The sequence below is a fragment of the Gopherus flavomarginatus genome, chromosome 4 (assembly GCF_025201925.1).
Source record: "Gopherus flavomarginatus isolate rGopFla2 chromosome 4, rGopFla2.mat.asm, whole genome shotgun sequence".
In the NCBI taxonomy this organism is placed as follows: domain Eukaryota; kingdom Metazoa; phylum Chordata; order Testudines; family Testudinidae; genus Gopherus; species Gopherus flavomarginatus.
In genome coordinates this window covers 157210203-157319723 of record NC_066620.1, presented here as the reverse complement: position 1 = coordinate 157319723, position 109521 = coordinate 157210203, and the positions used below count along the sequence as shown (strand labels likewise).

The window sequence follows — 109521 nt, the reverse complement described above, 5'->3', positions numbered from 1 at the left end:
CTTGCCTGACACACAGTTGTTATCATTTTTTATTTCCAAATTAATTTAAGACCCAAACATCAAATTAGGATGTCATTATGATAATGTGAGTAAATACTGATTGACTCTCCTACACAATTGTCAAGTAAACAGTTTTATTATATTTTACTGAAATATAAAAGGTTTACATACAGCAAGTGTATTTGGTAATTAATATTTGATAGTGATAAATACAGTCATGAGCAATCATTTCATTATTCAAATACACATTTAAGAATGACTTTTTTATTGCCTGACTAATGAAAAGTTAATATGAATTGAAATATACTAAATACATTGAAAAAACAGACTATTGTGTGCATTCTTACGTGATATGATCAGCAGTTACATTTGTTGGAAGATATCTTTCAATGCCCACTGAAAAATATTTTAAATGAGGTTCTACTCTGAGATGTGACTTGGTAAAATAGCATCATGGGTTCCCTGTTTGTTGTCTCAATGATTTCCTACTCAAAATACTCAGTTTATAAGTCATAAAGATGTTATGTCAGCCCAGCAAATTCAACCTGGGATTGAAAATGGGTTCTTTTATCTTGCACAAGAGCAGCAGTAACACAGATTCTGCATGGCAAATTATGGTTTGCACAGATGTAACTAACTGGAACTTTGTCATCTACTCTGTTGACACTGCACAAGATAACACAGAATAAAGCGCCTCACTCTTTGCTCTGCTGGCTCTCCAGCACTACCAGTCAAAAAGTAAACACTTAATCTTTGTCACTAAAATAGCAGATAATACTCTGAATACACACACGAGTCAGATCTGAATAAAGAGGTACCATGTTGCTATAGTGCACTGTACTGAGTAGAACCACACTTTTAAGTTTTAATTACAGTTTTTGTTGTACAATAAAGGGTAAACAATGCCCAAATGTTGTACAACATTGATGCAGCATAGACAGACTCATGAATAGGACAAGTAACATCAATATTTGAATCTGGATTATGAAACAGTTCAGCACAGACGGGTGATAAGCGTATAGAATCCGTATGGCTGCCCGTTGCTTGTAGAGATGCCTTCTGCACAAACTTAATAGTAACCAGTTATCTCTCATTAGGAGAGATTTGTGTGTATACTGAATATATATTGTTTGTGTGTGTGTGGTGTGTGTGTGTACATATATATAAATATATGTATATACTCTATTTGCTACCAACAGTAATCATAAACACAAATCTCTTATGTACATTGTAAAATTTTCAGAATGTTTCTTTATGCCTGGAAAGCCTACTTTCAGGAAAACTGCAATCATTTTGCTCCATCCTAAAGTGTGAAATCTCAGAGTGAGAGACCGTTTCACCATGAATTAAACAATTAAATATGTAAAGTTTTGTTGGGGGTTGGGGTCACACAATTATTTAATGACAGTAGATGTTGAGATTAACAAGTTAAAGCTTTATAACTGTTAAAATGCAAATTGTCAACATCGCATGCCAAAATATAAAAAGTAGGGCTCTCGATTAATTGCAGTTAACTCACGTGATTAAATTAAAAAAATTAATCATGATTAATCGCAGTTTTAATCGCACTGTTAAACAAGAGACTACCGGCTGAATTTTATTAAACATTTTGGATGTTTTTCTACATTTTCAAATATAATTATTTCAGTGACAACACAGAATACAAAGTGTACAGTGCTCACCTTATATTTTTTATTACAAATATTTGCACGGTAAAAATGATAAAAGAAATAGCATTTTTAGTTCACCTCATACAAGTACTGTAGTGCAATCTCTTTATTGTGAAAATGCAACTTACAAATGTAGAATTTTTTTGTTACATAATTGCACTCAAAAACAAAACTGAAAAACTTTAGCACCTACAAGTCTACTCAATCCTACTTCTTGTTCAGCCAATCACTAAGACAAACAAATTTGTTTACATTTACAGGAGATACTGTTGCCCACTTCTTATTTACAATGTCACCAGAAAGTGAGAATAGGCATTCACATGGGACTTTTGTAGCTGGCATTGCAAGGTATTTACATGCTAGATATGCTAAACATTCGTATGCCCATTCATGCTTTGGACACCATTCCAGAGGGCATGCTTCCATGCTGATGATGCTCGTTAAAAAAAAAATGCATTAATTAAATTTGTGACTGAACTCCTTGGGGGAGAATTGTATGTCTCTGGCTCTGTTTTACCCACATATATTTCATGTTATAGTAGTCTCGAATGATGACTCAGCACATGTTCGTTTTAAAAACACTTTCACGGCAGAGCTGACAAAACACAAAGAAGGTACCAGTGTGAGATTTCTAAAGATAGCTACAGCACTCGACCCAAGGTTTAAGAATCTGAAGTGCCGTCCATAATCTGAGAGGGGTGAGAGATGGAGCATGCTTTCAAAACTCTTAAAAGTGCAACACTTCAATGCAGAACCTACAGAACCCAAACTACCAAAAAAGAAAATCAACCTGGTGGTGGCATCTGACTCACATGATGAAAATGAACATGCGTTGGTCCACATTGCTTTGGATTGTTATTGAGCAGAACCTGTCATCAGCATGGATGCATGTCCTCTGGAATGGTGGATCAAGCATGAAGAGACATATGGATCTTTAGTGCATCTGTCATGTAAATAATTTGCGACACTGGCTACAACAGTGCCATAAGAATGTCTGTTCTCACTTTCAGGTGGCACTGTGAACAAAAAGTGGGCAGCATTAGCTCTTGCAAATGTAAACAAACTTGTTTGAGCAATTGGCTGAACTAAAAATAGGACTGAATGGACTTGTAGGCTCAAGTTTTACATTGTTTTATTTTTTAATGCAGTTATTTTTGTATATAATTCTACATTTTTAAGTTCAACTTTCATGATAAAGAGATTGAAGTACAGTAGTTGTATTAGGTGAATTGAAAAATATTTTTTTACAGTGCAAATATTTGTAATAAAAATAAAGTGAGCACTGTACACTTTGTATTCTGTGGTAATTGAAATCAATATATTTGAAAATGTAGAAAACATCTAAAAATATTTAAATAGTATTCTGTTATTAACAGTGCAATTAATTGCGATTAATGTTTTTAATCGCTTGACAGCCCTAATAAAAAGTAAATATACTTAAATGCTAAGTTCTCAAGCAGCATTTCTGTATATTTCCTGTCTGTAAATGTTGTTTGTTATTGATGGAAATATTTTTTCTCTGTGTGTACAGTGAAATTGATGTTTACTGCTGTTTACTGATAAAAATCTGTTTCCATGCCTATTTATAAAAGGAGGTTGGAATTGCATTACTATTCCTTCTGCTGGGTCCTCATACTGCTAATGGAATGTAAAACCAGCAAGATATCTGCTTGTATCACTTATCTTTGAAATAACTAATTAAAATCTTTAAGCACTATACAATGAACACTTAATAAATACATTTTAACACTGTATTCATGGTGAATTTTTATACTGTTGCACTGAGCAAAGTAACAAAACAGTGACTTTCATTTGATGTGTGCTTCAGTTTCAACAGAAAATTGTAAAACTTTCTGTAATCCCCAAATTTGCCCATATACATAGTTTAGCCTGAATGCCAATCTTGAATAATGCAGAACTTGTTTCTGAACACCTGTAAGAAAAAATCTTGTAAGAAACATTTTTAAAAGTGTACAGAAGTCCTTTAATAAAGCGTTCTCAAATTGAAATAAGTTGAAAATGTTTTACTAAACCACTGTAATCAGGCAGACAGTTTCTCTAAAATCATATTAGCTGTTTTCCAAATTGTTTCAAATAGAATTTAGTAGTCCTCTACTTGCAACTATTTAGTTGTGCATAGAGGTAATGCTATAGCAGTCTTGTCTTGTTGTTGTTGTTGTGCTTAGCTTTATGGGGTTTTTATATAAAATCTCAGTGAAAGGGTACATGAATAGTATGTTCATTTGAATAGTATACTCCTGATTATTAAACAATGAATGAAATACAATATTCCGAAGAAGTATTCGCATATGAAATATTTATGGATCCATAAATACAATAGCTCTAGCAGCTGAAATAAAGCATTCTCCTTCATGACTTTCCTGTATGTAGTCTCAATGTAAAGGTAGCTTATCTTACAAACTCACAAAAAATTTCCAAACCTCAGATCTATCACTCTGGAATTAAGGGTATAGCCCTTCACATTCCACCTCCCTCTCAAAAAAGTCTCTTAATGGTCCCTCAGTTCTCCTTCCATGAGCCTTAGTAGTAATGGAATCCTACCTGTGTGATGATATGGCTTTCTTAGATAGACTTATTTCTATTGCTGTACTTTTCTTAAAAAAATCCTAGGAATATTTCAATAATTCAGTTACTCTTGAGACCACTTGTCTAATTTAGCAGATGTGGAGCAGAAAAGAAATTGTGGCACCCCTTCTCTTCAAAATTTGTGTAATTCCAACCAACATCCCTGGTGATTGGAATACTTGGGTGAAGGCTGTTATGCTGTTTATTTTCCCAGAGTCAGATGAGAAAGGAAATATACATTGAGACGTACGATGGGGAGCCCTTAGGGACCTTCAGTTCCAAACAGCTGTTTCGTGGGAAGTGCCTGTGTCCACATAAGGCAGATCCAGCGCCAAATGACTTGAAATCCAAGAAATCATCCTCAGATCCACCTAAGGAGGATCCCATATGCTTCAATTCTAGCACTTCTAAATTATTTTATTTGAGGTCTTTGGATCCATATTCTTTGAATGGGACATTTATAGTGATTCCTCGGGATTCCAGGAGAGAATTGTCCTGTTCTTAACAGAATCTGGCAAACCTATAATAAGTGCTCTCAAAGGCAGGGTCTGAAATGGGGTTTTGTCTAAAACTTGTTACAACTGATTACTTCCTGCACCTTTTGCAAGGCTGCAAATGTGCCATCTGCAAGATTGCATAAGTTTTATTTGCAAACAGAACTTTGTACTCAATCCAGATAAGACCCTTTCTTCTTAAGGAGATCAAATATTAGATTTATTGGTGGATGGTGTCAGTCAATGTCTGGAAAGAGATACCCTTCTCACCTCTGATGCTACTCACAGCGGTAGAAATTGATCTTCAAATCAGTGTTGTGGTCCATTTCAGCCAACTGAAAATGTATAGGCTTTGAAAGTCAAGCAAACTTAGACTCCAGACAAACCTCTTGTAGCTGTGAGTAATGTGCTGCTGCTTTAAACACTCCTCCTTCTGATCTGAAGGCAGGCATCACTGATTCTGACAGGCAATGCTGTGATAATATATTTAAAGATTCAGGAAGGAGCTTTGTCTCCCCTGTTACATACTTCCACAGAAATGATGCATTTTGAAAGAGATGTTTTCTTCAGCTCTACGGTTGGTAGGAGTGAAAAGCAACTTACTAGATGGCTTATGTTGCAAAAAAATCAGATGAGCATTGGATAGTCTCCTAAGGACTGTTGTAGGTCTGACTTTTGACATATGGGGTCATCTAGGTTTGGTCTTGCTTGTCTGAAGTCACAGCATGAAATGGCTGGTCTGCTTGAGCACAGGCATGAACCCAAAATCAGTGTTAGATATGCTTCTTTTGCAGAGAGGAGCAAGACTCACATATAGCTTTCCCTTTTTCCTTCCATTATGGAATATTTTCAGGGAGAAAGGAGAGGGTCCATGTGATCCTGATCACCTTAGCTCAGGCTGTGGTTTACAGATTGGCTAGCCCTGTCCATGGTTAGCCCTGTCCAAGGTTAACTTGTTTTTGATCTTGAGCACGGATCTTTTATTTCAGAATAAGGGTCTGGTTCTTCATAGTCATGAATCCTTTCATTTGAACACTTGATTTCTGGGTTACAAGCATGGTTTTTCTGAGCAGTCACATCCTTGCTTTTGGAATCTCAGATACCTTTCACTTGGTAATCATGTGACTTCATGTGAAAGCAATTTTCAAGCTTATGTAGACACTAAAGGAGTTTCAACTTCTTCACTATATACTGGATTTTCACATCCCTGTTATGAACTCAGAATTATCTTTGACTATGGCTAAGGTGTACCGAACAGCCTTTACTTCTGTCATCTCTATCTACCACTCACCTGTTTGAAGGAGTTGGGTCTTTTTTGAAAGCTTGGTAAAATGATTTCTTAAGGATCTGGGCTGGGATTGTCAGAGACCAAAGAGTGTTTAGGTATGCAAGTCCTGCTGAAAGTCAAGAAGATTTGGATGTCTAACCTTCATAGTCTCCTTTGAAAACCGCAGCCTGTATGAATATGTATTCTCCAGATGGTAAAACTGAGCTTTTGCACTGCCCATTCATTTAGCTTTGTTAGGTCCCACTAAAGTTCCACAGCTGCTGCTTCGATACTAACACAAATAATTTTGTGTCCTCCACACATTTTGCCTCCTCTCTCTGTAGCACCTTTTCCAAGTTGCTAAGAAATACAATAAGCATCAGTCCTAGCATGCAATCTTGGGGCACTACACTGTGAACTTTAGCTATAGTGAAAATTGGCCAAGTATTCCTATTGTTATTTTAGCCAGTTCGTAATCTTTGACAGTACTTCAGCTCTCGCTCCATGACTATCTAGCTGTTCTAATCTTGAGAGGAATTTTGTCCTTGTATTTTTGATGGTTCAAATAAAATGTTAACCATGTCTCCTTTACCCACTATCGTACTCAAAAGATTCTAATAGATTAGAGAGGCATGGTTTTCTTTTGGAGAAGATGTTGGTTTATTTCTATAATCTCATGTGTTTTAAGATTTCAACCTGTTCACCTGGTATGGAAGTAAAGCTTACTGGTCTATAATTCCTATAACCCCGCCCCCAGCACCTCCTTTAAAGATAAGTACAACTTATACCACTTTTTAGTTCTCAACTATAGTAGCAGATTTAAGAGTAGACTTATTTTTGTTAGCAGCTGAGCTAAGCCACTTCATTTTCCAGTTCATCAGAATTTTTGAGTGTATACACTCCAGCCCTGTTGACTTACAGATCTTCATTTTATCAGTGTGTTCTAGTGCCTCATCTTTATTACTTGAATAAGCCTGAAGTACATATCTCCCCAACATCCTCTGTGTGGCGAAGACCAGTGAAAAGAAATCACTTAATTTTTCTGCTCCCCTTACCCTGGTAATCCAGTGAATGAATCTATTCTTTTGCAGGCTATGATTCAGAGAAATTATAATAGTGGAATATTTTGAAGGAACGAGCCAACACAACTTCAGTAACAATCAGTTTGGTTTGGTGTCAGGCAAATCAACGAGTGCTATTTTTTCATGAAGAATGCTTGTGAAAAAATATAAGAAAAAAGGAAATCCCTGCATGTAGTATTCATCGATATTGAGAAGGCTTATATGACCGTGTTTTGAGAGCAGTCATCTGTTGCTGTATACGTAGGCCATGAGGAGAAACTGAACTGCTTCTAGTAAGAGCTGGAGTACATCAGGATTTGGCACTAAACCTCTTTTTGTTCATATTGGTGCTCGATGCATTAGAGGGATATCTTGATACCTTGAAGACAACGATACTGTAAGTCTAGAGGGACCAGCCACCAACAAAGATACAGAAGTTCAAGTACCTAGGTTTAATAATGCAGGATAATGTTGAACTTAACAAGCAAAACAGGAAAGGCCTGGACTGAATGGAGAGAAGTGCGTGGAGTGATCTATTCTAGGAAAATACTTTTCAGTTTGATAGGCAAGACTGACAAGACAGTAATTAGGCCTGCATTTTTGTATGGCTCAAAATGCTGGACACTGAGGAAGAGATAGGAGCAGATCTTGAATACAGTAGAAATGAAATGAGAATGTTAAGATAGATGCTTGGAATTACAATGATAGGCCACATTTGAACAAATGAATTGGGGAAGTGTGAAGCTGGTATTATTTACAGAGAAACTGAAGGAATCCAGGCTTAACTGGCTTGGGCATGTGAAAAGAAGATTGGCAGAATATATGGGAAACAGAGCATTAAACTTGGAAGTGAAGGGTAAGAGAGGGGTTGGAAGACCCAAAACTGGATGGATGGATATCATACAAAAGGATCTGATTAGCTGCAGAGTTTCTGAGGAACTGCTTCAAGACAGACTGGGATGGAAAAGAAGCACTCAGAGCCAACCCTGTGTAGATGGGACTAAGGCTAGAGAAAGAAGGAAGACATAGCTTGACAGTACAGAGAGAACTTCTAAGCTCAATCAAGTTTCTACCCTTCCTAGTTAGATCTTGTTGTTAAATATAAGCAAGAGATTCTGTACTCCAAGTCACACATTTTAAATACAGATACACACATTTAGATACACACACAGTAAAATACAGTGTAGTGTTCAAACTCAAATTTAGGTGCCTTTTGCATGAAGGTCTTGTGCCTAATTTAAGTAATCTCAGCTCCTTACTTTGCACTATTCCTATTAACATTAGTTCTTTTGTTTGTTACAATTTTAGTGTCTTTTAGAGACTACTGCATTTGAAAGCTGGCATACAAAATGGCACAGTATTGCATAAAAGCACTTCAAAATAGAATGTGGCTAACTTATCAAGCTCCCAACGGAGAAGTCATTTTCAACAAAAAAGTACATGTTTCTTTTCAGCTTCAAAAGAAATATGAAACTAGTACATAGAGAGGTTTCTTGGTCACATCAACAAATGGTAAACTTAAGAATAAGTATTAAATGGTACACTTTTCTTGAAAATGGAGACACAAACCTTTATCTTATCTGTCTGATGCTGGAACTCCATAATTCCAGACACTAACTTGTCAGTCTTGGTTTTGTAATATCATCTGGTGACCTACAATATTAAAATAAGGATATTCAGACTTAATTCTTACACTAATGATTAGGCAAGTCATCAGGATAGAATGGACCACCAAAGCCATGCAGAAGAGCTGTAAAAAGGTAATTTCTAAAGTTCTATTATGAAACCTATGCAGCAGTAAATATTATAGATTATTAGCAAGTTTAGGAATTAGTATTTTTAGCTCTGAAATGGCTAAGGCAAGAGGCAGAAACAAACAAACCAACCCCTGATTTAGTTGTAAAGTTTATGCATGAAAGTGGACATGTTGTTATTTTGGGGAAACTTACATTGAAGAGGATGAGAATGTATGTGCATGCATTTTACCTTCACACTGAGTAGTTTTTTCATATTTGTGTAATCTTCGTTGGTTAGTGATCTCTGAAGAACTGACATAAGCACTTACACTACAAGGCATACGGCAAAAGCTAGAGATGGGCTCATGTTCAAAAATGGGATTAATTCTTACAGCATTTTCTGTGCCACTGTTGTTGGGAGCAGGATCTCTATAATGCAGAACATTTTTGTTTTATATAAGAATCTGTAACTTAAGGAACGTAACTGAGAATTAATTTTAAAATGTGAAGGGAAAAATCATGTGCTGCTTACTCCAAATTAGTCTGGTTTTTGCATTTTCTTCTTATCTTAACAATTAAAATGATGACAAGAAAAAGAAGGCTTAATAAGCTAAGAACCACCGCTTTTAAAATGAAGGGTTGTATAGGTTCTGGAACAAACTTTGCACAGTGCTCTCCTTGGTAAAACCGGTGCCTACGTACAGGGCATCTAAACAGGAAGAGGGGAAAAGCAAAAATATACATAAAAATAAGACTGAGGGCAGGAAATACAAAGTACAGTACTTGTGCCCAGAATACAGGGAAAACTGCCAACAAGTATGAACAGTTTTCTCATTGTAATTAATCAAAAAGAGTCTTTCCATATGAAGCAGCATGATTAATAATACATGGAAGAATATATCTTCAAGTTCATGATGATTAATATAAAACAATTGGAGACTGAAGTATTCTCTCGTCACCCCCGAACATTGAGGAAGTTTGCATACAGAAGAGAGCTTTGTGGCTGATTCCTAGCTCTATGCTGAGGCCAGGCCAAACCAAACCCTGCACTTGAATGCCCTGGGAATTTGTTCCATATGTTTTAATCACATCTCTTTTTTACATCTTCCCTATACATTGCTTATCGGTGACCTTTAACTTGAGAAGTGCTGTCTGAAGCTTTATACTACACTACTCTAATATAAAATAAACCTCCTTCCAAGATGTTGGGTGAGACCGCTGACTTTTCTATGAGAAGGTAGGTTCATAGATTATCAGAAGCAGGGCCGACTCCAGGCCACAGCGCGCCAAGCACGTGCTTGGGGCGGCACGCCGCGGGGGGCGCTCTGCTGGTTGCTGGGAGGGCGGCAGGCGGCTCTGGTGGAGCTGCCGCAGGCGTGGCTGAGGACAGTCCGCTGGTCCCATGGCTCCAGTGGACCTCCCACAGACACGCCTGCGGCAGCTCCACCGGAGCCGCGGGACTAGCTGACCATCCGCAGAAACGCCTGCGGGAGGTCCACCGGAGCCACAGGACCGGCAAGTGGCAGAGCTCCCCCCACGGCGTGCCGCCGTGCTTAGGGCAGCGAAATTGCTAGAGCCAGCCCTGATCAGAAGTGAAAATCAGTGAGGTTTGAAGTAGTTTTGAAAATGAAGCAAACACTGGACTGAATTCTACTTGCCTTTCCAAGTTCTTACTTGGAAGTACTTCCATTGGTATCAATGATCTGCTATTTTCATACCTTTCTTGGTTTTGCTTGCACAAGCTTTTTAAGTTTATACTGGCATTATAGAAGTATGTAACCAGACACAATTCACAGGCATTGTATTCATTTTTTTTAATAAACTTGCATTCTCATTATGTTTATCTGCATTTAAGCTAAGCCATTTGACTCTATGGACAAAATTCCGACCTTGCAAAATCATGATCTTGGGTAGATATATTATGGGCATTAGATCCCAGCTAAGTTTATTGTTGCAAAATACAGCAAGTCTGCTACCATGAGTTTGCATATAGGGAATTCAGCCGTGTCTCTTCAGAACTCAATCTGAGCTTCAAGCGTCAGCATCCTGTTCTCTCTAAGAATCGCCACCCTGCATTTAAGCAGGGAGGAGTTTGGCTGGCTGGCTGGGAGGAAAAAGGCAATGCTTTCTGGCATGGGGGAGGAGGGAAGACGTAAAGCTGCTGGAAGAGCAGTCAGCGTGGTGGATGACTCACCACCTAGGAATGAGGGGTTTAAAAAGGTCAGCTGAGTCTGGCCCCTCCCCTCTTCACTCAGAACAGGCTGGGCAGCACCCAACCTCCCCCTCCCTAATTAGGTCACAAATATGCCTGTGTTTAGCTATATTTGCTGTGGGCATGACGCTAGCCGCCCCAATAAGTGGGGCTGGGAAGGAATTTTTCCCTTACCATCATATTGGCCAGGTGTATTGGAGGGGTTTCGCCTTCCTCGCAGCAGGTTCAGGTAGGGTCTGTTTGTGCAAAGCATGACGGGTGGTAGGTCATATGTCGCAACTCTTTATTTAAGTGTATAGCGGATGTGCAATGCAGGTACTCCATAAATTAAGGCACAAAAGAATGAAAAAATGGCTTGGAAAAGGAATTAGAGAGGTGGTTGGTAATTGAGCAAGCCGGGGACAGTTGGGGACTCCTATGATTGATACAGTGGGGAGCCAACCCCCTCGTCATTATAGTCCACCTTAACCCCTCGTACGAGGAGGCATGGTCAGTAAAGTCCGGGCAAGAGAATTGCTGGAGAGACCTGGATGAAAAGGGGGTGAGGGGAGCTGGTGAAAGTCCCCCTTCCCCCCCAGAATTAGCTGGAAGTGGTAAGGTCCCGGCAAGGGAATTGCTGGAGAGACCTGGATAAATGGAGGGGGAGCTGTGGCAGAGCCATAAAAAAAAATAATAAAACAAAATTGGCTGGAATTGGTAAGGTCCCGGCAGTGAATCTGCTGAAGCGACATAAATTTTGCACCAGCACTGCACCCATTTTATCCACAGGGTTAGTCCCAGATATCCATCTAATAATAAAGTTGTGACCTAATTAAACCCATATCTAATGTCATTCTTTCAGCATAGGCAGACAAGCCAACAGATGCAAAAAGAGTTAAGGTAAGTCAACCATTGTAGATTTTAAACATTAACAGTATACAATGTGGTGGATACTTCCTCTACAGTCATGACATGCCGAAGTTGTTCAATGTTCTTATTGTTTGTAGTTGATCCTGAATGCTCTAATTAGCATATACTGACCTCTTGAGGTCAGTGCTAAGAATGATTGATTGGGCTAGTCAGATCTGTACTCGGCTTGTTACAATGGCAGTCAGTCAACTGCTGGGTAACAGTCAAGGTTCTGGACATCCTGTGTAAGAGCCTCATTGTCTTTGACCTACTGTACAAATCTACACTCCTTTTGAACACTAGAATTTGGTGCCATAAGGGTAAGTTTGTGTGTCTAGGTTGCATGATATTCTCAGTAATTGGCCCATGCTCCTGAATTTGCTCCCTGTGAAAATATGGTGTCTGGTCACATTTACAGAGAGCTGCAAGAAACATCATGCCTTCCCAACCAATGTAAACCCGGCTCGCTTGATTGCTTTGAAAGCTGTGGGCAGCAGGGTGTCTGATCATAAAAAGATCTTGACTGTCTCAACATATGCCTTGTAAGGTGGCCAGCTATTACAGTGGTGGATGCCATGTGTATATATATGCTTACAATAGTATTTTAAAATGTATTTTATACAACTCAGCCAAAAGTTAATTCCTCACACATATACCTATTTTACCAATAGCCAAAAATGTGAACAAATGTTATTTGATTTTCCAAAATGTCAGAATAGTTGCATTTTGAAAATAAAGAAGAACCAAGAAGAATATCATTTCAAGTTACTTGTAACCTAAGTCAGTGATACTTTCTTTGTAATAAATGTATTCTTTCTAATAAAGAACTAGATTGTGATGCCTTTACTGATGTTGTGCAGTACCTGACTGCTTAAATAGTCCCACTGACTTCAGTGGAAATATTCATTGTGTAAGGTACTTTGTCAATGGAACAATACCACAATCTAGACCAAAATGTCCATAGAATTTTACACACTCTGGCTTGCACTTGATACTCCTGAAAAAAGGTAATCCCAATTGCAACTCTTCATATAACTGATTTTTCAGGAACTATTGTTCAGCAGACTTAATGAGAAATATAATTTGCCTACCTGCAGACAGCTCCTTTTCCTGGAACTAATTCACATTTTCCACCGTTAACACAAAGATGTGGCTGCATCTCACATAGACTTCGACATGGGAGTCTATCTCGGCTTGCGTAACCAGGTTTACAAAGGCAGTCTGCCTCTTTTGTCCATTCATTTGTTATGCACTCTGAAAATTCATCACATGCCATGAATTTGCATGGGTCCGCTCGATCAGCTGTAATAAGATAGAGACATTATTAGTGGATGCATTGAGGCATTATCCTAGTATGGTTGGCAGAACTTGTGGCTGCTACAGAGAACAAAAGAGATTCACTATAGCCAGGTTCCTTCTATATCAATTAGTGGGAATATATTTCAGTATAAAATGAACTTGTACATCTTTCTTTCCTCAGCACAGAAAATTGCTGTTATTTTCTTGCACAATCTGTTTCCTTCCCACATATTCAGAGTCATGTTTTTATGTTTGAACTGTAGAGACTTTTTTGCATGTGGGTGTTCTGATTCCATAATTTTTTCCTTTTGGGGAGTGCTAGTACTATATTTGCACATATATACAAAAAATTTGATTCTTGTCACAAATAGTTTGCAATCTGATTAAGGGCAATTAAAAACAGCACCATCCCTCTGTGTAGTACACAGAGTGACACTGTTACTTAGAAATGGTGGCATTCTCTAGGGGAAAGCCATGTGTAAATGTCTTTGTGGAAGTAAGGTGGTTTACCTTTTAGGACAATCTCCTTTCATGAGGTGTATGAAACCATCACCGCTTGCTGGTTTTCTGGGTTTGGGAAGGAGGCTGCTAGTAAGACACTGTACTGGGGAAGATGAAGGTCTATTGATGCTAGAAGAAAGGATCAAGCCAGGACTGCAGCCTGAAGCCATATTTCCTCCTCCCAAGCACCTCTAATTCTCCTGTGGACTGCACTACCCTTCTTCCTTCTGTTGCCAGATTTCAGTCTCCGCCTCACACCAAAAATCCTGCAGGGGACTTGGCATGAGTCTTCCTAGCATGATGAGGCTGTTAGATGGAAGCAGTGGTGAGGAAGGCTATATCCAATGTATATGTTTTTTGGTAGGAGTATCATTTGGTACCTGGATGGAAGTATGGGAGATTAGGAGGGAGATGAGAGCCATGCTAAATCCTTAGCCCTGAGGATACAATTAATGAGTAGCAAACAGTTTCAACCATGTGCATGAGTGTGGGAAAGGCCTGGGGATAAGCATGCAGAGAATGTTGGGAGGGGCAAAAGGAGGAAATGAGAGCAGAGATATAGGCATGGGTGGAGTGATAGGGCCTCAAAGGTGCATATGAGAGGCCTGAACTGTTAAACGGAACAGAAAATGCAGACTTTACCATAGCTGTAGAGGTAAGCATGGGTCTAGATTAACTATCAACAGCTCTTGAAATGTCAAAATGATGTTATTTCTGCAATAATGGGCCTTAATATTTGTCTTTCTAGGGAAAATAAACATTTAGTTTCAAAAGAGGATTCATGTTGGACATCCTACCTACTAACTATAAACCTGTTGGCTGAGATTTTCAAAGCCTTTAGAGGATATGGATGAACAGTGCCATCAATTTCAATGAGAACTGAACGCTGAGTCCTCCCTAGTGGCAGTGAAAATCTCAGCCATGCTTGAGGATGCTCATATCTGTCTATACAAATAGTGAAATGGATTGAATGATCTATAGGTCTCTTTCCGCTCTAACCTTCTATATAATTCCATGATTAGTTTCTTTCAAATTAAAGACTAGGGAGGCTGTTTTAAATCGATCTTTGGTACTCATAAGATGATGTCACTTTGGCATCCACTTTGTTATTGGAATGAAGAACTTTGTATTTTACTAAGTTTGAAGCTAAATAAATAAATAAATAAAAATTGTGTCAGCAATAATAATAAAGTAAATATCTGTAATTGCTGACTGACAAATCCCTGTCTAAATGTAATAGAAACAAAATCTTTACTGTATTAATAATTTTGAATGAAAATTAAAAAAAACATTTTGTAGCAAAGCAATAAGTTTGTAAATCAAAAATTATTAGCTCTTATTTTACAGAAAGGAAGTGAAATAACTTAAATAGGTTTTAGCCTGGAGTGGAATTCTATATCAATGTTCACAGAGAAACAGTTTTTCTCTTTTAAAAAAACAAACAAAAAACCCAAAAACAAACAAACAAAAAAACCACAATAAAAAGCCTGCTAGCTACAGAATCATAGATAGAAACAGAAAATATTAGCTGGATCCACTGAAATGTGTCATCCTGCCTCCCCCCAGCATTTTACAAGGCTAGTTATTGCCTAGATGACTCTCACTAGTATCTATCTTCTCTTGCTTGTATGTAAAAATAAAGTAAATCAATACATAAAATTGTCAAGATAAATTGAATCTTTGATTACATATTTTTTGGGGAAAAGTGTGTATGTAACAGAAATAGAATTAGAATTCTGCTTAGACTCATAGATTTTAAGGCCAGAAAGACCATTAGATTATCTTGTTTGACCTCTTGTGCATTGCAGGCCTTTGAACTTCATCCAGTTACTCCTGTAGTGTGCCCAATAACTTGCATTTGATTAAAGCCTACCTTCCACAATAGCATCTAGTCTTAATCTGAAGACTCCAAGAAATGGAGAATCCACCACTGCCATTAAAATCATTCCTGGTGACAGTGTACCTCTGCTATGAAATGTATTCACTCTTCTGCACAAAAGGTTGGGCATGTATTCAGTATGCTTTTTTAAACTGTTAAAATTGACTTTTACAATATGCTAGAAGATTGCTTTGTGCTCATGTAAGGAATACCAGTCATGAAATCTGTTCACTAGCCATGAAATAAGGATTTACCATTCCTTCTGTTGGCTAAGGACAAAGTAGATTTGATAGGTTCACTTACTACTTTTAAAATTATCTTTCAAGGCAGTGATCAGACTCTCGACTGATTCATGTTGGAGTCATGTTGATGTTACCTGGGCCTTAGAAAAACATGCTTTCTAGATTGTGGGTGGTCCATTACCATTTCCATGGCTAATGAGTTGGGGAATCTGTTTATGTACAACTTATGAATTCTGGTTGTTGTTATGAAACTGTTGTATCTTGGAATGCCTCTATCTGGATGTGGGATCCACTATTTTCTGACAGACCTGTAGCACATACATACCAGAGGAGGAACAATGGTTGGTTACTAAAATAGTTGCCTATTCAGGTGGAAACCTTGAGACAAAAGATTGGCTTTTACCGAGGAGAACTGGTTTATCAGATTTCAGAGTGGTAGCCATGTTAGTCTGTATCAGCAAAAAGAATGAGGAGTACTTGTGGTACTTTAGAGACTAACAAATGTATTTGAGCATAAGCTTTCATGGGCTAAAACTCCCTTCATTGGATGCATGCAGGGGAAAATACGGTAGGAAAAAATATATATACACAGAGAACATGAAAAAATGGGTGTTGCCATACCAACTCTAATGAGACTAATCAATCAAGGTGGGCTATTATCAGCAGGAGAAAAAAAACTTTTGTAATGATGATCAGGATGGCCCATTTCCAACAGTTGACAAGAAGGTGTGAGTAACAGTAGGGGAAAAATTAGCATGGGGAAATAGTTTTTACTTTGTGTAATGACCCATCCACTCCCAGTCTTTATTCAAGCCTAATTTAATGGTGTCCAGTTTGCAAATTAATTCCAATTCTGTAGTTTCTCATTGGAGTCTGTTTTTGAAGGTTTTTTTGTTGGAGAATTGTGACTTTTAGGTCTGTAATTGAGTGACCAGGGTGGTTGAAGTGTTCTCAAACTGTTTTTTGAATGTTATAATTCTTGAAGTCTGGTTTGTGTCCATTTATTCTTTTGCATAGAGACTGTCCGGTCTGGCCAATGTACATGGCCAAGGGGCATTGGTTGCACATGATGGCACATATTACAGTGGTAGATGTGCAGGTGAATGGGCCTCTCATGGTATGGTTGATGTGATTCGGTCCTATGATGGTGTCCCTTGAATAGATATGTGGACAGAGTTGGCAACAGGCTTTGTTGCAAGGATAGGTTCCTGGGTTAGTGTTTTTGTTGTGTAGTATGTGGTTGCTGGTGAGTACTTGCTCCAGGTTGAGGGGGCTGTCTGTAAGCGAGGACTGGCCTGTCTCCCAAGATCTGTGGGAGTGAGGGATTATCCTTCAGGATAGGTTGTAGATCCTTGATGATGTGCTGGAGAGGTTTTAGTTGGGGGCTGAAGGGGATGGCTAGTGGGGTTCTGTTACTTCCTTTGTTGGGCCTGTCCTGGAGTAGATGACTTCTGGGTATTCTTCTGGCTCTGTCAATCTGTTTCTTCACTTCAGCAGGTGGATATTGAAGTTTTAAGAATGCTTGATAGAGATCTTGTAGGTGTTTGTCTCTGTCTGAGGGACTGGAACAAATGCGGTTGTATCTTAGTGCTTGGCTGTAGACAATGGGATCGGTGTGATGTGGTCTGGATGAAAGTTGGAGGCATGTAGGTAAGTATAGTGGTCAGTAGGTTACCGGAAACAAATACTCACCAGCAACTACACACAAGAAAAACAGTAACCCAGGAACTTATCCTTGCAACAAAGCCCCAAATTTTTTTTTCTCATGCTGATAATAGCCCACCTTAATTGATTAGTCTTGTTCGAGTTGGTATGGCAACACCCATTTTTTCATGTTCTCTGTGTATTTATATCTTCCTACTGTATTTTCCACTGCATGCATCCGATGAAGTGGGTTTTAGCCCATGAAAGCTTATGCCCAAATAAATTCCTTAGTCTCTAAGGTGCCACAAGTGCTCCTCATTCTTTTTGGTTTAACAGAGGAGAGGTTGCTTGGCAGTGTTGTCTCTTGGTAAAGATGTGTTATCACCTGTTGATTCAGGAAGTCACCTGAAAAAGAGTGCTGGAGTTTATAAAAGAAAGGGCCATTTGAGAGAGAGACACACAGGAAGTTTGGGGCAGAAAAGAAGGAAATGGGAAGGCTTTTGTAGCAATGGGATCTAATTTAACTGTGGATCAACCAAGATAAGGGAAAGTTAGCTGATCTAGAGAGGGAAAGAGGCTCCATATTTCTGAACTGAGACACTGAGCTTCAGGAGCTGGATTCCAGGCATCCCAGAGGCCTCTGTCCAAGCCCAAAGAACTCTCCAGAATGGTGAGGTAACTGAGGGAGGGAAAATGCATGCCTTTTGTCTAGAGCTGTGTATGTCTCCTGCTGTTAAGTAAAGGGTAAATTGTGTTTAGAGTCCTGTGGAAAGTCTGTGTGCTTTCACTGTCATGTACCCCTGAAGAGAGAGACCAGAAGACGAACCAGAAAGCAAACAACTTCAATGGGATTCTGGGGAATGTGCAAGAGCTGCTGGGGATGCGTGCGGATATGGCCCTAGTTTCAGGGCCTAGGCAATTGGGCTGCAGGGTCCACACTGTCAAGAGCGGTGTCAGATTTGAAGGCCACATGTGGAGTGTGTGCCTAGAGGCCCAAAGCCAGGGACAATACCTGAACTCTGTCTAGCCCCAGCAAGCTAAGGGTTTGTGGAGTTGTTTGGATCCCCTCACAGCAGTTTGGTGAATGTTAAGCAGAGGGAACCTGATGACATGCATTTAAATATTTGTGCAATCCTGTTTTACTTTCTTGCTGGAATCAGTACCACTTTGATTTATACATGGAAATGGTGAGTACTGCAGGTAATTCATTTCCCTCAGCTGCATCTCTGTGCAGTCTTTAAAGTTCAATATTTAATCTTTCCTTGCCTTTTCCATAGCTCCATGGAGAGCTTTTCCCTTTCTCATTTTATTTCCCTACATCTTCATCTCTTGGGCTCAGTTGCATTTGCTGGCAAAGATACAATTTGTATTAGCATCCCTTTTGTAATTGTTGTAGAGAGAACGAGCTGAATGCATTGTGTTGTGCATTCATCTCAGATTACATTTGACTGTCTCCCTAGTTATCAGTTCACATTGCTGTTTCTGCGTTTATTAAAGGAATGCATTCTTTCAAGTGTAAATGATGCCTTATGGAGAATCATGGGAGAACATTCTGTTAGAGACAATTCTGCTTTCTGAGTCAGATGCTGTCTTTTTCTTCTCTCATTCTTTACCATTAAGGCTAGTGTCATGAAAGCAAGCTATATCTGAGCTCTTCTGCTCCTCCTACTTATTACCCTGTTTCTTTTAGCTTGTTAAATGAACTTATTTTTCCTGAGGCATCAGTGGATATTTTAACTAAAATCTTTTCAGTGGGGGGTCTAAGAGATCATGACAGAGCTGTTCATCTAATTAGTTCATTGATTAAAATATTAATTTCTACATTAGTTCCATGTCCTCTTGTAAAGTCCCCATTTTAACTATAAAATTTTAGTTTAATGGAAGTGATTTTTTATTGTGCTGTCAAAGGCCAGCATCAGTACCAAGGGAACTAGGTTATAGCTAAGTTTTACTCTGTGTGTACGTCAGCGCTGTAGTTTTCAGGAGTGTGAAGCTATCACTTTTTAGCTGTTAGAGTTAGTCATAAAGCATTCTTCTGAGTTATACTGGGTCATTATTTTCCTGTAATGCTGTATCATTTTCCTTAATATAATTCTGACCGCACAATGTGGCCATTGCAATTTGTTGCCATATTTTCACTTTGGTTTGATGATTGATTTAAAAATACTTGTGGTATTTGGCAGGTCTTTTGGCTGCCTCTTGCAGCAGGCTGAGATTTGTTTGAATATTTAGTTGTGGTACATCATTGTCTCCACTAGATGGGTCTCATTTTCACAAATGAAAGGGGATTTACTGCAAAAAGATTTAAACATGTTTCAAACCTGTAGATTTTTTTTGAGGTGATTTCAATTTCTATGGGAAGGTAGTAGAGAAAATGGTGGTATAACACTCTAAAATTATGATGCTAATTAAGCAATGAATACATCAGGAAACAGCATCAGGGAGAAATCTGGTTTATGAGATGGAATGTGTTCCAATCACTGTTGATAGCCTGATAAACATTATCATAATTGTGAAAGTTTCTAAGTATCCCCGTTATTTCTGGTTGCCATAATTTCCTACTAAAATGAAAGATCAAGGGTAGTGTGAATACTGGAAGCCCAATATTAATAATCTTTAACACAGAAATTTCTTTTTTTTTTTTTTCAGTTGTATTGGGTAAAACCATCAATTGTAGTAATACTCTGAAAGGTCAGCTGTACATTTTTTTATTTTATTTTTTTTACATGTTTTTAGTAACATAATCTTACCTGGCTCAATATCAAGAGAGTAGCTGTCAATTTCCAAATTCAGGCGCTGGGCTGCAGCATCGCAAAAGTCTTCCAAAACACAGTGCACAGCTTCTGTGATATTGTATGGAACTGTCTTAGCAAACTTCATTTTGCTATTGACAATCACACTTCCATTTCTGAAGTTAAGTATTTCCAATTGCTTAAATCCTGTAAGGTTGGACTGAAGATATGGAAGCAGCTGCAAAACAGGAAGTTGTTTTACTTTAAATCCCCTATCAGTGCCTAGCTGCTATTAATTTCACTTATATTCACTTTTCATTATCAAGTACCTGAATCACCCACTTATTTCTCTGAGTGCTTAACTACCAAGTCCAGTTTTCTATTTGCCTTGATTAGTCTCTGTATTTGCATCTTTCTCAATAGTGTACTGAGATGGATGGACGCTAGTTTTCCTTGTAATGAAACAGTGTTTGGGGAATTTATGGGTCTGAATAAAGAAAAATCACCTCACTAAAAAGCCAACTTCAATTATTTTCAAAGGGTTCCATCCAGGCAAGTGACAGCACGATATAATAAGCATGTTACTGTTGTCCAATGGTCCATATCTAATCACTGTTGTCCAAATCTATATCTAATCACATTCTCTTTGATAACTCATGATGTATTTTAAAAGGATTGATAATAAATCCAGCATAAGGATTCAATTCTTAGATGTAATCAGTGTTACCATACCACTGAAGTGGAGCTAAGAAAAATCCAATTAAAATTACTTGCCAAGAATATATGTGTGGTTTCTCGCATAGGTAAATATTATTTTTTTCTCTTTTTCACATGTATTCTCCTTCATAAACCACTGCTACCTGTTACACAGTCAGCATCTCAGACTGAAAAAAAAAGTTACTTGTTATAGTAGTTCAAGGTGTTTTATTAAACTGGAGGACGAGGCCTTATACTGTGTGTTTTCCAGCTTCTCCTTAGCTTACTGATCTGGTCAGAATAAATCAGTTTTCTAGATGAATGCCCCCGGTAGCTTGTCTCTTTTTATTGCTTCTGCTAATCTGGGGAGCAATAATATAAGATAAGGAAAATCTTTTTTCTTTAATCTGTGCTCAAATACTGTACATCACAGACAATCTGTTTTTACTCACCAGCTGCATGAATTGTTGCTCTAGTGCCCTGTATTCCAGAGAACTCCTGTTGAAGAGGTCATCAGAAAAATGCATGTTGGTTACTCTCAGGCTGAAGAAGACCACTAGCTCTTTGCCTTTGGCTGCCGTTGTCATGGAGCTAGTGGTTACATACTTCAATGTAGGAGCTAGGGTGACTTCTGCTGATTGGCTCTCCGACCCAGAAATATATCCACTGCCATACTCCCCTTCATCCATTCTTACTGTGCTCATCGTGTTGACTCTATCCAGTTCTGCAGCAATATCCTGAACTCCTGTTTCGAAGCCAGTAGGGATGCTACTCTCAGCTGCTGGCACTGGTGATCCTGTTATTTCAAAGGACTGGTCTATAATAATGGAGTGGCTGTGAGGTGGACTAGTCATTGCTGGCAGTAGTGTGATTTGGTCAGTGGGTAACGTGGCTATGACGACTTCTTCAGGCAGGGTGGTGGAGTGGCCACTTGAATCAATAAAGAAAGGCAAAGTTCTGTCTGTTGATAAAATATCATCACCTGACGATTCTGATGGATTTATGATCTTTACAGCTGCAAAGAGAAGGGGGGAGGCAAATATTTCATTTTGAAAAATATACATAATGAAATATTTATATAGCATTTCAAGTGAGGAGTATATTCTCCTTAAAAATGTCTCATCAGAACACGACAGTCTTATTATGACCCCTTTCTAATGACTCAAGCCTGGTCTACACTGCGGGGGAGGATCGATCTAAGTTATGCAACTTCAGCTACATGAATAACGTAGCTGAAGTCGACATACTTAGATCTACTTACCGCCATGTCTTCACTGTGGATAGTTGATGGCTGACACTCCCCCACCGACTCCGCCTGCGCCTCTCACCCTTGTTGAGTACCGGAGTTGACAGGAGAGTGCTCGGCGGTTGATTTATCGCATCTAGACTAGATGCGATAAATTGATCCCTGCTGGATCGATAGCTGCCTGTCGATCCAGCCAGTAATATAGACAAGCCCTTAGTAAGAAAATGGAGAAAAATGCTCAGTCCACACGGTTACATGCTGAGCTTTGTGTGTGCTTTGTTTAAGTTATAATTAGACTTTATAAGTCTTTCCCTAACTTTTGCTAAAGGGCCGTGTGGTTTTGACATACATACTCACACCGTCAGTTTATACTGACTGAAAGTGTAGGTTGCAGCTTTGACTTGTCTGGCTGGATCAGTGCAGGCCTTGAGTCATTCCTGGCCACTCCCTCTTTGTGAAAGATTAAAGATGGTATTTGCCACTGACCTCAAAATGTGGTTGTACAAACCTGTGCAGCCTCCTCAGATACAATCAGATACAAAAGATTGTCAACTTTGGTAAATATACTGTTTAAGAAACAAACAAAACCCTCCTAAAGAATCATTTGCTACATTTAAAACAACCAGATTATAGGATTCTTTCAGATGCCTGCTGGAGCTCAGAGGCAGTCTAGGAATGTGTAGTTGAAATTCAGATCTTAAGCATGGAGAAATGAGACTGTTTGAATTTAGACAATCAGCTAACTTACGGTAGTAATATAACAGAAAAGGACAGATTTCAACTTCAGCCTAAAGAGGGCATCTTCTCTCTTTTCCAGTGATGTCATTGTTAGGGGGGTTTCAAGGGGCTCCTAGTCAAAACTCCTGACTTAACTTGGCAGGAAAGTTCATCTTTAGACACTACTTTATTATCCCTGCCAGAGATCACTTATCCTGGCAGTTTATAAAAATATTTCCCTTTAGAATAGACTGGATTGGCGTGAGAGAGGGAAAAAAAGAGGTATTTTCAAAATATTACTTAATACAGTTATCTCTAAACCCTCCAGACTATCTCTCCTCTCTTCAAATGACACAAGTCGTAAGCCTGTGCTTATCTGATCTGTATGGTTAGGAGCAAATATGCATTTCCAGCAGAGAGAAACTTAGTTACCTCATCTCTTGGTAATGGTTACAGGAGACCTTTACTATTAAATGGGAAAGTAAAGAAAAATGCTAATCCTTCTCCCCTCCTGTCTGCAGATAAATCCTGTCAATCAGAGTGTCTCCAAGTCTAAAGGGATTTTTTTTTCCTTTAGTGAGCTCTTTGTTAAAATATTGCTGCCACTCACAGTTCTTTTAATTACCAATGAGAATTCTTTCAGACATTAGCTTAAAACTAGTGTCTTGGTGGGGAGATACAAAAATGTCCAAGTCCTCTTTCCTTTAGGATGATCAGACATTCAAAATAGATGCCCTGTACCAAAATCTGCCCTCAACTTTTTGTGCAGTTCTAAAGACTTCAGAATTAGGCCCTTGAAAAAAAGATTAATCTTCCTGTCATAGTTGCCACCTTGGGAAAATAACCGGTACATATTTTCTTTCATTCATCATTTTGAGGGTGCAATGGTGTACAGTTCCTTCTTGGGTAAAGCAGAGTCTGTTAACAGCCTTATGGCAGCTGCTTCTGCCTACACAGTCACTACATCAGCTTACTCCACTGCAAACTGCTTGAATACCAGTATGAAAGGCACTATGCAAAAATCGTATTCCAATACTGCTTTAGGCAGGCATTGAGTAACAGGTCTATATGTTATATTTCTGTAATTTGCTGATAATTACCTTGGAAAACACAAATACTAGACAAATCTTTGTTAAATACTTGAGTTTACTATGATGGTAACATTGTATCCCAAAACATATCACAGTGCCCTGGTAGCTTTGCAAGAAACAGTCACTCAGAAACAAACACTTGGCTTGCTACAGCAAAGGCAATTGGAGAGAGGCCATACACATACTATAATTTACTCCCCTTCTAGAAGTAGCAGAGTCAGAAGTCTGGGGAGGAAGCAACAACAGATAGCAAGGGCATTGGAAGATGGCTGAATGTATCTCTTGCCCTTCTGAAGATGGGGTTATTAGTTTTATACTACAGTGGTGAGCATTCTATAAATAGAACACATAGACAGAGGGTGATAGGAGCCACTTGTGGCTCATTCATCTCTTTCTTCCCTGTTACAAGCCCAGCAAACCTTCCCGACCAATTCTGCTGCCTTCTCCTCCATAAGTGCAGGCCCCTTTTCTTTGAGCACCTTATTATTTTGAACAAAAGTACCTTTAGTCACAACAGCATTTTAGATAAGGTGATTTTCCTAATTAATAGGTAAACATTGATTCTGTTTGCTGGTTGAATGATTAGGGATAGGTTCTGATCTCATTTACTTTAGGAGTGAACTCATAGAAAACAGTGGAGCTACCTGGGTATAAAACCTGGCCAAGTGAGATGAGGCTAAATGGATCTGAACTGAGCATTAAAAACTCAGCGCAATGATTCTAGGAAGCTGAACAGGTTGTATGGAAAGCAGCATTATATCTTGGTGACATTAGATAGCTAGATATTAAAATCAGTCAGAACACCAGTTTGCTTACTATACACAACTGCATTTTGACATATCACCCACCCAATGGCTCCTTTGGAGTGACTTATATAAAATACACACCATGCAATGTTCAACACTAAAAGGAAGTCAGAGCATTGGCACTTGGAGAAAAGAAAACTGTGCTATTAAATCCATGAGTGACAGTACTGGATTGCTGGATGCTATGAAACTATAAAAACACCACTGAATGAAATGGAGAGGCTGAGGGCCTATTTACTCTAAGGCCACTTTACAGATCCCTGAAAGTGCAAAGGGGTTATAAAATTTATATTTATATTTATATTATATTATATTATATTAAATTTATATTTTCTTCCACAGTCACAACATACAATTTGCATGCTGAAAATGTAATACAGGATCTATCATGACACTGGATGAAACTGAAGCCATTCAGTTACCGTAATGGTGTATGTGATGTCCACAGTAAATGCTGTACCACAGTATAGGGACTTAACACTTGATTAAAATCCTCAAGTACTGCCACAATGGAAACAATAAATAACACTACAAATGCATACACACTTAGTTTGTCAGTACAAAGACTTCCTCCTGTGTCATTCAGCATTAAAACTGGGGACCATACTATACCCTTGTGTATATCTCATAAACTGAAGTTGCAGAAATGTTTGTAAATACAAACATGATGAACTCCCTCTGCCCTTATCTAAGTAAATTGGTTATTGATTAGCACAAACAGGTAGAGCTGTGTATCTGACAATCAATAGCATATATGGTAAAAGACTTTCCTTTAGTTGTAGCGCGCGCGTGTGTGTGTGTGTGTGTGTGTAAATTTAATAAAATTGAATTACAGGAGCTTTAAACTCTATATCCCCATTTTATTGACAGCTGTAGCAATAAATCATTCCAATCTCCTCACTTTTATGCTTTGTTGTGACACTGGGTCAATCAGGGAATGGGCAGAGTTTTATATAAAATAAACCTAACCATGTCCTGTGGTAAACAAGTCCTCTCTTTTATTGATGGCACAATCAGCTGTTAGATTGACAGTGAATAAGACAAGATTGCAGTGAGGTACAAGTGTGCTCAGAAATGGGTTTTAGAAATGGGTGGAGATTAGTGTTTGATGAACAATTTTTTAGGAAAACCACCGACCCTCTGGAGCATCCCTGTCCCAAAATGATAAATTAAAATGGAACATTTATGAGCTTGAATTTGGCAGACTGTGAAATTGTGATGGTATTTGTGAGACAGGTAGTTTTAAGTGACTCATCTGAATTCACACAGTGAATTTTAGGTAGAGCCTTGAACACAATACAATTCTGATGCCCATCCCTGTGTGTTAGCAACAATGCATCTATATTACTATAGACTAGTAATAACTCAAATACTACAACGTGTGAAGATGAGTATTGTTTCTTTATAGCAGGAACCTAGGCAGAAGAGGGTTTGCGAGAAGTGCTTAACAGAAACTCTGCAGTGAAGCAGAGGGAGAGAGACTAGGTTTAGGGATAATATTCCTTACGTTATTTTAATAAAGTGCCTTATTCAGCATGAGAAGAAAGTGACTCTGTTATTCTCAAACATTGTCCCATGACAGCATATTGTTGTTGTTAGACTGTTATTGTGGAAGACTATAGTATTTTTAAAGCATTTCCTGTGACTTTAGTGATTCCCTCTGCCCTCTAACTGTAACAATAATAACACTCCCTAACAATTGGTGCTGTACTGACAAAATAGTTTGATATTATGACTCCTGAGTTCTATCCTGTGCAACTGCTCTCCTTATAACCCTCATTAACCAAAATATGCTAGGTGCTGTACATACATATAGAAAGACCCTGCTTCGAAGAATTTATGTTCTGAAAGATATAAAGCAGATGAAAGGTGAGGGGGAAATGGGACACAACACCCAAGTAAAGCAATCAGGGTGATGGTTGGCAGATGTATTGCTAGTTCTCCATCTCTTTTGGTTTTAACTGGGCTTTCCGGATTTACAGGATACTTTCATACATTAAATGCATGATGAGCCGAAGGACATAGGCCAAAGGTGTTGGGTCTGGTTTTCAAAGATGCTGAGCTCCCACATTTCCAGCTGAAATCAGTGGGAGCTGCAGATCAACAGTACACATGTCGGAAAAGTCAGAGCCAAGACTCAATCTTAAGAGGGCCTGGGTTCCTATTATGTCCTTATTATTGAAAATTGGTTTTTTAGCTTATATGAATATTTATTCCAATATTACAAACATCTTTAAAAGTCACTCTCCAGGTGAATTTACCAGTTACCTACAAAGAGAAGTTATAACCATTGTCAGCATCAGAATAATCAATTTACATGATATACTAGGGCCTAGGGAACAGAGGCCTCAGTTCTCAGCTAGTCCATCTGTGGCTGAGAGCCTGAATAGAGGGCAGCAGGGAGGCAAAGTTGGGTTTGAGACATCATTGTGCTTCCTGTGGTCTGGGAGCATTTGGGGCTGGTGCAGAACCACCAATGTAGGTTAGAAGAGCCTCAGGTCTACTCTGCCACCTGTGGGCCTTGACACAGAGACCATTTTTGTGCCCTTTACGCTAGCAGAGTGATATAAAAGGTCCTTACTACAACAGAGAAGCAGTCCCAGAATCTCTGAATTGGGCTGAGCCTTGTGATTAAGTCTTCATTTTCTTTTGTGTTTTGAATAAGCATGAGTCATATAACACAAGATAGAGTTCCAAAAGACCCTCCATTAAAAACAGTAGGAAAATGAGCTTCAACCATTTTATGGCAAGCTGTATGGCTCAGCTTCTGTTTGCTCACTGTTCATAACTGATTTTTGATCAGATGATCCTTCCGACTTAATAATGCATGAATGAAATATGTAGAAGTTTTGGATCCAAAAACATTTGCCTTTGGAAATTTCCCATTGTTTCTCTGTGTTTTTGCTAGACTGGTAAACTATTTACTAGATAAATGATCAAGGATACAGAACCATGCGGATAACATTTCTTCAAAAACACTGTTTGTAAAGCTTTGGCACTGTATGAAAAAGTGAAACTTTTGCGTTTTATTTTAGATTTTCCCAGATGAAGAATGGAAACCACCACAGTGCAATCATTTTATGAGACCTTTAAAAGCATATAAGCATAGGGAGACATAGGGCTTGTCTGTATGAGGGGTGAGTGCACGGCAAGCTAGGGTTTGAATCTACATTGCGCTAGTTTGCTGCATAGTCCTCCTTGGGAGTATGTCAAAATACACTATGTCAAGTATCAGAGGGGTAGCCGTGTTAGTCTGGATCTGTAAAAGCAGCAAAGAATCCTGTGGCACCTTATAGACTAACAGATGTTTTGGAGCATGAGCTTTCGTGGGTGAATACCCACTTCTTCAGATGCATGTGGTGGAAATTTCCTGGGGCAGTATATATATACTAGCAAGCAAGCTAGAGATAATGAGGTCAGTTCAATCAGGGAGGATGAGGCCCTGTTCTAGCAGTTGAGGTGTGAAAACCAAGAGAGGAGAAACTGGTTCTGTAGTTGGCAAGCCATTCACAGTCTTTGTTGAATCCTGAGCTGATGGTGTCAAATTTGCAGATGAACTGAAGCTCAGCAGTTTCTCTTTGAAGTCTGGTCCTGAAGTTTTTTTGCTGCAGGATGGCCACCTTAAGGTCTGCAATAGTGTGGCCAGGGAGGTTGAAGTGCTCCCCTACAGGTTTTTGTATATTGCCATTCCTAATGTCTGATTTGTGTCCATTTATCCTTTTCCGTAGAGACTGTCCAGTTTGGCCAATGTACATAGCAGAGGGGCATTGCTGGCATATGATGGCGTATATTACATTGGTGGATGTGCAGGTGAATGAGCCAGTGATGGTGTGGCTGATCTGGTTAGGTCCTGTGATGGTGTCGCTGGTGTAGATATGTGGGTAGAGTTGGCATCGAGGTTTGTTGCATGGATTGGTTCCTGAGCTAGAGTTATTATGGTGCGGTGTGCAGTTACTGGTGAGAATATGTTTCAGGTTGGCAGGTTGTCTGTGGGCAAAGACTGGCCTGCCACCCAAGGCCTGTGAAAGTGTGGGATCATTGTCCAGGATGGGTTGTAGATCCTTGATGATGCGTTGGAGGGGTTTTAGCTGGGGGCTGTATGTGATGGTCAGTGGAGTCCTGTTGGTTTCTTTCTTGGGTTTGTCTTGCAGTAGGAGGCTTCTGGGTACACGTCTGGCTCTGTTGATCTGTTTCCTTATTTCCTCATGCGGGAGGAATACAAACCCAAGAAAGAAACCAACAGGACTCCACTGGCCATCACATACAGCCCCCAGCTAAAACCCCTCCAACGCATCATCAAGGATCTACACACTTTCACAGGCCTTGGGTGGCAGGCCAGTCTTTGCCCACAGACAACCTGCCAACCTGAAACATATTCTCACCAGTAACTGCACACCGCACCATAGTAACTCTAGCTCAGGAACCAATCCATGCAACAAACCTCGATGCCAACTCTGCCCACATATCTACACCAGCGACACCATCACAGGACCTAACCAGATCAGCCACACCATCACTGGTTCATTCACCTGCACATCCACCAATGTAATATACGCCATCATATGCCAGCATTGCCCCTCTGCTATGTACATTGGCCAAACTGGACAGTCTCTACGGAAAAGGATAAATGGACACAAATCAGACATTAGGAATGGCAATATACAAAAACCTGTAGGGGAGCACTTCAACCTCCTTGGCCACACTATTGCAGACCTTAAGGTGGCCATCCTGCAGCAAAAAAACTTCAGGACCAGACTTCAAAGAGAAACTGCTGAGCTTCAGTTCATCTGCAAATTTGACACCATCAGCTCAGGATTCAACAAAGACTGTGAATGGCTTGCCAACTACAAAACCAGTTTCTCCTCTCTTGGTTTTCACACCTCAACTGCTAGAACAGGGCCTCATCCTCCCTGATTGAACTGACCTCGTTATCTCTAGCTTGCTTGCTAGCATATATATACTGCCCCTGGAAATTTCCACCACATGCATCTGAAGAAGTGGGTATTCACCCACGAAAGCTCATGCTCCAAAATGTCTGTTAGTCTATAAGGTGCCACAGGATTCTTTGCTGAAAATACACTATGGAACTTTTAGTGCTGTAGCAATGTGCACCTGGGACGTCACTGTGTGGTAAACTAGTGCGGCTGCAGATTCAGACCCTGGCTTGCTGCTCACTAATGTCCTGTGTAGACAAGCCCACAGATGTTCTTAGTACCAGCATGCTACTGCATTTCAGCAATCAATGACACAGGCTGTAATGTTGGCAGCTGGGTACTGCAGCACTGCCAACTTCAAGAGATCAAAAACCATGTCAGGTCCTAACAAATCCTGAGATTTAAAAAATATAAAACCATGTCTTTTGATCCTTTTAACACTCCTTTACTCTCCTGGTAAGGGCAGTGTGGCAATTTTAGGAGGGATGTCCCCTCAAAATGGAGACGTGCGGTGGAGGGAAGACATCCCTGCTAGTGGGGAAAAGGAAGAGTAGTTATGTTACATTCTTGTACACAAGTACAAGTACATAGCTGAGAGATCTATAATTTGATAAAATTAAAATATGATGGAAAAACCTAATTCACACACACATTAAGTAGATTTGGAAAATGAACGATAAACGTTAAAGAAACACAAAGCAAACTATGCACCAAGCTTTCCAATTATTTTTCAAAAAGATTTGTGTGAGCTGCAAAGATCTTTACATGCACGAATATCTTTACAATATCAACCACCTTTCAGTGCAATAATTACATTTATAATCCCTAAATATTTTATATAATCAATGCAGTCACATTCAAAGTGTTTCAAACATAATTTTAAATCATTCATCTTTATATATTTTGAGAACTACATAATTATATATATTATCTAGTAATTACAAGACATTTAGGTTTTTTTTAAAAAAAACCCTCAATTGTTGAAATAGCTAAAAATAATTCATTTGTGTTTTTAAATTTTAATTATTTTTCCTTCCTGCAACCCTCTGACTTCTCTCCTTCCCAGAACCTGGCAGCATCCACCAACAGTTCAGTGTCCCACACCCCATCAGTCTCTGGTCACCCCTGCTTCGACTTGGTGTCTCCTAGGTTTCTTCAGATCCCGTCTCCCAGGCCTGGGGGGCTGTATTGGGGTTCCCTCTCATCTCCTTTTCCAAGGTTGAGGGGGCACTGTGGGAGGAGCAAAGGCACTGTCTTGTTTGTGTTTCTCACAGGAAAGGAGAGTAAGGAAGGAGCAGAGCTCCACTGGGTTGTTGGGTGCTTTGCACCTCCTGTGAGAACACCGCAAAGAGAAGAGAGGGATTCTGCCAGCAGGGCTGAACTCTGCAAGGGGGCTGGAGCCTCTCACATCATGGGGAGAGGGGCTCCAAAACCCTCCAAAATTCCATCACTTGTGATGAAATCATGAGAGTTGGCAATACTGCTATTGGAAATAGAAAACTAAATAGCAGGAAACAAGATTCGATTTTTAAAAAAAGGCTCCCAAACTAACGCTCAGGCTGAAGGGTTGAACAATAGCATAGACTCAAAAGTGCTACCAGTCCAAAAAAAACAGCTCCAGGTCTCAATCACTAATCTCCCAAGATATTCATTGAGGTCTACAAATGTTTGTTGTATTGTTACATGGACAAAATCAGACTGTCTGATACTGAGGCTAATATGTCTAAAGCTCAACTGCTGTTGGCATATATGTCTAAACATTAAATTAAAAGAGGCCATTTCCTGAACACTCTGCAAAATTAAATCGCTGTAAGAGTGATTTTCTAGACAGAGGTTTATTCCTCAACAGGGAAAACAAATCATGCGGGTTTGAGTCGCCAAAAAGAATCCTGGCTGTGATCGTAAGGTGTTTATTTTAGTTATAAAATGAGATTACCCTTTTGTAATTATTAAAAAAACAAATCATAATCTCATTCTCTAAGAACAAGGAATTATTTTCCCTACAGGATATAATAGTCTTGGAAAGCTCTTCCAGTGTTACCTCATCTGCATTTTTTTGCTAGGAAAAAAGTTTCAGCCAAAAATTTTTACACAGCTCTAATCTTGAGTCTTAAACAACCTCAAGTCCCCTGGCCTTTCCTATGGGGTTACCACTTGGCCTGAAATTTTCAAAGCAGTCCCAATTCTCACCGTCTGTTTTGCATTCTACAACCCTAGCCCAGGACTATTCAATGGTATGTAGTTGCTAACTGTTATTTAACAAGGCTTTAATTTATTTTGGGAGTCCTCATGAATTGCAGTTGTGCGCTGTCATCACATTACCTGTGAAGATGCAAGTGACAGTGTCTCACTGCCTCTGGGTCAAAAATTGTTTTTGTGTCACAGGAAAAATACAAATGGGTAGTAATATTACACTCTCTCTCTCTCTCTTAAAATAACACTATTAAGGTTGTGAAGTCAACTCAGGAGATAGAAAATGCCAGAATTAAAGTTGCCCATGCCACTTTAATTTGTGCCCTCCTCCCTGCCCCATTTCTACATGTATTATGATACAGTCTAATTATATTGCAGATGAAGGGTAAGATTCAACACTCTTGCTTCCATTCAACAATCTGACGGGGTGTGTGCTGTAGTGGTCACAGACTCTTCTTTCCTCCAAGTTTAACTCCTTCTGCCCAGTCCCCTCCAATTGGTCCCTGCCCAGACCTTTTCCACCTTGGCTTAAAAAATTAGCTTAAAAAAAGAAAAAGAAAAAAGCAAAGATGTCTCTACTGAGCATGTGTGAACTGCAGTTTTTCAGAGCCTTATGACTTGGCCAAATGTGTGGGGGAGTTTTTCAGAGGCACATCCCTGATACACAGGCTTCCTCTGCCAAATTTCAAGTCCATGTTTCAAAGCATGGAAGTGAGAGAGCTTTTCAAAGAAAAGGCTGTGAGAATTTTTTAATGTGGGCAAAACAATATGTTTTCTTCTAGCCTTGTTCTCAGGAATGGCCGAACAATTTGGGCTGATTCCCCCTCTCTTCCCCCCCCCAAAAAAAAAGGTAGCCTGAGGCAACCCTCCATATGGAAAATGTCAGCCCAAATTGTTAAAATCTGGCAAAGTTATAAGCCCTTGAAAACTGGGTCTTTTAATGGGAAGTGTCAGCAACCTTAAGGGTGATGCTACTAGTACAGTCTATAATACATACTACAGACTAGAGAAAATTTACTCTCTAAGGGTATGTCTTCACTGGAGCAGGAGAATTAATTTCCAGTTCAAGGAGACGTACCTGCAGTGGGTCTGATTGACCTAGCATTCTAAAAGTACAAATGTAGCTGCAGCAGTAGGGCTGGCTAGCTGCCTTGTGTGTACATACCTGGTGTTCTGAATGAATATGTGTTTGGTGAAGCTAGCCCCTTGTGCAGCTTGTGCTGCCATGGCTACACTTATACTTTTAGCATGCTAGCCTGATCTGAGCTAGCATGGCTATAGCTCCTTGACCTAGGAATTACTTGTCCAGCTTGAAATGTAGCCACACCTTAGCTAGGAGGGCTATTTTCTTCACATACATGAAGCAATATGACATCTAAAGTCAAACCACAAAATCTTTAGTTGTATTTATTAAAGTCCCATATTCAGTGGGCTGACCAATGAGGACCCCAGTATTGGGATGCAGCTCCTTAGGTAACCATAAGCTCAAATGCACACTGCAGTACTTGGGTATGCCATAATTTTCATGGAAATAACACAAGTTAATTTCATGTGACCCTCCTTCCACTGTATGCTCCTTCCCTATAGCATTTCTAACAGTTCCTTCGGTAACCCCTGTTGTGTCTGTCTTGGCAATCTTGTCCACTTAGAAATTCTACTTATTACAGTTTTCTGAAGGACTTGGTTCCTGTGATCTTTATTCTGAATTCATTTTTCTTCAATTTGCATTCCCACATGCCTTGTTTCATAATTTCTTATGGTCTAAAAATACTAATTCAACTTTGGCATTTTCTGTTTCATTAAGGATTTTATAAACCTCAATTAGAAATTTGCCTGTGGCTTTTTCCTTCAAGGTATTTGAAGCTTTGTTTATATATAAAAGCCCTGCTCTTTTCACTTATAGTTCCTTACCTGTGGACTCCACTGCCTCCTTTTATGCTGAATTCTTTCAAGTGCTACTGGTAAGAACATGGTTTTTTTTAAATGAGGGTTTGGTAAAGAAATAGTGCCTTTATGATAAAAACAGAGACAAGGGACTGTGTAGGACATTTTATATATCTGATTGTGTCATATATATCTATATCTATATCTTTATGCATCTTTACTAAATTTATACATTTGTGGGACTTGCAGGTTCAATTTTAGGTCTTGCAGGTCTTTGGCACTATCAAGTGTCTTCAATGTAAGCACAGTTCTATGGAGTAACCTGTTCCAAAATATGTAAAAATCCCTTAATGAAGTGGAAAAGAGGTTTGTGGGGGCCACTATTTATGAGGAGGTGTTCAAAGGTCTCCCCAGTGTCTCTGTGCAGCACTGCTTGACTCCATTTCACAATTAATCTCTTCAATGGGGGAAGACACTGCAGTGTAAAAAATGCTAAGGGGTTCACACTGGGCCTGACGGAGCATCCATTAAAATCAAAAGGAATCTTTCCATTAACTTCAAAGGGCTTTAAATCAGGCCGGCTATGATGATATTTCCAGAAATGATGCATTTTGAAGGCAGGACTCTCAAAATCAATTCACTAACCCAGCTGTTTGGTGCCACCCATTTGCCAGAGTATATTTTGAGCATAGTGATGGGAAAAAGACAACATCATTTCCCTTCCCTCTCACCTGTCTTATTAACTAATAATACAAACTGCCAGAATAGTTACCTCTAATTAGAGGATTATCAAACAAGCACAGTGTGGGGCTATTGTCCCTGCGTTTTATGAGAATATCAAAATGAGATGAGCCTAATTAGAAACCTGACATGACAGGAAGTCATGAAACCTACAGTACAGTCATGTGAAAAAAAGTCAAGGTTATTGTTCAGTGAACGCATAACTCACTTATTATTCAACTCTCCAAATAAAATAACACCTTAGTTTTCAAGTGTTGTATAACTCAGTCCTACAGGTAACATGTCAGCAGGTTGCTAGAAGGGATGAACTGCTTGAGTCCAGAATAATTCTGAGGGTATGGAGTCAGAAAGGATATGTACAATGAAAACAGATTGTAAAATTACTTTGATAGCTGCATTAGTACATTAGGTACTACTTTCAGTGGTTTATTAAAACAGTAATTTTATATTAAAATTCTGCATTAAAGAGAACAATGTTCTATTTGTATTTATCAGTATTAAATTCCATCTCAAACAAGCCACAAACCATGTCAAACAAGAAAGTCTGGATGAGATCAGTGTATAAATGAATGAAGGCAGTGGAGAGACAGAAAAATTGAGATGCATTTCCAATATGAAGGTACTTTAAAAAAGAAACTGAATCAATGATGAGCAATGAGAAGCTTACTCATAACCATAATGCCAGGTGTTGGACTCACCACTCCAATTCCCATTTCAGACTGATATGCAGTCAAAGCTGGAAAGTTCAAATATGTTGACATATGGAAGTGTTTAAAATGAGGGATGTTATCAATATAACCAAAAACTTTACAGAACACCTGAAAATTTAAAGAAATGTGTAGCTAAGTACACTAAAAGCTGCTGAATTGTGACTGTGGATACTATATTTTATTCTGGAGCTTTCTAAAGCACGGCATAAGTAAGGGATTGGAGTATCATTTTTGTGTGCATTAGGTGGGAACAATTTTAAATTAAATTTTGAAAAACCTATACTCCAGAAATGAGGAAGTGATTTGAAATGAAACTCTTAATTAGGAGGCTTAAAACCCTACAGTTCTTTTCTTCTTTTCTTTACTAATAGAGCAACATGACAAATCCTCTTGCAGATAATGGTAAAGACCAACATAATACTCAGACACGCAGCTCTGTGGTATCAGAGTTTATTAGTCTGTGCAATGACAAAAACAATGCAAAAGTCCTATGAGATGAAAATATTTTTGTAAAAATGTGGAACCTCATTTCCTAAAACCAAAACCAAACATAAAATTAAAGGGTTTTAAAAAGGAAAACTGAATATGATCAGCTCTGAGGTGCCCCGACCTCCCCAGCATTTCTGTACTTACAAGGGAAAATAATGGAAATAGACTGCACATAGGTTCTTAGCTCAAGCTGCCTATATCTGGAAAGCAATGAAAGAACATATATTTTATATTCCTAACCTAATATGCCTCTGAAATGATGGATGCCATCATCTTATTTTTCCTGACCGTACTAGAAAGTGTATAAGAGAGAAACTGAAGGGTCTGTTCAAATGTGGGGGCCCTACTGTTTTGGGAAAATATCTGTTGTGTGTGGATACCAAATACTTCAATTTGGCCAGCTTGATAAACACTTTAGCCCAGATCCTCAAAGGTATTTAGGAGTCTATTGATTGCTCAAAGGTATTTAGGACTGGGGCACTTAAATACATTTGAGGATTTGGGCCAAGGTGGGCAAATTATTGGTAAATGCCAAATGTTTTTTGCCACTCTAGCAAAGCAAAGCAACACAGATATCTTTGGCCTTAACTGGCCAGTTAAATTAGGTTTATGGATGCTTTGCATCACCAGAGCAGTTTAAAGTAGCCAAGGAATAATGGGTGAATCTGGCCCTAAATGCCAGGACTCAGGCAGGTCAGATGTTGGTAAAAATGGTTACAATCAAACACGGTACAAATAGGCACAGTATGAGCTTCCTCACATTTCTGCCAATTAATCCATATCCTTCTTGACCTACATAGCTCCACTTTTGAGCATGTCCTTCAAAAGGATGGCCAGTCATGTTGAATTATGTCTGATTCTGAGATGCAGATCAATTTATCTAATGGGGAGAATAGAATGAGATTAAACTCATTTTTTTAGTGATCCAAGCCAGGTTAGGCCAAGGTCTACACAGATAACAGGCTCATAAATAGGGCTGTCAAGTGATTAAAAAAATTAATCACAATTAAAAAAATCATGACTAATTGCGCAATTAGAAAAATGAACTGTGATTAATTGTTCTGTCAAATAATAACAGAACACCATTTATATAAATGTTTTTGGATGTTTTCTACATTTTCAAATATATTGATTTCAATTACAACACAGAACACAAAGTGTACGCTGCTCACTTTATTTTTTTTATTACAAATATTTGCACTGAAAAAAACCAAAAGAAATAGTATTTTTCAATTCACCTGATCAAGCTACTGTAGTGCAATATCTTTATCATGAAAGTTGAACTTATAAATGTAGAATTATGTAAAAAAAACTGCATTCAAAAATAAAACAATGTAAAACTTTAGAACCTACAAGTCCACTCAGTCCTGCTTCTTCTTTAGCCAATTGCTCAAACAAGTTTGTTTACATTTGCAGGAGATAATGCTGCCTGCTTCTTGTTTACAATGTCATCCAAAAATGAGAACATGTTAAAATGGCACTTCTGTAGCTGACATTGCAAGATATTGACTTGCCAGATGCGCTAAAGAGTCGTAGTCCCTTCATGCTTCAACCACCATTCTAGAGGACATGCATCCATGCTTATGATGGGTTCTGCTTGATAACTATTCAAAGCAGTATGGACCGACGAATGTTCATTTTCATCATCTGCTAGATGCCACTAGCAGAAGGTTGATTTTCCTTTTTGGTGGTTTGGGTTCTGTAGTTTCAGCATCGGAGTATTGCTCTTTTACGACTTCTGAAAGCTACTACAGTAGCTTGATCCTCATCCCTCATCAAACTCATCCCTCTCAGATTTTGGAAGGCATTTCATATTGGAAGTCATTTCAATGTTGGGTTGAGTACTGTAGCTATCTTTAGAAATCTCAGATTGGTACCCTCTTTGTGTTTGTCAAATCTGCAGTGAAAGTGTTCGTAAAACAAACAACATTCCCTGGGTCATCATCGGAGACTACCATAACATGAAATGTATGGCAGAATATGGGTAAAACAGAGGAGGAGACATACAAGTCTCCCCAAGGAGGTCAATCAGAAATTTAATTACTGGTTTTTTGTTTTTTTTTTTTAAATGAGCATCATCAGGATGGAAGCATGTCCTCTGGAACGGTGGCCAGAGCATGAAGGTTCGTATGGTAAACATTCATTTCTGGCATGTAAATACTTTGCAATGCCGGCTACAAAAGTGCCATGTGAACACATGTTCTCACTTTCAGGTGACGTTGTAAATAAGAAGCAGGCAGCATTGTCTCCTGTAAACAAACTTGTTTGTCTTAGTGATTGGCTGAACAAGAACTAAGGCTGAGTAGACTTGTAGGCTCTAAAGTTTTACATTGTTTTGTTTTTGAGCGCAGTTATGGAACAAAACTAAATTTGTAAGTTGCACTTTCATGGTAAAAAGATTGCATTACAGTACTTGTATGAGGTGAATTGAAAAATATTATTATTTTTACAGTGCAAATATTTGTAATAAAAATAATATAAAGTGAGCACTGTACACTTTATATTCTGTGTTGTAATTGAAATCAATATATTTGAAAATGTAGAGAAACATCCAAAAATATTTAATGTCAATTAGTATTCTATTGTTTAACAGTGCCATTAAAGCTGCAATTAGCCATGATTAATTTTTAAATTGTGATTAATTTTTTGAGTTAATGCATGAGTTAACTGCGATTAATTGACTCACAAACCAAGTCCTGTAGAGCTACATTCTTTGCTCCCCCAAGCTACATAAACAGCTAGTATAAAGTATTGGATTCCAAGATGAAATTTCTGGTGGAAACATTTTCAGTTCCTAAAAATTTTTTCATTGGGAGGACAAAACTGAGGAACTGAATTCCTCTAGTCTGCTCACAATTATGAGGTAGCTTGACTTGGTTACAGCTAGAAAACGGAGAGCCAACTGCGTAATAATATTCCCAATTTATTTAATTACCCATTCAATTTCCAGTTATAGCCATGCCAACAGTCAGAAGCATCCTCTGTTTGAAACTCCTGTTGGTGCAATTTGCATGGCAGCTTCCAATTACTTACGGAGTATGTGGTACTCAAGAAAATATATTCTCTTCTGTTACCAACTCAGTTACTGGTCAATGGCTCCAATGTTCCAATCTGCAAAGGAATAACATAGCTTTTATCAGACAAAAAATCCTTTGAATGAAAGCTAAATCTGTTACTGCAAATAAGTGAGCAGGACACTAATTTTTATAATGATTTCTGCAGAAAGGCTTGCATTAATCAAATGCCATATAGACACACAAAATGATGTCATTGCTTTAGGGGGCTAAAAAGTTAGAATTCTACCTGCTAGGATAAAAGCCCTGAAGAATAATAGACCAAAGCATTAGAAAGGGAATTATCTCTTTCTTGTAGACCATTGGCATCATTACTTGTAATAGTGCATAATCCTTTCATGAATTTACTTTTCCACGAACTACTGGAAATTGAACAATGTCACACTGAGAAGCAGTGTTAAGAATTTAATAGAATAACTGACAGTATGTTCAAACAATAGTCAGGGCCAATGTTCTTAATTTGCATGAACAGATTCAGATGTGCAAGAACAAATGTCTATATGTATATGCATCAAGAGTTCCACGTGTATTTTGGATTTTTCATAAGTGCAAATGAGTCCACACAATTTAGTATAAAACACTATTGAAAATTTGGCCCTGTGTGTCTGTTTAAATTGACTAATGCCATAATATTCAAAACAGTGTCAGTACTATCCTTAAAGGATACAGGTACACCAATCTACTCTTAAAAATGTCTGGCTTTATCTTATAAAACTAACCCTTACTATTGAAAGGGCAATGAACCCTCTAAAAAGTGAGGTGCAGTAATTTTTAAAATCAAATGTGCAGTTCCATACACATTTCTGGAAGCCAGAATTTCTAACAAAAATAGCATATAGGACAGGATATTTTACTGGAAGAGGGCAGAGTAATCTTTGAGGTCCCTTAACAGTGTCCCTTTAACCAGTAAGTAACTGTAAATGTTGTAGGGATCTCTGAGCAGTTTGTTACTACACCTCTACCTCGATATAATGCAACCCGATATAACACGAATTCGGCTATAACGCGGTAAAGCAGTGCTCCGGGAGGTGGGTGGGGAAGGCAGGGCTGCGCACTTCGGTGGATCAAAGCAAGTTCAATATATGCGGTTTCACTTATAACGCGGTCAGATTTTTTTGGCTCCCAAGGACAACGTTATGTCGAGGTAGAGGTGTATATACTGTGTGAGCTTCAATAACCAGACACATATAAGCTGATGAGGGAGACAATTTCATTCGGAACTCTTTAATTTTCAGACTTAAAATAAATCTTAACCATTTCTTTCAAAGTATCGTTTTAATGTTACTACTTTGTTTCCTAACTCTTTAAAAGAAATCTTGCAATATGGGCTATTGTGAAAATGACTTTTTTGGGGGTAATTTTTAAAATATGTAGTGTTTAGCTCATAGATTTGTTAGTCTATTCTATAAAGACAAGTGGGCAAACCTTTTGGCCCGAGGGCCACATCAGGGTATGGAATTTGTATGACAGGCCATGAATGCTCACGAAATTGGGAGTTGGGGTGTGGGCTCTGGGGTGGGGCCAGAGATTAGGAGTTCAGGGTGTGGGAGGGGGCTCTGGGCTGGGGCAGGGGGTTGGAGTGTGTGCAGGGGGGGTAAGGGCTCCAGCTGGGGGTTCAGGCTCTGGGGTGGGACTGGAGATGAGGAGTTGGGGGTGAAAGAGGGTGCTCTGGACTGGGACAGAAGGGTTCGGAGGGCAGGAGGGAGATCAGGGCTTGGGCATGGGGTTGGGGCACAGATAGGGTTCAGGGGTGCAGGCTGTGGATGGTGCTTACCTCAAGCAGCTCCCAGAAGCAGCAGCATGTCTCCCTTCCGGCTCCTACGTGGAGACCCACAGCCAGGCACCTCTGCACGCTGCCTTGTCCGCAGGCGCTTGGGGTGAAGGCAGCTGCTAAGCCCTCTGGCTGTCCCTACGCATAGGAGCCAGAGAAGGGATATGCTGCTGCTTCCGGGAGCCGTGTGGAGTGGGACAAGCCCCTGACCCCCCTACCTGGCTGAAGTGCTGAAGTCCCAGAGCCCGCTCCCCAGCAGGAACTTGAGGGCTAGATTAAAACATTTGGAGGGCCGGATGCGGCCCCTGGGCCATAGTTTGCCCACGCCTGTATAAAGACATTCCGAATGATATTGGAGTAAATTATCTATAGAAACAGCCTCTCTAGATTATCATGTAATTTAAGAATTGCTCTTTTATTTTTAACTTTCTTACTATGTCCCTGAGGACAGCTTGTTAATAGTTAGTTTATAAATACTTTTTTGAGTGTGTCACATATTAAACATTTGCTTTTGAAATAGGTTTTTAAACTATCAAACAGGGTTTTGCATTTTCAGATTCCATTTGGCACATTTTAGGCTCAGACATGTGGAGCTGTATGTGATGTTTATGGTAAGGGTGGACTAGCAGATTTTTTGTCTGGGCAGGTAACTTTTCTTGACATGCGTTTGAACAGTTTTTTATGCTGCATAGAGTAGTATCAACAAGTCCATAGAATTGGGAGTTACATCTAAAGTATAATATTTTACCTGCTTTGATAACATATATGTATTGCATATTTTTGACACACATGCACAAAAACGGTGATGAATCATATTTGAAAGAAGTACGTTAATGTAAACCTTAATTGGAGAGACTGGGTAATTTAAATCTTAAATCATTAAATGTATCTATGCAGTGCTCTCTGTCCTCCTCATACTTCTTGTGAAGAATGCACAAACGCAACTGACTTTCATAGTGTTGATTTTCAGTTTAACACTTTAAGCTTGATTTGAAGATGATATTGATTATTTCATTCTATTTAGGTTCTTCTAGTGTGCCCACCATAGTCTTAGCTGAGCACCAGATTAAATTACATTTGTCCATATGCTATTCACGTAGATACTATACTATCTACAGTGCTTTCTGATTTTGAGTCCCCCTTTTTGACTTCTGCCAAAACAATCATCTTAGTATGTATTTTCCACCCAGCTCCCTTTAAAACATTTCTGGTCACAAAGTATAGAGTATCCTGTCCTTACCCTTTTTTGTGGAATTTCTGTGGTCATATTACAGGCCTGTTGGTCACTTTACATCCACTCTCACTATCAGTTTAAAGATAATTGTCAGACTAATCCAAGTCATAGATAATGCTTGAAAAAGTTACATAGCTAGACTTACCTTTTTACTCCTTAGAGTACTGGATGAGGTAATGCCCACATAACGAGTGTTCTTAGAACTTCTGAAGCAGCCAGTGCTAATGAGAAACAGTAAAAGGGTGCGCAGAGAATTTGATGGAAAAAACATTAAGAGAAGCGTGTCAGTTTCTGATCAAAGAGAATTCATGAAAACCAAAAGAGAGAGTAATGAAAATGGAAGAATTCTTACCCTTTAAAACTGGTGCTCTGGGGAAAGGAAAAAATGCCCTCGGTGCCAAGTACATAATAAGGACTGAATTCCAATCCCTGTGAAACATCTGGAGTAGTTCTTGTAAAAAATAAAAAATGGGGTTTTCTTTGCAATTTGAGTTTAAGATCCGGCCAAGTGGAATGTCATGTTAAAGGTGACATTTTACAATAATGGACCTTCCGGCCGCTGGGAATGAACACGAGGCGGAAAGAATACCAGAAATACAGTAATGCCCAGCTCTTCTAGAGATCCAGCATCTGATCACTGTTAAAAATTAGCTCAAAAGAACGAGCAGGAGATTGTTTTAACTGCAGCAGGAATGTGGTATGGAAAGGAGCCATGCTGCCTTACCTGCTTGCAGGGCTGGGAGAGCACCAGAGCAGGTTTGGAGGCACAGAACCTATAAAGAGAACCTATAACAGAAGGGTGTTTTGAGTTGGATCCAACAAGCTACTTAAGAATATCTAACTTTAGATCAAAATAGGATTACTCCAGTGCCCAAGTCTCTTGCTGAACCAGCACTGTATTGGTAAGAGCCTGGATGGAAGTAGAGAAGTTGTGGTGTGTCTAAGGCCTGGTCTACACTACGCGTTTAAACCAATTTTAGCAGCGTTAAACCAATTTAACGCTGCACCCGTCCACACAAGGAGGCCCTTTATATCGATACAAAGGGCTCTTTAAACCGGTTTCTGTACTCCTCCTCAACGAGAGGAGTAGCACTGAAATCGGTATTACCATATCGGATTAGGGTTAATGTGGCTGCAAATCGACGGTATTGGCCTCGGGGTGGTATCCCACAGTGCACCATTGTGACTGCTCTGGACAGCAAGCCGAACTCGGATGCACTGGCCAGGTAGACAGGAAAAGCCCTGCGAACTTTTGAATTTCATTTCCTGTTTGGCCAGCGTGAAGCTCTGATCAGCACGGGTGGCGATGCAGTCCCAAATCCAAAAAAAGCTCCAGCATGGGCCGTACGGGAGATACTGGATCTGATCGCTGTATGAGGAGACAAATCTGTTCTATCACAGCTCCTTTACAGAAGATGAAATGAGAAAGCATTTGAAAAAACCTCTAGGCTATGATGACAGAGGCCACAGCACAGTACTGTGTGACAAGCCAAAGAATCAAATGGATGCTCATGGAGGGAGGGAGGGGGTACTGAGGACTCCAGCTATCCCACAGTCCCCGCAGTCTCCAAAAAGCATTTGCATTCTTGGCTGAGCTCCCAATGCCTGTAGGGTCAAACACATTGTCCGGGGTGTTTCAGGGTATATGTCATCAGTTTACCCTCCCTCCCCCCCCGTGAAAGAAAAGGGAAAAAATCGTTTTTTGACTTTTTTATATGTCACCCTATGTCTACTGCATGCTGCTGGTAGACATGGTGCTGCGGCAATGAATAGCAGCATCCTCTCCCCTCCCCGGTGGCAGATGGTACAATATGACTGCTATCCATCGTCATCATCAGCCCATGAGTTCTCCTGGCTGGCTTCAGGTGAGGTCGGCCAGGGGCACCTGGGTAAAAATAGGAATGACTCCCGGTCATTCGGTAGATGGTACAGAATGGCTGGTAACCGTCTTCATCATAGCAACTGGGGGCTGAGTTCCATCAGCCCCCCCCCTTCACGTCTAAAGAAAAGATTCTGTACTGCCTGGACTATCATAGCAGCAGGATGCTGGGATCCTCTCCCCCCTACCGTTTAATGTCCTGCCTGGACTAGCATAGCAGCTGGAGGCTGCCTCTCTCTCATTTTATCTCACTAAAAAGTCAATGTTTCTTATTCCTGCATTCTTTATTACTTCATCATACAAATGGGGGACACTGCTACGGTAGCCCAGAAAGGTTGAGGGAAAAGGGAATCTATGGGTGGGGTTGTTGCAGGGGCACCCCCCATGAATGGCATGCAGCTCATCATTTCTGCGGGATCTGACATGGAGCGGTTGTGCCCTCTGGTTCTCTGATACACTGGTTCTCTAGTACACTTGCCCCATATTCTAGGCAGGACTGACTCTATTTTTAGATAAACCATAAAGAAGGGATTGACTCGGGGAGTCACTCCCATTTTTGTCTTTGCGCCCCCAGCCGACCTCAGCTAAGGCCAGCCAGGAGCACCCATGACAGCAGCAGACAGTACAGAACGACTGATAACCGTCACCTCATTGCCAATTTACAATGGCACAGCAGATGGTATAGAATGACTGGTAACCATCTCTGCTACCTTGCAAAGGCAAATGAATGCTGCTGTGTAGCACTGCAGTACCGCCTCTATCAGCAGCATCCAGTACACATATGGTGACAGTGACAAAAGGCAAAACGGCCTTCATGGTTGCCATGCTATGGCGTCTGCCAGGGCAATCCAGGGAAAAAGGGCACGAAATGATTGATTGTCTGTCGTTGCTTTCATGGAGGAAGGAATGAGTGACAACATTTACCCAGAATCACCCGCGACACTGTTTTTGCACCATCATGAATTGGGATCTCAATCCAGAATTCCAATGGGCAGGGGAGACTGTAGGAACTATGAGATAGCTACGGGATAGCTACCCACAGTGCAACGCTCCATAAATCGACGCTAGCTTCGGTACATGGACGCACACCACCAAATTAATGTGCATAGTGTGGCCGCGTGCACTCGACTTTATACAATCTGTTTTACAAAACCGGTTTATGTAAAATCGGAATAATCCCATAGTGTAGACATACCCTAAGTAATAGTGAATAAGTCAGATTTATAACTATAAAAAAAGTTGAACTAAAAAGGGAGGAAATCAGAGTGTTAAATTGCAGGAGAGCCAGTTATGAGAAAAGGTTGTTGTGTCAATGGATTTAAAGGGAGGAATACAGAAATTCAAAGGGAAAGAAAGTTTAATAGCACTAGTTAATGGATGACACAGCAGCCTTACCTCCAAAAACTCCTACAGGGCTTATCAAACTTTACCAAGTATTTCCATTACAGAAATGCAGCCACTTGCAGGGTGGAAAGGCAGCAGTTTAGATATCTGACTCAGCAATTTTATGTCTCTCTCAAACTTTCTATAATCAAGCACATACTCTTTAATAATATCCATGGGATAAAATTATATAAACATTTTAATCTTTGAAATGTAAGTACATTCCTATAAGAACTGTGTAATTCACAGAAGAGAAAAATCTCGAGAACACTGGGAATATTGCTGTAACTGGTAGCAGCTGTTGAAAAGGAGAAAGCTTTTTAAATGTGCCTCCTAGGAAATCTCTCAACAACCTCAGTGGAAATACTTTCAAAATCTGTGTTCTCTGAAGCATCCAGGACACTTTGGGGTATTATAATAAATAAGTGATAATATATACAACCATGTATTGCCACTAACATAGGCCTAGTCCACTCTGAAAAATTAGGCCGACCTAACCAAGTTGCACAGGGCTAACCCCCACTGTAGATGCAGATATGCTGATGGGAGAATTATTCTGCTGCTCTAGATATTGCCTCTCGGAGAGGTGGAAAAAACCCATCACTGTTGCAGACGCTGTAGTGTAGGCATACCGATAGTGCATCTACTTTCTTAGCCATCATCATTCCATAAATACTGTATGTCCAGGTGTCACCCCCACTCTGAATTTTAGGATACAGATATGGAGACCTGCATGAGATAACCCCTATGCTTATTTACCAGCTTAGATCTAGTAGCTGCCACCACCAGATAGTTTAAACAAACATTTATGGGAGAGTCATTTGGAAACTGTCTCCCCCCCAAAAAATATTTCCCCAGTCTTTATTTCCCTCTTCCTGGCAGGATTGAGACTGATTCACCTCTCATCAATTCCTGGTGAGCCCAGATCCAAAAAACCCTTGGATCTTAAAACAAGGAAAAATCAGTCAGGTTCTTAAAAGAAGACTTCTAATTAAAGAAAAAGGGTGAAAGAAATACCTCTATGAGATTAGCTTGCAAGCTACTCTCACAGACAACAGATTCAAAACACAGAGGATGTCCCTCTGGGCAAAAATCTTAGTTACACAAAGATATCCAATTTGATTCTCCTCCTTATGCAAAATGAAAATAAACATAATCTAATATATTCCTTCTCTAAACACTTACTACTTTTAAGAAATGTTAGTAGGCTGATTCCTGGATCCTTCACTCCGGCACAAAGTTTTCTGAACAGACAAAGACTGATTTCCCTCCTCCCTCTTTGAAAACATCTTGTCCCCCCATTGGTTCCTCTGGTCAGGTGTCAGCTAGGCTATATAAACTTCTTAACCCTTGACAGGTAAAAGAGGAATTAACCCTGGGACTGTCTGTTTATGACACTGTATTTCTCAAATATTACTCGGTTACACAACTGATTATGGAGTCTTTTTGTACAGTCTTGCAATGGACATGACTATGTGCCCGTGTATACACCTGGATACAAACAAGTGCTAAAGTAATGGATCTTGTGTTTGGGGGAAATGACTTTGCCAGCGTAATAAGGTTATTTGATTTTTGAGAACTGTTAGGATCTAACACATCTGCCCAATAAATAACTTCCTGTAGCATACTATGGATAATGAGCTCACTTCCACAGGGTGCTGAGCACCTCCAAATACCAGTGAACACTGTACCTCACAGGATCAGACCCACAGAGAATATTGCTGTAGAGATGGCAAAAACAATTGGTGCTGTTTGCCTGGAGAAAATAACATAAGTAGTTAAAAATCAACTGAATGAAAAATTTTGCAGAGTTCCAAGTAATCTGAGAAGAATTTGTGAGAGAAAAGTACACTGGAAATTAAACAATTTCCTTTTCTGTTGTTCTTCCTTCACCTCAAAGTCATTATGATGTTGAAAGACACTATAAGACATAAAAAATAGAAGTACTTGTGGCACCTTAGAGACTAACAAATTTATTTGAGCATAAGTTTTCATGGGCTACAGCCCACTTCATTGGATGCATAGAATGGAACATATAGTGAGGGGAGATATATATACACACATACACAGAGAATGAAAAGGTGGGAGTTGTCTTATCAACTCTGAGAGGCTAATTAAGTAAGAGAAAAATCTTTTGATGTGATAATCAAGATAGCCCAGTACAGACAGTTTGATAAGAAGTGTGAGAATACTTACATGGGGAAACAGATTCAATGTTTGTAATGGCTCAACTATAGGACATAGTGGAATATAATGTAATAAGTATGTAATGTTCCTTAGCAACATTTAAAAGTATGGAATCAAAATTCCCATTGAGTTCACAAGGTCAAACCTAATGAGAATAAAAACAAATGACTAATGTATTTTTTAAAGATATAATGGAAAAGAATTCAGTGAAGTAGACTGAAGGCCCTCTAAGGGATAGCAAGAATAATTTACGGGTAGAAGAAAATTAAACATTCTTTGCATATTTTCACAGTGAAGTAGTAGAAATGATCATTTGTTTCCATGGGAGGAAGAAAAGGATAAATGAAGGCCAGTGGAATCCCACTTCAATTTATAAAGGAAGTGGAAAGGAGTAGCAGGGAGGGGAAGAGAGAGGTATGTTTTAACTTCCTTAAAGGTAAATTCCATATAGCATACATGGAAGAATCTATCCATCCAGGGATATTACATAATATGCACTTACCCTTCCTCAATTTTGGGCCTAAATCAATTTTATGCCGTGTCTCCTTTAAGAACAAGTCTAAGGGAGGACTAGAAAACAGTAGATTTCTAAGCATGAATGGTAACACTAATTGGGAACAAGTTACGGGAATGCTAACTGTACAATATTACAGATAGTTAGCCTGAATTTTTATTAAAAGAAACATGCCAAACTGCTGGAGAGGGAGGAATTTCCCCCCAGATCAGACTAGCAATGACCTTCAGGTTTTTTGCCTTCCTCTGCAGCATATGGGTGCTAATCACTTGCCAGGATTACCTAGGTATATTTAATTTAATAAATTCTCTGCCATTGCAGGGCCTCGAGTACTGGTCCCTCCCATTCTCTGTGTGGGGCACACAGTAGTTTAGTCTTCTCTGAGCTGTAATACTTTGGTCTAACTTTGGTTGTTAGGTTTAGTGTATGGATGCTGGAGGCCTGTGATATACAGGAGGTCAGCTTAGATGATTAGGTGATCCCTTCTGCCTGTAAACTCTGCCTCTATAATGCTACAGAATGGTTTTTTGTTTTTTTTTGAATTCTGAGAGGTAAGGGTAGAAAGAGGTATGTACTTAGACATTAGCAATGCTTTTGATAGACTGCTACAGAAACCAGATCAGCTTCAATTTATCCCCATTATCCTCTACCAGTGAGTGATTTTCAGCAGTTGGAGAATGATCTGTCATTTTTAATCCTTTTCCAGTAAGCTACTGCATTCTAGTTTCAAAAACTGCACACCGCTAATAAAGACTGTTGTATATTGCAGCTCTAGCAGACTGAGTTTGCACATCTGCAAAAAAAATACACATCTGCACATCTCCAAGTGGAGCAAAAAGTAAACTAGCTCCTCCCACCAAACCACACTCCTTATGCCAAGCTACAGCCCCTCCTCTTTCTGGAGCCATCATGAGGAAAAGGAATATTCTCCCTACTCTTTTCTTTCTCCTCTCTGATTGAGTTGCGGGGTTTGAGGGACTCCTTTCTCCCTATATTTCCCTTGGGTTGTAATGAGGTAATTCTTAAGTCCCTCTCCTTCACCTGGCAGCTAGAAGGGATAGATCATCTTTCTTGCTCCTTTTTCTCTTCCGACAGCTGGGAAGAAGGAGTTGTCTTTCTCCCTTTCCAAACAGCTGGTAGCCCTTGTCTCTTAACTTGGTGACTCTCACATCTCTGGGTGGATTCATTGGATACTTTGTTCCTCAGTCTGCCTCATGCATTAGTATCAGGCAGGTATGGCACTACCTAGTCTCAGATAGAACACCAAATTTCAGAGTGCTGAGGGAGAAGAGCCTATACTGAGAGAGCCATTTCATCCTACACTGTAATTAGGGGCTTGGGGTTCAGCCAAACAAATGGTACCCTGAGGCGAGAAACAGGTCCCCTGGTGCAACTCAGTTAGGTGCTAACTGTGATTAAGCATAGGTTAACACATTCTTTATGGTCTGTGATCTGGAAATGACTGAAGTGAAACAAATAAATAACACCCCGCTGCTGAGGTAGCCAACAGAGAGGTAACCAATAGGGAGCTGTGCGGCTAAAGTATTTTTCATTTATTTAGAAAAATGCAATGTTCAGCAATTGTGTAGATTGATGACACCAAGTCTACAACCAGTGAGTGAATGACAATGAGATAAATGGAGCATTGTCATCTATGAAAGGTATAATTTCATGCCAATGCTTGTTTATTAAAGGAAACTGTACTGTTTTTGATCAGCCCTGCACTCTGAAAGATGAGATGTGCTACTCTGCATTAATAAGATGTGCAAATGTATTTGAAAATAAAGTTATTAATGACAATTGTCATCAAAAACATTATTTTCAAGTACAATGTACAGATCATTCAGGCAGAGAAGAGTTTCTTATTCCTTAGAATTTTCAGACTGCTGTGTTGATCTAAAAGTGTGTGGTTTCCTTTTGTTTCAGAACTCCATGTGTGAGAGAGAAGACTGCTGAATGAGAATAAAGTGTACAATATGTGAGGGAGTCTTGCAGTGGTTCACAGCATGTAGCATGCCTGCCAATGAAATTAAAAGCATAATAAAATTTTTGACTGTGGCAAGAAATTACCATTTCAGCCAACAATTATTTTCATTTGCAGCTACATTATCTACAAATAAATAAACTCCTATGCTTCAGAACATAAGCCAACAATTAATCACCTGCAACTGGAGGGACTGTGATCATGTTATTGCATACTACAACTATCCAATATGATACTTTCCTTTGCAACATCTGGTTCTGATTGCAGTACTTGCAGATACTGGAGTACTTGATCTGTTAGTCTAATCTTGAATGGCTATCACTCTGGTTCTATTCCTCATGTAATGCAAGTCTCATTTTCTATGTGGTTCTTTACTGTGTCCAGAAACGAAATGGCAGGGAAGGCCATTTTGGATTAGGCGATTAGGATGAGGGAAATGTAGACACCACATACTGTATATGGATATCTCCTCACATAAATCTCTACCATGGATTCTTTTCTTCTGAGAGGCCCATAGACATGAAATTTATTTTTTTAAAGTAAAAATAACATATTAACCATTCTTCTAGGTCCCCTGGTGCGACTTATTATTTTTGTTTTACAATGACCAAACATGCGGTAGGTGGTTTAGGTAAAAAGACAAGGTCCCTCCTCTGAAAACTTAACAATCACATTTTATCATACTTGTCTTTTAGTTCCTCAGGACAGGGAATGTACCTGTAGCTCATTCTGTAGAGCAGGTGTCAGGGTTCCCCCCACTCTGAACTCTGGGGTACAGATGTGGACCCACATAAAAGACCCCCTAAGCTTATATTTTACCAGTTTAGGTTAAAACTTCTCTAAGACACTAATTTCTTAGCCCTGGTCTACACTATGAGTTTAGGTCAAATTTAGCAGTGTTAGATCAATTTAACCCTGCACCCATCCACACGATGAAGCCATTTTTGTCGACTTAAAGGGCTCTTAAAATCAATTTCTGTATTCCTCCCCGACGAGGGGATTAGTGCTGAAATTGACCCTGCTGAGTCAAATTTGGGCTAGCGGCTCTGGACAGCACTCTCAACTCAGATGCCCTGGCCAGGTATACAGGAAAAGCCCCATGAACTTTTGAACTTCATTTTCTGTTTGGCCAGTGTAGTGAGCTGATCAGCACAGGTGACCATGCAGAGCTCATCAGGATAGGTGACCATGGAGTCCCAGAATTGCAAAAGATCTCCTGCATGGACTGAACGGGAGGTACTGCATCTGATCACTGTATGGGGAAATGAATCCATGCTATCCGAACTCTGTTCCAAAAGATGAAATGCTGGAATATTTGAAAAAAATCTCCAAGGGCATGAAGGACAAAGGTTATAACAGGGACCTGCAGCAGTGCCACGTGAAGCCTACCAGAGAGGCAAACTCCAGGTTAGAGCTCCAGACATGCCGCTTCTATGATGAGCTGCATGTCATTCTAGGGGGTGACCCTACAACTACCAACCCCTGTGCTTCCCTTCTCCTCCACCTCTCTTGGGCTACCTTAGCAGTTATCCCTCCATTTGTGTGATGAATTAATAAAGAATGCATGAATTTGAAACAACAATGACTTTATTGCCTCTGCAAGTGGAGATCAAAGTGGGGAGGAGAGGGCGGTTGGCTTACTGGGAAGTAGAGTGAACCAAGGGGGTGGGTTTTCATGAAGGAGAAACAAACAGAACTTTCACACCGTAGCCTGGCCAGTCAAGAAACTGGTTTTCAAAGCTTCTCTGATGCACAGCATGCCTTGCTGTGGTCTTCTAATCGTCCTGGTGTCTGCCTGTGTGTAATCAGTGCCAGGCGATTTTCCTGAACCTCCAACCCCGCCATAAACATCTCCTCCTTGCTCTCACAGATATTGTGGAGCACACAGCAAGCAGTAATAACGATGGGAATATTGGTTTCGCTGAGGTCTAACCAAGTCATTAAACTGTGCCAGCAAGCTTTTAAATGTCCAAAGGCACATTCAACCACCATTATGCACTTGCTCAGCCTATAGTTGAACTTCTCCTTACTACTGTCCAGGCTTTATGAGCCATGGGAGCAAGGGGTAGGCTGCAGTAGGTGCGACCACGCGGTGCTGCTGACTGGGAGAGCAGCCTGAGGCAGAAGCCTCCAGCTGGCATGATATTCCAGGCAAGACTGAATGTCCATTAGATGAAACTTAAAGAAGAGAATGACCTGGAGTCATTCCCATTTTTGTCCAGGCGCCCCCGACCGACCTCAGTGAGGCTGGCCAGGAGCACCCCTGTCTGCCCAGGCGTCCCTGACCAACCTAACCGAGGTTGGCTAGGAGCACACATGGGACGACAAGAACGGCTAGCAGTCGTATTGTACTGTCTGCCGTCTGCAAGGCAAGGCAAGGGGATGCTGCTGTGTAGCAATGCTGTACCACGTCTGCCAGCAGCACCCAGGAGACATACAGTGACAGTGAGTTGAGCAGGCTCCATGCTTGCCATGGTATTTTGTCTGCACGGGTAACCCAGGAAAATAGGTGAGAAACAATTTTTTGCCATTGTTTTCATGGAGGGAGGGGAGCCTGACGACATGTACCCAGAACCACATGCGACAATGTTTTTGCTCCATCAGGCATTGCGAGCTCAACCCAGAATTCCAATGGGCGATGGAGACTGCGGGAACTATGGTATAGCTACCACAGTGCAAGGCTCTGAAAGTTGATGCGAGCCTCGGTACTGTGGATGCACTTTGCCGACTTAATGCACTTAATGGGGACACACACAATTGACTGTAACAAAGTGATTTCTAAAAAATTGACTTCTATTAAATCAACCTAATTTTGTAGTTATACATACCCTTAGAATGATATTGCTGCTACCACCAAGTGATTTACACAAAATATTCAGGAAAGGGTCACTTGGAATCCCTAGCCCCACAAAATATCCCCCCAGCCCTTTCACCCCCTTTCCTGGGGAGGCTTGAGAATAAACTACCAACCAGTTGCCTTAGAAACATGAGCACAGACCAGACCCTTTGTCTTCAGGACACTGAAATCAATCAGGTTCTTAAAAGAAGAAAAGATTATTTATAAAGAAAAAAGTAATAGAATCACATCTGCAAAATCAGGATGGAAGGTAACTCTCAGTTTCTGTGGTTTTAAATGGATTATTCCAGGTATATTTTTCAGACGATATTGTACCTGCTTGGCTTCTCCATCCCTACGGAGAGGGAACAACACGCACAACAACAAAAAAAGCCTTTCCCCACAGATTTAAAAGCATCTTCTTTTCTCATTGGTCCTTCTGGTCAGATGCCAGCTAGGTTATTTGAACTGCTTAACCCTTTACAGGTAAGGCAATTCAGTACAGCTTCCAAGGATACATACAGGTTGCTACCTTTTCCTCTATATTTATGACAGCAGGGATTCTCAACTTTTTTCTTTCTGAGGCCCACCCAACATGCTATAAAAACTCCACAACCCACCTGTGCCACAACAACGGATTTTCTGCATATAAAAGCCAAAGCCAGTGTTAGGATGTAGCAAGTAGGGCAGTTGCCTGAGACCTCATGCCACAGGGGCCCCCTCAAAGCTCAGTTTGGCTTCAGCCTCGGGTGGTGGGGCTTGGGGCCCAGGACTTCAGCCCTATGTGGTGGGGCTTCGGCTTTCTGCTCTGGGCCCCAGCAAGTCTAACACTGGCCTTGCTTGGTGGACCCGCTGAAACCTGTTCACGGCCTTCCCTGGTTGAGAACCACTGCTGTAGAGCACTGAGTACTCTGAAACTTAGATGTAAATTTAAATTGACCATATTTACCAGAGGTACAAATATAGAAACACTGTTCATAACTACATTTACACACACATGGTAGATCCATTTGTCTCAGAAAACATCACACCATATATGTGGTTCAAATCCTAACATTACTTACCAACCAGAATGTAACAAAATATGAAGAAGGAGACTTAGAAGATCATTGGGAGATCAGACTGCTTATTCAAGCACTGTGTATGATGGAGTCAGTTTAAAAATACCTTTTCTGTTGCCTTACAGAATTTGCAAGCGCAGGGGAAAGGCATTGAATTCAGCCCCTGGGTCCCTCTAATTCCCGAGAGAGCTATTTAAAACGGCACTGAACAAAACACTTGAGAATATAGCTGAAAGACCAATCCCCTGTTGGGTGCTGATTCCAGATCATAAATTTGGGTGGCCCACTTTAATTTGCCATAGCTGCACATATCTTCATTCACTTAATTACCTCTCCATGTTCAACAGCGGCTGCTGGAAGGTTTCACCCTCAGGAACTGTCTAACTTGGAGAGATTTTTAACCTTTCAGGGCTTCCTGCTTTCCAGTGCTTTTTTTCGAGGCTTATAAATGGTGCTATGATGACAGGGCAGGATGGCGCTCCTGAATGGAGACACTATTGCTCTATTTCACTGATCCCTGGCTTGCTCCTTGCCCCGCCTCCTACTGCTGATAGTGGTGGCCCCAGGGTTATCCTGGAAGTAGTAGGGGATGGTTGGCTAAGAAAAGCCAAGAAAGCTATATTCTGGGCTCAGATGCAGACTGGTTAGCTAGCAGTGAGGGCAGGAGCCTCTTTACTCACTGGAAAACTGGGTAGGCTGTTTGGTTTTATTTGGAGACAAAGAGGGGAAGAGACAGGGAAGAAATTATAGTGCGCCCTTAGCTCTTATTTGTAGTCATCTGTTTTAGAAATGCATGCAGCAGAACCTTGATTTTACCAGCACCGATCATACAAATGACCAATTATACAAACCATCTTTCCCAACAGAAAAAAAAATCACTTAACAAAAATGAGGGCAATGAAGAACAACTTGACATCTCTTCATATTCTGATGCCTTCAATGCACTGGAAATTGTTTTGCAGTGATTTGAAGGATGAGAAGAAAGTGATACAGTGCCCCGTACTGTGACTTATGCACTGTACCTACTGTAACTGTGAATTCAGTTTTATAAACTTTTTGATTTTATGAATTTTTCAATCCTCAATTAGTATGTAAAATAGGGGTTACACTATTTATGGTGCTCTAGAATACTGACTGGACACTACTGTGCTCCTCGGAATTTTGTTTATGCATTATTTCAGACTCCACAGATGAAATACTGGCTTGGTTCAGGTTAATGGGAGTTTTGGTATTAACATGGAGCCAGAATTTCACACCATATGTATTTTTTTCTCTGCAGATTTCTATTGCTTATTCATAGAGAATATCATACAAGAATGTAAGAAAGGCCATACTGGGTCAGACCAAAGGTCTGTCTAGCTCAGTATCTTGTCTACCAACAGTGGGCAATGTCAGGCACCCCAGAGGGAGTGAACCTAACAGTAGTGATCATGTGATCTCTCTCCTACCCTCCATCACCACCCTCTGACAAACAGAGGCTAGGGACACCATTCCTTACCCAACCTGGCTAATAGCCATTAATGGACTTAACCTCCAGGAATTTAGCTAGTTCTCTTTTAAACCCTGTTATAGTCCTAGCCTTCACAACCTCCTCAGGCAAGGAGTTCCATAGGTTGACTGTGCACTGTGTGAAGAACTTCCTTTTATTTGTTTTAAACCTGCTGCCTATTAATTTCATTTGTTTGGCACCTAGTTCTTATATCATGAGAACAATAAATAACTTTTCCTTATTCACTTTTTCTACACTATTCATGATTTTATAGACCTCTATCATATCCCCGACAAGTCTCCTCTTTTCCAAGCTGAAAAGTCCTAGCTTCTTTAATCTCTCCGCATATGGGACCCATTCCAAACCCCTAAGACAACCTAAAAGACATGTTTGCTCAGAAAAATTCTAACTCATATTTTCACTCTTGATGATGTAAGAATATTCATTCAGCTGCAATTCAAAATGTAAATGTAAGCAAATATTTAGTCTACTTACTAAATTGTAGATATGTGGCACAATAGCTGGGTGTCTCTTATTTCTCTTCATGTATAGAAGTTTTATAACCTACCTTGTCCAGATAGACTTTCCTGACTGACTCCCAGATCTGTGCTAACGATCTGCTCTTTCTTCCTTTCAGCTTCACTCTTCTGATCACTGGGTTGCAGAAAGTTAGGTGGTGTAGTATAAGCTGCCAGTGTGACAGCCTGCTCAGCTGGGACTTCAGATTCCCTTGTGCTTAAATCATTGCTGGCTGACTCATCTGCTGGAGGAGGTAAATCAGAATCATCTGATTTTAAAGGGCCATTGGAGCTATCCAGAGTACTGAAAGGCACTGTAGAGCTTTGGTGGTCAATAATAATGTTCATGTCTTCAGTTTCCTTTAAAGATTCTGATTCTTGTTCTTTAGCCCGTTCACTTGAGGGTTTGGCAGGAAATGCAGGTTTAGATGAAATAAAATTTTCAGGGGCACTGACATCTCCACTTAGCATAATGCTTCCAGTGGTATATTCACTAATCAAATCATCTCCTGTCTGCTCCGCCATTGCTGGACTAGGGTAACCTAGTGGGAGTTCAGCACTCAAACCATCATCCTAAAAATCAAATTCAGAGAACATTTACAAGGTGTAGCTTTCATTGCTAGAGAGTCTGATACAATGTAGCTACAAAGTCTTGCAACCATTGGCTCAATTACAGAGTTATGACATGTAGACCAATGCTTGTCATATGCGAACGTGATCCTAAATAAAATGTATAACAGTCCATTGCTTTAAAATTAATTGAGCAAAGGTTGCATTTTATTACACCATGAGCTTTGTTCTATCTCACTCACAGAGATGTATCGTTTAGATGATGGTTAACCAAATAACTTGTAATTCCTATAAATATCAGAGGAAACCAGGCAATGTCTTCCACATGTAAATACTTCAATCAATTACTTTTTACTTTTGCAAAATAACACATACTACTCATACTAGCTGCATTTATTATAAGGATTCTATTTATTTTTAGCATCAGTTTGTGTGTGTGTGGGGGGGGAATTTTAGATTATTTGTTTCCCTTTGAGAGAGAAAGAAGCAGAATTAGCTTACCAACTCAGTGCCTGCTGGAGCAATGGTGACCACTGATTTGATATCATTGTCTGAGTCACTAGATGGTTTAATAGCTTCTGCAAAACAAAACAAAAAAGGCAAGGTATGTTTTTCAGTAAAGCTGCATATTGAAGATAATGGCACACTGAATGCTGATCAAAGTGCATAACCTCTATAATAGAGATAAAAACTGATGGAAACATAATGATTCATCTGAAATACTTTTATAAATCAGAGTTAATGAGAATGAGAGGTAAATTTTATTTTTAAGTTACTACAGGAAGTAAAGCAGGAATTTATTTGCAGCACTCAGTATTATGCATTACATAGTCAGTGGAAATGAGATATGTCTGTAGAAAATTCCTATTGGTTAAAACCAGCTTAAGCACAAACTATTCAATGTATCCACATGAGCCATGCTGACCTGTGTAATGAATAATTACAGGGTTGCCCTATATCCACACCTTTGTAATTCTAAATCTAGTGCTTTCTTGGGTTTGTATCCCACAGTTCTCAGTGGAGCTACTGATTGAAATATTTCACAAAAAGCGGGTAATTTTGGTTCTTGAAGAAGGCCATCTTTTTTAAACAATAAAATGTAATTTAAAAAAAAATTTGTTGACATTAAAATTTTCTATTTTCAAAAAATTTTCCATGACACTTTTTATCAATAGTTTAGACTATTTCTAAATCAATACAGGAATTTCGTTTTGGCACACTTCATTTAGACCCAGGAACCCTTTAGAAGCCTTGCAGTTCACATTCTAACAGGTTAATTATACCAAATGGAAATAAGCTGGAAGGGAAGGAAAATAATCTTATTTAAACCTCATATTGGATATTAGGAAAAACATTTTCAGTAGGAGGGTGGTGAAGCACTGGAATGGGTTACCTAGGGAGGTGGTGGAATTTCCTTCCTTGGAGGTTTTTAAGGTCAGGCTTGACAAAGCCCTGGCTGGGATGATTTAGCTGGGGATTGGTCCCGCATTGAGCAGGGGGTTGGACTAGATGACCTCCTGAGGTCCCTTCCAACCCTGATATTCTATGATTCTCATAAACTAACAAGAGAGAGATTTAGATGTATGAACTTATCAGCCTATATGTACTGACCATTGGTAAACTGAAGTGTTCCAAGGTCCATTATCAAGGACTGGTCTTCCTGTAGTGCCATGGCAACCAGCTGCTGAAGGTCTGTTACTGTGAATTTAATTCCTGGTATCTCCTCCTCTTCCTTTGTACTAAGAGGGCTTTTTTCATTTTCAACTTTATTGGAGCCAATAGTTGAGATATTATCCCCAGTGCCTTTTACTTCTGAGCTGTCTCTCTCAAAATTCACAATGTACCGTGCTACGGTGTTGCTTGACCTGCAGTGCAAGAATGCAATGATCAGCTACAACAAAATCAGTTATATGCCAAGCAAACATTTTTAAAAGGATTCTTATAGCCCCCAATATGACAAAATTTTTTCTATAAAAGTAATGTAATTATACATCTAACCTAATTATCTAACTGAGTTGTTACCTCCAAATTACTTTTTCCACCGCTGAGATTTAAAAAAAAAAATTGAAAAATTAAAAATTCGATGCACACAAACTCTGGATTTATTTACCAAAGGAAAAAAAATCGATTGTTCAAAGAAAATGTAAGAATTGGCAAATATAATCCAATTAAAGATGAACTGGTGAGCTGCATGATTTGTGGGATCGGTAATAGAACATTAAGTCTTTCACTCCTAGGCCATTAGCTAAAATACAGTTATAAACCCATGCTGGCAGTGACTAAAAGTCATAACCATCTGTTGACTACAATAGCCTATGTGAAATGAGTTGGTTAACTCATTTCAGTTTATAGTGGCGAGATTCCCAAACTCCCATCCCAATAGGTAATATTGCTAGCTGTCTTAGAAGAGCAGCTAAGGACTTAATATGCATGGAAAGGAAAAGTAGCTTTTCACAATTCAAGTTAATTCTTCCAGGTCATGGGTAAGTCATGTAGATCGGGCTATCTTGAAGAAACTTGCAGTATTGCTGCAGTATTGTTCCTGTTCAGTAGCTAAACAGAAGATGTGATCTGCAGGACTATTAATCTGTTACTTTTTATAAGCAGTAATACACATTTTTTTTACAAAAGTAACAAACATTAATTCTAAAAACAGAAATTGTGAAACAGCTTTCCACAGTGATGAATAACTGAAGGGAGAGGAATTGGCCTCTTATCTGGGATATGCTATGAATTTACATTTATAGTACATGGCAAAAATCCAGTAAAAGGAGTAGGCCATTTTTGTTGTAAATCTGTTGTAAATAATAAATCTTATTCACCAGCAGCATTCTTAGGCTGTAAGAAAATATTCTACACTCTATATTATATTACCAGTTAAGTATGAGAGCCAGTTTGCCTCTTATCAAATCATTCTCAGAGATATAACTGGCCTTTTTTTGTTCATCTTCTGTCTGAACTGGGGACTGAAGTAGCAAATTAGATCCTACATACTTACTGAAGGGAATGTGTATGTGGAAACAGAACTAGCAAGCAGCTGTCATGCCAAAAATACTCCTTTAAATATAATTTAAAGTATGACATTTTCTACTTAAACCTTATGTTGGATAGAGGTATCCTTAACTGTTCAAATCAATGTTATGTTGCTTATCTAGTAGAGTTGTTTAGGCTAAAGAATTTTTGTCCCTCTTCACACATAGGCTGTTACACTTTGATTAAAAGAGCCTTTAAAATGCAAGTGGAAGCCATGCTTCTTCTTTACCACAGATTCTGTATCTGAACAAAACACAAATTAATTCACTTTGCCACATCAATAAATAAAGTTTTTTATCAAATTATTCACTACATTTATTTAAAAAAAATGCAGCTGAATTACCCATCTTTTTCCATATTCCGGCTTCATTTCATCACACAAGATAGGACATGATAATGGATTGCAAAAGAGAGAGAAAAGATCCATGTAAACTGTTAAGCCAGGCAGTCATATATCACATATATCTCAGGACAATTTGTCTTTTACCTATCCTTTGTCATCTTTATTTCAATGTGAAAAATGTCAGTCTGCTGTCCATCTTTATACATTTTCCCCTCCAAATGATGGGCATCTTTCTGCTCTGTCTGAGTGTGTGAGCAGGAATTTTACTGTACTCTATTGCTCAAAGATTTGAACTCCCAGTCACTTACAAATGACACAATTTGTGGTGCTGTCGTTCCTAATCTGCACCTCCCCAGTGAAGTTCAATACTACAGAGAATCTGCGACCCAGCCTGTGACTGGCTGCTATCCAAATCTAAGCCTCAGAAGTAACCTGACCTATTAATTACCTGCCATGTACAGTGCTGAAGGACAAGTCTTATGTTGACATTCTATAATTTAAATACAGACATAACACTCCGTTGTTCTTGTTTCCCTGAAAACTCCTCTAGTCTAGTCATAATGGAGCCCTTAAGCTGCCACGCACATGCGCGCGCGCACACACGCACACAGCATTGTACCCAACAGAGCAGCAACTCCTGCTGCAGACCCCACAAAGCAATGTTCTTGTCAGTCAAGGATGAATGAGTGGGGAAACCCTAGCAGAGCAAATCAGAGCTGATCTCTAATTCTCATGAGGTGACATCATTACTAAGTGGTGCAGTGTACTCCCTAACTCTTCCAGACTGGTGAATATGCTGGCTTCTCAACCCTACCAGCCCCTACTGACTGAGAATAAGATACCAGGACAGGTACTGATCTCAGGTTGCTTGGAGCCACGGGCTAAATCGGCGCTGCTGTGATTGATGCAACAGGCATCGATTTAGTGGGTCTGGTGTAGACACTGCTGTAAATGGATCTAAGCTACGTGACTTAAGTTATGTATCTTAAGTAACTTAACTAGCGTAACTTAGGTCGATTTACCTCATTAGTGTGGACCAGGCCTCAGTGTAAGATGTTGGTGCTTAGTGCCTGTCAGATTTGGTCTTTAAATGGCAGGGTGGAGCATTGGGGGCATTTAGCTGGCTCAGTGGAATGTTCTTCAGCAGGAAATAATAAACAATAAACTATTTAAAAATGAAAGCATATTTGCTGAATAACAGTTTGGGGAAGGTCTAACTTTCTCTGCAGGGAACAGTGCTTGAATGAGTGTAACTCCTCCCCTTCCCTAAAGTACGTTGGCTTCCTCTGTCTGGGATTCTCTATACTCTGGAGGGCCAATTAGCCTGTCAAAAATGGCAAAACACCCTACACATCAGAAATAGTACATGCTCTGTGTACAATGTACAGTGACTTTTTTTGCACAGCAAAATTAATTAGTACATACATAGAGAGCAGTTTTCCAAAACTGCATGATAGAAATTAAAACTGTCAGGAAATTGCATGATAGAATCAGGCCTCATTGGAGTGTACTCGGTGTAAAGCTTATATAACTTCTTTAACCCTTTTGCTGTGAATCCTTTTTGCAGCTTCTGTGCTGCAGAAAAAACAGGTTTGGGACCTCGAGAAATGCCAGAATTCTGTGGGAATGTCAGCATGAATGTTGGCACTGTGTAGGCAGTATACCTGGTAGAATGAAAGGACTAACACTTACCACAGTGATTTCTTATTCTAGGTACAGGAAAATTTAGTCTTGTCTTACATGACAGTAATCTTTATTAAATGCTGACTTTTTAATGGTGACCACTGTCCCTGAGGCAGCAGAGAGGTGTGAAGCAGTTAAATCTCTTAAAGCATCTCAACTTTAATGCAGGCAGAAGCTTCGACCTATGCTCTATTTCCATGAAGACTGAAGAGAGCAAAGGCCAAGTCTAAAGCAGGATCTCCATTAACATAACTTGCTGTCTAGGATTCTTCACCATAACTTGAGTTTTGGTCTCTATCCACAGGAGATGTGCCCCTTTGGCATTCATTAGAAGTAGTGTGAGGCCTCAGGATAAGTTTTCAATAGCAGGAGATTCTCTGTAACTGAGTTTGCTATGATAAAGTTCCCCTATAATATAACATATCTGTTTAAAATTAGTCTCTTCTCCAGTTTAACTGATGCAGCAGCATGCTTTTTAGCAACAGCTTGTGCATACTTAGGATAGCGTCTCCTCAATTTTTATTCCTGCTTCATTCAACTGACTTCACATAAAATGCTGGAAAGTGGCACACTGAAAATGAACATAAATGTCTTTGCTTCTGTAAAGATTAAAAATTAAATTACCTTGATGACATTCAATTTACACGCTGAAGCTAGAAAAATCATTAGCGGATGGAAGCCAAAATCACACATGATCCAAAAAAGCAAACTTCCTAATGCTGAACAGATTCGCAAGTCCTGTTGCTGCAGACCATTATTCTCATTGTAGCAACAGAACAGATTGCGAATGTGTCAGAAAATTGCCTATTGGATCCCAGGCATCTTTGTATTGGTTGCCTTTCCTTGTAAGATAAAATAATTCCCTGGCCAAACTAAGGTAATTGTGATAAGGTGCTGAATGTTTTTTCCTGACTGTTCTGCCATAACCACTGTTTCTTTTCATTTTTTTTAATCTATCAAAAAGTTTAACAATTTACTTCCATTCTGTTTTGCCTTTTCTTTTCCAGTAATTCTGTAGCGAGGAAAACTAGGAAGGAGTGAGTAACTCTGTAAGAGTAGAGTATGATGTATTGAAAGGTGTTACTCAAAGGAAATTAGTCTGGTGGAGGTGCTGATAGAGGAAGGACCTGTATGAACTTCAGGATTCCAGACCTAGGTTGGGAGACCAAGTTCTGGCCTTTGCATTTAATCCCCACCTCACACATTATTTTGTAGTTTTTATAATATTTGTAAACTGGGGGGGTAGTGTGCATGTTTATATTTTTATGCTATGAGCAACAGATTGTTATGATCATGAGACAACTGAACTTTAAAACTGCTGCAGATTCTTTATTAATAAGCTACAAGACAGCTTGAAGTAATGGTAAATGTATGTGGAAGTTTAAAAATTCAAGATTGTATTAAAAAACAAGTGAGCCTCTTTGGATAGGGTGGAACAAACCTATTGCAAAAAAAAATCACAGATTGTATGAAAATATCATAAAAGTACTCAATATAATAGAGCAGCTTACAACAACTGCCCTGCCTGGTACAGAACACTCTCGAGTAACTGCCTAATTACCTTTCCCGCTGTAACCTTCTGTTGCTGAGACATTTTTTTGTGAGCCATAAGGGGCACACGATTAATGCACAGAACAATAGTCTGAAGAGACAGGCACACTCCCAGAACCCTTTCTTCCCTTCCTTAAGTAGTTTGAGTTATGTTAACACAAGACTGCTGGCAAATAAACAGATGGCAGGTGATGTGCATATTAATGGGTCCCTGAAATAGCATTTCTGTTTTCCAGAAGGAATTAGAAATTCTTTTTCCTTCTCTTTTTTTAATAATCTGAAGGTCTCAATCTCATTTGGAAGTATTTCTGTGCTGTTCTCCATTCTTATTACAAAAGCTAATTTATGTTTATAACCACATACTTTCTACAACAAAATTGCTTGTAATAGTCCTTTTGGTGATGAGGAGGGAATCCTAGCAGTAAATAGAATGAGTCTTGTTTTCTTACTTACCTAAATCCTAACACATGAATTTCTTTGAATCCTGGAAGTTTCTCAAATATCTTTTGCATCTATAGAAAAACATAAACTCATTAAATCCATGTAAGTTCCGCTATTAGAGACCTTACCTAAATGTGAACAACTGCTGTCAATGGGCACAGTTTGAATGCGTGAAATATAATATTTAGGATTTCAGAAAATGCTTAGGACATTGTATTATTTGTATTGGTATATTTTGTTGTTCAGCTGATACATGACTTGGCTTTGTAAATGTTGTCTGTACTACCTGATGAGCAGAAAGCAATATAAAATACTGCTTTTTCAGTGAGAGTAATTGTGTAAATTAGTGGTAGCCAAGTTCATAATAGAGCAAGTCAAATAGTATTCATTGAACCAAATCTTTGATTTATTTTAGCTGCTTTTTGTTTATGAATTATTTGCAAACCAGTTCTGTTAGTTGTAAATTATAAATTATTCAAAAGCATTCACAGAACTTAGCAGATTGTGGGCTGTTTGCAAACTGCTTGTGAACTGATCCCTTTGACTGTTTTCTTTTCATTGTGTTTGGGTGGTCACACCGTATACTTTCTGCTTCCTAAATGGATAACTGAAACTCTTTAATGTGAGAACAGGCAATAATGAAGAGCAAATAATGGATTAAAAAAACACGTATATGATATGCATTTGTCAAGCCATAGAGGTTTATAAGCACTTCATGAATACCTGGAGGTCACAAATAATGATCACTACAAATCACAGTGAATTGAATTCATGAATGCCTTAACAAATATGTGTTTTCTCATTTATGGTAACATTTACACAATACATTAAATGATATATTGTATGTACCTATATTATGTAAATTGGATAAACTCCTGGTTTAAACACGCATTTTCAAAAAACTATCTGATTAACAGCCTGGTTCTGAAAACAGGCTGAGGACATCAGCCAGGGGGCTGAATGCTCCCATTCTCCTAATGAAGCCTTTGAGAGTTCAAGGAACTCAGCACTACAAAGACAATGAAAAGCACATTAAGGAATCATACCCTAATACATCAGCACATCATACAAGGTACATGAATTAGTGTAGCCAGCAGGTCTTTTCCATCTCTTCTTAGTATGATTCTGCATAAATCCTGCTGAAATTGCAGCCCTCTTCCCATTCATGAGTGGGTGGGAATTGGACTTTGACAAGCAGGTAATAGGCCCTCTTGTGGGTCCAGGTCTGTGTGTGTGCACACGCACACGCGGACTGAGGCACCTCTTTCCTTATCCATGATGTCCCTCTTGGTGGAAGGGTCTTGAGCTAATTTTCTTCACCACACCAATGGCCTTCAAAATGGTACCCTCCACTGAGGTGAAGGCGGAGGTGACCTTAAAAGACTCGACCTGAGTATTTAGGTTCTCATTTGTTGCCCACTCTTCCCCTCTTGAGTTTCTCTTGGTTAATTGCTGTGATTTGTCAGTTGCTGCCAGATTTCTTGTTTGCCTCTTGGTTCCCCCAGCGTCCTGGTGATGTTGTGAAGGATTTTTCTCTCACTGAAGAAATGGCACAGTTGGGGTAGGTTTCTCATCTTCCTCAGAGCACACAGAAGATCTGGCCTACGATTCTTTGCGAGATTTGATTAATCGTCACAACTTTTTGCAGGTATCCAGTGCAGGTTAAGGAAGGTAGTAGATGGCCAGTGTGCCATCCCAGTCCCTGAGATGGCTACATGGCATCTACCTAGAAGTCTTTTTCTGCATTACTAGGGGAGTGGAGGATTTCATATCTAGTGCCGAGAATGGCACCTCTTATCTAGAACTCATCCCTTACATGAGGAAAAAGCAAGAGAGATCTAGAAATCACCTCAGTCTTAATCTTGGACTGTCTTGATGTGAGGGGTGGAGGAGTAGGTGTAGCCTCATACTAATGATTATTAAATTGCCATGCAGACGTGGAGCCCAATGTAAGGCACTGGACTTGCCCTGCTGGTTTCTTGTTAGCAAGGGACTCTTTGCAGTCCTTCCTTGGTTATGTTTGTGTTATAATTAATGAAACTGCAGCATTGCTTTCATCATATGTGTAGTGTCTTATTTCCTGCCTCCTGCAAGCTAAAGTTAGTTTGTCTACATAAACAAACATATGTAAACTTTATTTTCATCTAATTTTATGCAAATCTGTTAGTGTTCACATTTGTGCCACAAACATCTACAATGACTTAAATCTCCTTTGCTATGTTTTGGGCTATGTTATGAGCTCATGGATGTTTGGGTCCCAACAAATGCCCCCTGCCACCCCCCCCCCAACAAAAAAAGAAAAAAAGAAAAAAGAGCTGTATTAGCATTTGTGGATGAGGTTTCAGAGCTGGCTGAGTTCACACTGCTGGTTCTAACCTGCTTACCCTCACTCCACTAATGCACTTCTAAATCTATCTGGTGATAAGATCACCCTTTGCTTCTCCAGTGGACTATCTTTGGAGAAAGGCGCGCCAGCATGTCAACTGTTTTACTGTTCAGTACTGCATGTCAGAAACATAACTTCATACCCTTTAAAATGATAAGATGAAGTTTCACTAAAAGGAAGATACTTTAATAATCACTCCCCTTTTTTTTTCTTTTTCTTTCATATGAAAATACTGTGGAAACTCCTAAACAAAGCAACCAAAAGACACAGATAGTAGGTAGCCCCAGTATATGTGCTGCAAAGAAAAGTCTGCAAGCAACCTTTACTAATGAGGTACACTTAGATATCTTGGAAGAAGCAGTTGTTCATTAGCTCTGTCAATATTCCCTTTGCAGTTTCTTTGTATCTGCAATTGATTAAGAATGAGTATAGCTGAGGAGAATGCACAAAGGAACACTGGAGAAACTGGCACTAACTTTTGGTTAATTTTACTAAGCAAGCCTCCTGGAGACCACCTCATCATTACGTGCTAACTATGAAACTGCTAATTAAAGATGCAGTTAGCATTATTAATGATATAAATATGCCACTGCTGCTCCAGTTCACAGTAAAATAACTAGAAGAGGCAGTGTGCTTTCAGTCCCTTGGCTGCTTGCTCGGAAAACTAGTTCAGACAACAGTAGCTAATTTCTTTCAACATTTGTATTAAATTGCTCATTAGGTTTACTGTGAAAATTAAATTACTACACAGCACTGTCCATTAATTCCTGATTAGGCCCAAATGACTTTCCTAATGTTGAAGTGGGGCTAATACTCTGCTGAATGGTTATCTGCAGCTATGCTACTGAACAGATGCCGGAATTCTTGTTAGGCTGATAGATGGACAGATATTCCAAGCAAGAGATGTTTACGCTTGGGGGAAAGTGCAACAGGCAGGGACAATAGGAGTTGTCTGTTTCAAATGAGGGCAGTTCCTATTTATTATTTATATTGCAGTAGCACCTAGAGCCATCAACTAGAGCAGGCCCTTACTGTGCTTGGGGCTATACAAACATAGATGACAGTCCATGCCCCGAAGACCTTATTATCTAAAAGCTTGGGAAAGACTTTATGCTTTGAAACCAAGTATTCAAGGCTCATGGGCAGATTTTCAGTGGGTATAAGTTTGTCATAGCTCCATTGTTTCCATGGAACTATGACAATCTACACATAGCTAAGGACCTGCCTGTTTACTACATGCTTGTCCGTGCTTAGTTCTGGCCAGGGCTCATATGAACTACTGAATGTAAAGAATAATACCAATATGTCATCCTGCTAATACTACTATAATACTAATAATTTTGTAATTCAAGGGCATCCATGTTTGCAGCAGGAAAGCAAAACCTTCGGTGGCAGTCTTTTCTTCAACAATTCTTGTTGCACTAATTTGATATTGGCCTGAAGTTTAGAAAGCATTTTGTGTTAATTAAGAGACCATGAACTATAGCAGAAATTATTGAATTCTTGTGTTAATGCCCCATGGTAATCTGCAGCAATTCCAAGGAAACCTACATTATAGTAAGATATTATTGTTCTTTAATAAGGCAGTGCTCTGTAATGTAGTACTTGGTAAGAGTAAACCTTTGAGAGGTCTCCAATGTATGTGATGCTTTATTTTTAACATTGTGAATATGATGCAGTTGTTTCTTATTATAAACAAATGTCAGTTACATTCTTCAGCATTGGGTCAACCCTCTTACCTGATGTTGAAATTTTCCCGCTAGTTCCTGGTACTGTGGGGAGTTGGGATCATTCAGCTCTGTTGTGTATTCCTGATTGATGAGAGTGACACTGAACTCCACCATCTGCTCCACCGGGAGTTCTGGGACTGTATTAGTGACCTCTGGCTCCAGCCCCTGGGACAAAGGGAGAGGAAATGAGCTTCATGGAGGGAAAATAAAACAAAGTAATTTCTTTAAACACTTTAGTACCTTTAATGGGTACAAACACGTTTTGCTCTTGCTACAGAAGAGGTTTCTCAAATATATCTTATAGAAAGGATTTGTAATTATTATTTTTTTATGTTTACTCCACAAAGTACTTTCAGGGAGAACAACAGAACAAGAAAGAACAGAAGTGATGTTTGCATCAGAAAGCACACTGTTTCTGCTATGAAGCAGGCTCAAAATGGCAGCTGGCGTTAGATTAGGGAGGGGGGCTTTACTCCATTTAAAGCAAAAAAAAAAATTCTTAGTACTGGGCCTGATTCTTCCCGCACTTATAAAAGTTTTTGCTCACTGTGTCTTAAGGGAGTTATTTCTGTTTTGCACCATTGTAAGTGATAAGAAAATCAGGCATTCTGTTACAAAATAATGGTGTTAGACATTTTTTTCAAGATCCCACCATCATTAGAGTGCAATATAGATCTGTACCTTCCCTTTTCCCTCTACCCACTTTTTTGGCAATTTATCTGTCATCTGCATAAGGGTGAGATAAAGCTTTTTGTGGAAACAAGATAGGTTTGAACCTTGCTGTGTCTCAGCTTGCCCATGTAGTTGCCTTTAGCACTTCATACAAACATTCTGCTTTTGTTTACCACTGTATAACCTTATTCACAATTAGGTTCAAAGGCAACATTGCCAACTCTTTTGATTTTATTGCAACTCTAGCAATTTCAGGATTTTTTTTTACCTGTCTTAAGAAAACATGGTGAAAGGCACCTACTTATGAATTTTCCCTCATTCAGAATGTCCACCATCTCCTATAACCTTCAATGGGTTTGAAGTCAGCCATTTCCCCGCAGGCTATATGCAAGGAGAAGTGAGGCTGCCCATAATGAAGATGGCTGCTGCCTTCCACTGTTTTCAGTAAGATTGAAAACATGTCTCCAGGCAAAATGGCTGCCACTCTGTGGTTCATGGGGCTAGACAGGATACAGGGACAGTGAGGAGCAGTGGACACACTGTGAAGGGTGACTGGGGAGAGTGAGGGGGAGCAGGGCACTGGAAGGAGCAGAGGAAAAGGTTGCAGGGGAAGGGGGATGGGGCTTTTGAGCGGTAGGAGGCAGATTGAGCAGGTTGCAGTAGACAGTGATGCAGTGGAAGTTGGAGGGGATAGACTGGCAGCATCCTCAGCCTAGGGATAGTGGTGAGTAAGGGGAGTCCTCTCTGAGCAGCCAGGGGAGGTGGTGTTGCTAACTCTCATGAATTGATCACAAGTCATGGGATTTTGGTGCCTGTAGGAAGAGCTGTCAAGATAACATGAGATGCTCCTTGATTTTTTTCAGTGCTGGGCATATGGGCAGTACTCTGTGTGAGATCTTTCAGGCTAAGGGCGTAGACCTGCCCTGCACCTGATCCCTGCCTTCAGGTATGGCCCTAGAGCAGAGAGAGGGGCAATGGGAGGCAGTGAAGAGGGGAGTCAGGGAAAAGCTGTGCTAGGTTCTGGGCCCTAGACTGAGCAGCAGCACTGCCTTAGGACTTCTCCTTCACTTGGGATCCAGATAGAGGAAAAGCCCTGGGAGACAGCAGGGCAGGTGAGGTTGGGAGTCAAGAAAGAATTAGGAAGTGAAGGCAGTTTCCCTTTCTTATAGATGAGGAGAAGCCAATGGAGTTTCCATTTGAGCAGCCAGGGAGAGGCATGCATTTTGAGTGCATTAAAAATGGATTTTTCAACCTGAAATTATTATACACACACAACCACAACAGTAAAGGAGAGTTGAAAAGTCAATGACAGACTAAAAAACGTGGTTTGTAGGGCAAATCTCATGATTTTTTGGGGATCTGTCTCATCATTTTTGCTCTCTTTAGAGAATCCAATACATGTTTTTTGATCTCGAGGTTGGCAAAACTGCAGAAGTGTAAATGAGAACAGAATTTGGGCTACTGTTGTTTTTAATTTGTTTTTAGACACTTTAATACTATTAATTTAAACACAACACTTCGTACACTGCCTGTTGAGGAGGCAGGAGGAGGGAAACCACTTTTGGCCCTTTGAGAAAGAATTTTGAACTTAGCCCATATTTAGTGTTATTTTTTTCATATATTTTTAAGGCTGGAGAGTCCATTATGATCACCTAGTCTGACCTGCATAACACAGGCCATAGCATTTCACCGTGTAATTCCTATATCAAGCCTACTAACTTGTGCCTGAATTGGAGCATGCAGGTCAATGGACTTACGTGCTTTTAAAAACTGCATCCTCAAACTTTAAAGATTTCAAGTAATGGAGAATCCACCATCTCCCCTGGGAAATTGTAAAAAATGTTAATATAGAACTTGGTATTATAGATATTGCTTAGGTCAGTGAAAAGATTCTTCTGTTTCAAATCCTTCTTCAAGACTCCTGTGGTAATCAGTAACACTGACTCATATCAGTACAATATTCCATTGCCAAACCAATTGTATTTGAAAATAAATGCTGTAAAATAGTACTGTCTTCTCTGTTTCCCAGTGGGTTTTCTATTATCTGCCTGTTAAAAATATAAGAAACTTGGAGCAAGGACCATCTTGCCATTGTCTTTGTCTTGTACAGTATTGAAAATATTGTTAATGCTTAAAAAATGCTACCTTTTTTAATACTGCTCAAGGACATTCCAGCCCTTGTGCGAGGCTGAAAAGGCTTTTGCCTCCTGTACAAGAGGATATTACAGGAAGTGTATCAATCAAAAGAGATATGACTCAAAAGAACTGCAGGCTCATCTGCCTTAGTCTCACAGACAGGTGGGTTTTCTTTTTCTACTATCAACTAGGTTGGCATTGGGCTGCTGGAGAGATTTGTCCCAGAACTGAGCACCTGGGTTTTGGTAGCGGCCAAAACGAGCAGAACAAGAGATTTGCTCTATTATGACAACAACACAGGAGAAAGAGACAAAAGGAGCCTTTACGTACAATCAAGGATAAGTAAAACCAAGTGTATGTCTGTGCCAGCATATTCTGCAGTGGCACAGCACGTGTGGTGTTGTGCAATTATTCGTCAAGATGCCTCAGTTTTAGATTAACATATGCTGTATGCAGTGCATACAGAAGTCTGTAGTTTTAATGGCTTGTCAGAAAGGGAGGTGGATGATTCTGTGTCCTTCTACAAGTGCGGAACCAAAGAATACATACATTTTTATCACTACTACCATTCCTCTTAGAGGCAGTTCCATGAAGAGGCTACTACCAAGGACTTGGGGGAAGAGAGAATGGAGAGAGAGCCTACAACATGGAAAAGTTAATTTATTTTGAAGTGTACTAGGGGCTCTGAATTGCTAGAAACAAATGACTTTTGCCCAGCTCTTTCCCCTCTCCAGATAATAAAGAGTTAAGGGCCAGATTTTTAAAGGTACTTAGGTGCCTCTCTTTAACAAGACATCTAACTATCTTTAAAAAATTGGCCCTAAATGAATTAAAACCTTTTTTGCCTGCTTTTCCCTGATGAATTAAATGTTATTGATATTGAGGATAGTAAAGAAACAATCAGTTGCAATTTCCCTCATTTCACTGCATAAGTAGAATGAAAAACCTATCACAGTCACAGTTTTTTTCCAGTGGTGTACAGAGGTATTTTTCTCAGTAATGGGACTTTTTGCATCCCTGAACCTCTGAAGCCCCTGGTGCCTGTTTGCTCTGGAGAGATGTTGGGGAAGATTTCTATGTCACACTTGGTTACTAAGAAGGTAGAAAGGCCAGATGGATTGACCATACTCTTGCCTGTTCCACTGTGCAGTATAGAGCTCAGAGTGTGAATTTGCACTGCTTTTACATAAAACAGTGGGATTACAGAATTGTGTAATTAGGCCTAAAATTCTTGATTCAAAGAAAAAGAGGGAGAACTACACTTCAAAGACTATTATAATGTCTGTATATTTTCCACACTCATGAGCAGGAACCATTCTTCATGATTAGAGTATAGAAGAGAGGCCAATAAAACCCTTGAATCTTAATTGAAGTGTATAGAAAAAAGCACTAATGGCTTTGAATTGCAGAGTTCTATAAACAACATTTATTTATTTGCTATGTTAGTTTAAAGAAGAGAGGTGAATCAATAGTAAATAGGATATTAGACTGTCCTCACCTTCACAGGAGTCTTTGTGTCATTGACAATTTCATTGCGTAGTGTGCCATTAGGAGCTGATGCATGTGGAGGCGGAGATACGTTAGGGGCACCTGCTGGGATTTAAAATAAGAAGGAAGTGAGAAAGGGACATTCATTAGCAAAATGGCAAAAATCAGTCACCTTTCTCTGTTGCTTAGCTATCAACTGACAGAAAATTCACTTCCTAATTTCCTGTGTGTGTGTAGAAGCTTGGGCTGTTGAAATGTGGTAACAAATTAAGGCAGGACTGAAAGTCCTTTTCCTGTGTGTAAAATATGGCCTTTCATTAATATCATAAGTCAATGGGGTTGAACTATAAGCAGAGTTCAACTCTGAGTTTAACTCTGCAAACTACTAAGTCAGAGAGCTGAAGCTGAGGGCCAAAGAGGGCTTAAGGCAAGGGACAGTGGAGGACTTGGATATATGTATATAATAACATACAATATACGTATTCTGCTAAATATCCTTACTACACGGTAAATGAATGAATATTTTTGATTTTGCAGTTGTAATCTTTGTTTCTAAGACTGTATCACAGGGTGACACTGGCTTTTTAAGAGGGAAGAATCCAGTGCACCTGTGTCTGGTAAGCTGCCACCAACTGGCTTAAAAGAGGGCACGTGGTCCCTAGAGGGGAGAGAGATCGGCAGGTGAGAACTTTCCAGGAGAGTGTAGAAGGTGCCTGAAGGAAGTAGTAGATTGTTCCTGGGGAAGAGCCAAAGGCAGGAGCAGTAGGGCGATTTGCTTGCTAACCTTCATAAGACAGGGCCAGAGGGCTAGAGAGGGCTGAAGGCCAGGAAGCTGCAGAGTTGCATGGTCACTTGTATGTCAGAGAGCTGAAGCTGAGGGCCAAAGAGAGCTTAAGGCAAAGGAGCAGCGGAGGACTTGCCTGCTGATTCTCCTCGCTGGAGAGCTGGAGTTAGGGGAATGGTGGAAGGGCCTGCCTCTTGGTCTGTCTGAGATCTGAGAGGTTAATGGAACAGGGGAAGTAGTGAATAGTGAGGATGAACTGCCAGAAGAGGCAGTTCTGCTGGTAAGAGCAGACTTGCACTCCAGCTGGAAGGGTGGGGGTGGTTGTCCTGGGAGAAGGACAAGTGAAGACCCACAAAGGGCACAGGTGTGGCAGAAGATGCTGGAGTGTGACGTGTGTATGTGCGGGGGGGAAATAGAGGGTGTCAAAGGACAACATGGTGGAATTTTATGGACTACATGCACTGGGGGTGATAAATGGACTGTTTTGGGTCTTTTGTTATGGACTATATTACATGGTTTTTGGAGCAGGGGTGTTTTTGAGGCAGAGAGCACCTGGTGTGGAGTTACTGGGGCTTCTGAAGGAGGGAAACTGAGGCACACCTGTTCTGCTGCAGCATGTTGCTGGAAGGTCCCCAATATGACAGACTAATATCTTTCTTTAGGAGTCAATTTAAAGTAACAAGAGCCTTTGGGGGGGAAACCTGAATTTTCCCATTGGAAGCAAATTCATTTATAATATTAGAAACACTTTGGTTAAAGTCACTTTTAAGAAGTTTCTATAATACACAAATCAATAAAGAAAATATATTGTTTGACCACTTACTGCACTAAGCTGCTAATATTTACAGTTTTTAATTTCAATATTTTACCAGCATTTAAAAAAACTACTACTTTTCAAGGCTTACACATTGCACCTGCTAACATTCTTTCTTGCCACACCTTTTAAATAAAAGCTTGAATTAATATGCTGAGATCAGTATGACTTTCTGGCTAACCACTTGAAAATAAAGGATTATATTGGTATATCCTAGTCTGCTGATTTTGGCTAACAAAATGCAACAGCTCAAACTCCAAACATTATTTTAGAAGTGAAACAAAATTAGCACTGTGACATCTTATTGGCTGCAAATCAAACTAGAAAAGGTTAAGTTTGTTAAAGTGCACCCTTGAAATCGAAAATGATGTGAAAAACCAAGTTAGAGTAATAGTTTTTTTTTGTCTGAATGTCAAGGTACACTCCACAGAAACCCTAATGTACTCAGTATAAATCATTTTGCTAAAACACTTTTTTTTTTGGTTGTACCTAACTGAACATTTTTACTTTTGTTGCTGTCACCAAATTACAGCCTTCTAAATTCTAACAGTAATTGTTTCTAACAATTTTGTGCTAATGGGCAAGCAGTTTCAATTTTACCTGTAGAAAGGGAAGAAATGTCCTCAAGCTTTTTGCCACCTGTCTTCTCTGTAGATATTTCATCTTTCCTATTAATCAAATAGAAAGGAATGTTTTAATGGGCAGCATTCATTATCAGCAGGAATATCATGAAATTTTGGCTTCTACATTAAAAACAGTTTTAAATGAAGGAAGTTATTTTTAATGTAATATTTTGATTCTAGCTTTCTGAAAAAGGCAGTGGAGCCATCAATTGTTTTTTTATTTGGGAACTTATAGAACTTATATTTATGTTCTTTTTTCTGCATAAGATTTCTTCTTTCACTAAGAAACAATTAAGTGATATATGCATATACCATGTTGTTGTCTGAATACCACACCTGACATGAGCTTGCTTGTGTAATTTCATTAATTCTATGAATAATCATAGAGAGAGTGGGCCCTGTAAAATGTGATGATAGCGCATAGTCAGATTATACATACAATAGCTGTTTAGGGCCTGTTTCTTTGCTGACTGAAGTCAATGAAAGTTTTGCCTTTGACTTAAGTCAAATTCGATTGGGCCCCAAGCCAATAACTCTCTGTGTGTTAATATTTTCTAAACCGAATATCTTCTCCCTTGCTGGTCATGACATGAGGCATAGTGCGAGCATCTCTTTAGAAGTCTCATCTTTCAATCTTGGAGCCACTGGACTCTACTGTACTATGCCTCTTTTTTTTTGGTGGCTAATTAAGAAAGGTGAGGAGGGGTTAGTGAGAATCAGTTGTCAGATCACTGGCAGCCAGATGGCTGTCATTGATCCCCTTTAAACTAATAATGGTCTTAAACCAGATCCCATGATCAAAACCTTTCTGAATTATAGGAAAGTTTGGATTCAGATCTGGATCCAGACATCCTAGGCCTGTCTATGATAGGCCTAAAACCAGATATGCCAAAATTTTGAGAAAGTTTAGATTCAACTCCAGATTTGAACTTTGCAGCTCTGGCCCCATCTTTTCTTCAAACACAGAAATGACACCTCAATGACGCACCAGATCTGTGCATGACCAGAGCTTATGAGCACAAGATCCTGACTGAATCTAGCTCTGCCAGCTGGCTGCCTGAATTATATCGATTGCTTTTTACCAATAGTCTAGCTTACATTATTGGTATTTAAAATAATTTCTGGTGACATGGAGGCAGTTTTCTGCACTACCAAATTGGACGTCTGAATTCAAGCTCTTTCTCCAAGCTAGCCACAGTTAGACTGGAAAGACGAGTAAATGACTCACATATGCTTTGAATTTCTGGTACTGTTTAACTAAAAAAGAAGTATGACATCCCATGCTAGCAATATGTCCAATCCCCCTTGGCTGGAAGGATGGTGGCTGTGGTGTCATGTCACAACACTACTGAATATACCAAATTGAGGGAAAATAGCTTTTACTGAGGAAATGCCTATGAATGGAATGTTCAGGTGAAAATTGATCTGAGTGAGAGAAAATACATTGCATATGCAAAGTATTTTGTTAATGATGACAACACTTAGCTCTTAGTATATGCAGCCAAGGCAGGTCATGCTGCACATGCACAAATAGCTAACTTAGTAACTTAGCTATATCGTGAAAATTTTAGAGCAGGTAGACAGTGGATCCTTTGCCTCGTTCTCTGAATATCATGTATGGTGGGAACTGAATATAATACCATATTTTTTTCTACAACCTTAGACATGTACATGTAGCATATCTGTGCTTGGCAGAATCCATAAAAGGTGTGAAAGTCACTGGTAGCCCCCCCTTAACAGCTTACAAGCAGCCAGTAGGGAGAAGCAGAAGCCTCATGGACACAGTACTCTGAACTTTTGAACTGTCTCCCCTTATCAGTTTTGAGGCAGTTGAAGCTGGTTCTTAGCTGGTTTTTGCTGAGCAGATTGCAAAAGTGCAGGGTTTGTTAACCACCAATCAAATGCTAGCACGACCAAAGCCTGTGTGTGAGTGTGTATAAAAGATTCTTGATTTTTGTACTGAGTAGAGTTTTTGTACCAAGGTACAAGGCTCTCCTTTCTTCTGCAGAATAAAGCATCTTTTCCTTATCCCTGTCAGGCTGTTATTGGCTCTCAGCTAGGCAGACCCGATATTTCGGTAACAGTTTCTGGTGACCCAGATGGGACCCTCCTAGCTCGGACATCGGACTCTGGACTAGGAGCAGCGCCACAGGGGTGTTTAGCCCCTCTTCCTCACTCCGCTGCAACCCCTGGGGTTCGTGCTCCGATAAGGTGAGCCCTAATAGGATAAGGAAACGCTATCTGGTTCTGGTTTGCAATCTGGTTCTGGTTCTGTTCTGTTTAACCCGTTACTGTTGTTTTTCTGCTCTGTTCATTTGGGCATTAGGTATGTGGGTGGAATTGAACCTCTCGTTCGTAATTCCTCAGGGTGGAAGCCATTGCGTGCGATGAAGCTCTGAGGTCGAACTGAGATCCTTCTGTCCCGTCCCCTGTAGCGGTCAGTGTATAGAAGTAGAAAAACCTGGATTAGACTGTAATTCCCTCTGCTCTCTGTGTAATTCTCTGTTCTGTTTGAGTGTCAGCAGACAGATGGGTGGGTCTCTGGATAAACCCTCTAAGGATAGTCCTTTGGATTATATGTTAAGTAAATGGCCTTTACCTGGTGTTCAGAAAGGAATGTCGAGAGGAAATTTAATAGTTAAACGCCAATGGGCCATGTGTTTTTGTCCAGGTGGCAAGCCTCACGAGGGAGGACTTGGGTAGTCTTGTGAGTAAGAATGTTTAAGGGAAGAGACCAGGAAGGGTGGGGGCTAGTTGAGAAGCCCACCCTCCTAGTTAAACTGGTAGTGGAACAAGTTGGTGCCCATGGAAGGGACGGTTCAGCGAGAAAAGCAGGATCAGGCCCAGGCAGGCAGGCAACAGACAGAGAGATTGGAAAACAGGTTGGAAAATTTTGAGGGTGTAGTGGAAGGAAGGAGTAAGTAAGTGTAAGCATGCGGATTTCAAATACCCAGGACAATACTTGAAATGGTCATTTGAGTTGATAAAAGTGGCTGTTGGGAGATAAGCAAGTGATTTAAGGAAGAGTGAGAAGTTAACTCTGTAGCTGCTGGAGGGAACAGCAGTTGAACTTTGTAAAAATGCTAAAGAGGAAAGTTCTTGGTGTCTTTGAAATGTTTGTAAATAAATTCAGGCAAAGAAATTATTAGGTTGCAATCATTTGGCTATGAACAATTTAGTTAAATTAGCTAAAGAATGTATACAGTGCTATGTAATTGAAATTTCATTAGGCTCTAAGGGGCATTATAAGTACTGATGTTTTCTTTCAGTGTTTGAAAGCAAGAGTTAAAAGTAAAAAGCAATCAAAATTCTGGTGAAGTTAATTATGTCCCTTTTAAGGTAAGCTGTGGATAGCTTTGGATCCAAAAGAAAGCCAGAAAGCATCTGTATTTAATGCAAATTATCTAACTGATAAGGTAGAAGCCACTGAAACCTGGGCTGCCTATGAAACAAATACAAGAAAATATGGGGTAATTCCTCTGTTTTGCCTGAAATCAGCAAGGATATTTGTATATTTTAAGCGATGACTGACTGCCCAGGAGGGTAGACCTCTGGTTTTTTTTTGTCTTTCAGATAATCAGAGAAAACTGATGCCAGCTGAACAGCATTTAACGTACCATGCATTTACTGGCACAATAGGAATTATGTTTTGTGTTCTATGTTCTGTTTTGTGGTGTTTGTCTCGTGGCTAAAATTGTTGTGTTTAATATTTTCATAGGATAGTCTAATTTAAAATCAGACAGAAGGGTTAAATGCAGATACTTGTTTTATTCAACTTGGAATACAAAGTGTTTGGATAAATCAGGATAATGTGATATACTACAGTCTAACACATTTGCTTAAGTAAGAAAAAGAAACTTCATTGGCCAGATTGTTAATTAAAAAAATTGTTATTAAAATTTGCCTACAAACAGTCTTTGGAAGCAAGGACATGAAAAGTTAACCCACTCCCCATATTGTACATGGGATCCTTCTGGCTACCTCAGATTTCTAGCCAGAGGGCTGGGGATGGTGGGAAGCTATTGGACTAGAGGTTGTATTGAGTGAACTCCTCAAAGTGGGTGTGCTTGTCCTGGCTTGTTGCTCCAAAGCTCTGTAAAAAGTTATTTTAGTGGAAGGGTATATGTGGCATATATCAAATAATAAGACTAATATACTGTATAATGGCAATGTTTTATGTATTCATTGTTGGGAAAAGGTGTACGAGTGAAGAGTGAAAGTTTCCTTTGTAGGTTAAAAGAAGCCAAGAAGGGAAGAAGAAAAAAGAACAGAATGAATTAACTGGAAAAAAATAGCTAGCATGCTTAGGCTAAAGATAAGACTGGCCCCATTCAAGAACACTTCTCACAGCTAAGACTTGGCTGACAACCAAGAAAGGCGGGGGCTTGAATGTGCCCAAACAGCTATGAGATCTGCAAAACACTGCCAGGCACTAATGAAATGTGTTAGGTTTCCTTTCTCACAGGTAAAGAAGCGCTACCCAAAGACCCTAGCAGCCTTGCCACTCCTTGGAATCAGGAGACTGAATCTATGTAAAGGTCCACCAGCGAAAGACTGCTTTGGCTCCATGCTGAAAAGGCCTTTATTAAGTCCTGCTGACTACCAACACTGCTGTGAAGTGCCAAAGACTGACTGCTTGGACCCATGATTCTCACTGCAAAAAGACCCCTCTACCTCGGGAGGATTCTCCTACTGATGATTAGCCTATTCCTCCTTCTAGCTCTGCTGTGCCTTCTGGACAGCAGGGAAAAAGTACAAGGTGAAGTGCTAGTAATCTCTCCCTTGTCCACTGACAAACCTCCTGTGCCTTTGAATTTTTCTAGAAGAAGCAAAACCATTACAGGGTGATGTGCTGGTAACCTCTCGCCTGTAAGATGCTGGACCATGACTGTTTCGGGGATGAAGAAGGAACACTTACTCCACTGAAATTGCCAAAGTCCAGGAATTCCTGACTAGAAAGGATATTAAGAACTGATCCTGGTGAAGAAACAAAGAAATATACACTGGCAGGAAGAAATTTGTGGGACCCATGCTTGGGAATGTGGTATTGACTGGATTTTGGGGTTTGTTCTACAGCCTACGCTCTGTGTTCTGGATAAATCCTTCAGCATGTATTGCTCTCCCTAATTGGATTTTAAATGACAGGTACCAAAGGCACCTTGTTGCCCCTGCCATCTCCCCCATTACCCTGTAATACACCCCCTCCTAGGCTATTAATGTTAATGCCTTTTGAAAATATCGAGGATAGTTAAATAACAGATATAATATAGTACTACACCAAGGAAAGATGGTATTGAATATCACTGAGGCTGGGAAGACATTGCAGTGGGATCTAGTATGTTTAGAAATTCAGGAGTTCCTGAATGACCAGCTGATGGTCATTTAGAGTGATCTTGAGCACCAGATTTGGCCCACTGCCCTTACAGACACATCAGGAATACCATCTGATTCGTGGTCATGGAAACATACTTGGACACTTTCTGGGTGGAAGTGTGGACATTCACAGTGCTCCTTTCAAGCATTTGGACCGGTTAGGGGGGTGTGGGCTCCCACATACCGAATCCTGATGGATTAATGGGGAGGATGTATGTGGGACTGGATTATTCACCGAGACATCTGGGAAATTAGACCACCTGGTATACCTAACTGATTTATAGTCAGTGCCCCAATCCCTTAGTTGTCAGACAAACAGGATTCCACTCTTTTGTCCGTGCACTCATTCCTGGGTTGGGAGTGGCTAAGCTCAAGAGATCATTTATAAATATTTCTGCAGAGCTTGAAAAAACAGCTAATGCATCAATAGATGCTTTCCAAAAGTTGCAACGAGAGATTGATGAAGTAGCAGAAGTGACTTCGCAAAATAGATGTCTGCTAGATGCCATGAATGCTGACTTAGGGGGGGCTTGTGCTCGCATCCGGGAAAAATGCTGTTTTTATGTTAATCACTCTGGTTTAATTGAAAAGGATTTACAAGCTATTAAGAATGCTGCTGTTGTTTTCCATGCTGTATCATTCCTCCAAATGATTCAGAAGTAAAGAATAATTTTAATAGCATAGACCCATGGCCACCTACATTTTCAGCTAAAATTGCTCAGCTAAAATACAAATAACTTATTGTTATCTGCCTCATTCTCTGAACTGCATATAAGGAAAGTTGTGCTGTGCGTGGGAGCATTGGAATTTAGCTTCATAATTAGTCACTTCAGCCCTTGTATACTGAATGGCTGCTGACTGAAGACTCCATTTTGGAGTGACGTGAATGGGAATTTAATCAGGCCTTAAATTATTGAAATACATACCTAAGAAAACAGAAAACTCAGAATAGTCAAATCAAAGTCACTAAGGACATTGTGACAATGATAACAATGTAGTTCATACCAATGAAAGATATTACAAATTGCTACACATGATTATCTAGAGTTGTACAAACAATAGTGTGAAATTATATTATAGTAATTTGACAAACATAATTTCATAATTAAGACTGTACCATAATATTTACGCACAAGGGGGCAGAATTAAGCATGCAACTTTAATTTTGTCATTTTCAGCCTTTTGAGGGTTTTACCCTGTAGTCCTGATGTTCTCTTAACACAGGACCTGAACTTCTATTTTGTTACGCTGATGTTATGTGAGTGTAAGTCCATTCGCTTTAATGGAATTTCAGTGGATTAAAACTGTTATAGGGAAGCAGAGAATTGGGTACCTAGACTTATGCAATATGAATAAATATTATAAATAAATACATTATACACAATAGTAGTGATATGCCTGAAACTGACACATACATTTCAAAGTTTGTACTGAGCATTTTAAGCAAGGTTCGACCCTTTCCTCATTTTTTTACATGTTTTTAAGTATTCATACATCATACATAATTTTCTAGGAGTTTATCCCATTGAATTTTGGGGATGGTCTGTTGTCTGCCAAGCATCTATTATTACATCTCTTAGGACTGTAATAATCTACCAATTTATTTTTAAGCTGCATGGAAAGAAGCTGGGGTGGGGGTTATCTTTTCAGAATACAGCATAATACATCTTCTTTCTGTGGCTTCTAGTGAACTATGAACAATTTTGTATCCTGGCAGAGAGAGCTTCAACTCACCGAAGTATGCAAAACAATAATTTAAATTGCTTCTTAATCAAACTAAAAAAAGTCACTATTGGAATAAATCTTACCTTATTGAAACATGCCATTTGTTTTACATACATGCACACACACAATAAAGGTATCTCTTCTAAAATATATACCCTTCATAAAGAATATGCATGCACAAGGAGTAAAATCTTGGCCCCACTTGAAGTTAATAAGAATTTTGCCATTGACTTCAATATGACCAGGATTTCACCCGAGGCATGTTCATATGTATACAGCACATACATGGTCTGGAAATCTACACAGAGACAGCAAAATAACATTAGTGAAAAATTAAACAGTTGAACAGTTAAAATCACAAAAAATAAAATAAAATCGCAAAGCTTAAGATTCCAACAGCAATGTGAACTCACCAGCTATGTACATCTTGTATATTTTATGCAATATATTTTTATGACAACAAGTAATATATTAAGCTACACATGAACTCAGAAAAATAGAAATGGAAAATGCTACATATATTCAACATGACTGAGCTACTGTTGCTGTGTTAGAATCTTAAGTTTTACATATCCTGGTTTGTATTTAAAAGGCAATGACTGTATAACTTCAATGTCATGTTAAAGGGAGAACCATAATTTAAAAATATTACTTCTATTGTTACAAGTGACATCATAAGGATACAATCATTTTAAAGTGATTCAAGAAGAAACATTTTTCAGTTTGCTTTCCATTGCATTTGACTGCACTTTTCAAATAGTAAGTTAATTAATCATTGCCATCATGTTGCTTATCTGCATCTTTCACATAGCAATAGGAAGAGAAAAACTTTATAAAAATCGGAAAATTTGATTGTTGAAAATCTCTAAGATTGGCAGGGGGATTTGAATAGGTTTAGCATGGGAAATTGCTTGTCAGTTTCAAAAAGTAAATTTACTTTAAGTCGATGGTGTTCCTTTAATATAGTTTTTACATTTTAATTTCTGTGTGTGTGTGTGGTTAATTAAAAAGAAAATCAAAGCAAACACTTGTGCTTAATAAAGTTGCTCTGCAGATGGTCTGAAGTGATGACCCATTTAACTGAGATAATTGGGATAGGGATGGGCTAAGTTTCTCCAACTGCTATATTTAGGGCTTGTCTACCATTGGGAATTTACCAAAATAGCTATTCTAGAAGTGGATTAAGCTAAATCTGAAAAAGGCACTATTATTCTGAAATAGATATTTCTGTAAATTTCCCAGTATAGACAAGTCCTTAATGCCTATGTAGAGACAATTTTCTGCATGGTAGGATTTACAGGATAGCTGAACATCAGTTAACACTGAGATAAGCATATCTTCATTATGGGGAAGCTTAATTTTTTAAATTAAAGCACAGGATTTGCACTTTCTTGTAGAACGCATCAAAAGCGATTAGAACCCCTACAATCATGGAATACTTGATTTTTTCCCCCACACCAATGATTTCTCCTTTTCTTTGTCTTCTTTTTATTTACCATTAAGGTATTGCAGAGAATTTTGTGGTATGTATGTGTGTTAGTCATACTCTCGCATGACACCTATTCTAGCAGAGGCTTTGGTCTCGACTGAACCTCGTGATCACACTAAAACTAGGAGAATTTTTCATGATGTTGCAAAGTGAACAAGTATTAGCTAAGACTTTTGCACAGCCTTAATGATATGGGCTCTTTTATTGTACAGTACACACAGCTGTCTCACATATACTACACACGATGCACACCAGGGTTCTATCCATGCATGCACTCTCTCACACCCACATAAATCTGCACATACTTTTTCAAAAAAGGCAGTAGCATCAACTGGTGAGTACTCTGCATTTGCTTTACTTACCTTTCCTGGAAGGGTCTATGTTTTACTCTCTGCAAAAAGATTAAAAAAAAAGGTTTTACTAGTGGGTGTATTCAGTCAAACATGAGAAGCCTGTTAGTCCTTCTGTTTACTTTATTGTTAACACTACTTTTTTTCACCCAGTGAATGTTGATTTTTTGCAGTGCACTCTCCCTTGTCTGTTATCCCTTACCCTTATGCATGACATTTAAAGGGTGGAATCTGGGAAATCTTAACATTTCTAAAGAAAGTTCAATCGTTCTTACCCGTTGGATTATCTCCAGATGTTCCTGGGAGTTGCTGAAGTTTTTGCCAATGTCAAATATGCAGAAGGTTTCTCGTTGGCAGGCACTGACCCAGTTCTGATATTCATTTGTATCAGGAATCCGGTCCAGAAAGATCCGAAAGGCTTCCCATACAGCTTCCTGGCAGACTGAAGAAGCAGAGCAGGGTGAGGGATGGATGTACTAAACCATACAGAAAACTTCCAGGCCAACTTCCACATACTCTTAAAGCAAGAGCTAATTTTCTGTTGCATTTCGTGTTTTTTGTTTTCATTCAGTGCTTTTTAACAGAAGATTTTTTTTTGCAGTTTTCATGTTTATTTGAGTTGACATTTATTTGTCTTCACACAGAAGGACTGAGCCTTTGAGTGCCTCTGAGTGCTAACAAGCACGTACTTGCTACAACATGTACGCCTTGCATGAACAACGAAAGAAAACAGATGTAAGGAAACACATTAACAATGGAGAAAGCATAAATTTACAAGTGGCCTTGTAAATAACATGTTAGTAGATAAAGAAATAGTAATAAGAATAGTGTATGATAAGCTTGCAGCTGAAGCTTTGCTTATTAATATATTCTGCAGCTCGTGGACGGTTCAGAATCTGTACAGGGATCGGTTACAAAAATTAGTAAGGCAATTATAAAGTGTGATACAAGGTAAAATGTAATGCACATGCATTAGTGTGTTTTAGAATAGGTATATAATCTGCAGGGCCGGCTCTAGGTTTTTTGCTGCCCCAAGCAAAAATTTTTTGGCTGCCCCCCTACCCCAGCCCTGGGCTCTCACCCCCTCACCACCCGCACCCCCTGCCGCCCCAGCCCTGGGCTCCCCCTACCAGTGCTGACTCTGCTGCTGCTTCTGGCCATCCTGCCGCTGTCCCTGGGCAGCTTGGGCCACTTCGACCAGTCCTGGCTGTAGTGTTAGGGTGGCGACCGCCCTGTAGCGCCAGTAGTCGGCTCCGTGTGCCCTGCGGGGTCCCCAGCCTGAGTGTCCCCCGCTTTGAGCCTGCCCAGCCCAGCCACAAGGTGTGGGCGCTGCTCCTCTGTGGCCCCAGGGTGCAACATGCTGCTGCTGCCAGGGCCAGCTCTAGGCTTTTGCTGCCAGAAGCACCAAAGAAGAAAAAAAAAAGGTGTCTGGAATGTCACCCCTGAAAATGTGCTGCCCCAAGCACGTGCTTGGTTTGCTGGTGCCTAGAGCCGGCCCTGATAATCTGATTTATTATTATGTGCTTTGGAGATGTGGTAAATCCCTATATCTAACCTGCTGTATTTGAGTTTAAGCACCTCAGTGTAGTGTTGCTGTATGCCAATAAAAAAAATACAAACTCAGTGACGAGTCCAGGTTTGAGCTAATTTCTTGGGAAGCAAGTGGAAGAAGTTGTGGAGAAAAATTCCAGCCCAACACAATGTATCAAGTTCAACTGTGGTGTAACTCCATTGAGATCACTGCAATTACACCACGGAAGAATTTGTCGCAGTGTTCTTCTTATTCAAGAGCATTGCTGATAGTCTAAGATGGAGCTTTTGAGTGAATTAAGCTTTTTCAAAGCCGGAAAAAAGAGAAATTAAATCTCTAGGGCATAGAAGTAGTGAAGTCTGATGTTTAAAACTGTGTACCTTTCCCCTTGTTTCCCAAAGCACCTCCAGAAAAACGGAATTACTTAGTTTAGGTAAAATATCCTTGGAAACAACAGTGTTTTCTTTCTCTTTGTACATGTGTACATGTACATTTGTTAAATATGAAGTAACAACTCCATAGTGATGAATCACCAAATTACATGCCAAGGTGCAGCAGGCAGGAAAGAGACGGGTATCTCCATTGCGGAACAACCACTGCTGTTCTGTATCATTTGGGAAAATAAAAGTGAGCACAAGGGGAAAAAAACCAGGGATGGAGATTTCAGAAGAAGAGCTCAGTAGGCTAAAAATCACATGGCACTCAGGCTCTGACAGCAGCTCTACTTAATGGATCCTCTTAGCTGTCTCCAGCAATTAATGCTATGGTGTGAGGTTTCTCTCCCCCCCCACCCCAACCTGATGTTCAGCAGAAAACGTGCATCTATCTGTATAGACTATTTACTCTCTCCTTATACAAGAAAGCCATGAAATTTAATTGTAATATTTTATAAACTAGTTTATATTTGGGGCTGGCCCCAGACATTTTTATTTATTTTATAGTATCCACAAATGTGCTATGCACTTTACAAACAACACATAGAAGTAAGGTCCCTGCCCCAAGGAGCTTGCACATTAAATGGTGGACAAGTGAGGATCATAACATGTACCAGGGAAAGAGGAGGAAACAGATGGGTTTTACTAATACTGCAGCAAGGTTACTCAGACATACATTTTATTGGTTTCATTTCTGGTCATGACTTTTTTAGGCAATGCTACAGAAGTGAGTTTTTAGAGGTGATTTGAATGAACTGAGGGTGGAGGTCTGGTGAAAAGAGTTTGAAAGTGCCCCAAACACAGAAGAAGATATGGAACATATACGTGTGTGATGGAACAGGGCCCCCAATTCTGTTAGCACTTCTACCCAGCAAACACCTACAACTTTTGATTGTATTCTTCTATCTTGTAAGATGAAGTTGGGGGCCCAACTGTTCATGGATCCACAAAGAAAATCACCTGATCCACACCCTTATTAGCTACTGGCACCCCAACTCCATTGACAAGCGCCCCAAAGCCCTGCACAGATGCCAGTCCCTCCTCTTGCCCAAAATGTTCTGCATGGGTTACAGAGATCTGGCATCTCTCATTTTGCAAAGTGTCCCATTAAACTTACAACTGATTCTGGTAATACATACTCTGATCTGAGAGCATTTATCTTTGTTATGTGACTGATGTGGCAATTAATATTTAAAGGATCACATATCTTAAACATTATATATCATCTTGAATGTTGCCTGAAATACAAAATAGTTCTGAGATTTATGAACACAGTGGCTATTGCACTGTTATTTTTCTTTCTCTAAAATTCCCTCCCTCCCTGTTTCAAGATGATTGCTTCATTCATTATTTGTTGGATGAATCCATTGTTCATTACTTTCACCAAATCCAGCTAAATTTTTGGCTTTGTGAAAAGATGGTTCTCACATTACTTAAAATCTATATTTCAAGTCTGCCCTTCAGAGGAAAATGAACTCAAACATTTTCGAAGTGTAGCATACTTTTAGCATAGAACTTCTCAGCAATTGAAAAGCTGTATCCTTCAGCAATTTCAGAGCTATTTTTGAATATTTTATAACTGCAAGATGGAGCTTTCATTTTTAATATTTGATAATTTCAGTAACTGCAGGTGAGAATTGCATAGAGTATCTAAAACCTCAGGGTCCCTAAAAATAATAGTGATAAAAATGGCTATTCTCAAAGCTAGTGTAGGCATCCACTGTATAAACATGCTCACACTGCTGTGTCAATACACCTCAATAATAAGTTGAGAAACATCTGCCTTCCCAGCACTGAGCCTTTCCTCTGACTAGAGATGGTCACATTAACAGTGAATAATTTACCTAATTAAGTTAGTCTTTTTTCTGTCCATGAATTGCCATTGTGCAGGTTGTCCTTTTGACTGATTAGTTCCTTATTTGTAATCATTTAGAGCTATGTTTTACTACATTTTACTCACATTGAATAGTACCTTTTTTTTCTGAGCAGCACCTGTGGAGTAATGTATTACTTAGTGGGAGTTAGGGGTGGCAGAATCTGGCCCTGAATGAGTAGTTTACTAATGAGCATTCATTATTTACCATTCACACCATGTGGTTGGTCCCTTAAGTCACACCTGGTAGTTTCTGTGCTCCTTCATTGGAGGACCTACATTTTCTGAAGAGGAACCCTTTTTTTTTTCTATTTGCAGATCATTTGTAAACCTCTCTCTCCTTCTCTCTCTTTACTGTGTGATTCAAAGCCCATGGAATTGGGTGAGAATCTCTCCATTTACTTCAATGAGCTTTGGATCAGGCTCTTAGTGTGTTCATTCTGTTAAGTTTATAAACCACTCAACCCGGTTTAATTTGTAGTCTACAACAAAGTACATTTGGGATTAAGATTTGAACCAAGGTCTTCAAAGGTGATTGTATTATTTGCATACACACAGTTCTGCTCCAGCAGGAAAATACACCTCTACTCGCTATAACACGACCTGATATAACACGAATTTGGATATAACGTGGTAAAGCAGTGTTCCGGGGGGGCAGGGCTGTGCACTCCGGCAGATCAAGCCAAGTTTGATATAACATGGTTTCACCTATAACGCGGTAAGGTTTTTTGGCTCCCGAGGACAGTATTATATCGAGGTAGAGGTGTAGTGCTTACAAGTCACTTGCATTTATTTTAGCTAGAAAATACATAAAAGGTGGAATGGCTATTTATAGTGACAAAATGGTTTTTAAAACTGTAACTTCTCCAGGGCAGAAACTATGTCTAGCTCTGTGTTTGGAGAGTACCTGGAACATTTTGGACACTATCACAATCCAATCGACAATAAACACACAGTGGAATCCAGTTTATCCAATCTATTTGGGACTGGGACCAGGTCAGATATTCAAACATTCGGATAATCAGAAGAACTGGGAAAGAGCTTTCCATCCCTTATTTTAAGTTGGGGAGAGTGGGCTATCAGTCAAAGGGAGGGCTGACAGCCGCAGCCCCATCTGCCCTGGGCTGACCTCCCGAGCCCCACCACTGTCAGCCTTGGGTGGCTGGTGGTTTGGTTAATGTGAAGAGCTAGATAACGGATAGGAAGCTCAGATAAACAGGGTTCTACTGTAGTTTAAGTGTCTTTTATGACCAGACTAGTGTTTCTAGTGTTTGTGCTGTGCTGAAGGGAGTGAGGATAGGAGCACTTGTGAGCAGTAGTGGAAGGAAGCATTAAATCTATGACATCTGCTATATCTTTTAAAAAGGTGGCCTTTCTCCATCGGTTAGTGTACCCATTATTTGGTTTTTATCATCAGCTAAACAAGAACACATTGTAACTTCTTTGGAGGTTATGATAGCAACTTAGTATCTCTTGTTTGCCTCACTGCATTATAATTTTGATAATTGCTCATACCTTGTGCCACCACTGTACGGTGATGTACCGGTAACTTTTCACCAGTCTAACAAAAGCGTAAGTGCCAAGTTTTCTGCCCACTACTAGAGAACAACAGAGTGCCAAAGGGCTATTGTTGGGTTTCTTAAATTAAAGGAAAGATTCAGAAGAAGAGAATATGTGGTGCAATCATCATCTCACCTCTTAACCGATAATACGCTTGATGGCTGGCTAAAATCTGCTTCACTGATTCTTGTGGACAGACTTTCACACCAGTTGGGAAAATAGATGACCTCTTTGTCCGATGCTTTGCCATATCAAATATCCTCCTGATGGTTGACACTCTGGATCTCTTTGTTGTTCTTTCTGCAAGCTCTTTGGCTTCATTACGATTTCTTTTATTAGGGATTTCTGTAAGGGGTAAAATAATAAAGAGAGACATAAATAAATAAACAAACAAACACACAGTATGTGGGCTTTTTGTATGCACTATAGGTTTTGGTCCATTTTCAATACATTATCTTAAACACCAAACACTAGGGTTCTCAAATACCTACATTACTGTGAACATGTCAACAAGTGGGCTGATATACTGTGCTGATATAGGTATGGTCTTGTGATCAGACCATAAAACTGGGAGTCAGGATATCTGATTTCTGTTCTTCACTCTGACTAGCTCACTGTGTGATCTTAAGAACACTTAGGGTAAAATTTTCTAAAGCACTTAAGGGCCAGATCCAGAAAGGTATTTAGGGGCTTACTTCAATGGGAGCTAGGTGCCTGAATAGCTTTGAGGATCTGGGCCCAAGTGACTTAGCAGCCTAAGTCCCATTTCCAAAAGTGATGTAAGCATGTAGTGCCATATTTTTAAAGGTATTTAGGTGCCTAAAGATTCATATAGGTGGCAAGTGGGATTTTCAAAAGTGCCTAACTGATAAGGTGCCTAATTCACCTTGATGAAAGTGCCTAGTTATTTTGAAAATCCCAATAGGCACCTTTAGGCACCTAAATACCTTTACAAATCTAGCCTTCAGGAATCTAAGTTTCATTGAAAGTCACTTCAGGTGCCTTTGCAAATTTGACCCTTAATCTCTGTGTGCCTCAATTTTGCCATGAAAAAAAATGAGGATGGACATTGCTTGCTGTACTTACTTAAGGTTTCATAATCTTGTATGGTAGGCACTACAGAGGTGACAAGAGCTTTTGTAGTGACTTGTAGATGTTAACATAAAGTCATATCATTAGTAACGCAGTGTTGTATTATGGAGAATAACATCCATAAGGAATGGCAATGCTTCCAGGGTGACAAAATCCCTCAATTTAGCCGCAGGTTAGCAGATACCTCTATATTCTGAATGAGAGTTCTTCAGGACACATTTGTCCCATTTCTACAACACACCCAACATGTTATCACACAGCAAAGCAGTTCAAGTTTGATTTTAAAAAGTTTAACAGAGTAAAAATAAGGTGTAAGCTATACATTTCAGTGAGCTGGCAAAGTAGCCTTTGATGAAGATAATGAAGAAGCCCTTGGGTGAAGCAATCAGTGTAGTTTAGATTCTGTTTTTTAATGCTGCATAAATTATAATGTTGATGTTAAAATACACTTTTAAGGATACTTTGATGCATTTTCATAGGCCTGATATATTCTTTAGTCATAAATGTAAATAAAATGAATTGTTAGTTGAAAGAACTGCTGTGAAAAGGAAGGGGTGAATTCTGTAGATAATTGGGAAACTTTTTGAGGCACAAAATAAGAGGCTGACATAATGTGCATGATAATGTGCCTTGATGCTGATAAATTGGCTGCAAACAACAATTGCATTTTGAAAATGTTCAAACTTTCTAAGTTTGAGGAGAAAGGTGATAAACCAAGAGACCATATTTACAAGAAAATAAGACTATTGGAAAAGTAAGAACAAAACAAATCAAGTCTATTTTCCTGTGAATTTGAAGAAATTGCCTAAAACAAATAATACAAGTTAGGCAGGGTGCTCATGATGGAAACAATGTATTTGGTGTTTGTTAATACTATTTCAAACCAGGAGGTGTGGCAGCACCTTCCAGCACTTTGGTTTCAGCATCACTGAAATTATGTCAGTTGTTTTTCAATGGATAAAGAGAAAATAAGGACGATAACATCAGTTTGACAATTTGGAACTCAGTGAATTACAGTCTTGCAGAAAAATGGGGAGGAAATAGATAGGAAATGAGTAGCAGAAATACTGGATGTGACAAAAAGGGATGGAAAATCTGGAGATGGAAGAGGCTTTCCTCATATACATGGCTATTGTTGAATTCTTAATTAATATCTGAATCGGCATCAAATTCTCCATGTGTAGAAATTGTGAAACTTGGTTTTTACAGTTTATAGTAATAATTATAGTTAACATGTGTGATAAGTAGTAGTCTTGTGTGTGTGAAGCATTGACCATTTGGTGACAGTGAGTACCATACAGTGGCTGGATATTTACAAAGTGACACCAATACACAATTGTTTTTGCCTTTTAAATCACACTGCAGGTTGCATGGCAGCAACTTTTAGACTTGCCTAAGTAGAACTGCCTAATCATCTGCAAGGGATGTGAAAATGAGGATACAGTATTATAACATTTGTCATATCAAATCACTGCAGTTCACTTATCATGTAAATATTTGTATCAATGGGTTACTGACATGTGCCACCGCAAATGAGCAAAAAGAGGGAAAATATTCTGAAGAAATGACAGGAGTCAGACAAAGAAGAATAGATTAGTGCTTCTGATATATTTTACCTGTCCTTGGATTCACCACAGCTTATGAATGAAGTAATGTTTCCATATTCAGGGTGCAAACCAATAATAAACAGCCATATTTTTAATGGTGCCCAGTTATGATCCATAAAGGTGAGACAACATGAAAAGATTTTGCTCCATGCAAATGCTGTCAAGGGCTACCAGAAACCATAATGGGCCAATAAATGCATCCTATGCACCACCTGTGGCAGTAGCAGCAGTGGAAATCTCATGCAGGAAGATTCCATCCCAGTAAGATCTCCAAGGCAGATCTGTGCAAGCTCCTTTGCAAGGATGAGATATGCTGGATGAGGCCAAAAGCCCAAGCAGAGGGGAGAGCAGGAGGCTATGGTTTCTGCTCCAGCCCACACGCTGTATTTGTGGTTATGGCCCAGCTGCACAGGCCTTCTGACCAGTTGGGACTAAGGATTTTGTCGCTAAGCCCATGATAGCTTTTGTATGAAGCAAAGAGCTTTCACGAAGGATTTGCTTCTTCTCTAGGATTTGACCCTTTGGCATTAGCTTGAATTAAAATCCATTCTACAGGACTATTATGATGGAGAGTCTCCGTTCAGTGCTGGAATAGTGACTGCAGCTTGTGGCACCTATTCTAAGATTGGGATTTAGGCTGCTGGATCAGGGACATTGTATTTATATTGTACTTACACGTACTCACCCTCCTGACCCACCTTCAATAGCCCATGCTCTGCTTTCCTGTTCAGGGCAGGAGTAATCTTCCTCTGCTATAGCTACTCCAGCCACAATCTCCCTTTTCCACATACAGGGGCACAGTGGGACCTGAATGGGGCAGACAGCTTTGCATTGGCTTAGCTTACCTGGATGAATTTCACCCTATTTGCATCGCATAGGTGACCTATTCCTTTTTGTACTCGACTCCTACTATATGAACTTGTGAGCTCACTCTCCTGTCAAACCTCTATAAAACTTGACTTAGAAAACCCACTGTCTCTTCATAATGTTTCCCAGAGTTTACTGAATGCTAACTGAAGAGCAAACTCTCTGTGGATAGAAATGTTCATTTAGACCCGTGTCCTCCCTCTCCTTTAGTGGAAACTGTCAGTTATACACCTGACAAATTTTCACCAAAGGATACAAGCATGTAAATGGCTTAAACATTTTCCATGCTTGAATATGTGTCATTGGATTATGCAGCTTGTTTTTGTGTGCATCTTTGTCTCCTCCTGTTGAATAAAAATATACACATACATAAGTCCTTTGCCAGGTGGTGATGTGCCTATAGACTGTAGTCTACCCTATCTCTTTCTCCCCCCACCCCCTTTATAACTGAGTAGACTCGGATCATCTCAATTTTATGTAGTGTATTTATTAAGCCCAATACTCAGAACACTTTTTGAAGAAACTACGTTCCAAAGAATCCCAGGAATGTGGGAAGGTATTTTAATTTAAAGCTAAGAATTTTTTTGGGAGGGGTATTTTTTACTGTTGTGTGTAAACATAAGACATTTGCCCTGCACAAGTCTTTTGCGATTTTGTTTAGACCTGTTAATTGGCAAATGCATTTGTACCAGTTTTACCTTCCGGAGATGTATGGAAGATGGTTTTTATTTCATCATGATAATTCTAGTTCAGGAAAGCAGACATCGGCTGCAGTATGGTGACTTTTTAATAATAAACTTTAGTTTTTATGTAGTGCTTTACAAATGTTTAACTAACTAATCCTCACTAACTGCCCTATGAAGGAGATGGGTATAATTCCCCCCCTTTTCCAGATGGCTTAATTGAGGAAGACTGGTAAAGTGGCTTTACCAGCGCCAAAGCAGGAGTTAGTTTCAGTGCAGATATTAAAATCAGGAATCCCTGTTCCCCCAGTCCTGATCTCAGATATTTACAACCAGGGCTGGCTCCAGGCATAGGTGAAGGAAGCAGGTGCCTGGGGCGGCCAATAGAAAGGGGCAGCAGTCCGTTTGTTGTTGAGGTGGCACATCCGGGTCATTGTTGTCGGGTCCTTTAGTGCCTCACTTCCTCTTCGGCGACACTTTGGTGGCAGCTCAATCGGGTTTTTTTTTTTTCTTCGCCACTTGGGCTGGCAAAAAGGCTGGAGCTGGCCCTGTTTACAACACAGGTTCTCAAACTATGGTAGTCCTGAACAGGAAAATCAGAATCTTTTGTTTCAAAAGTGTTGAAACAAAACCTTTTGGTAATTTTGATTTTTTTTTCCAAAAATTTTTGGGGTTGGAAAATTTGTCAAACTGACCTTTTTCTGTGGAAAAAGTTTGTTTCAACAAATCAGTATTTTCTGACAATAATATTTCATCAAAAATTTCCCGACAAGCTCTATTAATTTACATGATGGTAAAAGGAGACTACTGTATGTGGCTATTTAACAGGACTCCTGCAAAAAAAGAAATTAAAAAACTTCATGGAGTAGGTCAGTGGGATTTTTTTATTTTCTAAAGAGAGGAGCAGGGAGGTTGCATCCATGGTTCCTTTCCCATTATTACAGTGGATGTCCTTTTATACATATATATCCTTATTTCTGACGGCCAACACTACCTGTTTCTCCTAGTTCTCATTTTTTCTTTTTCAGGTTTGCAAAATATACCCACGTGACTGCATTATGCTACTGGGTTAATTCAGAATATGACATTTAGTTTGACTAGATGTCAGAAAATTGATTATATGCAAAGAGAAGAGTTTCAAAGTTGTGAATGCTTGAATAGAAAAGTAAAGGGTGACATCAGGACAAAAATGTTAAAGTTTTAATAATTCAGGAGGAAAAGAAAAGAACTGCCTGAAATCAACCCAAAGTTTGAAATCAATGAAAAAAAAAAAAGCAAGTTAGTCTCTGCAATATAAGAGCATGTTCTCCAAGTGTAGAGAGGAAGGCTTGATTGCTAAATGAGGCATACTGCTTTCATAGTAAATTAATTACTAATTAAAACCCAAGACTCATTCAAGGAAGAAAAAAATAACTGGTAACAAAGAAACAGACAAGAAATTACCAATTGGGTTATTTCAACGGCTTTCCTATCGATGTGTTTAGGTCACCCAAAAGCAAGAATTAAGTGTACAGCAAGTAACACAGTACACTATTTGATATTTAAATTTGTAGCTGTAGGCAAGGATAATGACATATAATTAAAAATAGATCAGCAGCTCTCTAGAAGTAATTGATTAATAAAAAGTGAAGAAAGAATCTAACATGAGCAGTAGAGCATATAAGGTTCAATTGGTACAGATAAAAGGAAAAGTGCTGGACTTCTTATTCAGAACCATACTCCCATTCAATAGTGAGAGCAATCACAAACCAAATCTGGTGGTACCTGCCAGTGGTGGGCAGGACCTCTGCAGCACACTCTTCAGTGTGTCCTGATACCATGGCAGTCCCTCCACCTCAGTTCCATGGGGATGGAGTTAATGGGGGGGACAAGCGACAGGACTGAACAAGGCTATAATTAAGGCAATGCAGGTCCCTACCTCCTCAGCCACCCACTCAGAGCAGCTGTGTCAGCAGAGCTGGCCTTACCACGAGGTGAACTGAGGTGGTCGCCTCAGGTGCCAGACTGGGGGTGGGGGGCACCACTAGGACCCAGAGTGTAGAAAATTGTGTCTGCTAGTGCATATGTATTCTCTCTGCTCTAGATGCACAGAGATGGTGGAATGCTGTGCTGGAGGAAGGAGGGCACAAGAGACATAACAGACAGGCTGGAGAAAAGATGAGAGGGATTAACAGAAAGCAGCAGGAGCTGCAGGGAGAGAGAGGAGGAGGAGCCTCTTATGTACCTCTCTAGCAGGAGCCTGGACTGATTAACACCAGCTTCTCAGGGAGCTTCCTGTTTCCTACTGCTTCCCTGAACCCACTTGAGGAGAACAGACAGTCAACTGAAGTAGTAGGAGCCAGTTAGGTTCTTAAGACACTGATATCTTCCCTCACTCAGGCCCTGCTACCAGCCTGCTTATTTTTCCCCTTCAACTGAGTCTTGAGAGCCACTATAGATGGCACAGAACAGCAGTCATGAGTGAAAGAAGAAAACATCCCTCTGGGGCAGCATTTGGAAAAAGAAAGCAAGCAAAGGAAGCTTTTCTATCTAAGCAGGAAGGAGCTCTCCTGAGATACATAGACACAAATGTTCATGGTGAGCCTTCTGGCCCCAGTGAGAGTGTGAGTGGTGAGGAGATGCCTGATATTCCAGTTAGTCAGAGTGCAGGTGACCTGTTAGCTACTTCAGCATCCATATCTCCATCTCAAATGGATGTAACCATGCACATTCCTGAAGAAAAGTGCAGATCAGAGAAGAGTGTGATGGAAGCGCAAGAAACTGCTGCTGCTGAGTTTAATTCCTTATGTCCATATGAGCCAGGACTGTGGACTCACTTGAGCAGAAGCCTGAGGGACTTCCTTGTACTGCATGGGCCACAGCAAGTGAAAAAATTCATGTTCCCCAAAGAAAATGAAAATAGAAGTTTCCATCCAACACATTACTGGCATGAAATCCCCAACGGTGACAAAGTGGAGAGGCCATGGCTTATGTACTCAAAAACCCAGAATGCTGAATACTGTTTTTGTTGCAAATTCATCTAGTCTAACGTTCCAGCCACATTGGGTTCTACAGGAACAAAGGACTGGAAAAATCTGGCTATAAATCTGGCATGTGATGAGAAGGCAACAAATCACCGGAGAGCATTCCATAGGTGGAAAGAGCTTGACATGAGACTAAGGTTAAAGGCCCCCACAGATGTTCTGAAGAGACTCATTGCCATTGTGAGAATGCTTGCTACCCAAAACCTAGCACTGTGCAGCACTTCAGATCAGCTGTATGTGCCAAACAATGGAAACTTCCTTAAAATTATGGAACTAATGGCTGAATTTGATGTTGTACTCCAGGAGCATCTAAGAAGAGTCACCACCCCAGAAATGCATACACATCACTACCTTGGAAAAACAATTCAAAATAAGATCATACAATAACTGGCAACAAAAGTCAAACAGAAGATGTGGCAAATCTGAGGTCAGCAAGATATTACTCTGTTATTCTGGACTGCACACCTGACATCAGCCATATGGAACAAATGCCTTTAATGGTGCGTTTTGTAACAACAACAGAATCTAGTGAAAAATGTTCCTGCAATGGTGACTGTCAGAGGGCATTTTCCAGAATTTATTGCCATTGATGATACTACAGGAGCTAGTATGACAAATGTGCTTCTTAAAAAGCTAGAAGATAAGGGAATTGAGATAGCTGACATGAAAGATCAGGGCTACGATAATGGTGCTAACATGAGAGGAAAAAACAGAGGAGTGCAGACACAAATCCGAGAGTTAAACCCTCAGGCTTTTTTTGTCCCATGCAGTTCTCATTCATTGAACTTGGTGGTCAGTGATGCTTCTAGTGAGGCTGATGAATTTTTTAATGTAACTCAAAGTATCTATGTATTTTTCTCTGCATCAACTCGTTGCTGGCAAATTTTGAAGCAACATCTGGGAACATCCTCTCCGACACTGAAACCACTGAGTGCCACATGATGAGAATGTTGAGTGGAGGCCATAAAGCCTATCAAACACCAAATTGGGAAGACAGATGATGCCATAGTTGCCATTATGGAGGATAATGCTATGACAGGAACTATCTGTGGAAGAACAATGGCAGAGGGAAATGGAATCACCAGAAAAATACATAACTTCACATTTCTGTGTGGCTTAGTGTTGTGGCATGACATACTGTTTGAAACAAATGTTGTAAGCAAGAGACTCCAAGGTGTTGACCTTGATATGTCCGGAGCAATGGAACAACTGGACAAAGCAAAGTTATACCTACAGTCTTACTGGTCAGATGCGGGATTTCAAAACATTCTGAAGAGTGCACAGAAGTTGGCAGAGGAACTTCACACTGAAGCTATTTTCCCACCCATTCAAGAATAGAAGAGACATAGAAGAAGACATTTTGATTACGAGGCATGGGATAATCCCATAAGAGACCTCAAACAACAATTCAAAGTTGAATTCTTTAACCAGGTTCTAGATTGTGCAATACAGTCAGTTGAAGAATGTTTCATGCAGCTCAAGGAAAACAGCAGTATATTTGGGATGTTGTATGATATTCCAAAACTCCTCACTATATCTGAAGAAGGCCTGCACCAGCAATGCAGGGCAGTAGAGACAGTGTTGACACATGATGACATGCGCGATATTGATGAGAGTGATTTAGGTGATGAACTGAAAGCCCTTTCATGATACATTTCAGCAGGATCAACTCCAAAGGCTGTTCTGGAATATATGTGCACAAATAAGATGACCACCTTCTTTCCAAATGCTTTTGTTGCTCTGTGCATACTTCTAACAGTTCCTGTAACAGTTGCCGGCGGAGAACACAGTTTCTTCAAGCTGAAGTTAATAAAAACACATCTACACTCCACAATGACACAGCCTTGCAACCATCTCAATGGAGCATGAGCTGGCCCAGACTGTGGACCTTCAGGAACCAGTTCAAATCTTTGCAACCAAGAAGGCATGGAAAGCACAACTTTAATTATTCAAACAGATAAAAATGCCAATGTTTACTATGCAGACAAGGAAAGTTACATTTGCTGTTCAGGCATTTGAAAGTTAAGTGTTACTTAACATTTTTCAACAAGGCATTTTAAGTTGTTAGTTCTCCTTTATTGGGGTAGGTAGCAGAATAGTACCATGAGAGGAGCAGAACAGGAAGAAGGCAGAATTGAGACCTTCTTTTGGCCCAAGTGAGGGGCAGGGGCATCATCTGAGCTCCCCACCTCAGGTGCCAAAATGTTATGGGCTGGCCCTGAGTGTCAGGGCCCCCCTCATCTGCCCAGGTGGCAGGGACAGTAAGCATGGATCTTCTTCTTTCCCTTAGGAGTGACAGCACGGGCTTCCTCCTTTTGGGAAACTGGGAACAAAAGCGGTGTCAGAAGGGGTCTCTCAGTCCTTATCCCAGCATTTGGGGGTGTTTATTTGCTCTGGCTGATGGACTGAGCCCTCAAAAACACAGTATTTTGCTCGGGTTTATTGGCAGAGCCCCCAGAGTGGTGGGTCCTGGGCTTAACACCCCATAGTGAAATGTATGGTGCTATTTATGCTTTTTGGTGCTATTGTTTTGGACTGTCTGCCAACTCACTCAGATAACATATATTGGCTACACTTGGGTCACATTTCCAAACTTTTGCTGAGAAACATGAGGGATAAAAACTGACCTTTAAAAAAAAAATTAAAGTGAGAGTCTGAAGTAAATACATGATTCCAGGATCTGGGACCATGGACACAGGCCTATAGTACATATGACTTAATCTAACCCTGTGCTGGAGGATGGGCACTTTCTGCTACAGTGTATTTCCACAAACCTGCAGTGATTGCCTCATTCTAGATAATTTTGATCCTGTCTCAACTTCCCTTGCGAATTTCCCCCTCCCCTTCAAAATACAAAACACCCTAAGCATGTTGGGGGCAGTAGCCAACACAGAGATCATGGCCCCATAAATCTTATCATAGAATCATAGAACCATAGGTTTAGAAGAGACCTAATGCCTTGCCTGAGATGTAGGATTTGTTGTGTCTAAACCAGGGGTTCTCAAACTTCATTGCACTGCAGTCCCCTTCTGACAACAAAAATTACTATACAATCCAGGAAAAGTGACCGAAGCCTGAGCCCTGCTGCCCTGGGTTGGGGGACCAAAGCCCAAGCCTCACCGCCCCAGGCTGGGAGGCAAAACCAAATGCCAAGGCTTCAGCCCCAGGCAGGGGGCCTGTAACTTGAGCCCCATCACCCAGGGTTGAAGCCCTCGGGCTTCAGCTTCAGCCCTGGGCACTGGGGCTCAGGTTTCAGCCCCAGACTGCACCAAGTCTAAGACAGCCCTGGTGACCCCATTAAAATCCGTTTGTGACCCACTTTGTAGTCCCGACCCACAGTTTGAGAACCACTGGTCTAAACCATCCAAGACAGATGGCTATCCAGCCTCTTTTTGGTTAAGGGAGTACAGTATGGAGCCACAATCTTTAGGATGTTCCAGAATCCATGGGATTTCTGTCCTTGAGAACCCAGGAAAGCTGTGGTTTTGGTCTGTCATCTCTAGCTGCTCCATAGGATGATTGTGTGGCCTTTATTACTTACTTAGGCAAAATTCCCATCAAAGTCTGGAGGAATTGTCTTACTGTAATATAATATTCAAATGACACAATGTACTGCTGAGGCCATTTTCCATGTATGAATGAATGACTGATCCAATTTAATAATTAGTAAAGAAAAATCCTGAGAGTCAAGAGCATATATTAAAATAAAACAATAGAAGAGTTTTTCATGATTTATTTCCAGATATGAAGTTTACAAAATGACAGTCTTAAAGCTCTAGATTAGGAGAAAAAAACCCATTATTTGCAAAACACAGCTTTTTTTTTTTTAAAGCAATGACTTTAAAATAGGTAAGCAAAGGGATACTGAACTAAGTAAGGGCAACTTGTTTTTTCTCCCCCAGGAACCTCTTTGGATTAGCATTGCAGTACTGACATCACTGTTTTCACTCAACAGTGCACAAGGTGCTTTGGAATTTCAGTGAATGGGAAGGAATTCATTTCCTTAACTGAGTATCCCTAAGGAACTTGACCACTAACATACTCCTCCCCTCCCCCAAATTTTTGTTCTTCCCGCTTGCCCACACAGATGTCCTTGGTTTTCTGACATCCTAAACCAGATGAAGAGAGAGAGAGAGATGGAAACTCAAACACCAATCACTGAAAACAAATGCTGAAGCAGACAGATTGAAACAGAATTTCTCCAATCCGATTTTGAGGGTATATAACAGGCCAAGAGAACCACCTTCTCAGAATCCATAGAACCTGCCAAATCCTAACCTAAGGAGCTAGTCAGGGTGGAAAACTGCTTCATTAACACTGACTGCCTATTTCTACAGCCAAGTATACACAGCATCATGCTCAGTGAAGAACAATCCGCCTACTTCGCTGTAAAAGTTCACACATGTTTGGGAAGGTTCCTCTTGTTGCACAGATCCAAGCCTTTACACTGACCAACAAACAGCTCATCTTCAGTCTGAGTTCACACATTCACTCTACAGGAAGTATTGGTCACGTTGAAGAAATCTTGACTGAAGACCAGTGAATCTGGACCCTGCCCTTCCTGCTTGGTAAAAGTGAGTGGGTCTTTCCTGACAGAAATAACCAATGCCTCATTCAGGAAAGGAATCTTCCCTTCCTCCTTCAACCAAGTGAACCAGCACTGAAGAAATGCATTCTGGATGCAGCAAATCCATTCAGGCCCTGCCCAGTATAACACTTTCCATTCCAGAGCGAGTTCTTAGAGAAACTAGCCAAAGGCTTCCTATGAGTTCATCTAGCTGAAGCCAATACCCAGGATCCAGCACAATCTGGTTTCAGGCCAGGACATGGGCCAGAAACAGCATTAATGTCATTGGTGGATGATTTCTTCATGTTAGTGGAAGAGGACAGACATCCATTCTTATTCTCCTGGACCTCTCTGCAGGATTTGATACTGTTGACCCTGCGAATACTGCTGCCCCACCTGAGAGAGGTGGCAAGGGTCCTAGTGAATGCTTTATAATGATTCAAGTGCTTCCTTGAGGGATGCATCCAAAGGACAGTGAAGAGACACTGCACCTCTGCCACTAGGCTCCTCATTTAAAGAGTGCCTTTAGGATCAATTCTCCATACCAGTGACTCCTGACCTTTACAGACAACTGTACCCCTTTCAAGAGTCTGATTTGTCTTGTGTACCCCTAAGTTACACCTCACTTAAAACCTTACAAAATCAGACATAAAAACACACAACTGTCACAGCACACTACTACTGAAAAATTGCTTACTTTCTCATTTTTACCATATAATTATAAAATGAACCAATTGGAATATAAATATTGTTCTCACATTTCAGTGCGTAGTATACAGAGAAGTATAAACAAATCACAGTCTATGAAGTTTTAGTTTGTACTGACTTTGCTATTGCTTTTTATGTAGTCTGTTGTAAAACTAGGCAAATATTTAGATCAGTTGAGTACCCCCTGAAAAAACCCTGTGCACTCTAAGGAGTACATATACCCCTGGTTGAGAACCACTGTTCTATTCAATGCTATTTAGCATCTACATGCAGTCACAAGGAGAACTGTGAGACAACATGGGCTCAAGTGCCACCAATTTGCAGATGACATCCAACTTTATCTATCCTTTGATATGTACAAGCACCACCAAGATAGTTCATTGCTTGGGGAAGATCAACTAATGGGTGAAGAGAGCAACTGGTTGAGGGTGAAGTAAGATGATGGTTATGCTGGTTGGCAGAAGAAAGCACTTTTAGGAGTTTGAAGCCATGGTATCTTTAAGATCACCTAAAACTCTGGGATAGGGACTCCAGTCTTTAGGCAAATGGGACTGTCCACTTCAAAGGTAATGCTTACCTGTGCAGGAAATAGAGCCTTCTCAGTCCATGAATCTGCAATGAACTTTGACAGGAGCTAAGAACCTCAACAAACCTCACTACATTTTGTTCCACTTTAAGGTTCTTGACATAGCCTTCCTAAGAGAAAGGAAGGATGGTGCACAGTTTAGGGTGATAGATTGGGATATGGAGTCGTACATTCAGTTCTTTGCTCTGCCACAGCCTTTCAGTGTGACCTTGGGTAAATCACTTAGTCTTTTGTGCCTCAGTTTCCTTTTGGTAAAGTGGGGATAACAGTACTTCCCCAATACATTAAGGTCTGTGAGGCACAAAAGGGGACCTCAACTGCATTAGGTATAAACACTTAGCAATTTTGTGAAAATGTAGGGGTGCTCTTTGATGATTCTCAATATGGTGTTAGATCTGGCACTGTCTGTCCCATAATTGTGGTGGAACCCTTCACTGTAGGGGTCACTCTGAGTAGCTGACCTAGCGTCCCCACCTAGGGAAAGAGAAAAGAAGCCCCTCTTTTAGGTGTCACCTAACTTATACTTAAGGATCATTAAGAGGCAATGCCAAAGAGAACAACCTTAATGGCTCTAGCCTGTTCTCCTGGGGAGTACTGAAACATGTCTGAACAGAATGGGTTGGACTGAAGGACCCATGGACCCTCAGGAGGATCTGGGCTTACTAGGAGAATGTAAGTCGGTTCTGTTCTGTTCCTTTAATGCAAGAGGAAAATCTGTCTAACTCAGCCTGTAGTGAAACGTAAGAGTAGGTGAAACTAAAGATGTGTCAGATCTTTGTTATTGTGCAATCCCTTTTTCTCTAATGCTTTGTTTCCACTATTTAATAAAAAAAATTGCTTTAATAAGGTCAATATCACAGGTTCCTAAAGGTGCCTGAAATGCAGTCTGGCCTGCAAGGTGGTAGGTGGTATTGGGCCCCAGTCTAAGGTGCCAAGATTCCACCCCAAGACAGATAAGGCCAGAAGCTGGGAATGGGCAACAGGGGATGTCACCAGAAGCAGAACAGAGAACTGCCCAAAGCTGGGAATGGGCAACAGGGGATGGATCATTTGATGATTATCTGTGCTGTTCATTCCCTCTGAAGCACCTGGCATTTGCCACTGTCAGAAGACTGGATACTGGGCTAGATGGATCTTTAATCTGACCCAGTATGGCCATGCTTATGTTCTTATGTAAGAGGAAGAGGCCTTCAGAGATGGTGCCCCCAGAGAGACCGGAAAAGGAGTAGAGACACAACTAGTCCTGTGTCCATGACAAACGTGTACATATAATTTAGGGTGAAAAAAAATTAAATCCCATAACAAATACACCAGAATGCATATACAGTTTTTCTCTTGAGGAAAGAACGAGAGCACATGAACCACACATGACAGAAGTTAGTCTCGTTACTTAATGTCTGACTAGAAGGCGCTAAGATACCATAGTTACGAGGGCACTGTAAGAATTTGTGCAGAATGTACTAAACCTAAATATGGCTTTCTAGCATGTGGAAAGTAATTTGGGTAAAAGTCCCTTCACTGTGGCCTTTAACTTAGATCCTTCAAGGGGAGACAGCTCTTTATTGGTAATAAATATCTTGTCCTCTAGAGTCATCTCTACTGTTTTTCTTTTAAAAGCTATCTTGTCTAAGTATTTATAATGCACCAATCACCATAGTATTTGTGTGCAATCCTAGAATACATGTGCTACTCCTGTTTAATATTCACTGACAATACAAATATTTTATTACATATATTTAAATTTGGAGTTAAGTCAAGGAATGCTAAATATTAAAAACCATTCCTAATTAATTCACTATTTTTGCATTCAAAATAACGTGAATTTAATTTTTTCAGTTGTTCATAAACATAAACAGGGAAGCTACCATCCTTAATTCATCAAGATGAATTTTTATTTCATAGATGAACTGTGGAATAATTCTGATGAGTAAATCTGACATTCCCATGTTTTGTTTCTTTGAATTTTTAATGATTTTTCTCCCCTTCCTATGGGGGATTTGTTTAACCCTTTTCTCAAGGGCAATTACAGTAACAAAAAATCTGCAACAGTTACTGTTGAATTGGCACAGCTCAACGGGAAGGGATAAGTCAAAATGAATTAAAATGATTTCACGGAGCACACAGAAAGCCATTGTCTTCTAAAGAATGACTGTGAGTGAATGGAGAATACTTGTCTACTTGAAAAACCCCTCAAACTTAGAAGACTTGAGCACTGTTATGTAGCTCGCATACAGTCTTTCTGACTGAAAGCAGGGTACAAAAGTACATAATTATAATACATAATTTTAGGAGATCCTGCTATATCTCAGAACCTATCAACATTTTCATTGGTGAATTTGTATTTTTAGTGCTTTGTAGCTCACATTCATTCTAGGTTGAAATGTAGCACACACTTTGTGTTGGGTTTTAGTTCTGTGTTAAAAAGGGGTTGTGCCAGCTGAGTGGTAGGGTAATGCGTAGAACATGAGTTCAAGTTCAGTCTTTGGATCCTCCTAGGACTAAAGTTCTGGAGCATTGTTGAAGCTCTGTCTACTCAACCCATGAAGTCCTCTTGTATTCCTCTCTAGAAACCCCCTTTGACATGTGTAGTCTTCTTGTTTGTGGAAGATCTCACAGCAAAATTAGATGAGTAGGGAGAAAATAGAATAGTTCAGAAAACTAACTCCATTTTTTTTTGGCCACCTTGAAAATAACAATTTGAGTTTGACAGTTCTGTGATAGGGGAAAAAAAAATCAGCAATTGATTAATCCATGAACTGGTTTAGAGACTATTAGTGTTCTGAAGATTTTTTTTTAAAAGGAAAAAAAGTTAATTTGCATTTGAGCCTTCAATTTCCTAAGAATGCTTAGTATCTCCAACTACCCATGTATAGCAATTGCACTGTATAGTAGAGTGGAAGGGCCATGAAAGTTCTGAACACATCTAGATTATTTCCGCTATCCACTAACACTCACTACTTGAATGTAAATAGTTAGAGTGAGATTTTTAAACATATTTAGGTGCCTAAAGATGCAGCTAGTCAAACAGTGGGATTTTCCAAAGCATCTGAATTCCCATTGATTAGACATCTAAATACGTTTGAGGTTCTGGGCCCTCGACACTTCTGAGAATCCCATGAGCCACCTATCTGCATCATTGAACACCTAAATACCTTTGAAGTCAAGGCATGTATATTTGAGAGCAGAATTTAATTTTAAAATGGTTTTCCTATACAATATTAATAATGAATATGTATGAGAACAAAAATAATACCAATACGTGTATGGACATATATTATAAACATTGGGGGGGGGATTTTACCAATTATTCTTAAAAATGAACGTATATAACAAACTACTACCTGATAAACCAACAAAAGCCAGGAAATTCCTATAATCTTTGTTCCTAAGTATTGCAATAATATTTGATCAAACTGTTGTTTACTGCTATTTATTTTAAAGAATTAAAAATAGTAGAGATGAAAAAAATCTGTGTAATCATTTAGTCCTTTCCTTCTTTAGGTGCAAGATCCCTAGATATTATCTAGCATGTCTTCCACAGGTATTATTAAATGTTCCAGTAATGAGACTTCTATTAAATCTCTTACAGAAAACACTCACAAACCAGTCTGGCACTTTGTTAGGGTGTTTCCCCTAATATTAAGCCTAAACTTCTCTTTGTAACATGCCATCCACTTATACTGTTATCAGATGTATTGCAACATCTAGGTACAAGAAATGATGATAAGCCAGAATATTCAGCTTTACTTTTCATTTAATTTCTTTCTAGTTTTATAATCACAATTGTACACATTATTGATACCATCATTAGTGCATTAATAATAACACAGAATGTTTCATCTTATAATTTTGTAAATGCATGCCTTAAATACAAAGGCAATGCAGTTTGGTAAATCTTTTTTTTCCTCATCACATTAATTGGATTTATATACTCACTCTCACTCATTCCCTTTCTGTCGTACTTTCAAATGTTAAGCAATTCATTGCACTTATTTATGTGAAATGAAAAGGTAAAGCAGCACCATATGAATTAACTGCAACTGGTGCTAGCACTTAGCTGACCCATTATGTTTTTCCAAGGAAAAATATCCTCAGTATTTGGATGCACTAAATCTTCTCCATAGCTGTATGTCTATATTTCAGTGAGCTAAAACAATTATTAAAAAAACAAAAACAAAATCTGCAAACAGAAAAATGTAATAGTCTTTGCTGCACAAATTTAGATTTCTAAATGTTATTAACAGCAGACTAAAGAATGCTGGGGGTCTTTCTTCCTCTACAAACATTTAAATACAAATGGAAATACTCTTTTTCTGATACTGCCTGATCACTGCATTTAACTAACATGACTAGGACTGAAAGAAAGCAAGATGTGTTAGGCCATTTATGAATCCCTTAGGCAAAGTATAAAGCAATAGCAACCTGGGATTTTAATTAGATGACATAAATGTCAAAGACAGACAGAAAAGTTAGTAAGCAATCTAAAAAATAACAACAAACAAGGAAATAAAACCCCCAAACCAAAAATGAAATCAATCAAACAAACAAAAAAACCACCCCTGGATAATTATGGAATAAACATGGGGTTACCTGCACTGTACACATTTATCTGCTAGGTAGTCCCAGACATCTAATAATAAAGTTGTGGCCTAATTAAACCCATGTCAAATGTCCCCTGTCCTTCTGTTAGTATAGCCAGACAAACAAAAAACCCAACAACCTTTTGTGATAAGAATAAAATCTGATTTTTTTTTCTCCTGTATGTAAATGAACAAGGGGAAAAACACATCTCAATGTTTTTTTTTTTTGTTCTTGTTCATGCTGAAAAATTAAAGAAAGACTTGTGAACTTTTCAATATGTCTAAAGGAACAATTGTTAGTTGCTTCACTGAATACAGAATAGTTGTCTCTGTTCTGTCTTGCTTTTATTCTGCCTAAAGGCTTACAAATCAATCCTTCCTTTTATTTTTTGTAGTAATCTATTCATTGAAACAGCTTTTAAATTTGTTACATATCAGAAAAAAGTACTATTATGATTTTTTTTACATTTTTCACTAAGTATTTAAGTCAGCAGATGTATTCTTTTTTCTTTTTTAATGTTTATATTTTTCTGCTTGTTCAGCTGTACATATTTATCAGTAATGTAGTCCTTATTTGTATTGATATTTTCTGGGTTTTTTTGGCAGTATTGTTTCCACCTACAACATTTGTGTATTTACCTAGGAGCCTTTTAAGTTGGCCATGACAATGCCCAGTAAAGCCGAAAATACGCTTTGTTGCTTTCTTTCCAGTTCAGTAACAACGAATTCTCATTAAGAGTACAATCATTTTCTTATGCATTCACTTCAGCTATTCGCCCCTTCTACGTAATTTGTAATTGTTCTTTCATCTAGAAATATAAATAAGTAAATAAACTAAAGTGCATTTTTTACAGAGAGTTTAATGCTGAGCAAACCTATGTGATACAAGTTAAGTCAACATTTTCTTAAGGTAGCCTGTCAAGTTAACAGTATCACTAACCTAGACTTCTATAGCACCCAATTCTAGGCAGTGACTTTTATAGCTAGGGAAAACAACTTGATCTTTCCAAACATTCTTCAACTATGACACAAAATAAATAAATAAAATCATTTTACATATGAACTTACCTTTGCTTCCTTGAACTTGGAGAGCAAGACAAATGACCAGAAATATTAATCCAGTTTTCAAATGCATGCTGGCAATTCAGAACTTTCAAGGATTGTCATGCAGGAAATATGACTAGTTTAGACTGGCTAACAGATTTCTTTTTAAGAACTAAAATTCCCAAACTGCCTCCTATTCCTAGTTTTTTAAGAAAGTGCCCAACAGTTTGAATTGTTTTGAATCTCAGGCAAAGAGTGAAACAGGTGCCAGAACACAGTTACTGAACAAACCCCTCAAACACAGACACTAGTAGTCCAGGAGACTGAAAAGGGGACTAGAGTGGTAAACTCCTAAATGTGACAAGAGTGATGAAGTTTTTTAAAAAAACCCAACAGTGTCTGTTTCTGGAATAATCTGTTTATCTACTGCTCAGACATAATCCCTCTTATGGTCCAGCTGGAAGAGCTGTCTTCATCTTATTAACCTTCTGGAGTGGCATCTGTCAGCCCCAGAAGACTTCAGTAGCACCATGATAAACAACAGAAGCCTCTTCTAGTGGCCATTACCTGTAAATTTTGGTCATTTGGACATTCCAGTAATATGGCATGTCAGCAGAGGCATTGCAAAATGATGGCCATAGTAGATTATATTATTTCTGAAACGTATGACCATAACAAATGGTGAACTTCCTTTGAAGAAGATGACTAATTGCTTGTCTGAAAGAACTGTGATTGTATGGAGCTTTTCAGCAGTGTTTGACTTGGGAGCTCTTCTCCTTTCTCACACCACAAAGTTTGCTTTTGCAATATTTCTATCAGAGCTCTGATGATGGACAATCCATTCTGTTACACTGCTAAAATGCCATGACTCAGCAGTAAATTGCTGTAGCAATCAGGACTGGAACACTATGATTCCAAATGAGGAATGGGGGAGGAGGGAGGTGGTTACAGTGAGAAGAATAAAAAAGGGGAGGAGGGAAATAGCATTTCAAGCTGTAGCTCTGTCAGGCCAATGAGTGAACAAATGGGTTAGAAGCAGTTCTTTTACAATTATATAAATAAATATTCCCATTACACAACATTTGGTAGGCCCTTTGTTATATTTATGTCCTATATTTGCTACATTATTTTCAAAAGCATTTTGTAAAGTTTTGTTAATCAGGGAGGGCTGCCAAGTGAGCATTTGCAGTCGTCTGTCCTATTTAGAGATTTATGTGGTGACTATACTGTACAAACAGAAGCTATTTGCTGGCAGCAAGAATCCTTCTAGCTTTGCATGTACAAGTTGCTTTAAGAACAACCTTCATTTGAACCTGGTCAGTGTTCTATTTTTACCTGGGATTTAAACAATGGCAAAAGAAAACAAAGATCACCCTCTTCTAAATACTTAGCGCAACTAATATAGGGACATTGCTGGGACCAAAATTTGACCTACCTTTCTTTTTGACCCTTATCTGTTTTCAAAACCCATAGTAACTTTTTATGTTTGTTTTCAAAACAAAAGTTTCAACTACCTTCTTAAAACAAAGAAATCCATGCCATCAGCACAGCCAAAATGAAGGATGATCTGGATTTATACTGAAGGACTTTTGCATGGAAGAACATAATTAACCTTTACACAAATATTACACCTTTCATATCTGGATTGAGATTCTTTTCCAACTATTATCAAGCACTCGTAAGAGCCGCTAAGTTTTAGCAAACCTTATTTAAAAGGTGAATAAAATGAGATATAGGGGGAAAAAGTCAAATATTCAAAAATATAATCTGAGTTTGGTTGCCTCAATTATTGCCTAACTTTTGTAAGCAAGGGGGATTTTTCAGAGGTGCTGAGTACCAAGAACTCCCATTGACTTTCAATGAGACTTAGGCCCTTATGTGCTTAATTCACTTTCGAAAATGGGACTTAGCTGCCTAAATCACTTAGACTCAGATTTTTAAAGCTATTTAAGTGTTGCTGCACTCATCGTTGCAATACCTAACTAGTTTAGGATTCTGAATCTCTTTTTCAAAGGGGATTTCATTAATAGTCAATAGGATTTAGATTCCTAAATTCCTCTTGAAAAAGAGATTTAGGCTCCTAAATCAGTTAGGCTGTGCAACTCTGAATGTAGCAATACCCAAATATAGATGAATCTCATCTTACACTGGGGTTATGTTCCGTGGTTAGCACGTAAAGCGAAAATGCATATAGTCAAAATTACATTGAGTTGAATGGTGGGCAGAATCACCCGCACTACAGTTACAGTATTAAAATTATTTTTTTCTTTTTTTTTTGCTTTTGCCGACCGCATAAAGCTGAAATTGCGTATGTTAAATGCGCATAAGATGTGACAGACCTGTAGCTTTAAAAATCTGGACCCAGGTGTCTAATTGAAGAAACCAATACTAGAGGACACTTTTGAAAGTGTGGGCCAAAGAGATTGGTCAAAGATCACACTACGAGTCATTAGCAGAGCTAGGGACCTAGAAACAGGAGTCTTTCCTCCTTCCCCCATTAGACAACAATCCTTTCATGAATAATGGA

At 39.6% G+C, this 109521-nt stretch overlaps 1 protein-coding gene across 1 annotated transcript; it reads right to left on the bottom strand.

Moving 5' to 3' along the window:
- Positions 1-3467: 3467 nt before the first annotated feature.
- On the bottom strand, positions 3468-107085 carry IMPG1 (interphotoreceptor matrix proteoglycan 1). The gene is made up of 17 exons (XM_050950103.1): positions 107019-107085; positions 88373-88582; positions 83115-83281; positions 82852-82880; positions 73880-73947; positions 71692-71786; positions 67395-67550; positions 63282-63340; positions 59595-59615; positions 57830-58083; positions 56720-56796; positions 55699-56221; positions 21360-21922; positions 20230-20449; positions 13006-13216; positions 8648-8731; positions 3468-3603 (listed from the first exon to the last, which is right to left on the bottom strand). Exons 1-16 carry the CDS (start codon positions 107083-107085, stop codon positions 8692-8694), a joined length of 2760 nt encoding a protein of 919 aa, XP_050806060.1. The 3' UTR covers positions 3468-3603; positions 8648-8691.
- Between the last annotated feature and the right edge of the window lie 2436 nt (positions 107086-109521).

What these genes read in the sequence shown, in the direction of transcription:
- IMPG1 (XM_050950103.1), bottom strand. Translation starts at nt 107,085, where the DNA reads ATGCATTTGAAAACTGGATTAATATTTCTGGTCATTTGTCTTGCTCTC. An exon ending in ATTCATGTGTTAGGATTTAG is followed by an intron (nt 59,616 to 63,281) that starts GTAAGTAAGAAA and finishes GATGAAATGAAG; the next exon opens with CCGGAATATGGAAAAAGATG. An exon ending in AACACTTCAGTTTACCAATG is followed by an intron (nt 56,797 to 57,829) that starts GTCAGTACATAT and finishes TTTGTTTTGCAG; the next exon opens with AAGCTATTAAACCATCTAGT.